Source organism: Thamnophis elegans, chromosome 13 (genome assembly GCF_009769535.1).
Source record: "Thamnophis elegans isolate rThaEle1 chromosome 13, rThaEle1.pri, whole genome shotgun sequence".
Taxonomy (NCBI): domain Eukaryota; kingdom Metazoa; phylum Chordata; class Lepidosauria; order Squamata; family Colubridae; genus Thamnophis; species Thamnophis elegans.
This window is the reverse complement of record NC_045553.1, coordinates 17,471,420-17,581,807: the sequence shown is the minus strand read 5'-3', so window position 1 is coordinate 17,581,807 and position 110,388 is coordinate 17,471,420. Positions and strand designations below refer to the sequence as shown.

General features: G+C 44.8%; 2 protein-coding genes across 2 annotated transcripts; one reads left to right on the top strand and one right to left on the bottom strand.

Annotated features, from left to right (window-relative positions):
- Positions 1 to 17,389: 17,389 nt before the first annotated feature.
- Positions 17,390 to 81,017, bottom strand: GNAZ (G protein subunit alpha z). Its single transcript, XM_032229500.1, has 3 exons — positions 80,769 to 81,017; positions 61,315 to 62,569; positions 17,390 to 19,278 (listed from the first exon to the last, which is right to left on the bottom strand). Exons 2-3 carry the CDS (start codon positions 62,035 to 62,037, stop codon positions 18,934 to 18,936), a joined length of 1,068 nt encoding a protein of 355 aa, XP_032085391.1. The 5' UTR covers positions 62,038 to 62,569; positions 80,769 to 81,017; the 3' UTR covers positions 17,390 to 18,933.
- On the top strand, positions 68,095 to 108,917 carry RSPH14 (radial spoke head 14 homolog). Its single transcript, XM_032229446.1, has 4 exons — positions 68,095 to 68,236; positions 106,620 to 106,845; positions 107,016 to 107,152; positions 108,168 to 108,917. Exons 1-4 carry the CDS (start codon positions 68,095 to 68,097, stop codon positions 108,404 to 108,406), a joined length of 744 nt encoding a protein of 247 aa, XP_032085337.1. The 3' UTR covers positions 108,407 to 108,917.
- Positions 108,918 to 110,388: the final 1,471 nt, after the last annotated feature.

Sequence of the window (110,388 nt, the reverse complement as noted above, 5' to 3'; positions counted from 1 at the left end):
CGAAGGAGGCCCACTCTGTGGGATCTTACCGGCCGTTGGGAGGTATGTGGCAGTAGGCGATCTCGCAGATATGCTGGCCCTAAGCCATGTAAGGCTTTAAAGGTAATAACCAACACCTTGAATTGCATCCGGAGACCAATTGGTAGCCAGTGCAGCTCGCGGAGGACAGGTGTAACATGGGTGTACCTCGGTACACCCAATATTGCTCGCACGACTGCATTCTGGACTAGCTGTAGTCTCCGAACGCTTTTCAAGGGAAGCCCCATGTAGAGCGCATTGTAATAATCCAGCCTTGAGGTGACAAGGGTGTGAGTAACGGTTTGAAGTGCCCCCCAGTCCAAATAGGGCCATAATTGGTGCACCAGGCGAACCTGGGCAAAGGCCCCCCTGGTCACAGTCGACAGATGGTGTTCCAGTGTCAGCTGCGAATCCAGGAGGACCCCCAAATTGCGGGCCCTCTCTGAGGGGTGTAAATTTTCACCACCCAGGATTAAGGACGGACTGTCTAGGCTGTCCTTCGGGGGCAACATCCAAAGCCACTCAGTCTTATCGGGATTGAGCACAAGTTTGTTCATCCCCATCCAGATCCTGACAGCTTCCAGGCATCAGCACATCATGTCTGCCGCTACACTGAGCTGGCACAGGGCAGATAGATACAGTTGTGTACCATCTGCATATTGATGATACTTTATCCCGTGCTGTCGTATGATCTCACCCAGCGGCTTCATGTAGATGTTAAATAGGGGGGACAAGACCGAACGCTATGGCACCCCACATTTGAGGGGCCTAGGGGTCGACCTTTGCCCCCGACCAACACCGACTGCGATCTGTCAGAGAGGTAAGAGGAGAACCACCGTAAAACGGTGCCTCTCACTCCCACCTTCTCCAGACGTCACAGAAGGATACCATGGTCGATGGCATTGAAAGCCGCTTAGAGGTAAAGAAGCACCAGGATAGAGGAATGCCCTCTATCCCTAGCCCGCCAGAGATAATTGATCAGTGCGATCAAAGCGGTTTCCGTGCTGTACCCAGGCCTGAAACCAGACTGAAAGGAATCCAGATAATCCGCTTCATTCAAGGTCCGTCGGAGTTGAAGCGCCACCACCTTCTCAACAACCTTCCCCAGAAAAGGAAGGTTGGAGACAGGACGGTAGTTTTTCAGGATGGCTGAATCCAGGGAAGGCTTCTTGAGGAGGGGTCTCACCACCGCTTCCTTCAGTGGTTGCGGGAAAGACCCCTCCTGCAAAGATGCATTAGTAATCGCCTGGAGCCAGCCTCGTGTCACCTCTCTGCTGGTCGAAACCAGACGGGAGGGGCATGGATCCAGTAAACAGGTGGAGGCACTCATCGCTCCCATGGCCTTGTCCACTTCCTCAGGAGTGACAAACTCGAACTCATCCCAGGAAATCCGATTAAGACTTACCCTCGGCATCTCAGCTGGTATTGCCCAAGCGGAGTCAAGGTCTGTCCGAAACTGAGTGATTTTATCCGACAGAAACTGAACAAATTCCTCAGCTCTTCCCTGCAGGGGTTCCCCCACCTCCTCACCTTTCAGGAGGGAGCCGGTCACCCTAAACAGGGCGGCTGGGCGGGATTCCGCGGACGCAATAAGAGCGGGAAAATGTGTGCATTTTGCCGCCCGTATTGCCACTAGATAAGTCCTAATAAAGACTCTTAATAGTGTTCGATCAGATTCAGTTGCCTTCTGCGATCACTACTGAGCCTCCATCTCCCCATCCCCTCCACTTGGCTCTCTTCTGTCTTCTGGGAGGCCTTGAGGTGCTTTGGTCTTTCGGCCGCAGTTCCCTGGTCCAGTTCTTCCCCCAGAACCTGGATCAGGGCTATGGGGTGGACAGTATTGCCTCTAGTCCCTTCAGTTTACTCTTCAAGAGTGCAGTCAGTCTCTTGATCTTCAGGAAAGAAAACAGAGGGCACAGTCTCTACGGTCACATGAGCATTTCCCTCCAACATACACAAACAATTAAGAAATCCTTCACTTTGGAGGAGGAGCCAACATCACAACAAGATGGTTGTGCGGTCTCAATGCTCTGAGACCGCAGCCAATACTTTTGCCGCTGGGTGGTCCAAACAGACCTAAATCGTCCCGAAGAGACTGAACAGAATACGTCTTGCTGATCTCAGGGATATCGCAAAATCCCTGAAAGAAGCAAGAGAAGTTCTTCAAGCTGGTGACAAAAATCCAGCGAAGGCTGACAAAAGTCGGGGCGGCTCCAAAACTGAAGGATACGGAAAGAGAAAGTGTTTCCAGCTGGCGAGGAACTTTTACTGTTTTAAAAGGAGACTGTCTATAAAAACTTAACATTAATCTAAATTGGAGAATAGAAGAATCAAGTGGCGGAATTAAATTTGGAATGGTTTTGGACAGTGGTTATCTTACTTTTTAAATGCTACCTTCATGGATGGAATCTATGCAAGCCTTTTGAAATGGATGGATTAAGTTTTCTTCTACTTTTTTTATTGTTCTCTGTAACCTATAGACTAAAGTTTTCCTCTTTCATTGCTATGGGTATTTTTCTAATTCGTTTAAAGATTGGACTCTTTTTTCTAACTTGAAATACAAAAAAGATACAAAAGGAAACTATTTTCAACAGTGTTACCGCTGCTTGGAGGCTGGGAGGATTTGTTGATTGGAGTTGTATATTGAAAACGGAACACTTTTTTTCCCTCCACAGATTGTTTTGACTTGGCACTACAAGGTTTCACTGTTTGGCTACGGAGAGTGATAAGAAGGGAGGCACACAGATGTCCCTTTGAAGTAAAAGTGGAAACAACATTCTTTGTGAATCTATGCTTTAATCTTATTAACCTTCCAAGCTAGAGCAGCTGTGTTTGTTAGAATGGCACAATTTCAAAAGAAAATAGTCTCAAATTTGCAAAAGATACTTTCAGAAATACAGAAATTATCAAATTTCTGCGCATGTGCGGGACCCGGATGGCTGCCTGGCTTCTTGTTCCATAGAAGCCGGTGCTAAATACTAAAGATTTCTAGAGCCTCCGGAGTCCACCAACAATACCAGCAAACCCCCTGGAAGGGCTTGGTCCCAGGAATCCTGTAAGGGCCAGCATTCCGTCGGCAGCTGCCTGTGGCCGTCCCTTGGAGCAGCAGAACCACGGCGGCTCGGATCAGCGATCTACGGCGTGAGAGAGAAGATGGCGGCGCCACGCTGCCGATCTCAGCGTTTTGCAACTTTGTAACTTCTCGGCGCTCCCTCTCTCTCTGCCGGCTGTGACGGACTCGGAGTGGTGCGGTGAGCTCGGGGGGCTCAGTTCTTTGTCATCTGAACAGCGGGGGTTATTAGAACTCGCCGGAAATCATTTGGGAGCTGTGGGTTGGGCGGCTGGTTGTATTTGCCACCGCCGTAGCCCCCCCCCCCTCCGGACATTCCCCCCCCCCCCCCCGTCCTACTCTGTTGTTCTATTGCCAGCTGCCTGCTTATCCTGTGGTCCTGCGATCCTCCGGGCCGCTATCTGTTCGGCTGGGGACTGAATGGAGGATGGAAAACGGAGCCTTGAGTAGCTCTATTATTATTCTACGCTTTGATCTGAAGAGAAAAGAGGCCTGAACGCTCCTCCTCTCCCCCATCCTCTGGCCCCTTTATCATCACAGCTGCCTCAGGCATTGCTCCTTTGTCGCTCCCCCCTGTCATTGGGGAGCTTTTTCTGACTTTCTACCATCTCATCGATTGCCTATTAGGAGCAATAGATGATGGCAGCTGTAGGGACAAGGCCTTGGCACCAAGAAAACTGGTGCTTTCTCCCCCTCTGCCTTGAGCAGCTGGGGCCAGCTTCAGACTTTGGCCCATTGGACTATGGACCTTATATAACCTCAGGAAAGAGACTGTCTTCAACGTGGACTGCTGACCTCCTCTGGGACCTTAAGAGGAACAAGACTGGACAGACTCTGCTTACAAACATCAGGCATTTTTGCCTTGCCCCCCCCCACATGCGACTGCCTTGTATATCATTAATTTCTGGCCTTCCAGCTGTGGACTTTCCTTTGGGACATAGAAGAGGGAGAAGAACGGAGCAGCTCCCTCCTCATTTGTTACATCACCGCCTGATAGCGCACTGTTGCAGTGCTCCGTAATTTTTAATCTTTAATTTTAATTTTTCACTGGTATGGTGAGTGCATGGGATTGCTAGTGATAGAATGAATGATCCCACTTTTATTATTCCATTTTGCTGTATTTTTGTGTTTTAATTACCACGTGGGGACTGACTGAGTGAATACATGAGTGTGACTGATTCGGAGGGCCTGCCGGGGAATGCGGGAGCCATAGGGGTGGCTGAGGGAACCACGTCCACGGGAGTGGGTCGGGGCATTACGGTCATAACAGGGAGGGGCAGATATGGCGGGGACTTTAGGGCTGGCCATTACCGGGGAAGGAGGGTTCGCTACGTCACAGAGATCCCTCCTTCTGGCCCTATGAGTCCCACTCCGAGGCCAGATGGCGCGGGTAATCAGGACCCTGGTCTCAGGCTGTTGTCGCTAAATGCCAGGTCTGTTGTTCACAAGGCTCCCCTCGTCCGGGACTTAATTTTAGACGAGAGGGCAGACCTGGCATGTATTACTGAAACCTGGCTGGGCACAGAAGGAGGAGTCCCCCTTGTAGAGATGTGCCCAGAAGGATTTCAGGTGCTTCATCAGCCGAGAGCCCAGGGAAGGGGTGGCGGTGTGGCTGTTGTTATCCGGGAGTCTCTAGTACCTCGTAGGGTCCCTGCTCCGGAGCTTGTCGGATGTGAGACTCTGCTAGTGAAGTTGGACCTCAAGGGTCAAGTGGGTCTGCTGCTAATGTACCTGCCTCCCAACTACGTTGCAGCAGCCCTCCCCTCGCTCCTCGAGTCAGTAGCCGAGCTGGCAATTGAGTTCCCCAGGCTTATGGTTCTGGGGGACTTTAATTTGCCATCGCTCGGTGAACACTCTGATGGGGCGCAGGAGTTCATGGCTTCCATGACAGCCATGGGCTTGACCCAGGTAATTCGGGGCCCAACCCACTCAGCGGGTCATATGCTCGACCTCGTATTTCTCTCGGAGCAGTGGATGTGTGATCTTGGTCTGAGGGGTAGTGAGACCATACCCCTGTCGTGGTCAGACCACTGCCTACTGAGGCTCGACTTCCGGAGGCCAAACCCCCACCGTAGGGAGGAGGAACCGACCAGGTGGTTCCGCCCCAGGCAACTGATGGACCCTATGAGGTTCCAGACGGAGCTAGGGGTTATTCCTGATACCCTCGCCCACAGTTCGGCGGAGACTCTGGCTGCTGCCTGGTACTCGGCGGCATCGGAGTCTCTCGACCGGATTGCGCCACTACGGCCCCTCCGGGTCAGCAGATCCCGGAGGCCTCCTTGGTTCACCGAGGAGCTCCGGGAGAAGAAGCGCCGGAGGAGACGCCTAGAGCACTTGTGGAGGTCCGATAAGTCCGAGTCGAACCGAGCACTCCTAACAACCTGCACCAAGGATTACATCAGGGCACTTAGGGCAGCAAAAAGATCTCATATTGCCACCTTGGTTGCGTCCGCTGAGTCCCGCCCAGCCGCCCTGTTTAGGATAACCCGTTCCCTCCTAAATGGGAGGGATACGGGGGAACCCTTGCAGGGTAGAGCTGAGGATTATGCCCAATTCTTAGCGGACAAAGTTGCTCGGTTTCGGTCGGACTTGGACTCCACCGCTGCAGATCCAGCCGGGACACAAGAGGATTACTTGGCAAACCATCTCTGGGTTGAGTTTCAGGATGTTGCCTCTGGGGATGTGGACAAGGCCATTCGAGCTGTGAGTGCCTCCACCTGTACTCTGGACCCGTGTCCCTCCTGGCTGGTTGCCAACAGCAGGGAGGTGACACGTGGCTGGATCCAGGCGGTTGTAACCGCCTCCCTTCGGTAGGGGCACTTCCCCGCCGCACTTAAAACGGCGGTGGTGAGACCCCTCCTGAAGAAACCATCCTTGGATCCAGCCGTTTTAAATAACTACCGTCCTGTCTCCAACCTTCCCTTTGTTGGGAAGGTTGTTGAGAGGGTGGTGGCCTTCCAGCTTCAACGGGCCTTGGAGGAAGCTAGTTACCTTGACCCCTTCCAGTCCGGCTTCAGACCCGGTTACAGCACAGAAACCGCTTGGGTCGCATTGACCGATGATCTCTGGAGGGCCAGAGATGGAGGCCATGCGTCCATCCTGGTTCTCCTTGACCTCTCAGCGGCTTTCGATACCATCGACCATGGTATCCTTCTGCGACGACTGCGGGAGGTGGGGGTGGGAGGCACTGTTTTACAGTGGTTCTCCTCCTACCTCTCGGACAGGTCGCAGTCGGTGTTGGTCGGGGGGCAGAGATCGTCCCTGAAGCCCCTAAAATATGGGGTGCCGCAGGGTTCGGTCTTATCCCCCCTACTATTTAACATATACATGAAACCGCTGGGTGAGATCATCCGGAGGCACGGGATAAAATACCATCAATATGCGGACGATACGCAATTGTATCTGTCCGCCCCGTGCCAACTCAATGAAGCGGTGGATGTGATGAACCGGGGTCTTGAGGCCGTTAAGAACTGGATGAGTGCTAACAAACTGGTACTCAACCCGGACAAGACCGAGTGGCTGTTGTGTTTCCCTCCCAACAATTTGGCTAATGTTCCATCTATCAGGCTGGGGGGTCAAATTCTATACCCCTCAGATAGGGTTCGTAACTTAGGAGTCCTCCTGGATCCACAGCTGACCTTCGACCATCATCTGTCGGCTGTGACCAGGGGGGCATTTGCCCAGGTCCGCCTGGTCCGCCAGTTACGACCCTACCTGAATCGGGAGGCTCTCACAACAGTCACTCGAGCCCTTGTGATCTCTAGGCTGGAATACTGCAATGTGCTCTACATGGGGCTGCCCTTGAAGTGCATCCGGCGGCTGCAGTTAGTCCAGAATGCGGCCGCGCGAGTGATAGTGGGCGCACCGCGGTTCGCCCACATAACACCCATCCTCCGCGAGCTGCACTGGCTACCTGTTGATCTCCGGGTGCGCTTCAGGGTCCTGTTGACCACCTTTAAAGCCCTTCATGGTAGTGGATCTGAGTACTTGAGAGACCGCCTTCTGCCGATTACCTCCCTCCGACCAATAAGATCGCACAGACTGGGCCTCCTCCGAATCCCATCTGCCAGTCAATGCCGACTGGCGACTATACGGAGGAGAGCCTTTTCTGTTGCAGCTCCGACCCTGTGGAACGATCTCCCCGTCGAGATACGCACCCTCACCACCGTCCAGGCCTTCCGCGTAGCCCTTAAGACCTGGCTATCCCAACAGGCCTGGGGATAAGTCTTCGATTTGCCCCACCCGAGTGTGAATGTTGAATGCAAGTTGTGTTTTTTATTACCTTATTTATTTTGTGCACATATTGTTTGTTTTGAATTTCACCCCCCCCCCTAATGATTGTAAGCCGCCCTGAGTCCCCTCAGGGAAAAGGGCGGCCTATAAATCCAAATAAACTACAAACTACTACAAATATATATGAAAAAATAGAAAAAAACTGGAATACTTAGAGCACATAACAATAAATATGATGAAAAAATTGAGGATGTCTATCAAATGCAAAATGGGGTGATTGAAACTCAAAAAATCAAAGTGGAAAATGAATATAAAGATTTTAAACCTGCTGATATTTATGGTAATTGGTTTGTTTCTGAAAATGGAAAGAATGGAATACTGAAAGAGGAATTAAATGGAGAGGAAATCTATTCCAAAGGGCAAGATACAGAAGAAGAAAAAACTAAAGAATCTATGGATTTAAAGAGAGAAATTCTATTAGCAAAAGCATTGATAACACTGCTGACAATCAAAGATAAACTGAATAAGGAAACAGAAAGAGGGCATCAAGATTATATGAGAGATCTTTATAAGCAAGGAGTTGCTAAGAGAAGTCTATATAAAGCTGATCTAGAAGATGATTAGAGGACTGGCACCACAAATGGCAGAAGATATGAGACTGTTTTGCTATTGGAAAGATACAGGTTGATAGATGAAAGAACATAGTTTAAAACTAGTTAAACTTAGTGAAATTTATTGATAATAGATATAGCTTAAATAAACAACTGATAATGTTACTAACGTATACAATGTGTAGTGTTATGATGAGTATAATTAGATATGAATATTGAATGGTACCCATGTAAGGAAGATTAGCAATCTCTTTGGATTATACATAAAGGTTAATAATAATAATAATAATAATAATAATAATAATAATAATAATAATATGATTATAAATTGCGGCACAATTCAGTAGCACAAATGATCCATTGGAATTTGTGCAAAAATTATAATATTAAAACAGCAACAAACTGGTGGGAACATCAGCCTGAAAAAGTCACCGAAAATCAGATGGTCAAGATCTTGTGGGATTTCCGTATACAAACCAACAAAATACTGGCGCATAATACACCAGACATCACACTGGTTGAGAAAAATAAGGTCACAATCATAGACATCGCAATACCAGGTGATAGCAGGGTCGCCGAGAAGGAACATGAAAAAATTGCAAGATACCAGGACTTAAAAATCGAAATTCAACGACTATGGCACAAACCAGCAGTGGTAATTCCAGTGGTAATTGGCACACTGGGTGCTATTCCAAAAGCACTGGAATTACATTTAAAACAGTTAAAAATTGACAAAATCAACATCAGTCAAATGCAAAAAGCCGCACTGCTTGGATCTGCACGCATATTACGAAAATACGTTACGACATCCTAGGCCCCTGGGTGGGGCCCGACTAGTAACCAATGCCAAATCCGGCGAAACAACTGGCCGCTGTGATACAATTGTATAACAACAACAACTAAGTTAGATACAATTAAAGTTTTGATTAGGGGGGAAATGTTATGATACAGGATATAGTCAAATAAAGGAGGGATAAGAATAACAACGTATATGTAGATATGGCAGGGACGTGCGGTGAAGTTTATGGCTGGTGAGGCAGTCCTCTCCCCCGGCACCCCACTGATTAAAGCACTTTCTTTCGCCCGCAGCAGAGCTCAGGCGGGCGAAAGGAAGCGCTTTAGTCAGTGGGGTGCGTGCCAGGCAGAGAGGAAAGAATGCCTGAACATTCTCTCCTCTCCTCCCGGCATGCACCCGACTGATTAAAGCGCTTTCTTTCACCCGCAGCAGAACTTTCAAGAGCTTTCGAGAGGCAAAAGCTGCCCCACCACCCCGGTGCTGTGTCTGCCATAGCTTCAAAGAATCAATGCTGGATGGAACCAAAGCCGCCCTGCTGCCCCGGCGCTAGAGGCAAAAGCCGCCCTGCCACTATGTCCAAAAGCCCTGCCGGCCGCTATGTCCCACATTAAAAATAAAGTGCCAGCCTGCGTGCCAGCAGAGGCAGGTAAAACACACACACACACAAATTACTTACAATAATACAATTACTTACAAATTACATTAATTTTGAATTCCTCCCTCCGACCCACATGCCTTTTCCAGCTGTGTCACAGAGGATTTCAACTCTGCTCTTGTCTGCCATGATGAAAATGTAAAAATGTAAAAAGAAAAAAGCAAGAGCTGCTGAAGTCAGGCTGGGTTAGCTGCTGCCAGAGTCTCTAATGGATGACTCTGCTTAACTGTTTAAAAAGAGCCTCTGAAAAAAGTGCCCTCTACAGGAGGAGGCGAGTGAACCACGTGCCTCATCTACATAATGAATTTTTCCGCTTTTAACCCTTGCCTAACTCTGCTCAAGTGATGATCAAGATAGACTAAATGAGGCACGTGGTTCTCTCGCCGCCTACTGTAGAGGGCACTTTTTTTAGAGGCTTTTTAGAGGCAGTTAAGCACTAAGCAGAGTCATCCACTGTGACTCTGGCAGCAACTACCTCAGCCTTTTTCCTTTTAATTTTTTTTTCCTTTTCATGATGACAGTGGTGAGGCCCTGCTTCCCCTGACTGCATGTCACTGAGATATGGATATAACATAAGGAAACTGGATGTAAACTTTAAACAGTGATTTGGAAAGGAGGATTAGAAAACTTTGATATTAAATATTATGGATGTTATTGTTTAGCTAGAATAGGACATAAGGATTTAGTGTTAGTGGAGGATTTTAGAAATAGTAATTGAAAGGCCAGTATGTGGTTATGTATTAAACTTTGGAATATTTTATGATGAAGGACGCTTAAACAATTATAGTCAAATGAAAATGGAGATATAATCATGGTGACATGTATAAATATTTGCGTTAAAATATTTAATATGAGTTATGTTTGTTGACTGTGGAAGAGATGCACAAAAGTCTTTTTGCAACCAACTGATACACTTTCTATAGCATGTAAAGAAGGATGCTGTATTTGTTTTAAATTAAAAAAAATTTAAATTATTTTTTTTAAAAAAGAAATCCTTTGCTTTGACCTCCCTGCCCAAACTCTCTGCTGATATATCTCCTAAAGGTGCCTCAACTAGGTGAGCAGGGAGCAACCCTGGTCTCACTCGGTGGGCAATCAACAGTGATCAGTCAGCAGGGTCAGCAGCCTCTGCCCCTCGTAACCCTTCCACCTTCTTATTTGTGTAAAGTGATTGTAGGAAAGTCTAAGAGAACATCCAGTGGTTTTCCAGAAGTGCCACAGGTGTCCACAGGGGGCAATGGGCTAGGCATGGAAGTGAGGAATGTGTGATGCTGCAAACCTCACAACTTACTTCCATAGGAAAAGGACTTGCCCTTCACGGGAATCTCCCAATGGAATTTTTGTTATATTTTTCATCCTTGTGATTGGTGATGGCCTGTGAGAAGAGCCTACCTTCTTTTTCTGCAAGCATGCACAATGGCTCTGTTGATTTAAATACATAAATCAAATAAATAAATAAATCTTATTGGTTCCCAACGTGGGGGCCCGTGCCCCACAGGGGGGCAATTTGATTTTTAAAGGGGGCAATTTGAACCTTGTTTAAAACAAGTTAATGTCCTTGCTTCCTCCGCATGAGTAGGGGTTCACTTTTTGAGTAAAGTAACAATTATATTTCACAGAGAGGGGAGGTATCAGAATTTTAGAGATGCTTAGGTGGGGCATGGCCAAAAAGAGTTTGGGAACCACTGGTCTAGATGGATTTGTGGTTGATAGCTTTTATTTCTCCATACAAAGACTCTGAGTTGAATTAGGAGCAGGTACTCTAGAAATTCCAATTCCAACTCCCCCCCTCCCCCAGCTAATTATACAGGGTGAATCATTGTAGAAATGGCAGAAACTAAAATATATTATTGTTCCTATATTTTCTAAGCTCACATTTTATTCGCTTATATAAAAATATTTTTTAAAAAAAATCAGAAAACATGTACCTGTAACAGCAGAAGAGAAAAATATTTAAACTTAAAACTGAATTTAAAAGTTTTAAGTTAAATTGTAAATAATCATTAATTGTTATGCATTCCTACATAAAGTGAACCTTGAAAAAGCTAATTTTATAATACAATTTGATTTGAAAAATCATATAGAATTAGGCTTTGCTCAGTTCTATTCTTTATTTGCTATACTGGAAATAAAAGCAAGCCATATAAACCAATTGTTATGTTATAATTTTTGTCTGATTTATCTGGCCTTGGAAAAGTTCTTTTGTTTTTAATGTGAAAAGGATGTAGGGAGAACTTATGGGGGGGAATGTGGCAGCATTCTTGAAGTTTTGTCCATTTTTCATATCAATTCTAATTTCATTTGATTTTTGTTATTTTAGAAATTTGCATTTAGAAGGCAGCTGGACTTTATGACACCTGCATTTTGCTAACTGTCTTACCTTGGGGCTTGATTCCCTTGTCAACTTCTGATGTCCTTAAAATTTGGGAATGATGTACTGGCAGTATTTCTGATTGCCACACAGATTGTCCTCGGCCTATGACTACCATTGGGGGACAGACTTTCTACTGCTAAGCAAGCTGGTGGTTATGTGAGCCATGTCTGATTTTGTGACCTTGTGTTAAGTAAATCACTGTAATTGTAAAGTGAATCACACAGTCATTAAGCAAATCTAACTTTGCTTGTCAGTAGCTGGCTGGGAAGACTATAAATGGCAATCACATGACCCTGAAATGCTGCAACCATAGCAAACATATGCCAAGCACCCAGATTTTTGATCACATAACTCTGGGAATGCTGCGACAGTCATATGTGTGAGGACCGGTCATAAGTCACTTTTTTCACTGCCACTGTTAAGTTTGAACATGTGCTAAATAAATGGTTGTAACTCGATTACCTATATGTGCCTGCTTGTAAAGTCTACTTTCTCTGCCATTATCAGATGCTCTGTTTTGTAATCCTTAGCTTTAAGAAATCTTCTCCTACTTTTATAATGTTTAGTATTTGTTTTTAATTCTGCCTTTATGTTGCCTCTTTATATTCTTCATTTTCTTATTTTTACTTTAGTTGAAAGTCACATATAAATGGAATAAATAAATAAATAAATGCAAGTTTCCCTTTTAGGTTTTCTAGATAACTTGAAAAATCTGCTTCTTGATGAAGATGAAACTGTGCGACAAAAAACTACAGAGGTCCTATACATAATGGCAACACACAGCATTGGCAGGTAGGTATTTTGTAAAAATGCAGTTTGAAGAGAAGGGGGGAAATGAAGTTATTGTTCATTACATTTTCCAGATTCTGAAAAGATGAATCTATGGTGCTCCAAATTTTAGGACGAATTTTCTAGAACATGGAGTCATCCCAGCACTGGCACAGCTTTTGGATGATCCTATTGATATCTGTCGGTGGAACATGCATTATGCGCTGAAACTACTATCAGAAACACCCACAGGTCAGCTTAATTATTATACAAAAATGTAACTATCTTTGATCTCTTTAAAGCTTTGGGTCTTTCAAATTGTGTTTTATATTTGTGCAAATGGGTGTGATAGTCCCAAACATTTACACTGATGCCATGTCTACACCGCTGCACAGAAACGGTCAGAAGAATAATTTGGGGTTCCAACTCAAGCCAGGATTGCGCAAGAATAAATAAAATGAAATTAAGACAGCTGGGAGGAAAGGAGAATTATTTATTCCCCAAAGCTGAAAGCTTCGCATACGGGGGCAGCTGCAGAGAAAATGGGGTTGCTTCATAGGGCAGCTTTTCCTGGGTGTGGAAGGGTGACACTTGAGGGGTGTGTGTGTGTGTACAAGTCAAGTGTGATGCTTATTCTTGTGAACATGCTGTTCAACTGGGAGACTGTTTTAATTAACTGTGTTTATTAACTGTGTTTATTATTTAATGGATGCGGTGGCTCAGTGGCTAAGATGCTGAGTTTGTCGATCAGAAAGGTCAGCGGTTCAAATCCCTAGTGCTGCATAACGGAGTGAGCTCCCGTTAGTTGTCCCAGCTTCTGCCAACCTAGCAGTTTGAAATCACGTCAAAAATGCAAGTAGAAAAATAGGAACCACCTTTTGTGGGAAGGTAACAGTGCTCCGTGCGCCTTCGGCCTTTAATCATGCCGGCCACATGACCACAGAGACGTCTTTGGACAGCGCTGACTCTTCGGCTTTGAAACAGAGATGAGCACTGCCCCCTAGAGTCAGGGACGACTAGCACATATGTGCGAGGGGAACCTTTACCTTTTCCTTACAGACCTTCTCTGATAAATAGATTAGGTCTGGGTAACTTATTTGGGGGTTTAAAGAAGTTTGAATAAAAGATTTTCTTCCATTTGCTATTTTTACTTGTTCAGCTTAGCTTCAGCTTGATTGTTAATTATCTAGCAGAGACATTGATTTTCAGTCCATTGTGGATTATGTTAATGTTTAAGGGAAGATGGAGACAGTATAAGGAATAAAATATATTTTTTGATGTGAAACTTCCCACAAAACCTTGTTGAATCTGCCTCCTCTGAAGCTTGTAGCCTGACTTCCCTGCTTGATGTGTTTGGAGCTAATTAAATGCTCCAGTGCTTACGAGGCTGGATGGGCAACAATGCAGGCAAGGAAGGGAGGCTGCAGAGTGGAAAGCAAGTTGGAAGGAATAACAACTCCATCCCTGCTGCCAATGCAGTCCTGTCAGGCAACCTGTGTAGGTCCGTGTTCTGTCTGGGGACACCAATCACAGTAGTGTTTCATGTGGTTTCTTCAGTGTTGCTAGTGTGTGGTGTGAATCAGCTCATTTGGATGTATCCTGCCGTTAAACAAAACTGGTGGTTAGCTTGAGGCATGAAGATAATCGCCAAGTATGGAAACCATGTAGAAGCAAATGGGTGTTTAAGATATTTGCATGTCTGGCCAGGCTGGGAGAGGGAAGGCTTGGATGGGGATTTTTCCTGGGCCTTGGACAAAAGATCAGGCAAGCTCTTCAGACTGGAATGCACACTTTCCAAGTCCCAGTAACTCTCCTTGAGCGTAAGAGCGAAACCATTTTTAGGCTGAATGCTGGAATTGGTGAATGAGTCAGAGCTTCCCTTAATGGTTCTACAGCAGCCTTTTCCAGCCCAGCATCTCCTGATGTGTTGAAATTGCAACTCTTAGCCAGGTTGACTAAGAATTCTGAGAGGTGCCATTTCAGCACACCAGGAGAGCAGCCAAGTTGTGCCCTGTGATTTTTAGTGACTGTAGCCACCAAGTACCTTATTCTTCATTTCAACTTCTTTTCTGGTACTCAGTGGCTTTCTCCTGGGTAAATACCCCTAGTTGTTCATTTCTATAGCAAGATATACAGTAGTGATCTTACGTTTTGTTTGTTTGCAATTTAATGGGACTAGAAAAGCATCCATTGTCTTTGGTTGGATTCAAACAACATGGTTGATTAAATTAAAATATGGTTGGGGATTCAATAGCTCACTCAGTTGTGGGAACTTTGTCTCAGCAAACTGTTTGAATCAGGTCAGGCCATCATACTATGCTACCATATGGTTTGTTTGGACGCAACATGTTATATACCCACTGTGTAGCTGCATGATAGAACTTTATCTGAATGAGACGGTAGCAACCAATGGTCTCTGTAGCATCTCTTTCTCTCCCCCTCCCTCCCTCCCTCCGTCTCTCCCCCTGATCACAAAACAAAGAGTGGGTGTAGAAGGAATTGAGCTGGTGTTTTTGGGAACCCAGTTGTTAAATGCAATTTTAGTCATCTGAGACTAAGGCAAAGAATATAGATTTCTAGGGAGAAATGTTGGACTTAAGGATATGTTGCTGATTTGTGTGCTTGTTTGCCCATACTTTGAAAATGTGTATTTGTGGGAGAAAAAGTCTGTTTCATTGCCATCAGTTGGTTTTCAGTATGAAGATTCAAAGCATAGACGGCTATAACTGCTAAATGTTTAACCTGGCCTGGTGCTAATCCCGATGTCACCAGGATGAGGATACCTGGGCTCAGATGAACAGGACAGGGCCACTGCTGTGAGCAGAGTGCAGGTGAGGCTGCCTCATCAGGCTGCCCAAAAGCTCCACAAACCGGCCTCAGCATCCCAGGCTTCTGACTCCTTTCCTTTCCTGAAGCTCCAGTTCTCAGCACTCTCACTTAAGGGTGTTGATAAATCCATCAGGTGTTTTGGGGGGTAAATTTTGGACTCTGCGATAAAAGCTATTCTTTACCATTCTGCGAATGAAAATTCAGCGTTACAATTTTGTCTGTACTAAAGATTTTTTCTATGGGCTTACATATGAAGTACTTCATTCGTCTAAGGCTACCTCTTGGGGTTAAAAACTTCCCCAAAAAGGAGACTCTGTCATCCGTGCTCCATTGTGTTCACTTACCTTTCCCATTTCAGTTAACTGAACCGTTGGTCTTCTTGCTTGTTCTGCCTTCTTGTCTCTTTCATTTTCCTCTACTTTTTATTTATATACTTTTTGCATCTATATACTACTAACACTATATACGTATCCACTCTGGCTATTTAAGAAATGCATTTAATCTCTCATTAAGGGCAATTGTCTCTTGACTGTGTCACTAAATGAACCCCTCCCCAAGAGCCCCTTCTGGGCCACAGGGACAGGTGAGCTCCCATGAAAACTAACCCAACCTTCTTACCTGGTCTGGGAACCCCTTCCCAGGTCAGCCAACCAGCAATTATCTACAACATAGAGAAAGAAGCATTTAAGTTCCTTTGACTTTTCCTACAGTTTAAGCATTAATCATTCTAAGGATTGGATCGGCCCCTGTTTAAATTTTTTGAGAAGCATCAGGGGGAAAAAGGAAGGATTCCAGTCACTTGCCTGCTGGCTCCTGCATCTCTTCTGAAGGGGAATATCGTGGCAGGTGCTTTCTGGGAGAGGCAGCTCCGGCATCTTGTTCTGACCTGGAACCTCTTTGGTGGTTGCACAACATTCCTCATGTTCTGAGCCGCCCTGTGTGGAAGCCCCTCAGGCTCCTCCATTGGCTCTCCAGCTGATTTCCGATTTAGCTGGCTGCTGGATGCCTCACTGGCCTGTTTTGGTCATCGTTGTTTTTTCCATCAATGAGATCTTTATGAAAAACCTTTCCTCAGTGCTCCTGCAAACCATCTGTCTCTCCCGAGTTTCTCCCACAAGTCAGCCAGCATCCCATTGCCCCTAAGCACCTTTCACCCTTCAAAGGGGGTTTCCCCTGGTTAGGCTTATTTAGTCTAGACTTGTGATATCCTCCATCAAACCTCAGGGCTTTCCCAGGCCTGCTGTGCCTCCCACTGCACTTCAGACTGGTAGAGCTTTGACTGCATCATAGTGCCAAAAGTGTTTTTTTTCTAAAAGGCAACTGGACTTTCTTGGTCTTTTTCCCTTTAAAAATGCTTTGCTTCTCATCCAGGAAGCTTCCTCAGTTCTGAACCGGATGATTGAGAATCCAAAGGGGAATCTCTTCACTCTCTAAATCTGTGCTGGGACCTGCAGTTCAGATACCAGCCCCACTAATGTTATATACCATAGAATCTGATTGGGAAAACATTTTTTCCCAATTTTATCCACACTTTTTATTGATTGATTGATTGATTGATTGAATCTATTTGGGGGGGCCAAGAAAGTGGTGATGCTCTGGGCCATATACAACAAAAGCAAACAAGAAAAAAAAGAAATCAAAGCTATAACATCACTGAAAATAAATTTGCAAAATGGCAAACGGACAAAATACATTGAAGCAGCCACTGGGGGTGGGGTGGGGGGGTTACCCCATCCCAGGGGTTTGGGATGAGAACTTCTGAGGTTTCTGAAGTTCTTTTTTCTCAGACTTCTAGAGATGTTCAGCTCTGTCTTCGAAGGGCCATTCTGGCCAAGCAGGGCTGGCCATGGAGCCCCCCCCCCACTGCAAGGGCCCGTCCTGAGCCCCAGGCTGCCTCAAAGTGAGGCTGATTCTTGCCACTGCCTCCTCAGAGTTGCTGCTCTGTGGCCGGCTTCGTCTGAAGTGGAATACCTAAGAAACCCACCTGTGCGAAACCACAAAGCTTCAAAGCAACAGTGATCACACCACAAACCAGTTAGGACCATTCAGAGTATTTATTTTCTTAAAGTGGACAGCCTGTAACATTATTTCTGCTATTTTTTTCTTAAAGCCCTTGGCTGTGAATTCCCACTAATGTTCATACAACTGGGAAACAGAGGGAGGGGAAGGAAGGCGAGTGAGTGAGTGTGTTTGTGTGTGTGTGAGAGAGAGAGAGAGAGAGAAAGAAACTATGAGTGCATGGATGTGCTTTACAATTCTTGAATACATATTTACACATTTAGCTTGCACTGGAGTTGGGACGAACACTTATGCGGGGGGGATGAGGATGAGTTGCGTGACCACCGGCCGCATGACCCCCAGGTGAGGTTTTTCCAGTGAAGACCCAACGGCTTCTCTGGCCCATTTAAGTAGGCGCTTGCCAGAGGAAAAGGCCATTCAGCATTATTTTAACACAATGACACAGAAATGAAAATGCATCACTTCCATTTCTTTAATTCCACTAAGTTTTAAAAATTTAAATATCAAGACATTTAAATATTGTTCATATCACTCATCTGTTCACCTAATAATTACAACACTTTAAAAATAAACACCCCAAAAGACTTAAAAGGCTCTATTATACAGTTTCATTGGCTCCTGTGTTTGGAAAGGCCGTTGCAAATGCTGCCGTCCTTCTCAGAATGTTTGTGGAGCAAAGGAATGAGTCCCTCCATTGGCACACACAGAACGCAGACACAAAACAAGAACTTAAAAAGAATCCGTAGACCTCTTAAACCTGTGTTCAAAAAGAAAAATCCAACCACTTGTTGTTACAGAGATTGTGTGAAAGGACACAATTATTTGGCAAAAAAAGGATTGAAAAGAAAAACTTTCAACGTATAAAATTCCTCACCGGTAGAATAGTGACTACGACTTAGCTTAATCTTCAGTTCAGTAATTCTACTCATTTCTTACTTCGTGCTGCCCAATCTGAAAATCTGAAGGATTTAGATGGGCAGCCCCCAAACCATTCCCACACATCAGGTCCTTCCACAGGCGAAATATTTTGTGATACACCATTACATAAAGACAATGCATGTACCTAAAGTCTGCTTAGCATGTTCTGCAAGGAACCTGACCAGGGCATGCGTAGGGGTGAGATCCTCAGGCTGGGCCCCAGAAGGGAGGCAAGGAAGACCTCTGTCCTGGAAAGGATTTCCTGCATGCTGGCTCTGCCTCCTTCCCGACAGGAAGCTGGTTTCTAGGACAGGAAAGACAATAATCTGCTCATCACAGAGAGAACAGGGTGGCTCTGTCACTGCAGGAAAGGAAATGACACACGATGAGCCTGTGAGGATGGGACCATGAAAACTTTTCAGTTCGGTTCAAAACCTCACCATTTGCGGGGAGGCGTGCAGACGGTAAGCCGTTTCTTTTGGAGAAAATGTGTAAACAGCTGAAGGGATCTGTGAACGTACACCAGACGCCTCCCCTCCAGGACTGGATCTTCCCCACCTGCCCTTTTTTTCCTCTGTGAATGGAGGGATCTGCCTATTTTGCATGGCCACACAAAGCCAGATTCATGTCCTCGGAGGGTCCTTAGCAAAGGCCGATATATTTGAGGTTGTTCTGAATGATGACGTCTGTCACCGCATCAAACACAAATTGGATATTACTGGTATCAGTGGCACAAGTGAAGTGTGAATAAATCTCCTTGGCCTCCTTGTTGCGATTCAAGTCCTCGAACTGGCGCTGGATATAGACGGCTGCCTCTTCGTACGTATTTTGGCCCTTGTACTCGGGAAAACAGACCGTTAGCGGGATTCTGCGAATTTTCTCTGCCAGAAGATCCTTCTTATTCAGGAAAAGGATGAGGGAGGTGTTGATAAACCAGTTGTTGTTGCAAATGGAGTCAAAAAGGCGAAGGCTCTCTGCCATCCGACTCTGTGGAAAAGGATGCAAGTGTCAGCAAGAACATCAGGCACCAGGAACAGCGCATGCTTTCATCACCCGCGTTCTTGAGCAAAGAGGTAGCGTCGGAAGAAATTAAAAAGAGGAATTAAGAATAAGAGGGGAACAATGCAATCCAATATCATTATCCCTCTGTGTCTCTCTCTAATCATCCTTCTTTCAGCATTTCCATACATGGCTTATTTTAAGCTCTCCTCTTTTCGTTTCCAAGCCTCTCACAAATTCCATCCAATCCAACCTTCTCTGTTTTTGTTCCTTTCAACCTGGGTACTCTCCATTCATATGCTTGTTTTGCAAGTTAATCCTCATTTTGTTCTCTTTTCACCCATACCCATTTCAAAATGTTTCTTTCACACTGGACATTCAGATTAAAATTCAGTCCATCTTCATATTTCGCCCTTCAACCTTTCTCCTGTTTAAACAACATATACTCACATCCAATGCGTTTTTGTTTCTCCTGACATACTCAACTGTTGCTTTCATTCACCAAGTGGCAGAAGCATGTCTTATAAGCAGACATTTTGCTTCTTTTGCAATCACTCATTCCCCACAATAAGCCATATATTGCCCACTACTTTTTCAGTGGCTTTTACACATAAAACATGTAGCTCAGTTTATATGGCTGCCTCGCTAATCCAGAAGGACTCCATGACTGATGGCATCAAAAGCCACTGAGAGATTAAGGTGGGCCAGAACTAGTAAAGACTTTGAGAGTAGTGCCTTCCTGAAATAATAAAAGGAAAACTTTCACTGAACCTCTTCAGATCACTGGGCATTGCTGAAGATGGTTTTTCCATCAGAGTAGGATAAGATAGAATAGAGAACAGAACGGAAAAGAACAGAACAGGGATGGAGGAACAGAATAAAATACTTTATTTGGCCAAGTGTGATTAGACACACAAGGAATTCATCTCTGGTGCAGCAGCTCTATGTACATGCAAAGCAACAAAATAATGATAATCATAAGGACATAAGCTCTTCTGCTTGAGCAGTGCGTTGGACTAGAAGACCTCCAAGGTCCCTTCCAACTCTGTTATTTGGTTATCTTATGTTATAATATGATACCAATAAGAGCGGGTAGTAGACAAGAGGAGAAAGATAATAATACCACAGCCATACAACATGGGTAAGTGGACATATACATAAGACAGTACTATGAGAATCAGGTATTCAGCAAAGTGATGGCATGAAAAATGTGTCTAATTGTTTTGGCATGCAATGCCCTATAGCAGCATCCCGTGGGGAGGGTTGAAACAGTTTATGTCTGTAGCTATTTTCTCAGCCCTCTTTCTGACCCTTGCAATATACAAGTCTTCTATGGAAGGCAAGCTGGTTGCAATTGTTTATTCCGTAGTCCTAACTATCTGTTGAAGTCTGTCCCTGTTCTGTCCGGTTGCTCTGTGCCAAATCAGACAGTTATGGAAACACAAAGGACAGACTCAATATTTCCTCTGTAAAACTGTATTGAAAGCTTTTGGGCTTTAGCTCTGAATAAACGTTTTCTTCTTGAATTGCTAACTAAGATTTGTAAGATTAATAAAATTATTAAATATCTCATTTTTACTCAAAGATACCAGTTTAGATATGCATCTTCAATAGGTAGTTAAGGAACCTTTTTGTGTGTTTCAATGTTACCTATAATGGACCACCACAAACATTACACAACCAACCAAATAAATACTATAAGAAAACAGTAAAGTAGATCCCAAAATTCTGACCCAGGTCTGAAAAAGATTGTTCTATAAGCCAGAAACATAAGATAGACTGTAACTAAAAGCATGTACTAATGAAAGCTGTTTCATTTGCCACTCAAATGACTACTTCCAAACATAATAAACAGATGCAATGATACTGAAAGATTCAGTTTCATTTAGTTTTAGAAGTAAAAGCTAGAATGGTCATGTAAACCTTTATGAATTGAAAGACTAGGCGAGACATGATAGCAGTCTTCCAATATCTCAGGGGCTGTCACAAACAAGAGGGAATCAAGTAATTCTCCAAAGTACCTGAGGGTAGGACAAGAAGCAATGGATGGAAACTAATCAAGGAGAGAAGCAACCTAGAACTAAGGAGAAATTTCCTGACAGTTAGAACAATTAATCAATGGAACAACTTGCCTCCAGAAGTTGTGAATGCTCCAACACTGGAGGTTTTTAAGAAGAAGTTGGAAAATCATTTGTCTGAAGTGGTGAAGGGTTTCCTGCCTAAGCAGGGGGTTGGACTAGAAGACCTCCAAGGTCCCTTGCAACTCTGTTATTATATATTAATTGCTAGAATGGCCATTTTAGACAACTGCCTGTCCAGAAGCAGCTTTTCACCTAAGGATGCTGTTATCCTCTTGGCTCAATTGCACCTGGCCAAAAGATGCTGCTGGTGACCAAACTCAGGGGGAGCCACATCTTGAAGACCTTTTTTTAATGCATACGAGACTGCATTCTATTCAGAAGGATTGCCATCTATGATACAGATCTAGGGAGGGAGGGAGGAGGAAACTGTGGTTGACTTTGATGTACCACTGTCTGCCATTTTTCTCCTTGGCATTCCCAACCCTTTTGGGCCTCTTTTTCAAAGAGACAGTCTGCATACTGGTCTGCTCAGGTTGAGGCCCATTAGAAATTCAGGGGCTGCCAAATACAATACTTCCCTTCCTCCCCCAAAAGGACAATTCAAAATAGAATAGATAGGAAGACCCTGCATGACGTGGTGTCTATCACCACCCCCAGATGATTGAGTCTGGTGGTGGGGGTAAAGTGGCTTTTCTCCAGATTTAGGGAAAAGCCGTGGTTTCGGAGGGTCCTCATTGTGCTGTGAAGATCCCGCAAGGCCTGCTGCCTGGACGACGACTGAATGAGGATGTCGTCCAGGTAGCATTGCAGCCTTATGAGCCTGCATCTGAGATGGGCCGCTACTACCGCCAGAACCTTTGTGAAGGTCCTGGGCACCGATGATAGGCCGAATGGAAGGGCCCTGTATTGAACGTGTCGGCCGGCATAGAAGAAGCGCAGGAACCTCCTGTGCTGAGGGCGAATGGGGATATGGAGATATGCCTCCTTTAGGTCAATAGAGGAGAGAAAGTCTCCCTGGCGGATCCCCGCCAGGATGAACTGAAGGGACTGCATCTTGAACCTCCAGTAGGTGATGTGCCTGTTGATGTTCTTGAGGTCCAAGATGGCCCTCCACCCTCCCGAGTTCTTTGGCACCAGGAAAAGAATGGAGTAATACCCCCTGCCTTCCTGATCGGGGGGCACCTGCTCTATCGCATTGATCTCCAAGAGATGGAGGATCTCCTGGTTCATCAGCTCCCTCTTGAGAGGGCAGGAGGGTGTGGGGCACCTGATGAAGTTTCTGGGAGGAGGGGACAGGAATTCCAGGGAGAGGCCCTCCCTAACAATCTGGAGGACCCAGGTGTCCTCCGTGGTCTGAGCCCAATGGGAGGCAAACGGCTGGAGACGGCCCCCAATGGGCGACGAGTTTGGGCAGTCACTTGGACTTGTGGAAAGGCCTGTTAGAGGCTCCACCGCGGTAATATTTGCAAAACCCAAACTGTTGCCTATCCCTGTCCCGAAAGGAGGATCTGTCCTGTGCCCTATCCCCCGACTGGCCGGGAGGTCTGTTGGGGGAGTTGAAGGAGGAAGAGGTGGAAGGCTCTGAGGAACGAAAGGACTGCCTTCTAGAGTAAGGAGCAGACTTACGGTCCTACTTCTTAGAGGTCGACGGCAGAACCTTCCTCTTATCCTTTGATTCAATGAGGAAGAGGTCCAGAACCTTCCCAAACAATTTTGATCCCTTAAAGGGGGAAGAGGCCAACTTCCATTTATGTTTCTGGTCTGCCTGTCAATGGCGGAGCCAAATCAGACAGCGGGATGTAACATTGGATGCCAGGACCCTGGATGCAAATTTAGTGGCATTAAGGGCGGCATCTGCCGCATACTGGGAAACTGCAATAATCTTGGTCACGTCCTGGCGGAGGCGCATGTCCCCCACCGGGAGCTTATTCAGGAGTTCGCGCAGCCAAATGGCCCTGCTAAAAAAGGAAGCGGAAGAAGACACCTTAATGGCCCAGGCAGCCACAAGGTGAGTCTTGTGGCAGGCCTTCTCCGCCTTCTTATCCTCTGCCTTGAGGCCCTCCAACAGGTCTGCAAGGAGGGAGGAGTTGGGTGTAAGAGCTGCAATGGGAGTGGCGGGAATCTGCGGTCGGAAGGACCAGGATGTCCTCTAAGGCGGGCTCCATCGTGTACAATTTCTTGCCGCTCCGCTGGGAGAGGACAGAGTGGCAGGTTGGGTCCACTGGCATTGAATGAGGTCTAGGAACAACCCAGGGACCGGCACCAGCTCCTGTTGAGGAGTTGGGACATTGAACATGGCCGCGTTAGGATTTACTGGGATGGATTCAGATGGAGGCTGTGCGGGCTTGGGTTTAATCCCAACCCTGGTAGCAGCCTTAACCTTATGGAGGATAGACTTAAAAAGGCTGGGCTTGAAGAGACCCAAGAAGGCAGGACCGTCAGGAGGGAGATCCTCATCCTCCGAAAGCTCCTGTCCCTCCTGGTCAGGATCCTCAAGGGCAGAGGCCTCACTGACCACAGAAGACTTTAGAAAGGGGTGATGAATCCTTTTAGCCGAGGGAGGACCGCTCTGGCCAGGCTGGGAGGTTCTGGGAGCAACGGCGGGTTTCTGCATGCCATCCGCGATGCCCTTGGCAATGGCACGGGCAACCACGGCTTGCATGCAGGCGAACAACTTGGGCTCATGGTCCAACTCTGGGTCTTGGTCAAGGAACTCCTCCAGGTGAGTGGGGGTGTCCTTGGTTAAATCGCCTCGGGTGAGGCCCTCAGGAATGGGGCCCTGGTCATAAGACCACGAGGGAGCCAGTGAAAGTGGCTCAGCCAAAGACCTGTCAGGAGACAGGTCCTGGGATTCTACCTCCTCAGCCATCCAGGCCATGGGATCTCCCCTTGGGAGGGAAAGAACAAAGGAATCCCCAGTAGGAGAGGCCTGGGGAGCATCCTTCGCTGCCTGGTGCTGGGCCTTTTCGAATTGCTTGGCGCCTTTCAGCGTTCTTAGCCTCGGCCGCTGAAGGAGCCCTGGGGGGATGCCCCTGGGTAGCCACCCTGCTTCTACCAGCCCCACCACCCTTAGAAGGAGGAGAAACCTTGCTAGGGGCCTGAGAGAGGCCTGGTCTACTGACTAATGAACCTGATGGACCAGGCAGTTCCATGGTCAATGACCGCACAGGCTGCTCTGTCAAGCGCAGGTCGATGGCAGGAGTGGAGGCTCTGACTGGCTACACTGCAATATAAGGAGAAAAAAACTTTTAATTGGGGGAAAAACATGCAATATAGATACACAATTAAAATCCATTCAGTAAGAGAGCATAAAGGAGCAGTGCCAGTGGTGGTTACGTGGAGGTTAAGGCTGTCAGGCCAGTCAGGAGAGCAGGGATATCAGCAATAAAAAGAAGCAAGGCCTGGGAGCATCGCCTCGTGCTCGGTGAAGGCGACAGGAGGTCAGTGGGAGACCCTGGAGCTGGCCACTTGCCACCCAGCGGGCTCCTGAACCAGCGTGGCTGAGCGGCAAACCGTTAGGCCAAAAAAGAGCACGAAGCCCTTCCAAAATGGCCATCGTATAGCGTGGGGGATGAAGGAGGCAAAATGCGGCGACCGCCCTGCAAGCCGATGGTCACGCGCTACTCCGCGGCAGGCTAAAGCATGGAAATGGCCAAAAACAACGAACAAACCTCAAGAAAATAATAAAGGTGACTCGTAGGGCTTGCTACGATCAAGGAAAGCTCTGCCGCTTTTGCCGCGCCTTTTAAAAGCATGCGGCAGACCTCAGAAGCTGGCCTAAACGGAGCGGCAATGGAGAGCCCTCCCCCACCAGCACGCTTACCTCCTGGCCTCCTAGAGGCTCGCAGCAACAGCAAAACACACAATGAACAAGAGGAAAAAGTAGAAGGGAGTAAAGGGAGAACTTTGAGGGAAAAGAATAAGAAGTTAGGAGAGTCCAAACCAAAAAGAAAGGCAATTCAGCTGAAGCTCACAATAATACTTCCGAACTGGCAGACTGAGGAAAAATTTCTGGGGAGCGATCATACCAGGAGGCGTGGTCAGGGAAAAGTTTCCTCAGTTCCAGGGCAACCAGACTGAATTAACCCATTGCTTGGACTCTCCAAGCGATGCACGGGAGAATAATAAAATGCCTGAAATGTATTAGACATTCTACTGAAGCTCTGCCCACAACCTTAAAAAAAGAAGAACAGACGGGGAGAGAATGGAGAAGCTACCCATTGGAGCTATTAGTTCTTCTTCATTGGAAGATCTGATTAATATTCCTTCTTCCCTAATAAAATATTTTAGTGTTCCACACAATGTCTCTTCCTGTTGATGAGAAATCATTTAATTGTCATACCCTCAAACTCACACAATTAAAAGGCTAATCAGCCATGGGTCACTTTGCTGAAGACGATATATGTTATGTCTACAGCATGTCTACATTGAAGACTTTGCCTGATCAAAACCTGAGATGGGATGACAAGATTTGATCTTGGCAAATCCATGCTGAATTTGGGTAGTTACCATAGTGTGCTCTTAAGCTGCTTAATGACAGATCTCTTTATGATCATAATCAACCCTTGTTTGTTTTCTGGTATACACTTTGCCTTACTGCAGTTGCTAAGAAATTCTATCAGCATTTTCTCCTTTTGTATTATGGTTCAGTATTCTAATTTGGATATAGTTATATACAAGGATATGGGGATTACCCTAATTTGAATGAATAACCCAAACTCAAAAATGCACGCAACTGCAGCCGTTTCATATTCTTGCGACTTCTGCAAAATGAAGAATGCTCTTCCCAAGATGAGATCTGCCCATTTTTTAATTCAAAGTAATTCTTGGGAAGCTTCCAAAGAGGAAGGAGGCAGCCCTGTGTAGGGAAGGAATGTGTGTGGTTTTGCCACAAGCCACTTGGACTTTGTCTCCCATGTAAGCATCTCTCTCTCCCCCCATCCCTCCTGCCCCCCTCCCTTAGCAGGCTTGTCATCTTCTCAAGAGTATTAACACCTCCGGAAAAGTAACTGTTTCTGATTCAACCTGATGTTACTGTGAATTTTAATTTTCTCTCACATGTTTGAGAAAGAAACAATTGTGAAAGTTGGCTATATTTAGCATTACTGATTTGAAATTCTTTCTACAGCAGTTACTGCAACCTGAATGTTCATCGGGTGAGGCGGAGGGACGTCTAATATCCCAAACTCACAGGAAATTCTGTCATTGCTTTTCTTCTAAGTTTAATGTATTTCCTCAGCAAGCTTGTTTGTAGCTGGAGCTGGAAAATGGTTGCTTTGATTTGGATTCCTGTACTGAGCGGCAGACTTGATGGCTATGGCTAATTCTGGGCTCTCTTGTTTAATAAAGGTAGCACAGTATCTTGCAGTGCAGTGCTTCAGCTAGGCTAGTGTTCATCAACCTTGGCAACTTGGCTCAGCTGGCTGGGGAATTCTGGGAATTGATGTCCAGACTTTCAAGTTGCCAAGGTTGAGAAACCCTGGCCTGGCCAAAATGTAAGAATGGGAGATCTATATAAGTCTGGTACAACAGCAAGCAGAGAATCAATTACAGATAGTCCTTAACTTACAACTGTTTGTTTAGTGACTGAAGTTGCAGCCGCACTGAAAAAGGTGACGCATGGCCGTTTTTCACACAACTGTTGCTGCGTCCCCATAGTCACATGATCAAAATTCAGACGCTTGGCAGCTGATGACAGTTGCAGCCGTCCTGGGGTCACGTGATCCCCTCTTGTGACCTTCTGACAAGCAAAGTCAAGGGGGAAACCAGATTCACTTAACAACAATGTGACAGAGTGAAAAACTGCAGTGATTCACTTAACAATGGTGGCCAGGAAGGCTGTAAGATGGGGCCAAACTACTGTATCATTTAGCAACATAAATTTGGGGCTCAATAGTGGTCATACGTTGAGGACTACCTGTAAAACAATGAAAGTGGTCACCTCCTCCCACCCAGACTGTTGTTCCGGAAGGCTTGCAGGCAGGTGATCAAGTGAAAGCAAGCTCTGTATTCTTTTAAAATTTAGCAGGGAAAAAAAAAATATCTTAAGAGGCATGAAAGGGAATGTTAAAAATGTGCAATGTATTTGGGCAAATTTCCACTTTTGTCATAGCGAAGAAGACATTGCTTCTCAGAAAGAAAAGGATAAAAATACAACACATAGGCTCTGAAATGCACTGAGCACTTTGTCAAACATTTTATCTCATTTCCTTATATGATCTTATTGCGCCTTTATCATTTATTTCCCCTGAGTTATTTGTTGCTTTCTTTTTAAGCTCAGCACAGCAGGGAAAACAATGTTCACTATTTCCTCTGATATCTGCCAATCACCCTTGGAGGGCAACCATGAAATCAGGCCGTGGACTGAGACTGGCTCTGGAAGCAGCCCTGGGCTGCCTTTCCTCACCTCTTTCTTTCGGGGCAGAGAATCAGGGAGGTCCTGCCTGATCCAAGTCTTATCTTGGTCCTTAAGCCTCAAAAAAAGGTTCAGCCCCCTTTGCCTTGCTAATCCAAGTCCTCTTCCTGACTCTACACAGTATCCTGATCCATTTCGCTACCTTTAATGAAGTATACTTATTCCTGGATGAAAATGTTTTGCCGTCCATCTCCCCTGTACGTGACTTCCCTGATAAGCCTCTGCCCAAAGCCACTCCGCAGGTCTGCCTAGCTCTTGATGTGGACTCAGACAGCAGGGGGTCCTCCTGACACCATCCTTTTCTAGCAACCTTTAGGTTTTCTTATTGAATCTCGAAAACCACAAAAGGTGCTGTCTGAATCATTCCACTTTCCTCGGTATGTGACTTGTTTCCTTACAAGCCCCTCTGTGGTTTATCAGCAGCCTAATGCTGGTTCCAATTGTGAAAAGAATTCTAGGATGTGTGCAAGGATTCAAGATAGGAGCCCCAAAATTTGCTTTTTCTGGAATCTCCAGATCTCCCCCACTTACAGGGCATCTCAACAGGATTTAATATCTGCCCTTTCCAATTAAAGGACTCAGGCATTGTAAAAAAGCCGCAAATCAAAGGTGCTTCCAGGAAAATTCACATAAAATCAATTTAAATCTTCCAAAATACTTGGCTCATGTCCCAAATATCTTTTTTTTGGGGGGGGGAGACAAGTCATTAATCAACAACTGTTCCTCTGGCCCAAAGGCTCCCCAGCTGCATTCCCTGAAGGGCGAGTCTGTTCAAGAGAGGCTTTGGGGATTCAGCCGAAGGGAAGAGATGGCTGGAGTGGAAAGGAAACAGCCCTGCGTGACCCTCTCTTCCTACTCATCACAATCACCAGAGTGCCTTCATGGCCACATCTAATTATATTTTCTTATACTTCAAAAACTTTGAGTAAAAAAAAAATTTAGAGAGAAAAATCTTATGAAGGCAGCAAACATAATTATTGGGTAGTTTTTGTTCTTTGTATAAAACAAGTTTTCAAAAACACAGAACCACATCAAGAAAGCTAATATAATTCTTAAAGATAAATCTTCATTCTTAAAAATACTTATTCATGGAATTTTATAGATTCATCCAATGGTAAACAACTAACTTCACTTGAAACAAGTTTCCCTCTCTATGCTGTAACTGACAAGGCTGCTTCTGCCGCCTCATCAGCTGAATGGATGGCGGGGGAGGGTGCATGCCAGCCCTGCCTGTTTGCACAGGTCAAGCAAAGCTATAAAAACCCTTTAGGTAACCAGGCTCTGTGCCACAAAGGGCTTTATAGTTGGCAACAAGCACTCTGAATTGACCCAGGAGCCTCTCAGGAGCCCATGCAGTTCGCAGAGTAAAAGTGGTACACAAGCCTGACAAGCTATGCCCCTATTTGGCCACACCATCCCATTCTGGACCAGTTAAGCTTCCCACTGACCACAGGGCACCATGCCTCCCATTCTGATCCTGCCACTGGACCTGAAGGATACTGTAGCTGATGCTGAGAGCTCAAGAAGATACCAATAGAGGATCATGTTTGTAACTCAGGATTGGAATGAAGGGCCCTTAGGGCTCTTTGAACTTGGCTGTTTTCTTGCAGATGTTTCATTACCCAAACTAGCTAGCATTGATGACGTTATTAGTTCAGGTAATGAAACATCTGCAAGAAAATCGCCAAGCTCAGAGAGCCCAAGGGTCCCTTAGATGAAGAAGGTTGGCTGCATTCCTCTACATACACTACCTAAAATTCTGAGCAATTGTGCCTGATCTTTGGAGACTCTGGCCAAGTCCCTGCAGTTTTCTTTGATTTTTTTTTGGGGGGGGGGGAAGTGTTTTGTCATTGCCTCCTTCCTAGGGCTGAGAGAGAGAGATTGGCCCAAGTTCATCTAGCTTGTCTCATGCCTACGGTAGGCCTGGAACTCACGGTCTCCTGTTTTCTACCATGGTGCTTTCAGCACTAGACCAGACTGGTTTACAGCAACTAACAAAGGTGCACAGCAAGATTTGGGTGCACCTGTTAGATTCAGAAATGAAAGGGCAATATCATCCCCAGGACATTACCAAAATAAACTCCTCCAATTCTGCAAAAGAAACTGATATACTCTGTTTTCCCAAAAACACAACCTACCCCGAAAACAAGCCTTAGCCCAATTTTCATGCCTGAACTTTGGCTGCTCCGGCCCTCTGGAACGATCTCCCCGTGGAGATCCGGATCCTCACCACCCTTCCGGCTTTCCGCAAAGCCGCTAAGACCTGGCTGTTCCAGCAGGCCTGGGGCTGATGAGTTCCTGGCCCCACTTAAACTGTTGCGACTGTTGCTCTGTTTTAACTTGTCTGTTTTTTGTTTGTATTCCCCTTCCCCCCTGCTTGTTTGCCGCCCTGAGTCTCTCGGGAATAGGGCAGCATACAAATGGAATAAACATTTACAACATTTACATTTGAACTTAATATAAGCCCTACCCCAAAATAATCCCTAGTTAAGCCCCGCCCACCATCTGGTTGTACAAGGTGGGGGTGGGGCACATGCATAAAAATCAAGCTAGGGAAGGAGTGGGGGGGGATGGAGCTGCCCCACACGCCCTGCACCTGCTTACCTTAGGACTGCCACAGCCAGGCTTCCCACACATTGACACCTGTCGCAATGCTGCCTGATGTCTTTTGCGTGGCTTGCAACAGGATGCAGTGTGGCTCACGTGCACAACAGCACAGCACAGCACACAGTCTCCCACTGCGAGCAGCAGCACCAGAGCAATGAGCCACATGGCATCTGGCTGCAAATAGCTGCAAGCAGCCACAGAAGAAGTCAGGCAGTGGCACAACAGGTATCGGGGTGGGAGGCCTAGCTATGGTGGTCCTAAGGTAAGCAGGTAAGACCAGAGGTGGCATTCAGCAGGTTCTGACCAGTTCTGGAGAACCAGTAGCAGAAATTTTGAGTAGTTCGGAGAACTGGTAAATACCATCTCTGACTGGCCCTGCTCCCAACTAGTCTGTGCCTCCCGGGAGGAAATGGGGATTTTGCAGTAACTTTCCCCTGGAGTGGGGAGGGATTGGAGATTTTACAGTATCCTTCCCCCACCACGCCCAACATGCCATGCCCACCAAGCCATACCACGCCCACCAAGCCACGCCCACAGAACTGGTAGTAAAAAAAATTTGAATCCCACCACTGGGATTCCCATCCCCCGAATCCCATCCCCCAAAATAAGACCTGGTGCATATTTTGAGACCCAAAATAAAATAAGACCAGGTCTTATTTTCAAGGAAACACTGTTCTACTCAATTAATAAGAGGATTTGGAGATAAGATGGCTGAGAGTATAAAAATTACAATTATTTAATATTATTGAACTAAAGTAATCTATATCCTTGATGTGCCCAAATCTGCCAAAGCAATCCCCATTTATCATATCCCAACATTGACACTTTTCTTCTAAGCTCCCAAGGTTGCTAATTTTAGAAAGATACTTTCTTGTCTCATTTTTGTAGGCCATCTCTATCTGAATCCAGAAGAGAGTCAATTCTTAGCACAGCTCATGGGTGAGATTTTCAGCCCGTTTTTTATTCCTCCTTCTCAGGCTGAAGGAAATCAACAACTGGCATGACCTGAATATGTTTTACTGCAGGTTTGAAAGGAAACTACAGCCACCTACCTCCACAACCCCCATCCCAGACACACCAACAACAGCCAAACTAACCGCACCCCATTGGGTTCACAACCCCTGGTGATCACAGAAAAGGAAGATCTATTTCACAGACAGAAACCAGGAAAAGCACCAGACCCAGGCAAGATAACTCCTTCTTGCTTGTCTGTGCTGACCAATTGGCCCCCATCTTCACCCAAATCTTCAATAAATCACTAGAGATGTGTTCCTTCTTGCTTCAAACTCCACTATTATCATCCCAGTGCTTAAGAAGCCCTCCATCAAGGAACTGAATGACTATAGACCAGTTGCTCTAACATTTATTGAAAACCTTTGAAAGGCTAGTGATGTCCCACTTGAAAACCATCACGGATCCGCTGTTGGACCCCCTGCAATTTGCATACCGAGCAAATAGATCGACAGACGATGCTGTTAATATGGCTCTGCACTACATCCTACAACACTTTGAATCTCCAAAGACCTACGCAAGGGTCCTCTTTGTAGACTTTAGTTCAGCATTCAATACCATCATACAGGACATTCTTCTAACTAAACTAAATCAGCTAGCAGTACCTGAACACACTTGTGTGTTCCCCAAGACTGTGTGCTCTCTCCACTTCTTCTTTCAATATACCAATGACTGCATCTCAAACGATCCATCTGTTAAACTACTTAAGTCTGCAGATGATACAACAGTGATTGGTCTCATTCGAGACAACAATAAATCGGCATACAGACGGGAGGTTGAACAATTAGCCTCGTGGTGCAACCAGAACAATCTGGAACTTAACTCAAAACTGTAGAAATGGTGGTAGACTTTAGAAGAAACCCTCCCATACTACCATCTCTTACAATACTAAACAATGCAATGTCAACAGTAGAGACCTTCAAATTTCTAGGTTCTATAATATCTCAAGACCTAAAATGGACACCTAACATCAAAAACATCATCAAAAAAGCACAACAAAGAATGTTCTTTCTGCGCCAACTCAGAAAGCTCAGACTACCCAAGGAACTGCTGATAGAGTTCTACAGAGGAATCATTGTTTCTGTCATCTGCACTTCTATAACTGTCTGGTTTGGCTCTGCAACCCAACAAGACAGACACAGACTTCAGAGGATAATCAGAACTGCAGAAAAAACAATTACAGCCAACTTTCCTTCCATTGAGGACCTGTACACTGCATGAGTCAAAAAGAGGGCTGTGAAAATATTTACAGGCCCCTTGTATCCTGGACATAAATTGTTTCAAACTCCTACCCTCAAAACGACGCTATAGAGCACTGCACACCAAGACAACTAGACACAAGAGCAGTTTTTCCCGAATGCCATCACTCTGCTAAACAAATAATTTCCTCACTATTGTCAAACTATTCATTTACGCTGTGTTAGTATTAGTATCAGTCTTCTCATCATTCCTATCACCCATCTCCCATTTATGACTGCGGGACTCTTAACTTGTTGCTTATATCCTTACAATTTATATTGATATTATTTCCTGATTGCTTATTTGCACCCTTTGACTATCATTAAGTATTGTACCTTATAATTCTTGACAAATGTATTTGTCTTTTTATGTACACTGAGAGCATCTGCACCAAAGACAAATTCCTTGTGTGTCCAATCACACTTGGTAAATAAAGAATTCCATTCTATTCAGTACACACTGGGCTCCTTTCTATTCCCTCCCCAACAGAGGGTTGGGCCAAAAATCCAGGTGGAATCCCCTCAGTGACCATCCAGCCCAGTCAGTTTTATGAGCTGGGGACTTCAATTCCAAGAATTCCTGAGCCAGCCTGGCTCTTTTTCCCCCCAGTTCCTTCCAATTAATTGTGGGTAATAAACACCTCCATGGTGCAGAACACAGGGGCCCAAAGGCATCTCAGCAAAGCCATTTTTGAGAATTCCCTCCTACGACCAGTTCTTGCCTCTGCCTCACCCTGGAAATTGGGGAAAACGACCAATGATTCCATTGGCCTCAATGGATTCCATGAGTGAAAAATTTTACAATGATGGTTTGTAAGAATCTGCTTAATGTTGCAGAAACTCATCATTTGGATCAAATTCTGGGAGAGAAGGCCAACAACAGCATTAAGTGTCTTCTTAACAATAGTTACTAGTAAACTTTAACCAAAGGTTGACAAATGATTATCAAATTACTCAAAAGAGATAGTTTCGCAAGAGGATTTGAGGAAAATGCACATTCACACTAGTGAACATTGCAGATCTCCTCTGAGCAATTATTGGTACACCCTTGGAAGACAGATCATAAACCTCCACTCCTTCTATGAAGAAGTAGTCATGCTCTTTAGCTCTCATATAAGCCCCATTCAGACGGCTACACTCATGGACTGCTATGCCCCAGGTATTCATCCACCTCAACTGGGCTCAAAAGGAACAAGACTTAACAAAGATCTCTTTGCATGAGAGAAGCTGCAAGGGGTTGTACAGGCTCAGATGATCTGCCAGACCTCCTGGAAAAAGGAAGGACAAACCTTTCTTCAGCATGCATTGCACTCCAGAAAATCAGATTTTTCAAATATCTGAAGCTAAAAAGGAGTTTCTGTTTCTGTTGGGCATTAACCAGTTGAACCTGGTCCCTAACAGAACAAAGGTCATCAGTTATAGGTCTTCCTTAATCAACATGAATGTAATAAGGAATTCAAAAATGGGTGCTGGGAAGAAAACAAAAGCAGACATCCTTTAACCTATCCTTCAACGTGCCTTCCTGAGGAAAGAGCTTTGCTGTGATGTGAATCAATCAATCCATCAATTTTCATTATGGTCACAGACCAGCATTACAAATAAAAGTATAAAAAACAACAATAATAGTAAAAAATAAAAATAATACAGACAGAATAATATATTGCAATTGGTAGTGGATTAAGAATGGGCAGTTAATTTTGCCTAATTTTACACACAACATAACAGAATTATGTGCACACTTCAAACCCAAGAATACACTAAGTCAGAAACTTATCCACCTGAAGGATAAAACACCCAGGCACAACATAGGCAACATAGTATATTCAGTACAATGCAGTGAGCCATGTGCAGATCTGTACATTGGGGAAACAAAACAACCACTTCATAAACACATGGTACAACATAGGAGAACAAACCCAACAGGACTAGATCCGGCATCTGCATTTAAAAGACAAAGGCCATCTTTTAAAGACAGCAAAGTCCACACTTTGGACAGAGAGGATTACTGGTTTGAAAGAGAGTTTAAAGAGGCCATCTATGTCCAAACTGAACAGTCCTCTCTCAACAGAGGGGTAGGGGTAGGACACCATCTATCCAGTCTACAACACAGTCCTTTCAGTTTCCAGAAGGCTCCACACCCATTTGCACCACTCAGGTGACCCTGATGATAGATAAACCTCCAGGTGGTCATAACGACTCCCTAAAAGAACGCAATTGACCAGCTGTCTGCAAGGTGTATCAATCCTTCCATTCCCCACCATCCTGTCAGAGCTGAAGAAGCTCCTTGGATGAGATGTGAAAACATCTTCAAAGAAAAACCATAAAGTCCAGTTGCCTCTTGAAAAAGCACCTTTGGGACAACCATGACCTGGATGACTGAGAATCTCCATAAACATTCAGAGAAACTACTTCATACTGATCTGGTAAAAGTAGTTATCCATAAAAAAGATCAGTACTTCCTGGGTATCTTATTAGGTAAAGTGTTATAAATTGAAGGTGTCCTAATAGAAGGTGCATTAGAGCAGGATGTGAGCTCTCGTTTCAGTGGCCTCTTGACCACACTCTCAGCTCACACAATTTTTGTATTGGCCCTTCAAAACAGCAGTGGGGAATGGGTGGCAGTGATGTGCAATCTCTCTTGCCTCAGATGATTGTGTCAGATTCAATGGTCCTGATCAGGGGCAGGCAAGCCAGAGACTGCCTCAGCACCCCTGCCCCCCCCCCCCAAAGCACCCTTTAGAATGGGGGCTCTGGTAGATTCCCTCTCGGTCTCTAGGAAGCAGCAGATGTTGGCAGATGGAGCCAGGTGATTCCGTCAGAGGAAGGCCACCCTTGCTCTGCGTTAGGATTTCCCCTATCGCTGCACATTATTGAAGAGTGCTTAGTTACCTTCTTCTATAAGCATCCTGTAGGATTTATATCCTGTAGGAAAGATGCTCTTAACTTCCACAGGCTCTTTGAGAAGAGCCTCATCACCAACTGTTGTGTTTCAGTCATGAAACCCAAGTGGTTAAACACCTGTGGGAATTGCATCGCTCTTGATTACCTCAGGGATTTGTCTCTGGAGGATAAAAAACAATTTGGTGATGTGATGCAAACCAGTCCACTATCGTAGCTCTACGGTGTTTTATCTCAACCTTTTTTGTTAACCAACATTGGCATATTCCGAAAGCCGCGCTTTGCGTCTGGATGGCTCTTAGCTATTGCACTCAAGGCTCCTAACCTTTGGGCTCCGTCTGTCTGGAAGCATCCGAGCAGCTGGCAAGGGAAGGTTCCAGGCTCTTGTGTATCTTAAACACCCTCACAGATTTAGCACTTGTGTGCCTGCGTTTTTTGATCTTGTTTACCCACAGTGCCCTGCTCTGATCTGTTCTAATAAGGAGAGCTTCACTTGGCCATCTGAAAACGAGGGAAGGCTCTTGGACTAATGCAGTTGCTCTGAGTTTCCATGGAAATAGCAAATAACAGATTCTCAGGGTTAATGTATTCTGAAGCACAGCAAAAGATTTATGTGGCAGATGCTGTAACACCGAGAGAGGCAGAAACACAGGAGTGTAATCTTCTTGGCCTAGTCTCCACGCACACACATTTCCCAGACAGCAGAAAGTGCGTGCAGGGTGAGGAAAGTGACGTCTCCTACTATCAGTTGTGACTCTTCTAATCCTCAAATGCATTTGGAGCTGGGAGTCATTTTGAAAAAGCAACGATAAATGCAGTTTTTATTCTCCTTCAGCTTGAAAAAGGCTTCTGTCTGTCTTCCTTCACAGAGGAGAAAGGGATTCCTGGTCTAATCCAAGTCAACCTGCAGGCCCAGGCGGGGCTGGGGGCGTCACACTGGTTAAAAGCTGCCCAATCAGCTTAGGCTTCCTTCCATTCCTTGCCAGTCGGGCACAAGGTAGGAATTAATGCAGCTCCACCACCCTATTTCAGTCTCCCCCAAAGGCCTCGAGGGACCCTTTGGGGATAGGATGCTGTCTTGCAAGTGGAAATAGTGATCTTTCTCATCCTTATACACACACACACACATACACACACACAATCTCAAACTTGAAACAGGTTGTAGTGGGATATCTCAAAGCGTCAAGAGCACCACCCCAAAGACTACGCCAGGAGTCACAGTCTCCAAGGGGCTTTAAATTTTGAATTATTATCCATGTATCTTATGCTGCTTCCTATAAAGAGAATCTTCATTCAGTTTGTAAAAGTCTAAGGAGATTCTCAGTCATCCAGATCATGGTTGTCCCAAAGGTGCTTTTTTGAAAGGCAACTGGTCTTTTTTTTCCTTCACTTCTCATCTAAGAATCTTCTTCAGTTTTGAATTCAAAATCTTCTTGGATAAGTGAAATGTCTTCAAGGGAAATCAAAATCCAGTTGCCTTTTGAAAAAGCACCTTTGGATCAGTTTGTAAGATATAAAATAATAAGAATATACTAAAAGCAGTAATACATCCAGTGTTCATGTAAAGGACATCTGAACGAGGAAAAGCAGTAAAACTCAGATGTTAAGTTCCATCCACCCATCCATCCATCTATCTAATCTAATCTATGTCACCACCTGGCCTTGTTGCTTTTAATATAAGCCGCCTAGAGTTGCCTTGAGGCAAGAAGGACAGCAAACAGATTAAACAAGCTAATATTCTGTCCATTCATTCCCCAATGGCTCTGGGAGGATTACTAGATAAATCCAGACAAATTTACCCACACCAATGCTGCTTCATATAAACAGCAGCATAAACAAACTAATAAAAGTATACTTCATTTAAGTTTGGAACCCTCTTCTGGATTGTGACAAAGGCAAATCCTTCCTCATTTGCCTTTGCTTTCCTGCTTCCACATGTCAAGGCCCAGATGTTATTCCATAGTTATGCAATTGCAGAAAAACAGAATTACTCTTGAGCTTAGAAATCCATGATGGGGTCTGAAAAGGATGTCCTGTTCCAAATCTGGGGACACATGTAATAGTCTAACCTGGCATGGAGCCGTGATGCCAAGACTTTGCACTCTAGGCTAGAGGCATCATGGTGATGTGGCTGTCCAGCATCCCTACTGGTTCCAGCAAGCTCATGGCCCCCTCCCTTTAGAGGGAATGAAGTCCTATTGACAGCAGTTGTGCCATCTGAGTCCAGAACAACCCCAAAGGGGCCTGGAATCAGCACCAGTTGTTCTCCCGCTTCCAAGCTCATACGATCTATAGCAGGGATGGCAAACCTTTTTCACCTCGGGTGCCAAAAGCACACACCCATACGCTATTGCACGCGCTCAAGTGCCCACCCCCATAATTTAATGCCTCCCCGCCCCATGCACCCTGCGCATGCACACATGACCCCCCTGCCCGCCTCGTGAATGTGCGCATGGCTTTCTTGGAGCCTGGGGAGGGCGAAAACGGCACCCACCACCCTCCCCGAGGTCCTCCGGAGGCCAGAAACAGCCTTTTTTCCTACTTCCAGTTTGTATGTTGGACTGTTTTTCACCCTCCTGAAGCCTCCGGAGGGCGAAAAACAGCCTAATATGCAAACCAGAAGTCTGTTCCCGAACTTCCAGTTTGTGTGTTTGGGTTGTTTTTCACCCTCCGGGGGCTTCAGGAATTTGGGGTGAAAAACAGCCAAATCTCAAGGCCAAAATCAGCTGGTGCGCATGTCACCTCACGTGCCCTTAGAAATGGCTTCACGTGCCACCTGTGCCACGCGTGCCATAGATTCGCCATCACGGATCTAGAGACACACAGACGTTTTCAAGACATTGAATGCCAAATACACTGGAACATGGCCAGACTGCCCGAAAGCCAAACCAAAGAGTGAATTCCTCCAATCCCTGCAGCTTCAAAGGATGGACTTCTGGTCAACATTAACAAAAGCCACTGGAGATGGCTGACCCCAGGAATCAATCTCTCCTGTGCAAACCCCCCATTGGGGAGGGGAAGAGGACCGTGGTGTGTCTCATCTCACCTTCCTCCAGAAGAGGGGAGGGGAGCAGTTTTATGTACACCTGCCCTTTCTCAACCACTTTAGAAGCAGACTGGTGTGAAGTACAAGGACTTCACCCTCACCTAGCAAAGCAGCGTCGGTGTGAGGTTGCCCAAGGGACATGCCGCAAGGAAGAGAGCACCCCCAGGCACATCCCTTTCTGTTGCAGAGCCCTGCTGCACATTATTCCTCCCTGTGCCTGCGTTCTTGCATGCGGCACAAGGCGCAGCGTGAATGGTGGCCATTTGGAAGGGCTGCTGGCAGCTCCCTGCCGCTCCTCTCCTCTTTCTGCTGAGCACGCAGGATGCAATTACACGGAAGGTAGCCAGAGTTTCAGGCCCAGCTACCCTGTAGCACAACCAGGGCTCCTTAATCAGCGTAGCAGCCCTGGGGTGAAAGTGTAGCCTGAGCTCTAATAGATCCTTTTTAATTTAATTGAACATGAATGGAACCATTTCCATCACATTCTCTTTCTTTTGCACTCCTCCTTCAGGGGAAGGAGCTCCCTTTTGTGGCAGTTCTACATTGGTGAAAGAGATAAACAAAGCCTGCATCATTCTGCTTTTCTTTACACCAGTGGCACTTAGATAAGCAGAGACGCCTTTTTGGCAAGAGGACTGCCCTTTCCCTGCACATCCCGAGATCTGGGTTCAGGTCCAGTCATGGAGTAAATTGACACCTCTCCTCCCTTTACTTGGCACTGCCAGCAGGGCCTCTCCTTGGTTGCCAGTCACAGCTGCCTCCCGCCAGGAGATCAGTGGGAACCGTCTCAATGAAATCAGCAGGGGCTCCCAAAGGGAAGGCGTTCTCTCCCCAGGCAGCCACTCCGGAAGACACCCAGCTTCTTCCACTTCCCTCCCTCCTTCAACAAGACTGCCTCAAAGGTCCAGACACGCATCCCTAGGCCACCCCAGGTGAAATAGAAGTCATGCGCTGCCATTGATAGCTTTGGTGATGAAGAGGATTTCTTTTTCAATGTCAATGAGGTGAGTGAACAAGCATGCCCTTCCTGACCAACAACCAAATGCCAGCAGCAAAACCCAACAGAGGGAAATATTTGTATTTTCTATGTTCCATATTAGGTAACATCATCTGTTAAAACCTCTCCATTGGTTGAGAATTGGTGACTGGTTTTCTGTGAATGCTGCAGACTCACACTAATGTAAATCAATAGCGATCCTGATAACACAGTGGTACAGAATGGGGAATTACGGTAAAACTCCACTGGCCCTCTGTGTCCCTTCTGTGTAGGATTTTACTTTTTAAAACTATGTTAATGCTATACTAAAATTTTCCTCCAGTTTCTCATCTACCATCATCCAAAGTTATATTTTTATTGATTTGTTGGCCAGTGTGAGTGGGTAGAGTTCCTTTTTTTATATAAAGTATGGATTAAATAAATATTAGACAGTGGTCTAATGCTGAATGTCTCTTACTAAAACCAGTGTGTTCCTCCACTGTAATATTATTTTGCAACAGCTAGTTGTCTACCTACAACTTCCTTCAGGACCTTTTCTGAACAACAGAACAGTGGTAGACTTGCTCTGATCTTTTAGAATCTTAGCCGTATAATCTGAATGTACTACTGATAGAACAGAATATTTGTAGCTCAGGATTCGTAACTACAGGTTTCTTGGTGCTCTTTGAGCTTGGTTGTTTTTCCCAGACATTTATAGCAATAGCAATAGCAAAAGCAGTTAGACTTATATACCGCTTCACAGGGCTTTCAGCCCTCTCTAAGTGGTTTACAGAGTCAGCATATTGCCCCCAACAACAATCCGGGTCCTCATTTTACCCACCTCGGAAGGATGGAAGGCTGAGTCAACCCTGAGCCGGTGAGATTTGAACAGCCGAACTGCAGTAGCCTGCAGTGCTGCATTTAACCACTGCGCCACCTCGGCTCTTTACCAAACTAGATAACATGAACAGTGTTGATGTTGATGCTACCTGGTTTGGTAATGAAATGTCTCCAAGAAAACAACCAAGCTCAGAGAGCACCAAGCGCCCCACGATATGCAGGCCTCCAGTCATTGAGCAAAGGTCTGAATTGAAGTCCAAGAGGGAGTTTTTTGCAGAAGAGAGGGGGAAGTCTGGAGATTGAATGTCACTTAATGGAGTTCTAAAATAGTTGCCCCTGACCTCTGGCGGAATTGATTCAGAATACAGGGAATGGGCTTTTTGAAAGGCAGGGGAAGGAGAGTGGCTGAGGACTGCTGAGTTTTAACAACTGGATCAAGTTGCTACTGACTGACCTCCTGCAGAAAGAGATGAAAAGGTGGTTTATTTTCCTCTAAAACACAAAGTTGTTGGGAACGATTACTTTCATCTGACTTGAGATCCTGATTAATTTTGTCCTGGGCTTTACATATTCATGATCAAACTGAGCATCTCCCTTGCCTTTGGGGTTCTTGAGCAAAGCTTTTGCCAGGACAGCCTGCATTCACATCATTAACCTTTGGAGGCTGCTGTGCATGGCAGTGACTGTGCACCCATCGCAAATGGACCGATGGGCTTGCAAGGCTTGGTCGGAATTTGAAAAGGAGAAAACTCCCTCCGCTCTCTTCTTAGACATCTTTATTCCATCTTTTTTCCAGAGAGTCAGCTGGGGCAAAAGTCTTCTGGTGATGGATTCAATAACGTATTGTACTAGTTTCCTTACCAACTGAGCCATTTAGGATAAGGAGATCAGACTTAATAGTTGTTGGAACAATTCCCAGCCTCCCAGAGGTGCCTTCTTGGGAACATCAGCCAAAAATGTTCCACAAAGATTTCCTGGTGGTCTTGCAGCAGCCAGATGTTGATGAGCCCAAGAGCTGGAGGGGGGAGGAGGGTGATTAAAGGAGTCTGCTCAACTCAACCTCCAAAGGCTCACAGTGATTTATTAAGGCAGACTTAGTGGCACCAAAAACTCAGGTTGCAGTTGCCAAAGAAGTCTGTTTAGTCTCAATGTGCCTGTAGGCAGATGCTGCTGCCATCTTTTCTTCCTCCTAGATGGACAGAAATTGATCCTCTACTAGGGTATTGTAGGAAGTTATCACTCAGCCCTCTCCCAGAAAAATGAAATATCCTAGGAAATATTGAAAAGACAGAATATTATGTTTCTCTGGATGTGAAAAGGAAGAAACATGTTTCAAAAAGACAAAGTAACTCTCCCTGCAGCTTTCTGCCTCCACCCACTTTGTCCATGAGCCATTAAAGCCTGAGTTAGTCCATTTACATAATAAAGAGTTCTCCCCTTCAGCTCCAGGGGGATGGGATTAAGGCATGATAATATTGGCCCTTTACTCAACTGACCACTTGGCATCTGAGAACTCAACCAAACCTGGATTCAAAACTCAGCCTAGAGAGTTGCCCCTGCATGGGCCCATTGAGAATACATTTCTTGCACAGGAGCAGGAGGCAGATAGGTGGGGCCAAACAGATTATAAAAAGCCCTGCAAGCCCCTCCCTCGACCCATTCTTCTTCTTCTTCACCCAACACCTGGAAGCATGTGATCACCTTTTTCCCCAGGAGTTCAAGCCTGGTCCTGTCCACCATTAAAACCATCTTTCTAAGCAGCTTTCATGTTACCAGTGTCTTTTTCCCCTCTTGGAACTGAACCCAGAAGGACATTTCTTCCAACAATATTTTCAAAAGATCCCTGAAAAATGGACAATTTTAATATCAAAAAACCCCAAATCATCTAAATATCTGGGAATTCTATTTCAAGCCTTGCCATCCTGGTCCAAACCAATGAGATCGCTATCCCTGCAAACTCAACACAACAGCAGCCATTTCCCCCCTGCAGCAGCAGGCCATGGGGATGGTTACGTTTTTCAGATCAAGTTACGTGGGGACACAGGAACATGCACTTCTTGGAACCTGGCCCCTTTAGTAGCAGTTCAGGGAAATCTCTAAGGATCCATCTGGTAGGCCCAATATTTCCTGATTAAGAGAGAGAGGGGGGCCCTCACACAGCTCTGCCATCTGAGTGTTGTCTCAAAGTAAAGTTATCTGAAACTTCTCAACTTTTCAGGATACTCCCCCAAGTCTAATTTAAAAAAAGGCATTATAGATTTTCTGATCTCAAATGCTTATGACAAATGGCACAAGTGGAAATAAAACAGCGGATTTTCAACCTGGATTTAGAAAAGGAGCTAAGCGTGATCCAAAGCTCTATGACTTTGTAGACCTGCTAGGAAGGCCATTTTCAGTGGCCAAATTCCACCCTGGAGGCTCCCTCCATGCCGGACTATCAGCTGCTCTGCAAGGAAGATTCAAAGGCATTCAGATGCCTTTGCATTTTTGGGACCCTTTTGGGACCCTTGAAGGAAACGGAGGGTGCCTCCTTTCCTGTCCTTTTGTTTAAATGGGTGCAGAGACTGAATCGTGCCTCTTTTAACAACCAGACACAGCCCAAGAGATCTGGCTTTCTTCCCCTCTTCCTGGACAGCACGTCAGAGATGCTCCCTGAACAGCCACAGCTATTTATTGCTAGGGAGTTTAATATTCCCTGTTTAGAATTTCAGAGACCTTCAGGGCAGAATTTTAAAACTGTCATTTTGTGATTTTACAATATCAAATTTGTATTCATTTATTTTGATCTTCCTAGGGCTATTTTAGTCATAAAATGAATAAAATTTGTCTTTTGTTGGTTTTGTTTTTAGTGACTAACTAATTGATTTGGAAAGAAAGCTGCTAAATTGCTATGAGGTCAACTACCTGATCTGAGCAGCACAAAACACCACGTGCTATACAGCAGCAAAAAATTAGGAATTTGTATTTATTTTTTGGCAGCCATTTACTGGTTGTCCGAACTTTAGCAGTTAAGATTGGCACCCCAATAGATCTATACAAATCCTGACCCCATTAGGCCCAAAAAATCGCAGGACTATGCAGGTTCTAGAGCATCTGTTAGTGAACAGGGTAAATTATAACTACAGAAAATGGGAAGCGGCTTGGACTTTGATAAATACTAAGGTTTTAGCATCTTGATTAACAAGCAGAGGGATGGACTACATGCCCCCAGAGGTCCCTTCCAACGTTATTGTTCTGTGGCTTGAGAGTGCTCTGCTGATGTTGCACACAAGTATCTCTTACCTAATAAAGTCGCCACCTTAGGCATTACAGTAGCTGTGTGTTGTGGGCTGTCATTGGATTGTCTAGGAATGGTGACATATATCAAAATGAACTGGTAGATTATGATTCATGCCTGCTGTAGAGGTCCTACAAACGGACCTTATCTCTGAGGGGCTATTGCCCCACCCGCTCTTTTCCCTGCTCGATTGATTCCATTCTATCCAATGTCCCCCAGGATCCATCTTGGTGGAGCCCCCCACAATTGGCTAGGCAAACATTTTCCCCCTCAGTCTTTGGGGTGGGACAGTGGTGGGTTCCGAAATGGGGCTGGGCATCCACCACATGCGCGCACACAGCCTGCACATGCATACTTAACGGCCGCGACACTCCAACTGCTTGGCGGAGTGTTGTGCACACACCATACACTTTGTGCATGTAAGCCGCGATCGGCTCAAATACAGGTAAGGAGGGCAGGCAGATGGGCCCTTCAGAGCACCGTCCCGGAACGGTATCTGGTGCTCCCAGCAAGCACCAGTATGCCCATACCGGGGCGTACCGGTTGTATCCCACCACTAAACCATTGCAGCATCCCCATGGCCATGTAATTTACATTCGGAGGCTTGACAACCGGTTCATATTTATGACGACTGCAGTGTCCTGGGGTCATGTGGTCAAAGTCAATGGGAAAACCAGATTCACTTAACAATGGTGATACTAATTTAACAACTGCAGTGGCTCACTTAACAAATGTGGTAAGAAAAGTCATAAACTGGGGCAAAAATCAATACATTTCTCACTTAGCAACATAAATTTTGGCCTCAATTGTGGTCATAAGTTGAGGACTATCTGTATAAACTTAGTGAAGCTTAATAAAAATATCACAAACTGAAATGAAAATTCAAATTTTAAGATCTGTTTCATTCCAGTATGGATCCTTTTTTAAAACTGCTGAATTTTACAACATTGCCATCAAATTTGAAAGAATGAAGAATGATCCAATCTACTCATTACATTCTCAGCAATTTTGAGAGACACACATTCTCTATTGTGAACATAAGTAGAATAGTATACCAACCAGAAAACATCCCTATTTTTTAACTACCATATTCAGGATAAATTTATGTTATTTTTCCATTGAAATTGTCATTGATACACAATTGTTACTGCATTTAAATTCTGCATTCACTTAATCACACAAACTTTGATTCAGTTTCTGAGTCAAAACTTCACTGGTAGTGACTTCCTGGGGGCGGAGCCTGTCGCCAAAGGAGCTCAACGGAGCCCCTCTCAGAGTTCTGGTCTGTATATCTAATTAAGATCAATAGATATCACCCCTTTCTGGCAGAAAGGGGCAGGCAGAAGCTCAGGTGCTAGGATTTATTCGTAGTTCACAGCCCTTTTTCTTTTTTTTTGGGCTGCGAACGGAGAAGAGATCCAGCGTAACTGAGCTCTTATCTCCAGCCAGTTCCTCGCAGCTGCCTTTTTGCAGCCCTAGACAGGCGATCCCCCCCCTCAGGACAATGATAAATTGCTTAAAGCAACTTAAGGCTAACACGAGCGGGTCTTACTCCTGTGATGTTTTTTTTTTTATAACTATCTAAACACCAGCCTTGTTTTTCCTTTGAAACTTCTTTGTTCAACCGGTTACAAAATGGCGTTTTTACTGTGTTGGTGATTGATGACGTAATTAACCAGCTTTATCTCCCCGGAGACTGCTACTCATTAACAAGAAAATCTACAAATAATTTATTGAGAACTGACCAAGTGAAGACACTGTTTATCTGTTTATTCTCAGCTTTTATCTATAATGCCTCCCAGGTCTAAGCAGGCAAAAAAATCCCCCCCGCATGTGCTTAAAGAACTTGTTAGTAAATCGCTGCCTTTGCCTCCTACACCCCCTACTGGAGATTCCTTGACACAGGAGCTTCTTTTTCAAATACTCAATGATTTTAAACAAGAAATCAAAGAATTTGTGCTGGATTTATGCGACAAAATACAGACTAAAATTGCCCAAATAAAGGTGGATATGTTTGAAGCTATGTCTACTCTGACAGATTATACCGAAGAAATGGAGACTAAGCTGGAAACTTTGGAGGAGGCTAATTCTAATTTGACTTCCAACATCCAAGCATTACAACAAGAGATTAGAGATACTCAAACACAACTTACAATGATAAATTATAACAGAAAAGCGTCTGCAATAAGAGTCAGAGGACTGCCCGAAAAGAAAGGAGAGAACTTGAAACAGACGTTTGTAGAAGCTTTCAGCCAAGCGGTGGGAGGTCCGGGATTCAATTTTGATTGGAATATTCGAAAAATCTATCGCCAGAATTCGTGTGTAGCAGAACAACGACAGCTACCAAGAGACATAATTATATACTTTTTCACAAGAGAATCCAGGAATGCGATCATCCAAAAGTTTCACAACAACAGGCTCCGAATCGATGGCCATGATTTGTTTGTCTTTAAAGAAATCCCGCTCCAGATGCTGCAAGCAAGGAGAGGCTATACTTTTTTAACCCAAGAACTTAGAAATCATCAAATACAGTATAAATGGGAAGCTCCAGTTGGAATCACAGTTACACTCGAAAATCAAAGATTTCGTATTAATTCTGTTTCGGAAGCTCGGGACTTTTATTGTAAAACTCTGAAGGCGGGGCTTCTTGACTCACTCGGAAATGCGGAGGGACAAGGTGAAGGAAAGACAAGCAGCAGTTCACTTGGTTACAAGAAGGAGGGAGTTGTTCTCCCCCTACTGGAGAGGCAGAAGAGCCGAAACTGAGGATTTAGCCATATTTTCAAAGCAGCGGGACACGTGGTCATAAGGCAGAGGGTTGCCTTCTCTTTCCGGAAGGGCAGAAGAGTAAGGAATGTGGATCCAGCGATGTCTTTAAAATACTTTCTAAGCTCTTGGACTGATTAAAATTTTAGGATTTCTGTCTGGTGTGAAATGGCAAAGCTGTGTACCGATGGGGAATGGAAAGAAGCATTGCTTATTTTGGACAGATATTATACGGGACTTTTATAGGACTTATTTGAATTTCAATCCAAACTGCGCATGAATTGTTTTCTGTGAGGAAAGCGGGGACTAAGATTTATTTGAAATGCGGTTTGGGATGAATGGAGTCGGGAGGAGTGGGGCAGAAGGGAAGGTGGAGCGGGATATCGATGAAGGGATCTTGGGATTGAATGAAGTGGTGTGGATTTTGGGCACATATTTTACGGATTTACATGCTTGAAGTATAACATAAAAAGCTCAGGATTTTAAAGTGAAGAGCGAGATCCTAATCTTATGGAATTTGGGCTTGGGAGGAATGGAGATGAGAAACGAAGGGTAGGAAGATGAGTAGCGAAAGTATGATTAGACTGCTCTGTATTTGAAGATAAATCGATTTTTGTATAAACTAATATTTGAATATAAGGTTAAGAAAGGCTATCTGGAGAGTCTACAGGAAGAAGGGGGTAAATATCAAAGAAGTAAGAGACGAGGACAAAATATAAATGGAATGATTTACACTGTTTAAATTTTAAGAATGATGGGAGGCTGAGCATAATGCAAAAGATTTTTAATTTTTTTTATTTTTATTTATTTTTTCTTTTTTTTTTCTTTTTCGGAGTGTTCTTTTTATTTTATTTTCATTATTATTGTTAATAAGATATTTTAGAAGGTGAATGGTACTGAACTATGCCGGGTGTGGGACCTGGGAAGTCGGAGGGGATTAGGGAGGGGGGTTCATTGGGGGTGGGGGGGGTGGGTGGAGATATAGTTTCAATATATAGAATAAGAAGAATACACTTGTATACTGTTGATCCTTATCTTTTCTTTTTATTTTTCTCTTTTTTTTTTCTTTTTATCTTTTTTTTAGGAATAGAGAAATGCACCAAAGTGAGAAGTAGAGGAAAGGAAGAGGGAGAAGTAAGGAGGGAGGAAGAGGGGAATGTAAGGAGGATGAGAGGGGAAGGAGGGTGAGGAAGGTGAGAAAGGAAGATAGGAGGGGAAAGGGAAGTAAGAGGGGTGATCGTTGGAGGGAGAAAGGAAAGTTGGAGGGGGAGAAGAAGGGGTGTATGAAAGTGATAGGTTATGAGTTGTGTTTAGGTTGGGGTTTTTCTTTTTTTATTATTATATTATTATTATTGCAAATATTCAGTATATAAGTGAATGTACAAAATTGAAAATGAAAATGAATAAAACATTTAAACACGAAAAAAAAAAAACTTCACTGGTAGTTTATAAATAATGTCCAGCAGATTTTCCAAGTTACGTGTTCTAAGATTTCTCAAATCCAGTCAAATCTGTTTCTCTTTGTTGCTGCAGTTGTTTTTAATACAATGCAGCTTATTTGAAAATACTGAAGCCAGATGGTGAACGAGACCACTGTGAAGTAAGAGCCTCAAAAGATCTTGCATTTGTCTGATGAATAACCAAATCCTGCAATCTACACAAATTGTTGTTTCTCCCTGAGTGGAGTTTTTAATCCCCTCCTTTTTGTAAAAAATTAAAAATAATAATAAAAGCAAAGTAAGAGGAGATAAATCTGGACTTATTTTTCTCCTCTATTCATTTCAGACATTCCTTAGTATTGACTTATATCTTATGAATTGTCTAGCTCGGTTGATCTCATCCAGGGATATTGATGCAGAGGCTCTGAAGTCCCATTCCTTCCATAGAGAGGAGCCACAGTCCATTCGGTCATCCATATTAAGCAACCAGGAGGGTGATACTGTTTGAACTTTAAAGCCGCCAGCCGGAATGATAAAATCTTGAATTTAACCCTTGCTATTTTACTGAGACATATGTAGCTCGTTATCTATTTATCCAGAAATATGTAGTTTTCAATTTGTTTGAGAATCATTTGGAAAAGAAACTTGCCTTGGTAAAGTACCATATTCATTTTAACAACTGAAGAATTAAAATATTTTAATAAAAATATTTAAAATATTTTTAAAGTAAATTCCTATTTTTGCAACATTAGAATCCTGTTATTAGATTAAGGTATTGCTTTTCTTCCTCTCTTAAATTCTATGTAAACACGTGGATTATACAGCCATGTGGGGAAAAAAGTGCACCTCGTGTATTTTTTAATCTTTTTAGCATATATGGATATATAAATATTTTAAGTATGAAAAATGGACTTTGCAATCATTTATCCAACAACAAAGGAACAGGTCTGCCATTTCCTTGTGGGGAAAAGGAAGCTCCAAGGCCGATCCCTGAGTCCTTTGGCAGAAGCTCCCTCCAGCAGGCATTTCTCATGACTGTCTGTCCATCTTCGGAATGGGGGGATTTCTTTCCTCTCCTCCATGCAGAAAATTTTCAACTGGGGGTGCTGGAGGGTTTCCTGCACGCAGAGCCAAGCGCAAACCCCCCTCGACATCTCGGTGGGATTCAGATCCAGGCTTTGACTTGGTCACTTCTTTTTCCAGTCATTCCGTGGGGTTTAGGATCACGGTCATGTAGCATGGTCCACTTTCAGTTGAGCCTCAATCTTCTGAGCAATGCTCCCGTGTGACCCTCAAGTGCCCAGAGTTCATGGCGGATTCCATGGCGGGGAGCTGTACAGGGCCCAATGCAGCACAGCAGCCCTAAACCAGAACATTTCCACCACCATGATTTACAGTCGGTATGGGGTTCTTCAGGTGAAATGCTATCTTTGATATCACTAAACACATCTTCTGCTTCTATGGCTAAATAGAAAAGTTGAGAGTATATTGTTGCAGAAGTCCTGGTCTTTCCCTAGGTATTCATGAGCAAACGTTAGCCTTGCCCTGATGCCCAGAAAGGACAGCAAAGGTATCTTGGCACACTTCCCATGCATATCTAATTTGTGCAGCTTCTTTCTAATGGTAGAGTCATGTCCTTTGGCATCAATAATGACGAGATCTACCTGAAGGTCATATGACAAAATTCTGGGATTCTTAGGGACTTTTTTCAGCATCTTGCATTCTGCTCTTGAGCTGAATCTAATTGGAACAGCCTAGCCTGAGCGGTTAGTCAGTTATTTTATTTTGGTCACTGACCAGCAAAGGCCTGACCTGGGCAGGTTGGCTGTTATTTGAAATCTCCACTTGTAGATGATTTTCCAGACATTGGAATGATTGATATCCAATTTCTTGGTGATCTTTTAAAATCTTTTCCCAGACTCATAGGCATCTACAACCTTCCTTCTGAAGGCCTCAGAAGATTCTTTCAATCTAGGAATGGTTAGTCCACATACTTCAGCACCAAAGAACAAGTCCAAACTAGAAGCTTCAATAAGATTCCTCCAAGATCTTCTCTAAGGATGCAAATGAATGACATTCAAGGAAGAAAAAACCTTCATGAAGAGGACTAGAAAGAGTTTTGGAGAACCTGCCTTACACCACCTGTCCCAGCATAGCATCTTACCACAAACCAGACAGAAGCTCTGCAGTGGGAGGAAACGTGGCAAAAAACGAGGGAAGACCAACACAAGCTGCACTGCAAAGATAGCCATTGAAGAGAGGACACAGGAAGACCCACTCATAGACGCTTGTAGTATCCGGATGAGAAACCTTCAGAGTTTGAATTAATGGATGTGCAACAATAGGAACCACTTAATTCAGTGGATGCTCAATAAGAAAAAAAGACATATTTTTACACTTGCCACTACAACTCGCCAAAGAGAGTGTATCATCCAGCATTGTGTTTCTTAACATGAGCAACTTTAAGAGATGTGGACTTCAAGTCAGCTGGGGAATTCTGGGAATATAAGTCCACACCTCTTAATGTTGCTAAGGTTGAGAAACACTTAATCTAGCAGAACCCCAAAGTACCTGGCCACTGACACAGGGACCTCTCACAGCTCTAAAAAGGGAGGGAAAGAAGGCTTAGGAGGGGAAAATATTGAGCTGAAATACTGCTGTTAAAATTTAACAACATATTACTTATCACACGAACAGCTGCAACCCTAAGTATAATTGACACAGCTGATATAAAGGCTCATTGTGAAATTAACAGCCAAGAGGAATAGTGTACAAGGGGGAAAACCCCTCATAGGACCAACATTAGATGCTCGAGGAACCCCTCTGAAAGAGGGAGCCCCAAGGAGCACAATGAGCCTGAAGCAGAGCATCCAGAGAGAACCAATCGTTAGTCTTGCTCAGGGATGATAGCCTAGTCCAGTCTAGTCAAGTCCATGGATAGATCTAATAGCACTTGGCAACCACAGCATCATTCCCCACCCATTTTGTTTGAATGACATGTCCAGAACTCTGACCTGGATTGGTGTCAGCCTCCCGGATACACCTGACTAGGTGAGCTAAATCTACTTTATTGTAGCAGAATCTTGCAAGTCTGAAAATAGAGATTTCCTGCAACTTTTAACTATCTTATCAACTGCAGCAAGTTCTTCCTAAGTTTCTTCCTTTGACCATTAGGCCACTGGGGGCTCCTGCCTCTCTTCTCTGACTGTTCCCTAGGCTGTATCTCTTGACCTCATTCCCAAAGTCATTTATACTCCATTGCAATTGGCCAGATTGTGGTTGGTTAAATGTATTGTGGGACAGCAGTCTCTGAAGGATTTTCAACAAAAAGGGATGGAGCAATATAGGGCAGTAATTAACATACCTGAAGGATCCAATACAGTTTTCTTCAAGGGTTTATAAAGAAAGCTTTGAATAAATGTTCCTGGACAACTGCCAGGTGTTACATAACAGTCTAGGAAATGGGTCAGATAAGGCAGGACAAGAGGAAGGAGGAAAGAATAAAGGGGCCAGGAGGACAGGTAGGGGAAGGAGAGTTACCATGGCAACTGAGTTCTAGGCGATCTGGGAAAAAGCAAAAAGTGAAGGTGGCTGTTAAGAATGTTCCTGATTTTGGCATGGAAACAGGGAATCCTCTGGGGCTGCAGGTGAGGAAGTCTCCCTGGGAAACCAGCCTGAGAAGAGAGAGCAGAGAGTCACAAAGCAGCCCTGTCTGATCCTGGCCAACTCCAGTCCATGAGATGAGCTGAAGGGCTGAAAAAGCAAAGCCCTTCAAAGCGCAGGCACCTTTTTTCTTCCAGGCAAGGCATCCTTTTTTAGCAGTCGCTTGCCTACACGGTACAGTTGTAACTGGTTACCAACGCTCATAAAGAAAGAGGCAGTGTATTATTAATTCCCATAAAGATTATTACAGGAAATTGCAGAAAGAATTGGGAAGTGTGTTGCTCTGTGAAGCAACACAGAGTTAATTTCCAGAACCAGGCAATATTGTTCACAGGACTGCACAAAACATACAAACACATTTTCCAATTTTCCAGAGTTCTTCATAGGAGAAGATACTACAAAAGGCAAGAGGAGGAGGAGGAGAAAGGCAGGTGTTCCAGCCAGAAGGATGGCAATTCAGGATCAGACTTGAGATACAGATTGGCAGTGGAAAGAGTAGCTGCAGGTAAACAGTTGCCCTGAAGATAATAATTCCTAATCTTATCCTGCTAGGAGGCAAAGCCCAGAGGAGAGAGAAACAGAAAAAGACCTTTGAGGTTTTCTTTCTAATTAATTGATTTCTTTTTAACTTTTTAAAATTATTTTTTACATTTTTGTCAGATAATGGACATTTTATACAAGTAACAATAATAGCATTGCTGAAAGAGGGGAAAAAAGTAGAAGTGTAATTGGAGGACAATTCAAAAATAAAATCCTAGACTGAACAACAACACAATTTCCAAGTGAACTGTCCTTGCTCAATCAAAAGTTCAATTAGGAGTCAAATAATAAGGAAAAAGACCACATGGTAAAAAATGTTAATACCAATGAAAAGGAAGGATCTAGTATGTGTTCAACTTATTTTGTTTATGATTATGTCTGCTGTTACAGCAAAATAGTTACATTCTTTATTAAATACAATGGCAAAAGGATTAAGGAAGGCGGAGTTGGGCATATTAAATAACGTAAGTGGATACAAATATAATTTAAAAGACTTAGATATATATATATATATCTTGCGAACAACACGTCATAAATGGTTTCCCTTGCTTCTGACTGGGACCTTTTGGCTAACCTATAGCTTTTCTGAAGGATTCACATCAAGTATTAACCAGGTACAACCCTTCTTAGCCTTCCAGGTGCCATCAAGTTGGGCATATAAGACTATGAATTAGTATGCTATGCAAGACGTATCACATATCTCTGTTAATTCACTTTACAACTTTGACCTTAAAAGGTTTTACAATTATATCCTCATCAAAATTTAGAGCTTGTCAGAGTTCCAGTCAACTAAGGTGTGATGTTTATCAACTGCTGATTTAAGAGGCAAGGCAGAGCTAGGTGCCTTCTTTTTATTGTTCAGACATTATGGGGGGGAGGTTGGTTGTTGCTTATCTTTTTTCAGTTGTTTGGGATTTTTTCTACAAGGGTTCATGAAGCATCAGTCTCACAATTCTATTCTTACTCCTGCCAGGTATATTAATATTCCTACTCCCTCACTTTGGATCCTTAATAAAACTTTAAAAACAAACATCAAACACTGTAACTACAATATGGGAATAACAGGAATGGATTAAAATTTCCAATTTTAATAGATTTGTATGCGCCCAGATCAGTTCCTTGATCTGAATCCTAATTTATAACAATAAAAGAGTTGAAAGGGACCTTGGAGGTCTTCTGATCCAACCCTCTGCAGGATACCCTATATACCATTCTGGACAAATGGCTGTCCAATCTCTTATTGAAAACCTCCAGTGATGGAACACCCACAACTTCTGAAGGCAAGCCGTTCCACTGGTTTCTTGTTTTGTCCGGAAATTTCTCCTTAGTTCTAGGTTGGTTTTCTCCTTGGTTAGTTTCTATTTATTGCTTCTTGTCTTGCCTTCAGGTGCTTTGGAAAACAAGTTGACCCCTTTTGTTTGTGGCAGCCCCTAAAATACTGGAGCACTGCTCTCATATCTCCCCTAGTCCTTCTTTTCACTATACTTTATATGTTTTAGTTTCCAGCCCGCTAATCGTCTTTGTTGCTCTTCTCTGCACTCTTTCCAGAATCTCAACATCTTTTTTATATCGTGGCAACCAAAGATTATGATCCTAATAGTCTAGAAAAGCATGTGTCTTAATGAAGCCTATATATGTTTCAGCAAATAATCGTTACATGGCAATTCAAAATATATAATCCAATCATAATAATTGATCTAAAGTTCATGGTGTTTGTTCAATATTTGTTGTTAATAAGGAGTGGGCAACATTTTGTTTTCTGGAGGCCTCGTTTAATATTTGGAGGAAAGCAAAAAGAGACAATATGAAGGAGACAGACAGGAACTAGAATTCTTGTTTTCTTGGGACTGGAGAGAACATTTGTAAGAGAGGGAGGGCATTTATCTTAAGCAGGGATCTTGTTTTTTATGTTATCTATTTCTTCTGAGTGCAACTACACCGGCTAACCTCAGGGCCTCTGCAGCCAGGCCATCCCTGCCCCGACAACTGCCTCACCTTGCCATGGTGGCTCCAACAGCACCATCCAGCAAGATCCCGCGTGGCCAGTGGGCCACTTCTGCTTGCTTGCAGCCACAATGGAGCAGGAGGCCGAGTGACACGCCAGTGCTGCAGCCACAAGGCGAGGCAGGTGTCGGGGTGTAGAGGGCCCTGAGGTAAGCCTAAGGCAGCTACTTTATGTTCCGCCTAATGAATCTCCCCAGTCTGGCAGCAAATTCCCGGGAACAATACGGTTAAGTCTCCACGAATCCTTTTGTGGTTGCCCACTAAATGCACAGTGACTCCAGGATAGCTCTATGCTCGATCCCTCCTCTCTGCCGGGCTGGATATTTCCCACCCGGATCAGAGAGACTATTGGGACATCTTTGAAAGAGTTGTAAAACTGTTACTAAAACTGACAGAATGTCAATCTCATGCTTTCTGTAGCTTCATTCTATTATTCTAGATACTACATTCTGGAATAGGAAAGAGAAGTCTTGACCTCTGTTCTTTACTCTCCTTCACTTTCCTTCTCCAGATGGTACACATCTCCATACTCTTTTACAAATACTGAAACAGAGCAAACACTACTGAGAGTAGGATGGACTTCATGCTAGTGTACTACTTCTGTTGAAAAAAATAAATGTTTGTTTTTCCCTGAGTTATCAACATGTCAAAATTATTCCCCAGTTGATCAGGAAAGATGGAGTACGCTAGGACAATTCTTGAATGGAAGTCAGGAAGCACTTGTGGAGAACAATGGTAGCAAGAAGCTTCCCAGAAGACAAAAGGAAATCAAATTGATAGGACAGAGAAATGAAGCAATGCGAAGAATATGAATAAAAATGAAGAAATAACACAAAGGCAGAGGATGTCAAGTAGAACTCTCCAGCTGTAGAGCTTCAGGATAGATTCCATCCCTCCGTAGATGGTCTTTCTGGACCCTGAGAAAAGCACAGAGGGTTCTGGAGGCTTGGCAGAAGGGAGGGATTCTTGCCTCGAACTTGAAGAGGAACAGACAGATAGTGGACATCTGAGACTTCCTACTAACTTGAGTCCTCAGCAACCATCTGTTAGAAAGAGAGCATATGAAGAGAGACAGGCTCCCTTCCTGGGCACACAACTGGGATTCTAAAAGCCCACCGACAAATGTTCCCTTCCGCTGATCCCCATGGGAATGGAGGACACAGCTCCAGAGGATCGTGAAGGAGCTGCAGGAAGATACTTTCTTCCCTCCGTTATCTTGACACATGTAGCCCAGAACAGACGGAAATGAATGCTGGAAGTGAACAACTGGCCCTGCAGATGGACTCCGTGGGAACAGTTTGATTTCTTCGGAAACAGGAGGCATTTCTGAGATAAAGGACTCACGACAAGAGAGGGACTGCATCTCCCAAGAACCAAGAAGGATGTGCTTGGAAACGCCTTGCAAACCTGATCCAGGGAGTGGAGTGAGGAGGGGGAAAGCAGTGCAATGCCGAATATTGGGAATCGGATGGGCTGTGAATAGGCAGGCTGCAGAGGCACACGAAGTGTACATCTCTAAAGACAAGCCAAGGATTGCAGGGGCTTTATGCAGATTATGGAAAATAATTCTTTTTGTTGTCTTAATGCAAATGGATAATTACAATTCAGGAGATGCTCCGGAACACACTGAATGGATTGCAAGCATATACAGGTGGCCCTCAGTTTACAACCGTTCAAAGTTACAACAGTGCTGAAAAAAGTGACTTATGACCATTTCTCACACTTACAACTGTTGCAGCATTCCCATCATCATGTGATTCACATTTGGATGCTTGAAAAGTGACTCACTGTCAGCCCTTCTTCATTCAAAAATCAGGAAAGAAAACCACAGGACTCCATTGATAGAAATCAAGTGTACTTTTACTAATTATAAATGAATAGAAGCGAAGCTAAGTGAAGTCTGATTATTTAGGCGCGAAAGCAAATAATATATTATATAATTCATTCCCCTCCCCTTGGCATCTCGTGCACAGTCCAATCATAATTCTCCCAATTGTCAGCTGTGAGATAACTTCGAAAGGCATCACCAGGATGGAATCCTGGTTCCGTTGGCCTTGGTGGGAAAAACTCTTCCTCCACATGCGCAGTAAGGTGGACAGTTCAAACTCTAGAATCTTCCTCCAGCCCAACAATGAGTCCCCTCCCAAATACCATGCCCCCCCTCCCTGTTTCAATGGCAGCCGAAGCAGCAGCAAAGCGGAGGCTGACACTCACATTTATGACGGTTGCAATGTCCTGGAGTCATGTGACACACACACACACACACACACACACCCCTTTTGCAACTTTCTGATAAGCAAAGCCAGTGGGGAAACCAGATTTATCTAACAGCCAGGTCACTCATTTAAGAACTTCCCTAATCCCCATTTAACAAATGTGGTGAGAAAAGTGGTAAAATGGGGCAAAACTCACTCAAAATATTTCTTACTTAGCAACATAAATGTTGGTTGTAGGCCGAGGACTACCTGCAGTTTTTTCACAAGGAACAGACCAACAACGCCAGGTGAAGTGGAGTTACCCATGAAACACAGGCATCCCCTGAGTCCAGGAGTTTCCGCACGGTGTGTGTGTGTTTGTGTGTGTGTTTCCAATCAAGAGTAGTCTATCTCAGTAGGAAGATAAGAGTAAGCCAGAAGCCCAACCCAGTGGAGAAGAACCCTGGTGGCTCAGCACTGAGTTGGCTAACTGGGTCTTATTGGTGTGCTAAGGCTGTACCACTAAAGAACCTGCCCAAGAGCTGCATGGGGATTATCTTCCTTGTAACTGATGCCCATTCCCTTCTAGTGGAACAACCAACAATCATTCTGCTCCATTTTTTACATGGCAGTGAGAGAAGCTGGGAGAGTGGGCAGAAGCTAGCAAGATTCATTTAACAGGCTGCAGTGACTGAAGTGCAGCTTTACCGTCAAGTCAAGCCATGTTCTACACACCGAATGTTGCATTCAGTAGCATTGCATTGTCGGAAGGACACTGACAAACTGGAGCATGTCCAGGTATGATTTGAGGCTGGGAAAGAAAACCTCTATAAATTTCACTAAAAGTGATATTTACCTTGGCAAGATTTGGGTTATTTTTGGTTCATTTCTACTCTGTTTTTCCACATCTCACTGACATATAACTGAACTGAACCCCCCTCTCCACATATCTACTCATCAGAGAAATTATGCCTAGCATGGTCTGGATCATCACCCTCAGCTCAGCAAGGCATTTTAAAAATTAGCAGTACCTTGGCTCTTTTCTAATTTTCTAAAACAGAAGCTGGCAAGGAAAATAGGAGATAAATGATTTCAGTATTCTAGCATATTTGGTTTTGATCTCTCAATCTTTAATTTGTCAGTATGCGCTATAACATGAAGAGTTGTGTTGCTCCTTTCCATGTCTTTTCTTCTACCTGGGAACATAGAATATCATAGAATATCATCAGAGGTGGAAGGGACCCTGGAGGCCTTCTAGTCCAACCTCCTGTTCAAGCAGGAGACCTTAGACCATTTCAGACGAATGGCTGTCTAGTGTCTTCTTAAAAGCCTCCAGTGATGGAGCACCCATCTGGAACTTAAGCCTATCTCCTGGGGTGTTGGCTATTCCTGCCAGCTTGGTGCTGTTTGCAAATGTGATGAGTTCCCCTTCTATCCCCTCATCTAAATCGTTTCTGAAGATATTGAAGAGTCCTGGGCCTAAGACAGAGCCGTGGGGTACCCGACTGCATGCTCCCCTCCATCCAGACGTAGTTCTATTAAGGAATAGATGTTGAGTGCAGTTTGTTAACCAGCTACAAATCCATCTGGTGGAGATACTGTCTAGCCCACATTTTTCAAGCTCATCAAGAAGTAGGTTGTGGTCCATGTTATCAAATGGCTTGATATAATAGTGGGGTGAAGCAAACCATTTATTTTCTAGCTAGCCATGGCTGAAAATGTATTTTTAATTTGTGAGGAGTGGCAAAGGGCATGTGAACGCTTAAGGGAGTGGTGCAAAGCCAACAGCATCTCAAGGGAAGAACTTCACATTAATTTGTTTGTACATCAGTGTAAATTATAATAATCATGTACTACACTATGTTTGCAGCTATAATAAGTGACACAAATATTTCCCACAGGTGCACAGCTCTGCTTTCACCTTCTTAGTGGATGTACAACTAGAAGTGCAGCCTTCCAGATGTGGCTTAGCAGCTGGTTAACCTAGAGGACTCTGTTTCCTTACCGTTGACCAAAACCGCAATGCAGTCTGGCCAATTTCTCTTTTGCTCAGGGAATGTGAAAAACAGTGTGAGCGCTATATTATTCACAAAGCATTTCTGCTAGATTGTCTATAAAAGCTCTTAGATTGTGAATATTCAAGTTTGGCACTTACTGTAAAGAAGGCGCAGCAATAATTTTCTCTGACTCTAAAAAAGAGCAGGCCTCCTTTACCGAACTAAAGCTCCAGTCACAGGAGCTGATTACTTTAGATGAGAATTGGCAGGCATGAGCTGGTGCTCCTCTAGTCAATTTTGGCTGCCTTCCTTTGAATGTGACTACGGTTTTGGAAATAAGGACAAAAACTTACAGTAAAGAGTGTTTCTGGGTCAGGGTCACCTTAATAGTGTGAACAGTGACTTGTCATTCCACATACACTCCAAATGTCCCACAGGTGCTTTTTCAGGAAGCAATGGGACTTCCTTATTTGTTAACAAGAAAGTCCAGTTGCCGCCTGAAAAAGCACCTTTGGGACAACTATAACCTGGATGTCTGAGAATCTCTACAGACTATAATCTCCAAATTTTTTCAGTTAATTACATTTTCTTTGGGGTTTTTGATGCTCTCTGAGCTGGGTGGTTTTCTTACAGGCGTTTTATGAGCAACTAGGTAGCAACTAGTGCTAAAAGGCAGTGGGTTTGCACTGATGATGTTACCTACCTGGGTCATGAAACGTCTGCAAGAAAAATAACCTAGCTCAGAATACCATGGACCCAATAGTTCAACCATGAGCTACAAATATTCTTGATCGTTTTCAGATCTTTTCCACAGATCTCTTCTTACCTATGTGATTCCAGAGCATCTTTATTATATGCAAGAACATTGACTATGCAATGTTGACTGCAGCCAGCTCTCTCTAAACTACCTTAGGACTCAAAATGAAACTCTTTTCTCCCATCATTTGCTGCAAGATGATCTCTCAGAATTAAGCAGCTCTTGTGCCTGCCTCATGCTGCCTGCAATTCCCCACAACTGCATCTCAATTGTGGAGATTTGCATCATTACTGAAATGCATTCTACAACAAAGTGCAATGTGAGGAAATGTGTGAACTTTTTCTCAGTTTCTATGGACACAAAGCTGTATGATGGTCAGAAGTGATTCCAAGAAACCCTGAGCTCTTTCTTCAATTCCTATTTCAGAGCAGGTAAATATCCATTAGGAGGAACGGAAAAAGGAGATGCAAAGTACAGGGAGCAGGCCTGGATGTGTGCATGTGGCCTCTAAGCCTAAATTCTAGGGCTCCCTAGAAAGACAATGTGGCTGAGACAAATGAAATTGAGGCTGTACTGAACTGTTCCCAGAAGTTATCATTTAAAGAAATGTAAACGATATCATTCTCAAAGTCCATAATCAATGAAGGTCTCATACAGTTATAAGCCCCCCGAGTCTCCTTGTGGCAAAATGGGTGGCAAACAAATTTAATAAATAATAATAATACACTGATTGTATAGAGTTGCACTATAGAGTGCCATCAGATGCACCAAGGGATGGCTTTGTCCTTTACTGGGACTTCTCAGACTTATTCTATGGGATTCAGAGCATTTACCAGGAATTGAACTCATGGACCTCACCCTTTGGATGACTATTTGCAGTGCCTTAACTTTGGGTACTATCCTTCTCCTGGAGTTCAGTGGGGTTATCCAGGATGTCTATCAGAAGAGATGGATACTAGAGTGCAGGTCAGATGCATGTTGCTGCTATAGAAAAATTCTATAGCAAGGCAAGATTTTGAAAGACCAAAGAAAATTGACAATAAAGATCAAGTTTAGGAGGGTAAAAACAACAGTCTGAAAACACTTTTATACAGTTGGAGATTTCCATAATTATGTTTGCTCAAATTTCAACCTGATTTTACCATATTTATTCAAAAAAAATTTAACACAGAATTTAAGATGCTTCCTGCCCGCAAGCACACATATATGTGCATGCATGCATGCACACACACGGACACACAAATCCTTCTTCACTGCTTGGTTCCTAAACCTACCTATATTTACAATTGTCAAATTTTACTGAAGCCAACCCTCGACACTTTCCTCATCTCTCTTTCTATATGCGAGTACATATGCATGTCTATGTCTGTCTGTCTGACTATATGTATGCATTTATATCTCTCCCAAGGCCAAACTCCCCACCCAGGATGAAAAATTAATATTTATTAAGTTAATAACTAAAATCAAAATCAGTTTCGTGTAAATGAGAGATCCCATTTGTAGAATTCTTTCCTCAACTGCACCTCTGAAACCAATGTCTCTCCTCTCCTTTGGCAGGAGACTGACACATCTATACCCCAAAAGAGAGGCTGTGCATATTCAGACTCAGCAAGCACAAATAATTAATGAACAAAATGGCTCTGGATAACTCAGTTGCTCTGATAGGCTCCATTTCTGGTAAAGGGAGGTAAAATATGAGATCCTTTAGGTAGGAAGTGTTCTTCCATTCTAGTGGTAAGAAGGAAAAGTCTGATTGATTACAAATGCCAGGAGGTTGATGGTGTCTCTTCTATAATAAGGCCCATAGAGTTTTTGACTTTCCCTGCCACGCCACGCCTAGGCTTGCTAGTTGGCATCTGCAAGGCCGAGCCTCTTCATCCCTGGAGACCCTCTGCTAATTCCTCCTGCGCCCCTTTCGCAGGGAGAGCTTCCCTGGGCAGAAGAGACTTCCCCATCCATACATTCCCCTTGACATCCAGGCAGCCCCCTTCACCCCTTCCCCTGCTGCCCTTGGCTTGCCTTTAGCAGCATCTTTATTATTAAATCCCCCCCCCCATTGATTATCTTTCATCTAAGTAAGTCATCTTGATCTGACAAAACTAGAGCGAAGCTGAAGCTTTTCTCTAAATGCAGCAGGAGGCGAGCCCAGGGAGCCATGCTGTGGCTTTAGAAACTATCCAGCACCGACTGGCATTCAGCAACAGAACAAACTCTCGCAGAAGCCTTCTAAGGAGGCCGTCAAGAAGGACCAAGAAAAGGCTCAGGAACACTTACGGTTTGGTTATCTTCATACAGCTTCAAGTCATATCCACTCAGCTCCACACAGAAAATTATTGCTGTAACCCCCTCAAAACAGTGGATCCACTTTTTGCGCTCGGACCTCTGCCCACCCACATCCACCATTTTGAAAGTCAGCTCTTTGAACGTAAACTTGTTCTCTACAATCCCCGTGGTCATGTCCCGGGAGCGCAAAATGTCCTCCACGGTGGGGATGTAGTCCAAGGCAGCGATCCTGTCTAGGTCGTTCAGGTAGTAGGCGGCATTGTCCTCCAGGTGGTACTCGTTGGACCGGCAGAAGCACTCCTGCACCCCGGGGTCGGCCCAGAGCCTCTTCATGACCCCCAGCAGCTCTGGCGTGATCTCCCCTTTGCTCTCTGCAGGGCCCGTCAAGGCAAAGAGCTGCACAGCATCATAGGCGCGGTCGGGGTTGTGGAACTCAATCTTCAGGGACGCCAGGGCACGGATGATGCGGGTGAGAGAGTCAATGGCGTTGTAAATGATTAAGGGCTTGTACTCCTTGCAAGCTTCCAAATTAAAGCCACCGCTGTGAATGATCTTCATTTGTTTGACAATGGTACTTTTGCCGGAGTTGCTGGTGCCCAGAAGAAGGAGCTTGATTTCCCGCCGCTGCCGTTGACTCTCAGAGCGCAGGTGGCGGTCAATTCTTCGGGACCGCCGCGCTGCCTCTTTCTCCTCTGAACTTTGCCGACATCCCATGGTACAGCAGAGGTGAGCAGGAGAGGCCACCTGAGACTCTCGAAAGAGGAGCTCCGGGAATTGGGTCTCAAGGGACAGACAACCGGGTGGCGGCTGAGAAGTTTCCTCCAAAATGCCCCTCCACCAGCAGCTCAGTCTCTCGCAGCAGGGGTATGGAATTCGAATGCGTCACCAGCAATTACTGGCCACCATCGTAGTGGATCTCAAGGTTCTCTCGCTTGGGGAAAATAAACAGTTGCACATTCCAGTAAGGAAGGGAGTTTCTCTTTCCTACAAAAGAGTCAGATCGCTTTCTCTCCTTGGGCTGCCCTTGTCCTCCTGCATGGCTCTGTCATCCTCTTCTGCACACAAGGAATCTTCTGTATGTTGGCTGGGGAAGCTTCAGCCAGCTATGGATGGTCCAGCTGCTTCTGCAAGTGACCCTCAGGTGCAGACAGAGCCCTGGGGAACCATGAGGCTGCATGCATTTGGCTTCTTGAGCAATTCTTTGGGGCTGGCATCACGTCTGAGCACAGGACTCAGTCGTCCCCACCTGCAAAAGGAAGGCAAAATAAACAAACTCAACTGCTGGCTCTTTTTGTGTTCCTACAGACCTTATTGCCCTCATCCTGCAGTCAAAATTGAAAAGCGGGGTAATTGTGGGAAAGCCCCAAGTGAGGAGAAGAGCATGTATGCTGGGAATCTGTGCTTAGCCCAGCAGGCCTTGCCAGCCTGATCTTTCCACTTGAGGGCAAAGCAGATATGTTATTCATGACCTGAGAGACCGCCTCCTGCCATTTACCTCCCAAAGACCGATAAGATTGCACAGATTGGGCTTCCTCTGGGTGCCATAGGCTGGTCAATGTTGGTTGACGAATCCCCGGGGGAGGGCCTTCTTTGTTGCTGCCCCGGCCCTGTGGAACGATCTCCCCATAGAGATCCAGACCCTCACTACTCTCCCGGCCTTCCGTAAAGCTGCCAAGACCTGGCTGTTCCGGCAGGCCTGGGGCTGTTGATGAGTATCCAGCCCCACGCTAAGCTGTATGCATGATGTGAATTTTTTTTTAATTAACTGTATTCTTATTTTTAATTTTTACATGTCTCCTATTTTGCCTGTAAGCCGCCCAGAGTCCCTAGGGAGTGGGCGGCATACAAATGTCATAAATAAATAAATAAATAATGACCTCCTTCCCTCCTGACCAGCTTTTCTCCAAGAGGAGAGCAGACAGGGGAAGAGGTGGAAGTTGAGTGCTTCTGACTGGCCAAGAGCGCCCTTAGGCATAAGCAAAGCGTTCTTAATATTTGGGCATTCCTGCATTTTTGGCATTTATGAATCACAGATTGGCATTTATAAATCTATGGTTTATAGCATCAGGCTCTGCAACAAGCTGGCAAAAGGACAAACCCTCATGGTCCTGATGCTTTTTCCACCATGTAAAAACTAGGCAAGGACAATGCAACCAGCATCTCTGCTAGAGTGGCCGAATGTGAGGAGCAGGAGATTGTGACTTTTAAAGAGGAAGATCTTAAGCTCTGTGAAAGGCTTGGCAGTCAGCAGAAATAGCCTGCAGAGCTGCATTCTAACCACTGTGCCACCACAGCTCTTAAGACTTCGATACCATCCCATAGTCATTTAAAGCTCTCTAAGCAGTTTACAGAGTCAGCACGTGGCCCCCAACAACCTGGCTCCTCATTTTACCCACCTCGGAAGGATGATAGGCCAAGTCAATGCTGAACCCCATCAGGATCAGACTCCAAGCTGTGGGCAGAGTCAGCCTGCAATACTGCATTCTAACCACTGCACCACCACCACTCCTTATGGAGACATGGGGGCTGATGCCCGTCTCCCTCTTATGGAGGGGCAACTGCCTCTGCATGCCAACCAATTTCACAAAATTAATGAGCCAATTTCAAATTCCATGGAATAGGAGTGAAAAAATTAAGGTTGAATCAATGGGGGGAATGTTTGTATAAGACACGAACTACGCCATACGCTTGGTTGGGATTTAGCAAGATCAAACTACAGAATGTAAAGATTTTAACTTGGAAGGCCATCCAACCCATTCCTCCAGCATCCCCAACAAAGGGCCACCCAGAGCCCTCTGTCAGAAAGGCATCATCACCTTTTATCAGCCCTCCTAGCTAAAGCAGGCAGGAAACCCTCCCAGGTGAGCTAAGGCTACATACTTTACTGTAAGACTACATGAAGAAAATCTTGCAAGTCGGAAGATACAAACTTCCCTCTGCCACAAAAGTACTTGATCCATTCATGCAGATCCATTTCTAAGTTTTCTTTGTCTGTCTGTTTAGCTCCTGGGGACTCCTCTCTCTCTCTTGCCTGGTTGCTTCCTAGGCAACTCCTCTTCCCCTCCCCAAGATCACCCACACAATCCATTACACACCCACACACCTGTTCCATATTGAACAGCTCAGGTAGGAATTATTTTCTGAAAGTAAATCTGAAAACAAAATCTACTTCTGTGTAGTTTAAATCCATCATCCAATATTCTGCAAGAACTTAGAAGAATCTGCTCTGCTCAAGGCCACTGTTGGTCTTCTCCCAATGACACCTATAGAATGCCTCCATCCTTTCCCCCCTTCCGGTTCCTGTATCATTTTGGTGGTCTCTTCTGGATACCCTCCAGTGGGGAGAGTGTTCCTCCACAAGTGAACTGTGCACAGCATACTAAGTACAGCCTGACCAAGGCAGAGCAGAGAAGAACTAGGACTTCCCTTGATCTTAGAACAGAATAATAGAAAAATGGGGTTGGAAGGGAGCCAGGACTACATGGGTTATCACTGGGGCTGTGTCACCCAGGTGATTCACCATGGATTGCTGCCAAGATGGCTCCCTCAGCCTGTATTCACCTCTGTGGTTATTGCCAGCCAGCTGAAGGACTTTCCCTCTAAGCCTGTTGAATGTGTCTTGCCATCTCTTCCCATTGTTTGTGCTTCTCCAGACCCTCCTGAATATTTATACCATCCTAGAGTATTGTGCTGCATCTATCTTCGTGTCAGCAGCAATTTTTGCAATATTTTCTAAGTGTTGACTCCTGGCAACTATCCAGGCAAATCCCTGCAGTTTTCTTGGCAAGGTTTTTTTGGAAGTGGTTTGCCATTTCCTTCTTCCTAAGAGAGAGACTGGCCCAAGGTCACTCAACTGGCTTTGTGCCTAAGGCAGGACTAGAACTCACAGTTCCACCCACCCACCCTCATTTGGGTACCCCCTAGTGAGGGATGTCACCAAACTGACCCTTCATCCCTCACTAGACGGTAAGCATCAAAGCGCCTAGAAGGGAGCCTAGTTGCACCCCACACCCCGTTTCCTCCAGCCTGACCCAGAGCCCTGGGCATGCTGGGTGCCCCTGTCTCCATGCCCTTCCAAAGGGAGTCCTTCAAGTCCGTGCTTTGTCTTTTGTTTTACCAGAGTCTCGGAGAATCTGCCAGATGTTTCCTGGGTTCATTCCCACAGTCAACTACACCGATTCTGCTACTAAAAAATAGGCCTGTTGAACCACTCAATGATCCCCGCTGCGTTCCTGCTGGCATTGGTACCACGGTGATACTGATCCATGGTCAGCCAGCTCCTCTTTGCCCCCTTTCTGAAGAGAAGAACCAAAGCTGCCAAATCACCCAGCATTGCACCATCCGCCATCATGTGTGAAACACACCCACACACCCCACGTGTATGTTATAAATCCTGGCTTGTAGTTAATGGCAAAGTATGAATAATGCCATTTAATAAATCCTGGTTAAAACTAGGGTGCTCAAAATGGGCTTCCTTGCAGCCCCTGAGATCTTTGGGTGTGGACCAGTGCCCCTACTAAAATGCCCCCCAGAATATACAGAATAAAACTGCAAATAGATTTAATTCATATCAACCCCATTTTCACACCACCCACTTACAATAGTTCATTTAGTGACCAGTGATTCACTTGGCAAGTTGTTCATACATATGACGGTCGCAGTATCTTGGAGTCACGAGATCCCCTTTTGTGACCTTCTGACCGGCAAAGTCAATGGGGAAGCCAGATTCATTTAACAATCAGATTACTAACTTAACAACTGCAGTGATTCACTTAACAACTGTGGCAAGGAAGGTCGTAAAATGGGGCAAATTTTACTTAACAAAGATCTCACTTAAGAACATAAATTTTAGGCTCAATTGTGGTTGTAAGTCAAGGATTATTGACTTGACTTGTATTCAGAATCACTGCACTGAAAACATTAGACTTGGTCACCTGAAGCACAGTTCAGGCTGATCTATCACTATTGCCACATACAGCAGGGGTCCCCAACCCCAGGGCTTCCAGTGCTGAAGCTCCCACGCCTTCTGAAGGCAACTTCTGTTCCATGGATTGATTGTTTTCGCTGTCAGAAAATTTCTTCTTATTTCTAGGTTGAATCTCTCTTGAGGGCAGGACAAAAGTGACTAGATGAAACTTATTCAAGGAGAGATCCAGCCTAGAAACAAGGAGAGAAATCCTGACAGCTGTAGCCAGTGGAACAGTTTGCCTCTAGAAGTTATACGTCCTCCATCACTGGAGATTTTTAAGAGACTGGACAGCCATTGGTCTGTAATAATGTAGGGTCTCTTGCTTAAGCAGCGGGTTGGACTAGAAAACCTCCAAGGTCCTTTCCTACCCTATTAGTCTATGTTTTATCTTTGAACCACTTCCCAATATTGAAAACCAACAGAGAAAGATTCTGCAAAGATCCTTGGTGGCACAGTGGTTAGAATGCAGCATTGCAGGCTGACTCTGCCCACTGCCAGGAGTTCAATCCTAACCAGCTCAAAGTTGACTCAGCTTTGCATCCTTCTGAGGACAGCAAAATGAAGCCTCAGATTGTTGGGGACAAAATGCTGACATTGTAAACCACTCAGAAAGTGTTGTGAATCACTATGAGGCAGTATATAAATCTAAGTCCTATTGCTATATTCATTTAAAAGATGTTTGCTAAACCTAAGATTACAAATAAATATAACTTTTACAAATTATTAGCTTCAAAGAAAAACAAAATAATCCATGGAAGATACTTTTTTATGTTGTTTGCTTATTTATTTATTGAATGAATATCCTGCAAAGCTTCCAAAGGCTTGTTAAAACAAGAAAAAAATGACTACATCCTAAAAATAACCACCAACATTATAGCAAAACAAGAAAAAAGTAAGAAATAGAAAGCAAAGTAAGTGTTGGTACAGCAGGCAACCATCACCTGAAGCTAGTTGTTAATGACCCCACCCACACCCCGAAAATTTCCAGGCAGGGGCAGACAAGTAAGGCATTCCTCCTCAGAGAAAAATTCCCCAGCACCAGCCCCGTCATCAAGAAGCAGCACATCAGGCCACTATATTTCAGGTCAGGTGCAATTTCTGAGTAGTTTTTAAAGAAAGTCCTGTATAAGGCTCTGGGCAGGATACCTGGGCATGGGGGAAGGAAGTTGGGAAGGACTATAGCCAGGTCACATAAGGTCAAGTTCCTCTCCATCTGCCCTATTCCCAAACAGCATTGTTTTCTCATTTCTGCAATGTACATTCCCTGCACAATGCAGAATAGGCTTAGCAAAGTGCTCAAGACCCTCAGCAAAGCTTCCAGAATTCCCCCTTGAGGGGCAGGGCCTGCACTTGCTCTCATCTGCTGGGTTCTCCAGTTCCCTCGAGGGGCCTCAGGAAGGGTCCCAGCCGCAGCCACTGGTACAGCAGGGCCTTTCATCTGGAGGAGCAACATTAGTTACTCCATCCTTTTACTTTCAAGACATTGAAGTAAGCAGAATTTGCTCAGAACCTGTGCTCCAGTGGCAGGCACTTCTTCATAGGATCAGAAATTGCTCTATTTATTTATTCATGATGAACCAATCTTTTATATCACTTCAATCACAAGTGACTCTAAGTAGTGAATATTCACTCTGAGTATGAACACTAGCACTAATGTAGTTTGGTAATGAAATGTCTGCAAGAAAACAACCAAGCTCAGAGAGCACCAAGGACCCCCTCATAGCGGACAGTTTTTTATGTATCATTAAGTGTGTAAGTAGTTAATAATAAAGAGAAAAGGTGTGAAAACTGAAGGAATCAAGATGCTCTATGGAAATAACATCAAGAGTCTGGATGAAGACAATCATTGCAAGTATCAAGGTATCCTTCAAGCTGATTTCATCAAGCTCACTGAAGTCAAGAAGAAGGTTAAAAGTGAAAATGAAGATCTTCAGTCCAAACACAGTGGAGGAAATGCCACTAAGGCAATTAACAGATGAGCAATTCCAGTCATTAAATACACAGCTGGAAGAGTGGACTGGACTCAAGCAGAACTAAAAGGCTTGGATAAGAAAACCAGAAAAATAATGGAAATGAATCATGCCCTTTATCAATGCAGCAATGTTGACAGACTCTACTTACCAAGGAAAATAGGAGTGTGGGAATGTTGCAAGTATGTCAGATGGCTCGAAGAATATCTGAAGGACAAAAAAGATGTACTAAAGCTAGTATACCAGGAAAGTTTACTAAGTAGTGGAGAAACCAAACGGAGGAGGAGCCAAGGTGGCGCAGTGGTTAGGGTGCAGTACTGCAGGCCACTTCAGCTGACTGTTATCTGCAGTTCAGCGGTTCTAATCTCACCGGCTGAAGGTTGACTCAGCCTTCCATCCTTCCGAGGTGGGTAAAATGAGGACCCAGACCGTGGGGGCAATATGCTGACTCTGTAAACCGCTTAGAGAGGGCTGAAAGCCCTATGAAGCGGTATATAAGTCTAACTGCTATTGCTATTGCTATAAACTGCCTACATATGAAAGACTAAATAAATAATGAAAATGAGAAATGGCAAGGCAAACTACCAGTATGTCAGAGCATTAAAAATAGCAAACAAAGCAGATAACAGGACCTGACAATAGCTAAGAGCCGGAAAGTTGAAGAAAAAGACAGAGGGACTAATTTTGGCTACCCAAGACCAAGCCTTAAGAACAAACACATGGAAAGCCTGAATTGAGAAGAAAGCAACAGATAGAAGCAATGCCTCTGCAAAGAAGCTAAAGAAACAGTGGATCACCTGGTTAGCTGCTACAAGAAGATTGCCCAGACTGACTACAAGCAACGGCATGGCAAAGTGGCAACCATGGTGCATTGGAAGATCTGCAAGAAATACCATTTGCTTGCAAGCGAGAACTGGTGGGACCATAAAATAGAAAAGTCATAAAAAATGAAGAAATTGAAGTGCTCTGGGACTTTAGAATTCAAACAGACAGATACCTGCTACATAACATCTCAGATGTAACAATTGTTGATCAGAAAGACAAAGAAGTCTGGATAGTGGTGGACATGGCAGTGCCTGGAGATGGCAGAACAAAAGAAAAAGAATTGGGGAAAGCACGAAATACAAAGACCTGCAAAGAGAAGTAGAACTAATAGGTGTCTTGGGGGCAATCCCAAAACCACTGGAGCACCACTTGAACAATAATCCCCATCCGTCAATTGCAAAAGATAGCTTGACTTCGAACAGCTTCCCTTAGGGGTGTCCAACACACTAGCAATGCAGCCCCACAAGATAATAAAAAACATAAAGAACACAGTGAATTCTAGCTCCACCTTAGTCACAAAAGCCAGCTTTGGGCGGATCACTCTCAGCGAATCCACCTTGCAGGGTTCTTTTTGTGTGGAAAATAGGAGAATGAAGATATATTGGATATGTTCACTGCCTCGAGGTATTTATAAAAGGAATAAAGGTGGAATAAAAAGGTTTTTTTAAATGCCTATAAAACAAACAGCTGCAGTTAACTTGTTCAAACAATAGTCCTATTCCCTGAAGGTCTTTGAGAATTTAAAAAAAAAACAACACACTTGGAGAGATCCTAAGGGAAGGGGTGAAACTGATTTATAGAAGAGGAACTCTTACAGAAAAGGTTTTCTGCTCTGCAAAGCAGGGGAAATGCCATCCCTTCCGCGACTGTCTTACCCCACTGGGATTGGCCAGTCCCACTTGTGCCAGCAGAGGAGCCCTGCTGCAGGTCCCATCAGCCCCATTATTCCAGCCAGTGGGGTCCAGGAGGAGGGCCTTCTCTGCTGTGGCTCCTGCCCTCTGGAACATTATGCCGCGATTTGAGGTTGGCCCCAACCCTACTATCTTTTTGTAAGGCCTAAAGATGTGGCTGTGCCAGTTAGCTTGGGGCAATAGTGGGGGATCAGTGCAATAGAAGTGGTTGATCGAGTAACAACAGATCCAACCTCCCCCCACCTCTGCCCCTGTCCTTGCTTTCAATGTCTTTTTATGTTTTAATTGTACATGTAAGTGTAAGCCGCGTGTAAGGGAGTGTAAGGGAGGGAGGAATGGAAAGAAAGAAAGAATGAAAAGGGAAGGAGGGAGGAATGGAAAGAAAGAAAGAAGAAAAGGGAGAGAGGAATGGAAAGAAAGAAAGAAAGAAAGAAAGAAAGAAAAGGGAGAGAGGAATGGAAAGAAAGAAAGGGAGGGGGAATGGAAAGAAAGAAAGAAAGAAAAGGGAGGGAGGGAGGAATAGAAAGAAAGAAAGAAGAAAAGGGAGGGAGGAATGGAAAGAAAGAAAAGGGAGGGAGGAATGGAAAGAAAGAAAGAAGAAAAGGGAGAGGGGAATGGAAAGAAAGAAAGGGAGGGGGAAATGGAAAGAACGAAGAAAAGGGAAGGAATGGAAAGAAAGAAAGAAAAGGGAGGGAGGGAGGAATGGAAAGAAAGAAAGAAAGAAAAAATGAAAAACCACTGAGATAGATAGATGATAGGTAATTAGGTAGGCATGGATGAATAGATGATAGACAGATAGATAGATAGATAGATAGATAGATAGATAGATAGATAGATAGATAGATAGATAGATAGATAGATAGATAGATAGATGATAGAATCTGCCTTACAAAAATGCTAGCTTTTCCCAGGTATGAACAATTCCTATTTTACTTCCCATTTCCAGCAGCAAACACTTCACATAGAATAATATATAAAGCACCTTCTTCGCTAACTAGAAACACACAGATCTGTATTTAAATATAGCCCGGGTACCAAGCTGGTGTCATGCCACCTTCCTCTCAAAGTAGGGCACTCAGCCGGATCCTCCTGAGGAATTGGACGTATCAGCAGTTAGCTCAGCTCATCCTAATCCTCCCACCCAGACCCAGAATTGTCATTTCACCCTAAGGTGTGAGTTTTGTGAAAGAAAGAGAAGCCAGATTCTGTGTGTAACAGGAGTGTTACTTCTTACAACTCCAGGCTGCTATTGTGGCCCACCAGCAACCGGCAGAGCTGGCGGCAGACTTGGACAGTGAGGAGGTTGGGGAGGAACATGGGCCAGTCCTGGGGACAGTTCTGATGAGTGCTCTGCGTCAGAGGCAGAGAGGGGGACAGGGCCGTCTTCGGAATTGGAGATAAGTGGGGCAGAAGAACAGCTGGAGCCTATTCCTGATGTGCGCAGAGCTGTCAGGAGAAAGGATAGGGGTCGACTCGGGAGTAAAGGCACAAGTGGATGCTGAATGGCCCCTCCCATAGGGAATAAATAAGAGCAAAAGAGGAGCGGTGTTTGCAGGAGACAGTTAGTTTGTTTAATATTGTGAAGATTTGCTTATCGGAGTTCGTGCCTCACAGAGACTCCTTGCCAAGTACTTCATTGTACAGCATTGCGCCTGGAAGCTCTCAGCCTGGCAACTATCCAAGGACTGATAAGGTCTGTTGTTGCAGTTCACCCTTGAAAGGCTTATTGCCAATGTGGGAATGCTAGAAATTCACATTAGCCAATTAAAAAGGGGTTTTTTGGGGACAAGGAGTCTATTTCATGATTTGGTGCAGCCTAGGTCAGAACTTTGGCCAAGTAATGTGAAGGAAGGACTCCCTGGAAAAGAGCCTCATGCTGGGAATGATTGAGGGCAAGAGAACAAGGGGACGACAGAGAACAATGTGGCTGGCTGGAGTCACTGAAGCAGTCGGTGTGAGCTTCAATGGACTCCAGAGGATGGGAGAGGACAGGAAGGTCTAGAGGAACATTGTCCATGGGGTCGCGATGGGTCGGACACAACTTTGCAACTGACAACAACAGGTCAGAACAGCCGCATCTGATCCAACCTCATGAAGATCCCCCAGCAACAGGGACAAAGGCCATCACTTCACCTTTCTACTTTGACTTATTTATCCTTAAAAAGCCAAGTGTTATAATTGTCAAAGAGAAAATACAAAATACTAATGCAAAGTTTAAAACAGTGAAGTAAAAAATAATAACAAAGAAAGTAACAGTAATTATAAAAGGGTTTTTAAAAAAAATAGATATTTGACTTAGATCAGGGGTGTCAAACTCGCATCGTCACACAGGGTCATGTGACGTATCGGGACATTTCCCCCCTTCGTTAAACTGGGTGGGGGCAGGGCCAGCAAGTGATGCATCTGGCCTGCGGGCCGCAAGTTTGACAGCCTTGACTTAGATGCTCCCCATCCCCAAATTGACTCTGGCAACTCATAGCATAACCAAATAACAGATGGCTAGAATGGTCCTCATAGCAGCTCTGCAGATGAACCTGTTTATCTAAGCAGGGACCAGGCCACCGTAAAATGGGCTGCCAGGTAACCACCGTTGGGTACAATAAGAGTGGAGAAGTGTTTATGTTTTATCACTCTTATCACCATGGTGTGGTCCCAAATACCAGGTCTTATCAGACTCATCTAGTCTTCCTCCATCAACCCATCAGGCAGTTCATCTCATGGAGCTCCTCTGGAAACCAAAGTTGGCACAGGAGAAGCCAGATGGGGGCGATTCAGGACTCATTCCAGACTGTGACTCAGCCAAGTCACCCACCAGATTCTCAGGAAAGTGTCCCTCTGGAGATCCACAGGGATCACCCATGGCCTAGAATGGGTTCATTGCCTCATTTCCTTGAGCTGGAAGGCAATCAGAGACTGATCCGCATGGCAATTGACTGGTGTTAACACCCTCTACTAGCAGATCAGGCCATAACATCCCAAGGCCAAAATCAGTAATTCAGCCAAACAAATAAGGGATGGGGGGTAGTCAATAATACTATCCCACAATTTATCCTATCATTTTTTAGAACTTTCAAAAATTCATTCATATCAAATAGTTTTCTAGAGCTTCCTTACCAAATTCTTCTCATGCGTGCCCAAATTTCAGGTGTTTTACACAGCTTGGTTTCTAGAAATTCTAACTTGGCTTCCATTTTGTTTACTTTTGTCTGGAGAGATCTTTGCATAAAGATTCCTCTGAATTTTCATCCTTTAAACTTTCTTCTGAAATTCAAATTGTAAGTCTATAATATCTATCAACTATTTATTTCTGGAAAATACTGGAATTTACTTTAATTTCCTGTTGTGTTTATTGAAATGATTTAGAAAAATTACCTTTCAGAACTTGCATCTCTTGCTCAGAATTGTGGAAAACAAATTAAGGAATCCTGCTGGTATTTTCCTATCTTAGAAAAGTCCTTTGCTTTCTGTTAGTCATTTTTGAAAAATAACAAAGCAATTTGAAAAGATCATTGATATATAACACCGAATAGGAAACAATCCTGTGTGAGAAACATACATAAAGAAAGTTCTCATGGAATTAGAGGAATAAATTTGCAATGATTTGGGGTTCAAATCACTGATCCAGATTCAGCTGGATCACTGATCCAGATTCAGCTGGATCTGCTAAAAAAATTCTCAACAAGGATGCAAAAGTTTTATTACTGTCTACAAAACTCCAAGCCTGCAACTATAATTCAGTCCCTTTCACTTCTCTGATTTCTTGGGCCTAACAGATAACAGTTTCCAAATGGAATAAGTTTAAATATGCAAACATATCCAAAAGTGCTGCTTAGGGAAGCTAATTTGCAATCACATTCTTATCTCCCACCTAGTAAAAATAAAACTGCTTATCTTTGCTCTATCTGCTCCCGCCCCCACTCAAAACATCTTTGTTTGCCATTTTCAAGGTGCAAACAAAGTGCAATGTTACACTCCACCGACTTTCCTATCTCCAATGTTAATTTGATTTTTCTCTGTGATAAAACATTGCTGTGATGAATCAATTTTAGACCCACTTTCTAGGTAACCTGAAGGGACAGGCAGGCAGCAGATCCAGAGATTTTTGTCTGAAAGGGAGCTCCAGTTCATCTTCCTTAAAGCCAGAAACCGGTCACACTGAATAAGCAAATGTCCACGTGGGGCCAGTCCAGCCAAGGCCGTTTCTCAGACAGCTCTTTCAGCAGTACTTCGTTCTGCCCAAAGGGCCCACATTCACACAAACAGTCAGCATCTCAAGTCACCCATTCCAAAATTCTGTGCAAATTGCCATCGGGGGTAGGGGTGGGGGAATGCAAGCCAGCAAACTGAAACCCCAGGCTCAAGGCCCGTTCTGCAGGCCCTGTGGGGCCCCAAGGCTGCCTTCTGTCCCTGCAGCCCTAAGGACAGAGGACAGACCTGCTTCATAAGGTGGTCCTCCCAAGTGGGGGGGGGGGGAGAGTCCTGCTACCAGGCCTTCTTCTTCCTCCCAGGCAGAGGCCGGAAAGGCTTCCCACAGGGCACCTATGCCGGCTGCTCTACCAAGCTGACACACAGCTCCTAACAAGCATCCATCCCTGGAGGCTTCTAAGAGATTGGACAGCCACTTGTCTGGAATGGTCACGGGTCCCCTGTCTGAGGAGGAGGTTGAACTAGAGGACCTCCAAGGTACCTTTCAACTCTGTTATTCTGTTATCTTTCCTTCAGCCTGGAATTGGGATGATTGGAGCAAAGGGTTTCCTCCAAGGGTTCAGAATTTGGCTAACCCATTGCCGAGGAAAGCCACACTTCTAAACATAGCCTTATTCAGCCAAAATCCCTACCTAATTTAGAATGACTCGCTGCCAAGTTAATGTGCAAAACTGGGCTGCAAGAGGCTTTGCACAATAATTTTCCAGTTTTATTTGTACAGTAAACCACAGTGAACCCGTTCAATCTGGCAGTATACAAATATAGTAATAATTAAATAATTAACTTAAACCCTGGTTTCAGGAACAGGTAGACAAAATTACCCATTCATATCCCAGGGGAAATTATCCACGGCTGGTTCTGTAGCATTTAGAATAAAAAAGGCAGGTGAAAGAACTTCTGTTAATAAGTTACAGATGTTAGACTATCTTTCTGTTTCCCAGAAAGAAAACCCATTTTGAACAGTAAATATCATTCAAATCCTGGAGAAGCTGGATTAGAACTGCACCGTTTAATTACAGGCTGCCTTCTTGTGATTCAGGGTTGCCTTATGGAAGTGGGGGGGGGGAGAGCTTTGCACCCAGCTCTCTCATTCGGCTATAAATGGCACCTGAAGAGCTACTACCTCTCTGCTGGGAGATGAGACAAACAGCAGGGGGCACCTGAGGTGGCAAATCTGGGTCACCAGCTACCTTTTAAAACACCCAGCCATTAAGACTGCCTGCCCCACAGGCCAGAATAACTTTGGGTTGTCCTACACCTACTTTAAACTTTCCAAAACCAGCCGAGGTCACTTCAGCTAAATTCAGAGAAAATCTCTAAAGCTCCACAATTAATTATTGGATGCCAAGTGAGCCGAGGGTAGAAAAGGAGACTGAACTCTGGGGCAGGGTTTGGTCAGAAGAGTTTCTGGGTGAAGCAAATAAGCCGCTTTCCTCTTCATAGCTGAGTTGGGCAAGTGGCACCACTCCAGAGTGGCACAAAACCAGCCCTGTCACTCCAGGCCCAGGAAGGAGGACACCTTTCATCATCTCTGTGGGATCCTCGAGACTCTCTGAGCTTGCTTGTTTTCTTGCAGACGTTTCATGACCCAACTAGATAACATCATCAAGGCTAGAAGGGAGTGGGGTGTATACTGATGATGTTACCTAGTTGCGTCATGAAAGGTCCACAAAAAAAGAACCAAACTCAGAGGTACCAAGGATCCTCCATTTCAGCCTTAGTTATAAACATTGTCTATTATTGGTGTCGTGACTGGGGCCATTCTTAGGCAGAGACAGCTGAGCCTCACTTGCATTCTGCATGGGGCCACCTGCATGCATGTAAAATGCTGTCTGTCCCAGAGCTGCAGAATTAAAACAATTTGTGCAAGTAGAATCCTTTGGAGAGAGACTGTCAGTGACGCAAATGCATATTTAAATTAAAGCTCTGTCGTACGGCTTTTACCTGGCTAGATTACAAGAATGAAAGAGGAACAAAGAGCAGTTGAGTTTTCTGCGGAAAATAAAGCAGCTTGATAGCTGGCTGGCATTTTTTACATTCTCTCGCAGAGCTAAGGATGGGCAAAGGATGGGCAGACTCCAAAGGGAAGTCCACACTGTTCTCATCAGCTTCCCGTTCAGTTTGATGCCCCAAAGTCATCCACCTCCTGACCTGTGATGCCACTTTGCCTAACTGGCTGAAACCTCTGCAGCTCAGTTTCCCATCATGTATTAGGATGAGTATGGACTGCCTTAAGCAGGAATCCATACCTTCCATAACAATCAACCATCTACAAAACCAACCTGTTAGTTGGAATTACGTTGATGCTAACCGACAGACAATGGCACGCAAGCAGAGGCCAAGAATGGGAGCAGAGCAGAAATAGAACAGAACAGAATAGAATAGAATAACAGAGTTGGAAGGGTCTTTGGAGGTCTTCTAGTCCAACTCCCTGCTTAGGCAGGAAAACCTACAACATTTCAGACAAATGGTTGTCCAATATTTTCTTAAAAGCTACAAGTGCTGGAGCAAACACAACTTCTGGAGCCAAATTGTTTCACTGATTAATTGTTCTGTCAGGAAATGTCTCCTTAGTTCTAGGTTGCTTCTCTCCTTAATGAGTTTCCACCCATTGCTTCTTGTCCTGTCTTCAGGTGCTTTGGAGAATAGCTTGACTCCCTCTTCTTTGTGGCAGCCCTTCAAATATTGGAACACTGCTATCATATCACCCCTAATCCTTTTTTTCATTAAACTAGACACACCCAATTCTAGCAACCATTCTTTATATGTTTTAGCTTCCAGTCCCCTAATCATCTTTGTTGCTCTTCTTGCACTCTTTCTAGAATCTCAAAATCTTTTTTACATCATGGCGACCACAACTGGATGCAGTATTCCAAGTGTGGCCTTACCAAGACCTTATAAAGTGGTATTATAACTTCACCTAATCTTGATTCTATGTTTATGCAGCCTAGAACTGTGTTGGATTTTTGGCAGCTTGCAGCACCCTGCTGACTCATATTTAAATGATTGTCCATTGAACTCCATGATTCCTCTGACAGTTACTACTACTGAGCGAGGTACCACCTATACTGTACCTGTGCATTTGTTTTTCTTGCCTAAATGTAAAACCTTATTTTTTTCACCCTTGAATTTCATTTTGTTAGATAGCGCCCATCTAACGAAGTCTGTCAAGATCCTTTTGAATCTTGAGCCTGTCTCCTGGAGTGTTGACTATTCCTGCTAGCTTGGTGTCATCTGCAAATTTGATGAGTTCTCCATCTATCCCCTCATCCAAATAATTGATGAAGATGCTGAAGAGCACTGGGCCTAAAACAGAGCCCTAGGGTTCTGCATACCTCCCTCCGTGTAGATGCAGTTCCATTGAGGACTACATGTTGAGTGCGGTTGGTCAGCCAGTTACAAATCCAGACTAGGGTAATTGCCTACTCTGTCCCTCCAGCCCTTGATGTCTCATGCATGCAGGCTCTCCTCTTGGGTTCCACCACAAAACCGCGGTAGACTAAAGCGTGTGTGACTAAAGCGCGGTGACAAAACCGCACCGTCAAAACCGCGCGACAACAGCGCGCCGACAGAAGCGCGCTGTAACATAACCCTAAAAATAACCCTAAACCTAACCCTAAACCTAACCCTAAACCTACCCTAAACCTAACCCTAAACCTTACCTTAAGTTAAATCGCGCTTCTGTCGGCGCGCTGTTGTCGGCGCGCTTTTGACATCGCGGTTTTAGCGCCGCGGTGTTGTCGGCGCACTTTTGACGTTCGCGCTTATGTCGTGCCACGCTCCTCTTGGACTACCCTAAGGAGGAATCCCTACTTTCCATAACAATCAGCCATCTACAAATCCAACCCGAAGCACAGAAGACCTCACACAAGGGCCACCTCCACAAATTGGAAGCATGTTAATGCTTATCTACAAGCAATAGTGTGCAGGCATAACCTTGCCTACTCTAGCTCTCCATCCTTAGTGCCCCATGCCTGCATGGCCTTCACTTAGAACTGATTTGTACCAGTTTAAAACTTGTCATTTCCCTAGTTTTTGCTTGGAGATTGAAGAGGAAGACTTGCAGGACACCTCAGGTTTCTGGTCTGCCTGCTGTTGGCAGAGTGGCAGGTAGACTCTGACAGCCCTCCCACTTTAGCACTATGGATTGTGTACTATTTTTTTAAGTTAGTAGACCAAATCTTAAGGTTTTTCAGAGATTCATTATTGTCTATTTTGGGAGTTGGGATGCTGATATGGCACATCAAGCACTATTGGTCTACTTTTAGAAGCCTCTAAATCAGGGATGTCAAACTTTATTGAGGGCCGCATCAGGGTTGTGTTTGACCTTGGAGATGGGGCGCCAGGGTGGTGTGGACAGCTTGACATCACTCATGTCAGGGGTGCCTGTGGGGCCCCGAGTGCTCTGCCAGCCAAAATGGGCTTTCAATCTCCATTTTTGCTGGCCGAGGGTTGAGGAGGCCATCCATCCAAAAACGGAGATTGGGAGCCCATTTTGGCTGGCAGAGGCACTGCAGGCTGGTCCTTTGCTGTTTCTAGGGTGGCGCCACAGACCAGATCTAAGCACCCCGAGGGCCAGATCCAGCCCATGGGCCATGAGTTTGATACCCCTGCTCTAAATGGAAACTGCAACTCACTGGAAACTGAGTACTAACCTCATATGGCAGAAGTGTTTATTCTCTGAAAAAGCAATTCATTGCACTGGGAAATCAGATTATAATTTGTTGATATTTGCTTTCTATTTTGTTTTTTTTACACTTTTCATCCATTAAAGATTTGGTGGTTCTTCTCTATCCCATCTTGGTATCTCTCAGGAAAGGTATCTTTTAATTGCTCTTATATGTTATGTCAAAGTGTTCAAATTTTTAAATATAACCAGGATCATAATTTGCTTTTGGATCTCACATGGGATAAAGCATCCTGAGTGGTCTGAAGAAGCCATTGCAACCTTGGACAGATCATTTCTACTCTTTTATGTTTCAACAATTTCACATGTAACCTGAAGGATTTAAGCATGTATGCGGGATTTAAAGCTGTCATCCCTCATCATTTTCAATCAGATACATCTGCTTTATCCATAGTATATTCAGCTATAACTTCACCTAAATATTGCTGTCTGAGCCACTGCATATTTATCAGAATTCATTTCCAGTGAGGAGGCTCAAGAACTTTTCCCCCAAGTAAGCGTGCAGGGAATCACACGTTATACACGCTTACTTTATATTTGTGCCTCTGTACAATGAAAAGCATTCACAAGATGTCATTAACATGGCAAGTAAGGTAATGGTAGGGTGGTCCATGGGCCATTGCCTACCAGGCCTTTCAAATGAGTCTGAAACAAGAGACTGTGAGTGACTAACCATGAGGGTCAACTGGAGGAGGTTTCAAAATCAGATGCTATCACCAAGAGATCCTCCTCCTCCTCCTCCTCCTCCTCGGCCTTCCCAACTCATCCCATGCCCTGTTTGGTGTTACTGTCAAGCCTAGGAGAGACCTGGCCTTGCCCTAATCCTTGCACTGGATTTCTCAAGAAATGCAAGCCAACATGGTTTCCTTGCCAAGCAAATGACCTCCAACTGGAGATGCCCCAGAGTCTGCTCCATTTGGATTTTGGCACACAGGAGCAACCTCTGCAACACCTCAAATCATGAAGCGGGTGGGCTGCCCTTGGGCACCGGCTCTGCCTACCCACCCTATTCCTTAGGCCCTTACAAGCAGAAAGCCAGGGCCGGCATCACACAACTGCCTGGCTTTAAACGCACAGCAGTCAAGGCAGAAATGCGGGCGGAGGCTGTAAAGCAGAAGCAGCTTCTCAAAAATCGGGCTGGTGTTGACAGCGGGCCCCTGGGAGACGCTCCCTAGGCTGAGGAGCCGCCCAGCCTGGCCGATTCTCATCTGCCGGGCCGACTTTTGCCCAGCATCATCTCTGCCTTCCTCCGCAGCTGCCCCGGGGCTCCTTCCTTCGGGGCGCTGGGAAAGGCGGCGGGGGCCGAAACTGGAAGCCCCCCGGTCCGTTCTGCCCTGCGGAGTCGGCCAATGTCCTCTCAGCCCCGAAAACCACCCGTGGCCCCGGCCGAGGCATCGGTCGCCACGGCAGTTCCCGCCCCTTCCAGGTTGCCCCGTCCCGGCGCCCTCCGGCTCCCGCTGCCCGCGCCAGAGCAGGCGCCCCGCGGAGACCATCCGGGCGCACAGCCCCTGCTCGCAAAGCAGCGATCTGGCGGGCGGCGCCACCGGCCGCGCTCGGGACTGACAGGACTCGGCCCCGGCGAGAAGAGCGCTGCGGCGGGGCCAACGGGCGGCAGGAGCGGCGGACGCTGCCGCAGAGGCGCAGGGAGCTGCCACCGGGCGGGCTGGGCGGGCGCGCGCTCAACGGCGGCTCTGCCGGGCTCCCCGCCGCCCCTTCCCGCAGGAGGCAGCCGCCGCCCCGCCGCTTCCGGAGAGGCGCCCGCAGCAGCAGGCACATGGTGGGGCCGGCGGGCAGTGGTGGTCTCGGCGGAGGGCGCTGCCGGGGAAAGAGCCGCTCCGGCGCCGGAGGGACAGGCAGGCAGCCGGCCCCGCACTCACCTCCTGGCGGCGGCGGGGCGGGCAGGCGATGCCGCGGCGCTTGAGCGAAGCCGGCGCTCCCATCGGCGGCGCCCCGCGACGGCCCGCAGGCGGGAGAAGCAGGAGTCGACGGCGGCTGCCCGCGCCCAGCAGGGACGGACGGGCGTCTTCCTCCTCCTCCTGCCTGCCGCTCGCCCGCTCCCTCGGCTGGCCGCTTCCCCGCAGCTGCACGGCACAGCCGGCCACGCTCCGGAGCCTCGGGCGGAGGGAGGTGGGCACGCCGCAGAGGCTCCGCGGCCTGGATTGGTCGCCCGCCGCTGGATCGGCGTCGGCACGCGCCAATGGCGCGACTCGCCGGGGAAGGGGCGGGTCCGCGGGCGCCAGAGTCCCGTTAGCCCGGCGCGGGCGCTGCGCTGCTGCCACGAAGGGCCGGGCGGCATCCGGGGGAGCTGTCCGCGGTGCCTCCGTCCTCCCGGGCGAGAGCGGGGAGCGGGGCTCCTGGAGGTCTGGGCGGTGGGCCGTGTGGCAGCCCGTCCGCGGGGCTAGACGGGGCGAGGACAGCCCCTCCGCGGGCACCGGCCGCCTCCGTCAAGGCGAGCCTGGTTTTTGCACGGCGATGGAGCTCCCGGTTCAGCCGCAGGGTCGGCTGTCCCCCGGGCAACATCAGCAGCAGTGGAGCCTCCTGGCCGCGGTCCGTCGCCGGGCTAGCCTGGGGGAAGGAGCGCCCCGAAAGGCCGAGACAGCTTCGGGGACCCGCAGTTGGCAGGAGCCGGGTTGCCTTCGCATCGGAGCCCGAAAGACCTCTCGGTCGTGCGGGCCAAGGCCTGTTTCTGGCGGGGCCTCCTTCGGGCTCCCTGCTCTGCCGGCCCGATCGCCTGGCCAGGCTCCCCAGAGATCCACCCCCAGCCAGGTTCTCGGGTTGGCTTGCACCCTCCAGGGTCTCCCCTTACACTCTTCCCGGGGGGGGAGGGCGCCTCAGACTTGATCGTCTGCAGGGGTTGTATTGTTTCCTGGCCAAGTTGGCTTGAGAACAGCCTCATCTGCTGCCCCAGCCAAAGTAGCCCCCTGCTCTTTGATCTCCTGTTAAACAATTCTCTCAGCAATGTGCAAACGTCTTCATTGTCCAAAACTCAGAAGAGAATGGAAGGGATGCAAGGGAGTCTAAGCATTGTGATTTAACTATAAAGAAAGGCAAGATCAGGTCCAGCAAATGAATCCGGGTACCAGACCTCTGGGCCTTGGAAAGAGGAGCCCCCACCACCCCCGAGGAGAACAATGACCAGGCCCAATGCCTGTTGGGTCATTCTAAAGGACCAACGGAGGCTGCTGCTTGCAGGGAGGCAGTCAGGTGGAGGTGAAGAGTGGGAAATGCCAGGGATGCCTATATGGAGGTTTGGGAGTCTCACAGGCCAGTGGAAGGGCAAGATTCTCAAGAAGCTGACAAGGGATGCTAAAAACAACTAAATTACAGGTAGTCCTCAACTTACAACTGGTCACTTAGCAACCATTCACGGTTACAACAGAGCCTCTCAAGAGCTACTTACAACCTGATTCTGAAGTTAACAGACCTTACTTCATCATTCTCTCTTCTGTGATGGAGGTCTTCTCCAAACCTCCTCCCTGCTTCTATCCAGACAGGCTCCAATTTTGCTGTAAGACAGCAGCAAGCGATTAATTCTTAAATACAGCGCTTCGTTTTTAAATTTGTTTTAGACTTTATGATTCTGCATTTTGTCAGTTGGTTGTTGTGCTTAATGGCTGTGGACAGCATTTCACGTACAAAGGCAGAATATAAATTCAGCAAATAAATGGAATAAAGAAAATGAAACTCCTTTCGCTGGCCTTGAGGAGCAGGCATGGAGGAGAGGCCAAGCAAGGTCCTTCAACCAGTGCCTAATGGAAGCAAAGCATCTGTTGCCAGGACAAGGGGGAGAAGTCCGCTGGTTTCAGAAGGTAGCTTAGTGGAGACTAGACAACGAGGAAGAGGAGGCCGGTGGAGGGATGAAGCCACCAACAGCTGGGGTCCCTATGTAGCTTCTGGGTTCCTGGGACAAGTGGGGGCGTTGGGTGGGGGTGTCACTGCGCCCTCTTGTGAATGGCCAGAGGCTCCCAGCTGGATAGTCATGGAAAGCAGGACATAGGAGCAGGACTACAGTGCAGAAAGACAAGGCTTGCTTATCCGTCCATCAAAGGCGAAGGTGCTGAGATGAAGCCCCTTCTTTGCAGACATTGCTGTTGACCCCAGAGGACTGACCCTAACCTGAGCTTTCGAGAATCTACCCTGAGGTTTCCATAAGCTTTAAAAGGGCACTTTTCAAGCAGTACTTAGTGTTAAAGAAAGAATGATCAACATTCCATTCAGAACAGGATGAAAGGGGGTTTCAGCACCCACAGTAAGAGATGAAATTCTTGGAAAGGTATATTTTGGGAATGCCAGTGGACAGATGCCCTTCCTTGCATTTAATTATCCTTTGCACTTAAGTCAGGATGTGGGCTTGAGGTGTTGTTAGGTACCTAGGATAGTTTTAATCCAGCTCCTGTGAATATTCCTGTTTCAAGTGCAACAAATGTGAACTCAGCACATCTGACTAATCTCACTTGATTATTGGCCTCATATGTTCTTTTAGCAAGTAACCATTTATAATTTAATCAGCCTCTCATCTTCTGCTAGTCATTTTTATTCTAAAACTAAACAGCCTCATAATCTTGTAAGTCTATCCCTCACACACCTCCTCCCTCTGCTTTTTAGAGACTTTTTTCCCAACTATTTCTCTTTACGATTTGAAAATGTAGGAGCGAAGGTAAACTTATCTTTGACTGTATATGCCAAGGAGAAGCCCCAGAAATGACAATGTGTTTGTGCCCGATGGTTGTCCATTCCAGCATGTTTTGCATTCTCTTTGCTGTTTGCAATGCCCATTGGGTCTTTTGCTTCCTTGCTCCCTGCCTCCCTCCCTCTTCCCTCCCTCCCTCCCTTCATTCCAGTCTGCCGGTTGACCTTCCCATATCAGCATTAAGGCAGGCCTCCTCCCAGATGCCTAGGGCTAGTTCTACCTTTGGTAAGGTGACCAGACGTCCCGCTTTTGGTGGGACAGTCACGATTTTGCACAATTTGTCCCGTGTCCCACGGCGTTCTTAAAAAGTCCCGATTATTTTTAAAGAACAGGTGCGGGGGTGGGGGCAGGAACTTACGCGGCGCGGCGAGCATCTTTGACATGTTCAGGGACCTCGCAAGACCTTTGCAAAGTCCCTGGTCTTGCCCAAGATGCCAGGCCTCAAAAAGACCTGGCGTGGAGCTTCCTGGGAAGAGCCTGCTGGTGGTGGCAGCACAAAAATCAGCTGCCTCCGAATTCCTGGCTACGTACCTGTTTAGAGGATCTTCCATCTGACGTCTTATCAGGCTTTCTTATCCTTCAGGCAAGAAGGAAAGAAGAAACTGTTTTGCTGGCAAATGCTCTTCGATTTTTGCAGCTTTGTGCTTGCAAGGAAAGGGGGGCTAGCCCAAGGCAGAACGGCTGTCCGTGCTGGGAACTTCAAACTGCCTTGTGCAGGACAAAGTAGGTCTCCCCCACTCTGCTCAAAGTTTTGTTTGATTTAATCTTATCACGAGCTGAATCCGTTTACTGCGTGGACAATAATTGTTTATCAACATTTTAGCTTCTTTTCTTTTTCTTCTCCGAAAAATTATTTACTTAGAGGCTTTTAAAATGGCGCCGAGCAGGCTGGTTTCTCCGGTAATAACGAACACTTTTTGCTAATCCTCACAAGAATTCAAAACAAAAGAGTTTGCTTATCATATGTTTTGGTTTCACAATAGAAGAATTTTACTCCTTCATTAACCTTGCTTATCTGGAAGTTAAATGGTGATGAATCTGCTGAACGGTCTTGTTACAATGTTTACTCACTGAAAGTTTTGCCAAGCCTTAAACTTCAAAATAAAAGCCTCTTTACTTAAAGCTGCATATTCAGGCAATAGAGTTTTATTAACTGCAGGCAGATAAATTTTGAAATGGCCTCAAAACCAAATATTAACTTGAAGTCGTCACCCTCTACTTCCAGGGGCACATCCTCAGTGCCTGGCACAAAGCTGCAGCCTCCGCTTCCTACGCCCCCTGCTGGGGATGTGTTAACGAAAGAATTTTTCCTGAGTAATCTAAGTGAGGCTCTTAATGCACAGACAATTAAAATGGAAGATAAATTTAGAGATAATAGAGAGGAGAGAAAAGAGGAAATAAAAGAAATGAAAGAAGAAATTAAAAGTGAAATAAAAGGACTTAAACAGGAGCTGTATGAGAAATTTGAGGCTAAGGTTGATAAAATTAGAGACGACATGCTGAGTCTTGTAACTGTATTAACAGAACATATTTCTGGAGTGGAAGATACTCTAGAGGTTCTTAATGATGCCAATGCTAACTTGACATTGAAAACAGAGGTGGTGGAACAAAAAGTGGAAAATGCTGAAAAAGAAATTATTATGATACAGTACCGACAAATGGAGTTCGCATTAAGAGTAAGGGGGCTGCGTGAGGAGAAACAGGAGAACCTGAAACAGATCCTATCGGAAGCTTTTGACCGCCTGATGGGAAGACCAGGGACCAACCAAGACTGGCAAATTGACAAAGCTTACCGCGTTAACTCCTGGCTGGCAAAGCAGAAGCAGCTTCCTCGAGACATCATTATATATTTTACTACAAGAGAGCTTAGAAATATGGTACTGCAAGCGTCTTATAACACTAAGCTTCATATTGGCGGTCAAGACCTGGCTGTTTTGAAAGAGATACCACCTCAAATGTTAAGAGCCAGGAGAGACTACGCTTTTTTTGGTCGAAGAACTCAGAAATCGTCAGATACAGTATAGATGGGATGCACCATTTGGCATCATATTTACATTTGATAAGCAAAGGTACCGCCTCAACTCTGTATGGAAAGCCCGAGATTTTTATTATAATATATTGAAGGCCGGACACCCTGCACCATCTGGACCTAGAGAAAGACCACAAGAAGGACAGGATAGACAGCAAACTACACAACCACCAGACAAGATGGAGCATCTCTCTTCTCTAGAAGTGCAAGGTGCTATGGAACCAAGACCTAGCCGCATGACTACTAGACGTATGGAGAAACAAGCTAAAAAGCAACAGCATCAACAATCATCGGCCATCGATCAAGGAACTACAATAACAAATCTGGAAGCAGTGGGAGGAGCTAGACCTAAGGTTAAACAGGCCGTGCAGGAAGCTCTAAAAATGCTTCAACCAACCAAAGATGACAACTAAGATTTTAACATGGAATGTCAACGGACTGAACTCTCCACAGAAGAGGAAGAAAATATTTCATTATCTCAAACAGTTTAAGAACGATGTAATTTGTTTGCAAGAAACCCATATCAAGTCAACTGATCAAAAATATTTGATCAACTCAAAACTTGGTCAACATTTTGCAGCTTCTGCTATGGAAAAGAAGAATGGTATAGTTGTATACTTAAGAAAAGATATGAAAGCTGAATTAATAGAAGCAGATCCCTTCGGAAGATATATTGCTTTAGACTTAATCTTAGAAGGGAAAAAGACATTACTTTTGGGAATTTATGCTCCAAATCAACAGCAAGATAGATTCTATAGAAATCTTCATGCTAAATTAGTACAGTGGGACTATAGTTCCTGTATACTATTGGGTGACTGGAATGGAGTGATAGACACTAAGAGAGATAAGAAGATTTCTCGCCTAAATACCAAGATGCGAGCAAAGTTACCCAAATCTTTCTTTGACATTATGGATGATTTTGAATTGAGAGATATTTGGCGAGAAAGAAATGCAGAGGAATATGACTTCACTTTCTTCTCGGACAGGCATCAATCCCTCTCAAGGATTGATTTTATTCTAACCACTAATGATTTGCTTTCTAGGGTCAAGAAAACAAAGATTGCAGCTAGGGTCCTTTCGGACCATAACCCAGTTTGGATGGAGTTGGGAAGGGTAGTGCAGGTAAGAAGGTCTTGGAGATTGAATGAAAACTTATTTAGATATGAAAAGTATATTAATGATTGTAAAAAATTACTATCTGAATATTTTGTTTTGAATATGAATAAGGGTACATCTATGGAATTTGTATGGGACGCAAGCAAAGCGTATATGAGAGGAGTTTTGATGAATATAAATAAAACACATAGAAATAAGCAAGGGTTAAAACGAACAGAACTGGAAGAGGAAATTAAGAGAAAAGAGCTGGAGTTAACAATGAACCCAGACGATACAAAGGTTAAGGAAGCTATTAACATATTAAAATCTCAATTTGACATGTTGATCTCTGACCAGGTAGCTACTAATTTATTATATGCAAAACACAATACTTTTTGTAATGCAAACAAACCTGGCAGATGGTTAGCTTATCAGATTAGGAAAAAAAGGAAAACTCGAAATATATCTAAACTGATTTATAGAGGGAAGGAGGTGTTTCAACAGGAAGAGATTCAAAAGGCTTTCTGGGAATTTTTTTACAGAACTTTATAAAGGGGATAAAATTAATGGTTTAGACATAGACAAATATTTAGACAAAGAGAAAATACCTTCAGTTAGAGAAGAACACAGGCAAAAATTGAATCAACCAATAACCTCGGGGGAAATCCTGCAGGTAATTAAGCAATTAAAGTCAGGGAAAGCACCAGGTACAGATGGCTTGACAGCGGTTTACTATAAAAACTTACAGTTAGAAATGGTAGAAAGAGAATTATTTAATATGATTCAAACGGAAGGTAAAGTCCCTCCATCTTGGAAGACAGCGTTTATATCTTTGATACCCAAAGAAGATCAAGATACTACTCAACCCAAAAATTATAGACCTATTTCATTACTGAATGTAGATTATAAAATTTTTACTAAAATATTAGCAAATAGGTTAATGTTGGTCATTCAACAATTGATACATACGGACCAAACAGGTTTTATACAAGGGAGACAGATGAAAAGTAATGTTAGATTAATTATTAATGCATTAGAATATTTGGGAAAGAACAACCAGATCCCTGCTGCATTTATATTTTTGGATGCTGAGAAGGCCTTTGATCGAGTTAACTGGCAATTTCTGCTGAAGATACTGCAAAAAATGCAGATAGGAGATAATTTTTTACAGTCAATTAAAGCAATATACCAACAGCAAACAGCACAAATCATAGTCAATGGAAGTTTAACAGACTCTTTTCAAATTGGAAAAGGTACAAGACAGGGCTGTCCTTTGTCCCCATTATTGTTTATTATAACTTTGGAAGTATTGTTGAATAAAATACGGGGCTTGGATGGTTTAAAAGGGATCAAGATTAGGCAGCAAGAATATAGAGTCCGCGCTTTTGCGGATGATTTGGTCATAATATTGGAACAACCGCAGGAATCCAGTATGGTTTTAATGAATACGATTAATCAATATGGTCAAGTGTCGGGCTTTAAAATAAATTTAGGAAAAACCAAAATATTAGCTATAAATATGAATATTAAACAAAAGGAAGAATTAGGAGTGATGCTAGGATGTGAGGTAGTTAAAAAAGTCAAATATCTTGGAGTTAACATTTTAACTTCAAATGGGAAATTATATAAGCATAATTATGAACCACTTTGGCATAGCATACAGACAGAGATGAAAAAATGGGAGAAATTGCACTTATCTTTGCTGGGTAGGATAGCGGCAGTGAAAATGAACATTTTACCAAAATTTTTATTTCTTTTCCAAATGTTACCTATACTTAAAAAAGATGCGAACCTTTTAGAATGGCAGAAGGGTATCAACAAATTTGTGTGGGCAGGAAAGAAGCCGAGGGTAAAGATGAAAATAATGCAAGATGTACGTGAGAGAGGAGGATTGAAACTACCTAATTTAAAACTATATTATGATGCAGTGGCATTATCTGTAATTAGTGATTGGACTCATTTAACCAATGATAGAATATTGAATATTGAGGGACACGATCTGGTATTTGGTTGGCATGCTTACCTGTTATTCAACAAAAAATTGGATAAGAATTTTAAAAGTCATATTTTAAGAAATGCTTTATTGCGGGTTTGGAAGAAATACCAATATAAATTAAATGACAAGATACCCATGTGGGCAATTCCTAGACACGCAATTGAAAATATGAATACAGCACAAAAACAGGACAGAATTACTTACAGACAGCTTCTTACCTCGGAAAGGGGGGTATTACAATTAAAATCTTTAGAGGTATTAAAAGAGGAGAAGGTAGTTCAAACATGGTTCCAGTATGGGCAATTACAGGCTAGGTGGAAAATAGACCAAAAAATTGGTTTTATCCAAGTTGAGGATAATCTGTTTAAACAAATAAGAGATCAAAGCTTAATGCATATAAAGAGGATATATAATGTATTAATACAGATGGATTCGGAAACAGAATTAGTTAAAGATTGTATGATAAAATGGGCTCAAAATATTGAGGAACCAATAATGTTGGATACATGGGAAAGAATCTGGGTAAGAAATGTGAAATTTACACAAGCTCAAAATCTGAGAGAAAATTTTTACAAGATGTTCTATAGATGGCATTTAGATCCTAAAAAGTTGGCTTCTATGTATCCGAATGTACAGCCTAAGTGTTGGAGGTGTGGTTCTCTCGACGCTACATATTATCATATATGGTGGATCTGCCAAAAGGTTAAGGCATTTTGGATAAAAATATGGTGGGTCATGCAAAATGTTTTTAAAAGAAGGATAAAGTTTATTCCTCAGTTATTTTTACTAGGTATATGTACTGACTTTACAGTGGTAGAGACCAATTTGATTCTGCACCTGATAACTGCAGCAAGACTGTTGGTGGCGCAATATTGGAAGAAGGAAGACTTGCCTACAATCCAAGAATGGACATTGAAAGTAACAAACTTAGCTGAAATGGCTAAAATATCGGCATATCTCAAAGATCATTCAAATGAGAGATATAAACGAGACTGGAAAAAATGGATTGACTATATACAAAATAAATACGGGACTAAGAAATTCCAGTTAGCCTATGCTTAAGATCAGAAATGATTTAAACTGTTAAAAGTCAGTTCAGTAAGAAGAAGCTAAGGTCAATCTAGAATGTCATTAATTTCTTTATTTCTTTTTTCTCAATAGATTTTAGACTGTGTTAGTTAAAAATCCATACCGTGTACGGGTTCTGGGAAGTCGGGGGGGGGGGGGGGTGGGAGGAGGAGGGGGGTGGGGGGTGGAGGGAGGGAGGGGTACACACAACAAAAAAAATTTGTATTTCAATGTCTTAATGATTGACAAATGATGACATATTTGTGTTTTTTTTTTAAAGAAAAAAGACCTGGCGTGGGGGTGGGGCCGGGAACTTATGCGGCGCGGGCGGCGTCTTTGACATGTTTGGGGACCTCGCAAGGCCTTTGCAAGGTCCCCAGTCTTGCCCAAGATGCCAGGCCTCCAAAAAGAACAGGGGCAGGCACAGGAACTTACGCGCGCAGCCAGCATCTTTGACATGTTCGGGGACCTCACAAGGCCTTTGCAAGGTCCCCGACTTGCCCAAGATGCCAGGCCTCCAAAAAGAACGGGCGCGGGGGTGGGAACTTATGCGGCGCGGCCAGCGTCTTTGACATGTTTTGCACCGGCCGCGCTCGGTCCCCAAGCCGTCCTGTGCCGTGTTCTGCTGGAGCCAGATGGCAGCGGCAACAGCAGCAGGAGGAAGCCTGAGCTTGTCGAGCCACCGCGGCGAAGAGTCCCCGGAGGAGTCGAGAGCCTTGTGAGAGGGTGATTGCGAGCAACTTCCACCTGAGGGAAGGCGAGAAGGCATGGGGAGGGAGCTCGGGCGGCTGCCACAAGTTTGCTGCGGGGGGGAGGAAGAACTATCCCCCACCTCCTTTTTCTCCCGAAAGCGATGTTGCGGCAGGTGGGATCTCCGGGGCTATTATTTCCTAGCGCCGGCCAGGGACACCGAGTGGGTTGCTCGCATCGGGACTGAAGGGACTTTTTAATATTGGAGAGGGAGGTGGTTGCGGGAAATGAGTACATCGCGATGAAGCCTACCCTAAGCTTGCACAAGTTGCAGCTGCTTTGTTAGAAGAAGAAGAAGAAGGGCTTGGCTCTTGCCCTCATCTTCCTTCCTTCTCCTGTGATGATGTCCGGGCTTATGCCCGCAAAGCATTTCTTCCTTCCTGTCCCCAACTGTTAAATGTGTTTGTATATTGTTTTTAATTTGGGGTGGGGGAGCTCCCAGGCAATTAAAATGTGGGTATAATTGGAATGAAACTCTGAATTGTCGAAATAAAATCCTCCGATGAACTCTAGCAAATTATGAAGACGGAGACTTGCAGGGTGTGAAAATTCCAGGTTGGCAAGGCGGCAGCATACAGCAAACTCTTTTAAAGATTGCTGGTGCTTACTGGTCATTTTTAACTCAACTATAGTAAGGTCTTAACATATCGCATGAACAGCAGGTTCGCGGCAGTATTATATGCCTGTGAATTGGAATACATGACATTAAGTTTAGAATTGTTTTATTTAGTTATGCAGCTAAGTATATTTCCCACTGGTAATTTATAATGTCTTCTACAGTCATCCCATAATAAATTTGAAAGATCAGTAATGAGTATGGGTTTATATTTCTTCAAAATTGGGTGGATGGCCCTGAAGGCTTATAATTCATTAGTGAGGAAATGAACTTAATCTTTGAGCTTTAATCCCCCCTTCATTCAAAAGCTCAAAGCAATGAACTTTGAACTCCCTTCTAATTTTCCCTGCAGCAACCACCCTGCAGGGTAGGTTGGAATGAAAGAAAGTTAATGGGGGTGCTAACAGAGGCGAGAGATTCTCAAATATTTGAAGGGATACAAGTAGTGTTACATGAGGCTCTAAATGTAAACTTTTACTAAACCAGAGAATTATGAACAATAATTCTCAATGATTCTGAATTATGAACAATAATTCTCAACAATACTGAAAAATGATATCAGAGAATGTTTTCAGATTCCTGTGATTTTCATTAGGGACATAGTCTTTCAACAATGCCATGATTTTATCCTTTATTTTAGGTTATTCTTAGCTCAGGTTTTAAGTGTTTTTAGCCTATGAATAACGGTATGCTAAAATGCTATGCCCACATTCATAGAAAATCATTAAAAATGATGTTTTCTTTATAGTGCTATTGTTTAATCACTACTTTTAAGCTTTCTTTGACGGAAATAAGATAAGAAATGGATAACAGATCCAATATACAGAGTTTTATTTTTTGGCCCTAAAAATATTGTCACTGAGGATAAGTCTAGTAGAAATTTCTTCATCATTGCTATTGGCCTCAAGTAGCAAATAATTAAACATGGTTTTTAGTGTACTTAGTTAGCCATCTGCTTTTTAACATTACATGGTATCAGTTTCAAGAATGCATGCATTCCTGAAAACTTGTAACAAACTTGTTGAAGAGCCTATGAAATATTTTCTAGTTTAATGTAGAATAAATATTCTTAATAAAAGAAAAAGTGATTTTTATTTAATCAATTGCATTCCTTTTTATAATGACATTAATTAACTAAACTGGAAATAAATCTATGTTTTGCTACAGTTTTAAAATTAAAAAACCTTACATTTTGTTGCTATTATTTTAATCAGAGTTTTGTCAAGTGAAATTATATAATGGTTCCTCATGTCTCTGTAATTTTCTAAGTTTCATCCAGAAGTACCACAGAATCTGGCATTTTCAGCAGAATGATGCTGATGCTAATAAAACATCCTGATTTTTGGTTAAAGGATGGAAGGAGGAAGGAAGGGGGAAGAGAGATCTAAAGAGCAGAAAGACAGAAGGTAGATAGGCAAGAGGAAGGAAGGAAGGAGAAAGAGTGGAAAGGAAGGAAGGCTAGAAGGAAGAAAGAGGGAGGGAAGGAAGGTGAAAGGAAGGAAGGAAGGAAGGAAGGAAGGAAGGAAGGAAGGAAGGAAGGGGTACTTCCACTTGTAGGCCTGGAACTGAATGCAGGAGGAGTCTCTCCATAGGATCAGCTGCTCCTCTGATCATGGTCTATGAAAATGTTACTGCCTGCCTGATGCAAATTTAGACAGATGGTGCTTTGGGCTGCCCCTCAAATCTCCCCCCTTTACTCCTCCCCCTGTAGAATTCAGCCCCCTGAGTTTTGCCTTTGAGGGGCATCTAAATGTCATGTGGAGGTTGAGAGGGGATTGGGGGCTTTTGTCAGCCTGTGGAGTTCTCCCCATGGACAGGATGGGATGTTGGCATGAAAGGGATCCGGGCACAATCTCTCCTGTTCCAAGTAAAGTTGCCTTTTGCAATTGGCTACCGGTAATCCTCGACTTACGACCAGGATTGATCCCCCAATTTCTGTTGCTAAGGGAGACGTTTGTTAAATGAATTTTGCCTCATTTTGCGACCTTTTATTGCCACGTTAAGTGAATCATGGTGGTTGTTAAGTCAGGAACATGGCTGTTTAGTGATCAAAGTTACAATGGCATTGAAAAAAGTGACTGATTACCATTTTCACACTTAGCGACCATTTTCACACTTAGTGACCGTTGCAGCATTCTCATGGTCACATGATCAAAATTTTGATGTTTGGCAACAGTTACAATTTATATTTGTAAATTGTAGTGTTATGTTGAAATAAAAAAATATTACAATACTATTTTTGCATTGTATGAAAAATTTTGTTGTTCCGTATAAAATTCAGTCATCTGGTGGGACAATCCATATTTAACTGACATTCCAAAGGCAGAAGATTTATTTATTTTTTTATTTAAGTTTGTCACTCATGTGCAAGATAACAGGAATTAGAATAAACATGAATAAGCGCACAGGACATGGATACAATAGGACAGGGAAGTTAGGCACGCTGGTGCGCTTATGCACGCCCCCTTACAGACCTCTTAGGAATGGGGTGAGGTCAATAGTAGACAGTTTAAGGTTAAAGTTATGGGGGTTGAGGATATAACAACAGAGTCAGGTAGTGCATTCCAGGCATTGACCACTCTGTTGTTGAAGTTATATTTTCTGCAATCGAGTTTGGAGCGGTTTACCTTGAGTTTGAATTACTTTTTAGTTTGAGTTTAAGATTCAAATATACATTTGAATCTCAGGAAATCAGAACTGGTTATTAAAGTGACTGCCATTAAAGGTTTACTCTGTTATCTCTTTTCCAAAAAGGGAAGAAAAGAAAGTTTCTGATGAGGGAAGAGGAGTTGGGACTGCAGGTTCGGTTCTGGTGGAATCTGACTAACAAAACTCAACTTACAGCCACAATTGAGCCCAACATTTCTGTTGTTAAGTGAAACAGTGAGTTTTCTTCCATTTTACGACTTTTTTGCCATAGTGAATCACTGTAGTGGCTAAGTTAGTAACATGGTTGTTAAGTGAATCTGGCTTCCCTATTGATTTTGCTTATCACAAGGTTGCAAAAGGTGATCATGTGACCTTGGGACACAACAACGAACACAAGTATGAATCCTTTGCCAAGCATCTGAATTTTGATCACATGATTATGGGGCTGCTACAAAGGTCACTTTTTTCAGTGCCATTGTAACTTTGAGGTCACTTAATGAACTATTGTAAGTTGAGAATTCCCTGTATATGTATAATATATAAATTGTTTTATTTTTATTTATTTCTACTTTTCTCCTTTTCCATATTTTTCTTAGTTTGTATTAATTTTTTCTCCTTTAATTCAACTATTCCCCCCCCCCCGGCCGGGTCAAAGGTGTCCCTCTTTACCAATCTGAAAATCTGGTCACCTTAACCTTTGGCCATCAGCACTTGGGCCCAGCTCTGGCAGAATCTGAGCCACCTCCTAAGCATGGAGCTCCAGGAGTTGATTTCCACCAGGAATGGTCAACCTACGGGAGATGTCTCCTGAGAAGTTTCCGTGGTTGCTTTCTTCTCTTTGGGAGCAGTAGCACATATAGTCCCATATTTCAGGTCGGCGTTTGGCATTATTTGCCCATCCCCTCATTTGGATATGTCAACTTTAGAAACTACCCATCTCTCTCTTAGACCAACTCTGGTCGGCGTGCAAGTAAAATATAGAAAGATAAAAGCTATATATATATTGCACTGATGCCTTCCACAGAGAAAGAGCACTGGTGTAGAAGCCAAGCAAAATCGGCAATAAACCACAAATGAAGATTTTACTAGGATCCAGGTGGGTGTGGATTCAGGTGTAATTGCCGGCCGAGGAATGCTGTAAAGTCCTGGCCCCATGGCCTGGGGAGGAAATGATTCAGGCTCAGTCAGGCAAGACCAAGAGGCTGAGCTTCTTTTGGGAAGTTCCATCATCCACTCTTAATGGAGTCTCAGTGGGAGTTTGATTCAGGCTGAGGTCACTGCCTTTTTTTCCCTTTCCTTTTGTTCTTTGCCCTTTTTTTCTTCTCTTATTTTAAGCAATGCGTTTTTTAAAAAAAGGAGGGGAAGCAAGATGAGTGGATGATTTTAGAGAGCTGGATAGATGTCTGCAGACCTAAGAGAAGACTGTAACTGAAGGCAGCGGGGCCAATTGGGGAGGGGGGAGAAAGGGAGCTAATGGGGCAGCAAAGAGAGGAGGAAGAGGATGGGTCGGGCTTAATGCTGAGCAGAGGTTGGGCCCATAGAAGGAGGACTCTCTTCTTCCAGGCCAAGGGCTACTGAATGCCAGGCACGTGGCAGCTCAGAAGCATCTGCGGGGGCGAGAATGACAAAATGTGACATTGTGTAGAGGACCGAGGGAATGGCCTTGAAGGGCCGGAGGAAGAGCCGCTACCAAGGCAACAGTCAGTTAAGAGGGGCTGGAGCCCCTGCCGAGAAAATAATGGGAAAAAAGGTCTCCGGCCCCTCCTTAGTTCACAAGAAGATAGAGGCACATTCAGCCTTGCAAATTATCTTGCTATGGTGATTACAATCTCTTCTCTTCTATTTTCTAGTCTAGGTCTAGTCTAATCTATTCATGCTGCCCATAACCCCAACAATGTAACTGACATTTCCTACAGTAAGAGTAATCCTGGCCTATATGGCATTGTTTTCTTAGTCTATCTTATTGGCTGGGCCCCTTTTAATTAATTAATTAATTGGATTTTTATCCCACTTGTGTTACTTTATAAATAACTCAAGGCAGTGAACATACCTAATGCTCCTACAAGACCAAACTAGCTGATTGTACAACTGTCGAATGTGGTAACACTGGTATCAAGGCTCTACTTACTAACTGGGGCTTACTCCCTTAATCCCATAGATCCCATATCCCAGGCAATGGAATTGTTGCCTTTGGAATCCATTTTTCTTTCCCAGGCCAATGTATAATTGTATATATACAGTAAGCATAAAATCTGCTCCATCAACCCTTAGACAAGGTAACCATTGTCCACCTGGCTGCACTTAATCTAATTCTTGTAGCTGCTGACCTAGAATGAATAATGACCATCGATCCTCTGGAATATAATGTACAGGGATTAGCTTTCAATCAGATACCAAAACTTAAATTACCTTATTCTGCAATTCTTTAAACCAAATATGCTGTCATCTTATATGTGCGAAAACTTTAAAATGTTGCTTTTGCATCATGACTGTATCTTTGAAAGTGTTCTAAGCATCTTGACTGACCCACAGTGTCCCATGTGCTGTATATTCTCTTACCATTTGCGTCTTTTCAGTTGAATCTCTAATTATGTGATCCCTGGGAAAACTCCAGCTGGCCCTCAAGGAGGGTCGTAAAAGTCAGGACGGCAGCCACAAACAACATACAGTCAAAGACCCACCGACCTGCTACATGTTTGTAGCCATTGTCTTGTCTTTTTTTTGATCCCCACATAGACACCACAATCCCATCTGCTGTCAACAACACGTTGCTCCTGAATGTGCCCCCTCTTGCCCCGTAGCTACTGGGGCAACCTCATCTTCTCTGCTGCTGTTACCATTAGCCCCAGAGCAGAGGTTGAAGGGCTGCCCCACTTCTTTAGTAAGCACAGGGGGCCCACCACAGAGCCTACACCCTCCCCCCCCAATCTCCATGCAAATCACGGCAAGACTTCTTCACCCGATATGCAAATTTCATTGTTTTACGACAGATCGCATCTGAGTGTAGAGTTCAGGGAGCATTTTGCTTAGAGAAGAGAAAGATAAATCACTCACCACTGCCAGGACACTGGGATAGACATGGGGAGGGCTGACAAACCGAACCTGAGACCCCAAAAATACTACAGACAGATGTTCCCCAGGACCAGGAAGAGCAGAAGACCCTCCTCCCGGAAGAGCGGGGCTGCAGGCAGGGGTTCGTCCCTGAATCCACCGGTCTTCAGCGATGTAGGTGGCCTCCCTGGCACGCAAAGCCTCTGCCCAATTTCTGCCAGCCCAGCCCCTCCTGGAACCAAGAGCGCTACCTCTCCTGATTCATGGCCTAAGAATCCCACAATTGTCTTCCTCGGTGCAGGATGAGCTTTCAAAACAGCTGCCCTATTGTTGAGCGGGGTAGCTCAAAGCAGCCACATGACTTGAATCCTGAAAATGCCCCACTGTTCTGCCAGGAGCTGCCACTGGTCCCATTTCAGCTGCTGTCCTCAGCCTGCAAATCCTGGAACAGCTTCGGGTCCATGAATTGTCTTCCTTCATCTCCTGCCAGAAGATCAGCTAGGGGACCAGTCCACCTGGGGCCGGTCTGCAGCCAAGTGGCCCAGAGGGGGGTTCTGGCTGGCTTCAATGCTGGTTCGCTCGTGTGCACGCTTTGTGTGTGCGTGCATTGGATGCATGCTGCAGTTCAATTAAAATTGTTCTATGCATGCACAGAACACAAAAACAAGATGGCGGCAGCAACCAGGTAACCGGTTTGGGGGCATGGCAGGCCTGGGTTGCTGCCAGTTCCAGTGACCCAGGCCACCAGACCACTACCAGTTGGGCTGAACCGGGCCGAACTGATAGGAAGCCACCTCTGTAGTGGCCGGTCTGAGCCTCCTCAAGAGCAGCTCCCTAACTCTGGCCCTGTTTTCTGGGTTTCCTTTGAGAAAACAGTTGGCGAAAGTCTGTTCCCCCAGATGTTGCTCCAGTGCAAGGTCTCCTTTCAACATGCCCGTTGTTTCCTTTTATTGCTTTTCAAATGAAATCTGCTTTAGTTTTGTGTTTGTCTGTTCTTTTAAAAAGCTCCATCCCCCTCTGGCTTCCCCAGGCCCGCTGGCAGAACCAGGTCTTCAGTGCCTTCCAGAAATGAGGGCCGTTTTAATCTCTGGGGGGATGATGTTCCAGAGAGAGAGAGCCACCACGGAGAAGGCTCTTCTTTTGGGTCCCACCAGGTGTATCTCCCTCAGGGATGGGACCAGCAGCATTCCCTGCCTCCCAGCTATGATGAGTCGGGTAGATGTGACCAGCAAGAGATGGTCCCTCAGATCACCTGGTCCCCAGCCATAAAGGGCTTTAAAGGTGACAACCAGCACCTTGAATTGCAGCTGGAAGCAAATCGGCAGCCATTGCAGCTCCCGCAAGAGAGGTGATACATGTGCACACCGGGGTCTGCACAAAATCATGTGGCCAGTTGCATTTTGTACCAACTGGAGCTCCCGGATGCTCTTCAAGGGCAGCCCCCTGTAGAGCGCATATGCAATAGTCAAGGCAGGAAGTGACTAGGGCATGAGTGACAGTGAGTAGGGATTGTTGGTCCAGGAAAGGGTGTAACTGGTGCACAACCCACCGTTGTGCAAAGGCCCTCCTAGCCACAACTGCCACCTGCTCTTTGAGCAGGAGTCACAAGTCCACGAGAACCCCCAGATTATGCACAGGGCCTGTTTGGGGGAGTGCCACCCCATCCAGGACCAGAGGTGGCAATTCTCCATGAGCCAATGAACCCCAAACCCATAGCCACTCAGCCTTGCCAGAGTTTAGTTTCGACCTGTTGCTCCCCATCCAGCCCCTAACAGCCTCCAGGCACTGCGAGAGGAAGGACATGGCATCACTTAACTCACCACAGGCCAAGATATACATAAATACAGCTGAGTATCACCAGCATATTGGTGAAATATTTTTTATTTAAGTATTGCATCATGAACATTTTATTCCTGATTTTTTAAAAACTCTAAGCCACTCTGGCAAGAATTACAACATAATTCTGCTCCATCTCATTTTTTTCTCAAGTAGAGATCTGTGGCTTGCTTGGGCTTCTCATTGCTCTGAAAAAAGAACAGTTTGTGGGTTTGTTGACAAATACACAGATTGAATAACTTGCAACAGAAGTTAACCTAAGCACCTTCACATCCATTTCCAAGATATTTTCTCCCCTTCAATGTTTTTTTGTTGAAGAAGCCAGATCTCCGTTCAGCTGTTTGTCTCTGGAAGTAAAACTTGCAGATTAACTTTTGCTCCTTTTCACAAAAGGTCAGAGGCCTGGCCTACATCCAAAAGAGTTAGGTAGTGTGGAATCACCATAATTAATCCACTCACATTAAATGGGAAAGTCTTCAAAACATTGTCAGCCAGCTGGAATATTCTTATATTTTCCTGGCACTGTTTCCATCTTTCTAGGATCTTTGAGCTCTACGGAAGAGCAGCACAAGATCCAAAAGCATAAATGTTATTAGCAGGATCCCCTGCATTCCGTGTAGCCTTTGAGAGGATCACTTTTGTCAACTACTTAATTGTCATTTGATCTACCAGTTGTTCATCATCATATAACTTCAACCAATTTAATGTAAGAGCTGGAAAAATGTCTCAGGGAATAATTTATTATATGTGGTTATACAGAAAGTTTGAACATCCTTGCATTGATTGAATGGAGAAATCTCCTGAAAATTAAATCACAAGCTGTATATCTAATTAAGTCCCGCAGCCTTAACAAGAAATATGTTCAAAGCCAAGTCTATACAAACCAGCATAAATAGTATCAAGGAATATGAACTGATTTAATCAAAAAAAGGCTTACCCTTTTGTCCAAATTCCTAAAGTTTATTACAGAATTCAGTTCCAAAACACCTTTTTGAAAGAGCCCCCAATATTTTTCTTGCTAATCAACTATGAGAATAACTGAGCTGTCAGATTTTTCCTCCAGCATCCGGAAGTGGGGTTTGCCCTCTTGTGAATTCAGGTTTTCCCTCCACCTATTAGATTCGTCCTCAACAATGTTAGTGACTTCCCCGATGCTTTAACTTCCTGCTTGGTAAATACAGGACCATAATAATCGTCTGGAAGGCATCTGATTAGTCTATTCAGGACACTGAATCCTGAGTTTTAATTTTCCTGTTTGGAAGTTAGTCACGCCTCATTAGAAACCCAAAACTTCAAATAGCTGGCAGGAGGTAGACCTGACCACACTGTGAGATCTCAAAGAATCTCCCTAGATGTCCTCAGGACCTGGCTATATTTGAGCCACAAACAAGAGGTCAACCTATTGATAGAACAACAAGCAATGGATGGAAACTAATCAAGAAGAGAACCAATCTACAAATGAGAAATTTCCTGACAATCAGAACAATTAATTAATGGTACGGCTTGTCTTCAGAAGTAGTGGGTGCTCCACAGAGGTGGGTTCCTACCAGTTCGCACCTATTCGGTAGAACCGGTTCGTCAAATCTACCGAACCAGTTAGAAGAGTTTTGACCAGTGGACCCGGAAAGCAGGCCACACCTACAGAAGAGGTTCCAAATTTTTTTGAAACCCACCACTGGTGCTCCATCACTGGAGGTTTTCAAGAAAAGACTGGACAGCCATTTGTCCAGGATGGTATAAGGTCTCCTATTTGAACGGGGTTGGACTAGAAGACCTCCAAGGTACCTTCCAACTCTGTTATTTTGTTATTTGGAATGCATTTTGGGCAACCATTATCCCCTTCGGCAGTCTGTTCCATTCTTTTTTTAAAAAATCTTTTTATTAAACATTCTTGAAAAAAATCCACAAACTTTTACAAGTGTTTAGTTCCCACCTCCCCCCGCAACCCCCCCCCCCAACCTTCCCCTTCCCCCCGGCTTCCCAGAACCAATACAGGGTATAAATCTTTAGCAAAGAGAATCTAAGGTACAGTTTAAGAAAAAAAACCCAAAAAGGTGGTGCACAATGTATTTCCATTGAACTCTAGCTCCTCCTTGCTGGACTAACTCTAGATAATTTATAATTCCTGATCTCTAATCATAAGCCATCTGGAGTTTCTTAATCCCGTATATGTTTTGAGTATAATCAATCCATCTTTTCCACTCCAGTTTGTATCTCTCGTTTGAATGGTCCTTAAGATATGCAGATATCTTGGCCATCTCGGCTAGGTTTCTTACTTTCAATGTCCATTCTTGAATAGTAGGCAAATCTTCCTTCTTCCAGTATTGCGCCACCAACAATCTAGCTGCAGTTGTTAAATGCAATATCAGATTAGTCTCTACAACTATACAATCAGTAATTATGCCTAATAAAAATAACTGAGGGGTAAACTTTATCCTTTTTTTAAGGACATTTTGCATAATCCACCATATTTTAATCCAAAATGCTTTAATCTTTTTGCAAGTCCACCATATATGAAAATATGTAGCATCCATACACTCACATCTCCAGCATTTAGATTGTAAGTTCAGATACATAGAAGGCATTTTTTTAGGATCAAAATGCCATCTGTAAAACATCTTATAAAAATTTTCTCTCAAATTTTGGGCCTGTGTAAACTTTACATTTCTCACCCATATCTTTTCCCATGTATCCAGCATTATTGGTTCTTCAACATTTTGAGCCCATTTAATCATGCAGTCTTTAACTAGTTCTGTTTCTGAGTCAATTTCTATTAGTACATTATATAATCTCTTTATATGCATTGGACTTTTATCTCTAATTTGTTTAAGTAAATTATCCTCGACTTGCATAAAGCCAATTTTTGATCTATTTTCCATCTAGCCTGTAACTGCCCGTATTGAAACCATGTTTGAATTATTTTTTCCTTTTTTAGTACATCCAAGGGTTTCAGTTGTAGTACACCTCTTTCTACAGTAAGAAGCTATCTATGAGTAGTTGCATCCTGTTTTTGTACTATATTCATATTTTCTATTGCATGTCTAGGAATAGCCCACATAGGTATCTTATCATTTAATTTGTATTGATATTTTTTCCAAACCCGCAGTAGAGCATTCTTTAAAATGTGACTTTTAAAATTCTTATCCACTTTTTTGTTGTATAGCAAATAAGCATGCCAGCCATATACCAAATCATACCCTTCAATATTAAGTATTCTATCATCTGTTAAATTAATGCAGTCACTAATTGTAGACAGAACTACTGCATCATAATATAGTTTTAAATTGGGTAATTTCAAGCCTCCTCTTTCATGCACATCCTGCATTATTTTTAGTTTTACTCTCGGCAGCCTGTTCCATTCTTGGACAGTTGACCATTCTTCTTGAAACCCAACTGAAGTCTTCCTCGTAATTTAATCCCCATGACCTCTGGAACAATACAGAACAATTCTGCCTCTTTGTCTACATTACTCTACAGCCCTTTCTTGGACAATGATCACATTCCCCTACAGTCTTCTCCAAGCTTTCCCAACCACTCCTGACCCCATCAGTATTTTCTTGTGAACTTGCTTCCCCTCCAGTCCCAAAATGCGGTGCAGGGAATCTTCTACTTATGAGTCAACTTACAAGAACATACAGGGAATCCTCGACCTATGACTACATTTGGGACCAGAATTTTCATTGCTAAGTAAGGAGGTTGTGACAGAGTCATGCCTGATTTTACAACCTTTTATGTGATGGTTGTTAAGTGAATCATACTGTTCTTAAGTGAATTGGGCTTCTCCCTTAGATTTCACTTGTGAGAAGCTTTTTGGGGAGTTTGCAGGGTCATGTAACCTTGGGAGGATGCAATCATGGCGGCCTGAAGCAAAGGCCTGAATTTTCGTCACGTGACTGTGGGGATGCTGAGTTGGTTGTAAGTAGGAGGCCAGGTCTTAAATCATTTTTTTTAAGTGCCATTGTAACGTGGAATGATTGCCAAATGAAAGGTTGTAAGTCGAGGACTTCTTGTATTAACTTGTCTCCTGATCAAGAGACCTTGACTGGATTGAGTCTTGGTTTGTTTGTCCACGTGATCATATGGGGTCTCTCCCATCCCTTCTTGGGCTATTGCAGGGGTCTCCAACTTTGGCAATTTTACAACTTGTGGACTTCAACCCCAGAATTCCTCATCCAGCCCTGGTTGGAGACCCTTGGCTTATTGACTAGGGCCAAGCATGAAGGTGAATGGTCTCATTTAGTTCAGGCATGTGCCAGCCTCCCTGGTATTCCCTTGGCAAGAGACTTTGTCCTGGGGGGCATTTCTGTAAGGATCCCCAACTCCTGAGGGCTTTTTGTGGGGGCTTCATGTAAGTATTTCAAACAGGAAAGGACAAAATACTCCCTGAAGGAATTTCATGGGAGAAGGTGAAGAGGCTGAGTAGGAGTTTCCCAGGATGTTTCTAGGGTGGCCTCAAATGCTGCCCTGCATGATTTCTGAGCAGCCCATCCATCAAGATGAACTGAGCAGCCCATCCATCAAGATGAACTGAACTGAGGTTCAGAAGCTCTGAACAGGATTTGTCTTGGTAACATCCAGCTCCATCCTCAAAGTCTACCTGCCTCTTTCATGACAATGAAAACCGCTGCAAACATCTCCAGAATTGCAGCTTGGGGCAAGTGTGTCGAATTGTTGATTAGAAGGTCACCTCTCCTTCTCAGAGACCTCCCAGAAGGGAGCTTGAAAGCAGAAAGAAGCCACTATTTTGACCAATAGTGCAAATATTTCCTTAGGATAAAAAAAGAAATCACACGAAGCACCATTTTTATAGCACTGTCTGTATGTTCTTCCCTGGGCTCTCGTCATAAGTGATGAATGCCATTCCCCTCCATGGTAAGGACAGCAGAGTAGGAAGATAAATGCCAGGTCTGTAGTTCACAAGGCTCCCCTCGTCCGGGACTTAATTATAGACGAGAGGGCAGACCTGGCATGTATTACTGAAACTTGGCTGGGCCCGGTGGGAGGAGTCCCCCTCGTAGAGATGTGCCCAGAAGGATTTCAGGTGCTTCATCAGCCGAGAGCCCAGAGAAGGGGTGGGGGTGTGGCTATTGTTATCCGGGAGTCTTTAGTACCTCGTAGGATCCCTGCTCCGGAGCTTGTCAGGTGTGAGTCCCTACTGGTGAAGTTGGACCTCAAGGGTCAAGTGGGTTTGCTGTTAACATATCTGCCTCCCAACAGCGTTGCAGCAGCCCTCCCCTCGCTCCTCGAGTCGGTAGCCGAGCTAGCAATTGAGTTCCCCAGGCTTATGGTCCTGGGGGATTTCAATCTGCCTTCACTCGGTGAACACTCTGATGGGGCGCAGGAGTTCATGGCTTCCATGACAGCCATGGGCTTGACCCAGGTAATCCGGGGCCCAACTCACTCAGCGGGTCACACGCTCAACCTCGTATTCCTCTCGGAGCAGTGGAGTTATGATCTTGGTCTGAGGGGTAATGAGATCATACCCCTGTCGTGGTCAGACCACTGCCTACTGAGGCTTGACTTTCGGAGGCCAAACCCCCACTGTAGGGAGGAGGAACCGACCAGGTGGTTCTGCTCCAGGTGACTTATGGACCCCTTGAGGTTCCAGACGGGGCTTGGGGTTATTCCTGATACTCTCGCCCACAGTCCGGTGGAGACTCTGGTTGCTGCCTGGAATTCGGCAGCGTCGGAGTCTCTTGACCGGATTGCGCCACTACGGCCGCTCCGACGCAGTGGATCCGGAGGCCTCCTTGGTTTACCGAGGAGCTCCGGGAGAGGAAGCGCCGGAGGAGACGCCTAGAGCACCTGTGGAGGTCCGATAAATCCGAATCGAACCGAGCACTCTTAACAACTTGCACCAAGGAGTACATCAGGGCACTGAGGACAGCAAAAAGATCGTATATTGCCACCTTGGTTGCGTCCGCTGAGCCCGCCCAGCCGCCCTGTTTAGGATAACCTGCTCCCTCCTAAATAGGAGGGATACGGGGGACCCCTTGCAGGGTAGGGCTGAGGATTATGTCCAGTTCTTAGCGGACAAAGTTGCTCGGTTTCGGTCGGATTTGGACTCCACCTTTGCAGATCCAGCCGAGGCACAAGAGGATAAATTGGCAGACCACCCCTGGGTTGAGTTCCAGGATGTTGCCCCTGGGGATGTGGACAAGGCCATGAGAGCTGTGAGTGCCTCCACCTGCGTATTGGACCCGTGTCCCTCCTGGCTGGTTGCCAACAGCAGTGAGGTGACACGAGGCTGGATCCAGGCGGTCGTTACCACCTCCCTTCGGGAGGGGCACTTCCCCTCCGCACTTAAAGCGGCGGTGGTGAGACCCCTCCTGAAGAAACCATCTTTGGATCCAGCCGTTCTCAACAATTACCGTCCTGTCTCCAACCTCCCCTTTGTTGGGAAGGTTGTTGAGAAGGTGGTGGCCTTCCAGCTTCAACGGTCCTTGGAGGAAGCTAGTTACCTTGACCCTTTCCAGTCCGGCTTCAGACCTGGTTACAGCACAGAAACCGCTTTGGTCGCATTGACCGATGATCTCTGGAGAGCCAGGGATGGAGGCCATGCATCCATCCTGGTTCTCCTTGACCTCTCGGCGGCTTTCGATACCATCGACCATGGTATCCTTCTGCGACGACTGCGGGAGGTGGGGGTGGGAGGCACTGTTTTGCAGTGGTTCTCCTCCTACCTCTCGGACAGGTCGCAGTCGGTGTTGGTTGGGGGGCAGAGATCGACCCCTAGGCCCCTAACACATGGGGTGCCACAGGGTTCGGTCTTATCCCCCCTACTATTTAACATCTACATGAAACCGCTGGGCGAGATCATTCGGAGGCATGGGATAAGATACCACCAATACGCGGACGATACCCAGCTGTATCTGTCCACCCCGTGCCAACTCAATGAAGCGGTGGACGTGATGAACCGGGGTCTTGAGGCCGTTCGGGACTGGATGAGGGCTAACAAACTGGTACTCAACCCGGATAAGACCGAGTGGCTGTTGTGTTTCCCTCCCAATAATTTGGCTAGTATTCCATCACTCAGGCTGGGGGGCCAAATTTTACACCCCTCAGACAGGGTTCGCAACTTGGGAGTCCTCCTGGACCCACAGCTGACTTTTGACCATCACTTGTCAGCTGTGACCAGGGGGGCATTTGCCCAGGTTCGCCTGGTGCGCCAGTTGCGACCCTACCTGAACCGGGAGGCCCTCACAACAGTCACTCGAGCCCTTGTGACCTCTAGGCTGGAATACTGCAACGTGCTCTACATGGGGCTGCCCTTGAAGAGCATCCGGCGACTTCAGCTAGTCCAGAATGCAGCCGCGCGAGTGATTGTGGGTTCCCCACGGTTCGCCCACATAACACCTATCCTCCGCGAGCTGCGCTGGCTACCTGTTGATCTCCGGGTGCGCTTCAAGGTGCTACTTACCACCCATAAAGCCCTCCATGGTAGTGGATCTGAGTACTTGAGAGACCGCCTCCTGCCAATTACCTCCTCACGACCTATTAGATCATACAGATTAGGCCTCCTCCGAGTTCCATCCGCCAGTCAGTGTCGACTGGCAACTACGCGGAGGAGAGCCTTTTCAGTAGTAGCTCCGACCCTTTGGAACGATCTCCCCGTGGAGATTCGTACCCTCACCACCATCCAGACCTTTCGCACAGCCCTCAAGATCTGGCTATCCCGTCAGGCCTGGGGATAAAGATTGTAATCCGTCCCCACCCGAATGATGAATGAATGTTGTGTTCTATTTTAATTTATGTATTGTTTATGTCTTATTGTTTTGTATTCCCCTCCCTATAAATTGTAAGCCGCCCTGAGTCCCCTCAGGGAAAAGGGCGGCCTATAAATAAATTAAAAAAAAAAAAGAGAATCCCTAAGGCCACCCCTGCGCTCGAATTTCCTCTTTTCTGCTGGACAGGTGAGGGAAGGCTAAGTTGCCCTTTGTTCTTGCAGTGGCCGTTGGGATAGTGGAGAGCGGTTTGGTTTCATCGCTGGTGCAGAAGCTGAAGACCGAGAAGGAGGACATCCAAGAGCTCATCCTGGACACCCTCACAGGCTGCCTGCGAGTTGAAGCCTTCGAGGCCTTGGCTACAGGATCTGTTGCTATCTTGAAGGAGAAGCTGCGGGATCCCTCACGGGCCATCAGGTGCAAGGCTGCCCAGGTCCTCATGGCCATCAGGTGAGGCATACCAATATATGGCACACCTCAGAGGTGCAGAGGGCAGAGGAGCTCCAGGGTAGCTCCGTGTCTGCCAAGAGTGGTTTCCCTCTGGCCTAGTTGACTGGTCAGAAGGGCAAGGCAAGCAGACCAGCCTCAGCTGACCCAAAGGGATGGTTTTCCCACTTCAGCGTCCCATTGGAGGGGAAGAACATGGTCTTCAAAGAAAACGTCTTTCCGGACCTGGTCACCCTGCTGGAAGATGAGGATGCGGAGGTGCGAGCCAACGCTGCCGGGGCCATCATGAATTCGGCAGTGACCACCCAAGGTGAGTGTGGCCATGGGGCTCAGCCCGTTCTCTGTGGGAGAGAAGGGGGGGCTCCCAGGGACACAGCCGGGCAAGCCCCCGGGCTGCACTTAAGGTGTTTCCTTCTCACCATTTTTAGTAGAGATTTTATTTACAATAGCAAAAACAAGTATAACTTAAGCTCAGGAAAAAATAAATAAATAAAAAGTCCAAGGAAACATAAAAACAGATAGAGGAGTGATTTCTAATTTATCACAATTAAAAACAATTAAATGTAGTATAATTATAATTATAATTGAAAATATAAAAACTAATATAAACCAAAGAAAGAGAAAAAGGTGGAGGAAAGGAAAAAAGAAAAATAGAAAAAAAAGAATTTAGAAAAGAAAAAAAAGTTTATAAAAGTTAATTAAGTATGAACAATTTTAGTAATTTTTCACCTCCTCTTAAATTATAACAAATGCTCTCTTCTTCCCATATCCCATCTCTTTACATAAATCTATAAAGCATCATCATTTCAGTCCTGATGTCAATTCCATTATGTGTTACCAAAAATGACATATCTATTTTATTCTTGATCAAATAAACCAACTTTATATTCACTCTCCTCATGAGGAGCAACTGCCAGAGCACATGTGGGCCATCTCCTCTCCTTATCCAGATGGGTTCCAAAGAACTGATCTATTGCCAGTTCTTTGGTCTTTCCTCCACTCATTGTCTCTATTTGAGACATGTCTACTTCGCTATGCCTCCAGCAGAAGTCTCTGGGCTGCGCTTATTATCCTGGGAAGAGGGAAAGGCTCAAGTATGTTTAGAGAAGCAGGACTGGGATTTCCTCTTTCCCCTTAATTTCAGGATAATTTTTCACCTAAATAAAACCTATTCAGCAGTTTTTACTAAAACCCTGGGTTGTGCCAAGGGGGCCAGGAGGCCCACTCAGACCTTCTGGCTGCAGCTGCTTCCATCTCACCTCTTGGTTTACCACTCACTGCTGGCCTCATCTGTTCATTCCCTGCTATATTTTTCTCCGTTTCAGGGAAATATGCTGCTATTAATGCAGAAGCCATCGAGTATCTTCTGCCTTTGATCCACGATGACAAGAGCAAAGTCCGCCTCTATGCTATCAAGGCCCTGACCATGTTGTCAGAAGCCCCAGAAGGCCGCACGACTCTGCTGAAGCACGTGCCGGAATTCCGGAAGCAGCTGAAGGATTCCAGTGAGACCGTGCAGAGAGCAGCCCAGATCGCCATACAGGTCATTGAATGGAAACCTTAGGAAGCCCTCTTGGCAACTGACAATAGCCCTGGGACTGTAAGGAGCCATTTTGTGTGAGGGATAGCTGGCTGAAAGAGAACAGGCAGCTCCCTGGTGAAGGGTCTAGTCTCATTCAGGGGGAAGGAAGAGGGGAGCAGAATGAGAACAGCCTTTAAAGCCCTGAATGGTACAGGGCCAGGTGACCTGATCAAACATCTCCTCCCACTGGGTCACATCCCTCCTACTCAGATTGGCAGAGAGGACCCACTTCAGATCCTGTCAGAACTCCAACTGAAAGGTGGGATCCAAAAGAAGAACCTTCCCTCTGGAACCTCCTGCCTTTCCCCACCCTCCCTCCTGGCTCTGCTGGTTGACTTGGGGTCCAAAGGGGAGGGGGCTGCTGGATTGATGGCAGAATCCACCTCCCCCCTTGCTCTCTGCCCTCCCCCCCCCGTCCATCTTTTTCATTAGCATATTGATGTGTTCCCATTGTGTTCTTTTTCTTTATTTTATTGTTCTCTTTACTTCTGATCTGTTTACACTCTTTTCATTTCTTCCTTTTTATTGTTGTAAGCCACCTAAGGTAGCCCCTCAGTGAGATAGCCGGCAAATAAATGTATTTAACTAAATTTATTTATTAATTTATTTATTAAATAAATAAATACATTGGGGAATGCAGAGATATCACCAACAGGCCAATCCTGCTGATGTGACAGGATCCTGGCCTTGTGTCTTCAGGAGAAATGACTATTGTCCTCTACAACAATTGCAAGAATTATATATGCCTCAAGTCCATATTGATGGGCTCTCTTCTCCTGGAAGAGACGGCCTAAAGGCAAGATGCAAATCTGCCCTGCTCCAAATTCACCAAGACAGCTAAAGAATGCTTGGAAAAGAGACAGGAAGCCTGTCAAGAAGAAGTCTTGTTCTCTGGACCTTCACGACAGATCCCATATCAGAGGGTACTGCCCCCTCTGTTCTGATGGGGTGGATGGAAGAACAGGTGGTAGAGATTGGAGATATCTATCAAGAGGGACGGAGGCAGGAGTCTGTTGGTCCAATAGCATGTAAGGAGGGACGGGCTGACCTAAGGAAAATGTGTGGGAAGCATGGGATGGGATGACAGATGATAAGACAACCATCTGTCCTAATTGATCCATGAAGGAATAAATGATGATGATTTAAGGATGCTATAAAGGATTATGAAACACTGGCAGGGGCATAAAAGAGCTGGGACAGAGGTGGGATTTTCTTCACTCTGTCCAATATAATTGTTGAAATAATTTGCTTCAACAAATAAGAGATATGGCCCAGGAAGAAAGAGAATACTGGAAAGGAGGAGCAGGCTGTGCAGATGTTCCTGGTGGGAAGGGGTCGGGTTCTTCATTAAAGTGAAGCATTTCTGAGAAGAGGCCCTGGCAAGAGACGAGCTGCGTGGCATTTGTGTCACTTGTTTCTAAGTGAGATTCTACCGCAATCTATCTTGGCGCCAGTGTTATTCAACACTTTTATTAATGACCTGTACAAAAGGATTGATGGGCTGCTAATCAAATCTGCAGGTGACACGGAATTGGGAGATCTACCCAACACTCACGATGACAGAATGAAATTGCAGTTCATTTTGAACAGGCTGGAAGACTAGACTGAAAAGTGCCAGAGGGAGAAGTGCAGGGGAGAAAAAGGTAGGACACAGACCAGATTTATACCCTGGAAACACCTGAGGAGGACGTAGCCTAGCTGGCATTATGATACACCTACTAGGAAGACTCAGGTGATCTGGCTTGAATCAGAAGAAGCTGCTTCAAAGGGGAGGATTTCCTTCTGTTCTGTGCTGGTGAGACACTGCTGGAGTGATTGATTATAAACACAACCACAATTCCACTTAGCAACCGCTTTACTTAATGTCTGAGTTGCCCGTCCCAGTTATGGTCACAAACTAAGGGCTATCAGTATTTGCCATCAATTCAGCATCAACTTTTAATGATCACATATATGGACCTTCT

Bases quoted from the DNA above. Each gene is read 5' to 3' on its own strand.
- GNAZ (XM_032229500.1), bottom strand. From the start codon at position 62,037: ATGGGATGTCGGCAAAGTTCAGAGGAGAAAGAGGCAGCGCGGCGGTCC. The intron at 19,279-61,314 runs GTAAGTGTTCCT...CCTTTTCCACAG, and splicing joins TGTATGAAGATAACCAAACC to AGTCGGATGGCAGAGAGCCT.
- RSPH14 (XM_032229446.1), top strand. From the start codon at position 68,095: ATGCTCTATGGAAATAACATCAAGAGTCTGGATGAAGACAATCATTGC. The intron at 106,846-107,015 runs GTGAGGCATACC...TTCCCACTTCAG, and splicing joins CAGGTCCTCATGGCCATCAG to CGTCCCATTGGAGGGGAAGA. The intron at 107,153-108,167 runs GTGAGTGTGGCC...TCTCCGTTTCAG, and splicing joins TTCGGCAGTGACCACCCAAG to GGAAATATGCTGCTATTAAT.